Source organism: Pistacia vera, unplaced genomic scaffold (genome assembly GCF_008641045.1).
Source record: "Pistacia vera cultivar Batoury unplaced genomic scaffold, PisVer_v2 Contig292, whole genome shotgun sequence".
Taxonomy (NCBI): Eukaryota; Viridiplantae; Streptophyta; class Magnoliopsida; order Sapindales; family Anacardiaceae; genus Pistacia; species Pistacia vera.
Window position 1 is genome coordinate 1,604,604 of NW_022196104.1, and position 111,065 is coordinate 1,715,668.

At 34.0% G+C, this 111,065-nt stretch overlaps 13 protein-coding genes across 17 annotated transcripts; 2 read left to right on the forward strand and 11 right to left on the reverse strand.

Annotated features, from left to right (window-relative positions):
• Nucleotides 1–3,200: 3,200 nt before the first annotated feature.
• On the reverse strand, nucleotides 3,201–6,056 carry LOC116134859 (40S ribosomal protein S6). The gene is made up of 6 exons (XM_031420533.1): nucleotides 5,926–6,056; nucleotides 5,744–5,808; nucleotides 5,230–5,287; nucleotides 5,029–5,137; nucleotides 4,269–4,541; nucleotides 3,201–3,807 (listed from the first exon to the last, which is right to left on the reverse strand). Exons 1-6 carry the CDS (start codon nucleotides 5,929–5,931, stop codon nucleotides 3,569–3,571), a joined length of 750 nt encoding a protein of 249 aa, XP_031276393.1. The 5' UTR covers nucleotides 5,932–6,056; the 3' UTR covers nucleotides 3,201–3,568.
• Nucleotides 6,057–21,248: 15,192 nt separating this feature from the next.
• LOC116134865 (glutathione synthetase, chloroplastic) lies at nucleotides 21,249–27,104 on the reverse strand. The gene is made up of 12 exons (XM_031420540.1): nucleotides 26,689–27,104; nucleotides 26,038–26,207; nucleotides 25,368–25,443; nucleotides 25,011–25,141; nucleotides 24,067–24,189; nucleotides 23,891–23,973; nucleotides 23,625–23,703; nucleotides 23,464–23,533; nucleotides 22,730–22,851; nucleotides 22,076–22,215; nucleotides 21,772–21,964; nucleotides 21,249–21,624 (listed from the first exon to the last, which is right to left on the reverse strand). The coding sequence occupies exons 1-12, from the start codon at nucleotides 27,073–27,075 to the stop codon at nucleotides 21,501–21,503; spliced, it is 1,698 nt and encodes a 565-aa protein (XP_031276400.1). The 5' UTR covers nucleotides 27,076–27,104; the 3' UTR covers nucleotides 21,249–21,500.
• Nucleotides 27,105–28,277: 1,173 nt separating this feature from the next.
• Nucleotides 28,278–29,410, reverse strand: LOC116134993. Its single transcript, XM_031420677.1, has 2 exons — nucleotides 29,389–29,410; nucleotides 28,278–29,216 (listed from the first exon to the last, which is right to left on the reverse strand). Exon 2 carries the CDS (start codon nucleotides 28,992–28,994, stop codon nucleotides 28,422–28,424), a length of 573 nt encoding a protein of 190 aa, XP_031276537.1. The 5' UTR covers nucleotides 28,995–29,216; nucleotides 29,389–29,410; the 3' UTR covers nucleotides 28,278–28,421.
• A 1,211-nt stretch (nucleotides 29,411–30,621) lies between these two features.
• On the reverse strand, nucleotides 30,622–34,860 carry LOC116134875. Its single transcript, XM_031420553.1, has 11 exons — nucleotides 34,801–34,860; nucleotides 34,574–34,674; nucleotides 34,349–34,429; nucleotides 33,773–33,855; nucleotides 33,063–33,114; nucleotides 32,532–32,621; nucleotides 32,017–32,085; nucleotides 31,807–31,908; nucleotides 31,506–31,574; nucleotides 31,116–31,172; nucleotides 30,622–30,895 (listed from the first exon to the last, which is right to left on the reverse strand). Exons 2-10 carry the CDS (start codon nucleotides 34,592–34,594, stop codon nucleotides 31,158–31,160), a joined length of 582 nt encoding a protein of 193 aa, XP_031276413.1. The 5' UTR covers nucleotides 34,595–34,674; nucleotides 34,801–34,860; the 3' UTR covers nucleotides 30,622–30,895; nucleotides 31,116–31,157.
• Nucleotides 34,861–36,581: 1,721 nt separating this feature from the next.
• On the reverse strand, nucleotides 36,582–42,105 carry LOC116134890 (sodium/hydrogen exchanger 1-like). 3 transcript variants are annotated; one of them, XM_031420574.1, is made up of 15 exons: nucleotides 41,771–42,105; nucleotides 41,558–41,676; nucleotides 41,180–41,277; nucleotides 40,947–41,006; nucleotides 40,806–40,852; nucleotides 40,511–40,705; nucleotides 40,317–40,363; nucleotides 40,064–40,130; nucleotides 39,346–39,446; nucleotides 38,502–38,603; nucleotides 38,066–38,204; nucleotides 37,922–37,984; nucleotides 37,756–37,830; nucleotides 37,584–37,671; nucleotides 36,582–36,991 (listed from the first exon to the last, which is right to left on the reverse strand). In XM_031420574.1, the coding sequence occupies exons 1-15, from the start codon at nucleotides 41,951–41,953 to the stop codon at nucleotides 36,750–36,752; spliced, it is 1,626 nt and encodes a 541-aa protein (XP_031276434.1). In that variant the 5' UTR covers nucleotides 41,954–42,105; the 3' UTR covers nucleotides 36,582–36,749. The 3 variants fall into 3 exon arrangements, with proteins under 3 accessions (XP_031276434.1, XP_031276433.1, XP_031276432.1); XM_031420573.1 differs by lacking the exon at nucleotides 37,584–37,671 and having other exon boundaries at nucleotides 36,582–37,085; XM_031420572.1 differs by lacking the exon at nucleotides 36,582–36,991 and having other exon boundaries at nucleotides 37,168–37,671.
• An 8,728-nt stretch (nucleotides 42,106–50,833) lies between these two features.
• On the reverse strand, nucleotides 50,834–54,399 carry LOC116134983. The gene is made up of 8 exons (XM_031420666.1): nucleotides 54,055–54,399; nucleotides 53,645–53,724; nucleotides 53,075–53,135; nucleotides 52,565–52,622; nucleotides 52,285–52,342; nucleotides 51,851–51,923; nucleotides 51,439–51,557; nucleotides 50,834–51,198 (listed from the first exon to the last, which is right to left on the reverse strand). The coding sequence occupies exons 1-7, from the start codon at nucleotides 54,367–54,369 to the stop codon at nucleotides 51,465–51,467; spliced, it is 738 nt and encodes a 245-aa protein (XP_031276526.1). The 5' UTR covers nucleotides 54,370–54,399; the 3' UTR covers nucleotides 50,834–51,198; nucleotides 51,439–51,464.
• Nucleotides 54,400–54,661: 262 nt separating this feature from the next.
• On the forward strand, nucleotides 54,662–56,172 carry LOC116134889 (UPF0603 protein At1g54780, chloroplastic). The gene is made up of 3 exons (XM_031420570.1): nucleotides 54,662–55,222; nucleotides 55,483–55,675; nucleotides 55,762–56,172. Exons 1-3 carry the CDS (start codon nucleotides 54,767–54,769, stop codon nucleotides 56,007–56,009), a joined length of 897 nt encoding a protein of 298 aa, XP_031276430.1. The 5' UTR covers nucleotides 54,662–54,766; the 3' UTR covers nucleotides 56,010–56,172.
• A 1,064-nt stretch (nucleotides 56,173–57,236) lies between these two features.
• LOC116134960 (GDSL esterase/lipase At1g54790) lies at nucleotides 57,237–60,406 on the reverse strand. 2 transcript variants are annotated; one of them, XM_031420636.1, is made up of 5 exons: nucleotides 60,128–60,406; nucleotides 58,409–58,609; nucleotides 58,091–58,257; nucleotides 57,724–57,994; nucleotides 57,237–57,613 (listed from the first exon to the last, which is right to left on the reverse strand). In XM_031420636.1, the coding sequence occupies exons 1-5, from the start codon at nucleotides 60,363–60,365 to the stop codon at nucleotides 57,345–57,347; spliced, it is 1,146 nt and encodes a 381-aa protein (XP_031276496.1). In that variant the 5' UTR covers nucleotides 60,366–60,406; the 3' UTR covers nucleotides 57,237–57,344. The 2 variants fall into 2 exon arrangements, with proteins under 2 accessions (XP_031276496.1, XP_031276495.1); XM_031420635.1 differs by lacking the exon at nucleotides 60,128–60,406 and adding an exon at nucleotides 58,828–59,190.
• A 1,300-nt stretch (nucleotides 60,407–61,706) lies between these two features.
• On the reverse strand, nucleotides 61,707–66,533 carry LOC116134999 (kinesin-like protein KIN-1). Its single transcript, XM_031420698.1, has 16 exons — nucleotides 66,450–66,533; nucleotides 66,018–66,164; nucleotides 65,800–65,902; nucleotides 65,548–65,591; nucleotides 64,848–64,877; nucleotides 64,646–64,768; nucleotides 64,515–64,540; nucleotides 64,346–64,427; nucleotides 63,857–63,898; nucleotides 63,745–63,778; nucleotides 63,527–63,602; nucleotides 63,239–63,455; nucleotides 63,068–63,159; nucleotides 62,604–62,718; nucleotides 62,351–62,530; nucleotides 61,707–62,139 (listed from the first exon to the last, which is right to left on the reverse strand). Exons 2-16 carry the CDS (start codon nucleotides 66,129–66,131, stop codon nucleotides 61,957–61,959), a joined length of 1,461 nt encoding a protein of 486 aa, XP_031276558.1. The 5' UTR covers nucleotides 66,132–66,164; nucleotides 66,450–66,533; the 3' UTR covers nucleotides 61,707–61,956.
• A 1,820-nt stretch (nucleotides 66,534–68,353) lies between these two features.
• On the forward strand, nucleotides 68,354–69,020 carry LOC116134852 (60S ribosomal protein L26-1-like). The gene has a single exon (XM_031420504.1). The coding sequence runs from the start codon at nucleotides 68,420–68,422 to the stop codon at nucleotides 68,858–68,860; it is 441 nt and encodes a 146-aa protein (XP_031276364.1). The 5' UTR covers nucleotides 68,354–68,419; the 3' UTR covers nucleotides 68,861–69,020.
• A 779-nt stretch (nucleotides 69,021–69,799) lies between these two features.
• Nucleotides 69,800–77,070, reverse strand: LOC116134853 (branched-chain-amino-acid aminotransferase-like protein 2). Its single transcript, XM_031420506.1, is given in 19 exon segments — nucleotides 69,800–70,243; nucleotides 70,383–70,418; nucleotides 70,730–70,810; nucleotides 70,971–71,042; nucleotides 71,249–71,332; nucleotides 71,498–71,551; nucleotides 72,157–72,242; nucleotides 72,400–72,451; nucleotides 72,653–72,739; nucleotides 72,904–72,958; nucleotides 73,486–73,586; nucleotides 73,687–73,875; nucleotides 74,368–74,470; nucleotides 74,611–74,669; nucleotides 75,735–75,872; nucleotides 76,033–76,125; nucleotides 76,252–76,323; nucleotides 76,514–76,613; nucleotides 76,721–77,070. Coding segments are annotated over 19 exon segments (1,671 nt in total). The 5' UTR covers nucleotides 76,801–77,070; the 3' UTR covers nucleotides 69,800–70,114.
• A 2,349-nt stretch (nucleotides 77,071–79,419) lies between these two features.
• Nucleotides 79,420–85,130, reverse strand: LOC116134851 (protein-lysine N-methyltransferase EEF2KMT-like). Of its 2 annotated transcripts, none has more exons than XM_031420502.1 (10): nucleotides 84,966–85,130; nucleotides 84,816–84,885; nucleotides 82,624–82,752; nucleotides 82,455–82,518; nucleotides 82,280–82,367; nucleotides 81,791–81,875; nucleotides 81,390–81,446; nucleotides 80,601–80,711; nucleotides 80,206–80,276; nucleotides 79,420–79,954 (listed from the first exon to the last, which is right to left on the reverse strand). In XM_031420502.1, exons 1-10 carry the CDS (start codon nucleotides 85,064–85,066, stop codon nucleotides 79,498–79,500), a joined length of 1,233 nt encoding a protein of 410 aa, XP_031276362.1. In that variant the 5' UTR covers nucleotides 85,067–85,130; the 3' UTR covers nucleotides 79,420–79,497. The 2 variants fall into 2 exon arrangements, with proteins under 2 accessions (XP_031276362.1, XP_031276363.1); XM_031420503.1 differs by having other exon boundaries at nucleotides 82,624–82,769; nucleotides 84,966–85,022.
• Nucleotides 85,131–94,678: 9,548 nt separating this feature from the next.
• Nucleotides 94,679–96,277, reverse strand: LOC116134966 (transcription factor bHLH96-like). The gene is made up of 3 exons (XM_031420642.1): nucleotides 95,601–96,277; nucleotides 95,134–95,514; nucleotides 94,679–95,031 (listed from the first exon to the last, which is right to left on the reverse strand). The coding sequence occupies exons 1-3, from the start codon at nucleotides 96,069–96,071 to the stop codon at nucleotides 94,936–94,938; spliced, it is 948 nt and encodes a 315-aa protein (XP_031276502.1). The 5' UTR covers nucleotides 96,072–96,277; the 3' UTR covers nucleotides 94,679–94,935.
• Nucleotides 96,278–111,065: the final 14,788 nt, after the last annotated feature.

Consider the following 111,065-nt stretch of genomic DNA (forward strand, 5'->3'; position numbering starts at 1 on the left):
AACTAGAGGAGGATGTATTTTTAGAATGAAACAGCATCTAGTTGGAACAATGGGGGATGTTGGTGCTTGTTTAAAAGTTCCTTTTGATATTCAATACTTGATGAGAGAACCACTAAAAGACATTGGGATAAAGAATAAAGAGAAGGCTGATTCTAGTAAGTATAATACTTTCTATGGTGCTCCCGTACATGGATTTGAGGGAGATATGTTAAATGAAGATAGTGAAGAGGTTCGTCCATCAGAAATTCACATAAATGAAGGTAGGTTTGGCAGTAAAAAACAAAGTACAATGCTAGACAAATCAAAAAGAAAAAAATCTATTAGGGTTGGTGACTATTTTGCTCCAAGGACAATTGGTGGATCTTAACCATCAATTAGGAGTTGTTTAGCTGGAAAAGATGCAACGTGGAGAGCAAACATGGCTTTTGCAAGATTATTTTGTGATGCTTGCATCCCAATTAATGCTGTAAATTCAATTTATCTTCAGCCTTTGGTGGATGCTATAACTGCAATTGGGTCTGGGTATAAACACCCAAATTATCATGGTTTGCGTGTCAATTTGTTAAGAGATGTTAAGAAGGATGCGTAGCTTCTTGTTGATAGTTACAGAAAAATTTGGGAAAATGTTGGATGTACCTTAATGGCTAATGGTTGGACTGATAATTCACATAGGTCATTGATCAATTTTATGATGTATTTTCATAAGGGAGTTTGTTTTGTGAAATCAATTGATGCTTTAGATGTTGTGAAGGATGTTGGGACATTGTTGAAGATGTTTGAGGAGGTAGCTTTATGGATTGGACCAAATAGTATTGCCTATTTTGTCTCAGACAATGGATCCAATTATAAAGCTGTTGGAAGAATGCTGTCTGAGAAATATTTGAGTATTACTTGGTCACCCTGTGCAGCACATAGCATAAATTTGGTGTTAGAAGACATAGCTGAGATGGATCACATAGTTTATCTTGCGAGACGTGCTTCTGAGGTGACGAAGTTTATATATAATCATACAATCTTGATAGCTTGGTTGAGGAAAAGACAAGTAATATACCTTTACCTCATGTTCGTGTCAAGTCATAACATAATATGCATTTTTTATAATTGACCAACATCTATTATTTATCAATTGAACAAGGTTGGAAAGAAATTGTTCATCCGGGTGCAACCCGTTTTGCTACAACTTTCATTGCAATGAGAAGCCTTCATGAGCACAAACATGATTTGCAAGCCATGGTGACAGATAGGTCATTTGTCGATTCTTGATATGCAAAAAGTAATAAAGGCAAACATGTTATTGACATAATTCTAGATAACGATTTTTGGGATGATATGGGTAAGATATCCAAAGTTGTGAGTCCATTGATGCGCTTGTTGCAGATTGTTGACTCAGATGAGAAGCCAGCAATAGGATTGTGTATGATGGCATGTATAGAGCGAAAAATGCAATTAAGAAATTGTTTAAGAATAAAAAGAGATTATACAAGCCTTATACACGAATCATTAAGCTACGCTGGGATAGGACGTTGTGCCATGATATCCATGCTGCGGCTTACTATTTGAATCTTGTCTTTAAATATGACGAAACATTTTTTTGCGCCAAGCCAGAAGTCATGGGTGGTTTCCTTCATACTATAGATAGTAAAGCAAGTGTGTTTAATTTGAACAAGACAAGGTTAATGGAACAGAGTAGATTATATTCAAACCGGGAGGAAAGCTTTTCTCTTGGGCTTGCTCTTGAAACCGCCAAAACCACACGTCCTAGTACGTAATAGTTATAAAATTTATGAGCTCTTTTGTTTTTTAAGTCTAATTTATTTATTATGTTTAATTTTCAATTAGATGAACGGTGAAGATCATTTGGGTATAGTACTCCAAATTTGCAAAAGTTTGCAATAAAAATTCTTAGCCAAACTTCAAGCTCTTCGGGATGTGAACGAAATTGGAGTGTTTTTTAGCGCATACATACTAAAAAGAGGAATAGATTGGAGTATCAAAGGTTGAATGATCTTGTTTATGTTCACTATAACTTGCGTTTGCAAAATAGATATAAAACATTGTCAATTACTCAATTATGCTCAATCACTCTTATTGTTATTATCTATTATTTTCCTTGATATTTTACTTGTCATGCTTTTAATATTTCATTATGGTATTTTAGGAGGTGTTACAAGAGAATAAGTTTCGATCCTATTGATTATGAAAGTATCGACAAAACTGAATGTTGGATAGTTGACGATGAAAAGGAGGTCATTGAACTTAATTATGAGGAATTGGAACAAATTTTATATGGAGAAATGATCTATTCCTATTGGAGTTGCTGATCACGCTTCTTTTTATGATTCAACTGATGGTTTAGAAGGTTGGTTTCAAATATTTAAGCAACTTAGTATCTATTTTAAATTAAATTACAAGTTTTAACTTATAATTTCTATTTTTTACTGAAATTTACGTAAATAGTGGTGATGGTTATGATGATGATGATGGTGATGGTGATGAATTTTGATGCTAGTGTATGAAGCTCAATCAACATGGAGACGAATCAAAGAAAAAACACTTGCACCAAATGTTTTGTTATTAATTATTATGTATTTTATCATTTAATAGGTAAAGGATGAATACATCATGTTCGAATTTAGACTTTGGATTGTTATTAAATACTTAAATTATGTTGGAATTGTTATTGAATTTGAACTTTAAATCATGTTAGACAATAATTAAATTGTTATTATCTTATTAAAAAATGGAAATCTTAAAATAAATTAAAAAAGGTTTTTTTTAATATGCTGGCATTATCATACTGATATGATGACATCATTGGTCCAACCAACGGTCCAACCGATTGACCCGTGACCCAAGCAATAGAATTGGTTGCCCTTTGGTCCGGGTTTTAAAACAATGCTCCCTCTACAGCCATGTATGTCGTTGTAGTTCTTACTTCAAAGCACTTAATTTCTTGATCAAAGTTAGGGCTATAAAAGGGAGATTAAAAGACAAAAAAAAAGGGGACCCAACCCGTACCCGGCCAGGCCTGGAAAATCAGGGCTTTTCCCAACAATATATTTGTAAACCCGGGCTTCTTCCCAGGCCCAGTCTTGGATCTTTTAAAGAAACCCGGACTGAGCCCAGGCATTCCCAGCGGTTTTACGGTCCCAAATCAAGGTACCCATGTAACGTTTCAAACAAACAATCCACAACTGTAATTGTCAACTTGCATCTTTAAGCCACAATATTTATCTTTCGTATTCATAACCACAATCTTACTATCAAAGCTCACCTGCTCTAAAATTTTAAAATGGCGATCATCATTCAAACAGAGACCAAACGTTGGTCACTAGACAACAGAAACACCAGTTTTGTAGACCTAAACAGCATTCGCGAACCCTAACTCTAAAACAAAAAAGTGATACACTAGACCGTAACTCGATAGCATGCACAAAATATTTGATCCAACGTTTTAACTTCTGAAACATAAAACATCCACATTTGCCAAAATACTTTCAAGATCAAACTGATAAACTACCAAAAACTGAGTGGTGACATAATGGATCACCAAAAGTAGAAAACCAGTTCATGCAGCAACGGATGGCTTTGAAGCAGCAGAAAGCTTGGATCTTCTTTTTGCCAAGCTCTCACTACGACGCTCCCGCTGCTCCTTCAACCTGGTGGCCAGAAGTCTTTGATACTCAGCTGCATCAGCCTTAGACTTAGCTATTCTCTTCTTCTTCACAGAAATTCTAGCACGTTTCCTCTGGAGTGTCAACGGAGTAACAAGCCTCTGTATCTTTGGAGCTTTGCTAACTTTCTTCCCTGCCGAACCAAACAAACGAATATATCCATCCAAGTTAGAGACCATATCACTTCAACCACTCCCAAAACTGGGCTCCGCAGCTTTCACCCAAAATATTATATGAAAATAGTTACCATACCAAGTCATTGCATGGCCAATACTATTTCTCATTAAAAAAAAAAAAGAAAACAAAAACTATAGCACCTCAAATTTGACAAGAAGCTAACCATCACTCTCGACAGTTCAAATAATTCAAAGGCAATGTAGGTTACCATTATTACTGAAATATTTTTTTATTCAAGAAGAGTTGATTTCAAGGTAAAGAAACTAACAGCCACTCCATCTAGAATCTATTTATCTAATCCGTTATAGTGCTCTCAATTTTCCAATCTATACTTCAAACCCAAGATTGAAGAAATTTGACAAAACGAGTTTATTTAAAAAAAAAAAAAGAGAGAGAGAGAGAGAGAGTAAACCTTACCAGTTTTTGTTGTGAAGGTTCTTCGGTAGGTATTCACATACTTGCGGACATCATCCTCCTTAGAGAGGTTGAAAAGTTTACGAATCTTGGATGCCCTCTTTGGACCCCTCATCCTTGGCTTTTCACTATCTGTTAATCCAGGTAGATCATTCTCACCCTTCTTAACAATAACCAAGTTCAAAACAGAGAGATCTTGACTAACGATGCATCCACGGACAGATTTCCTCCTACGCTCTCCATTACGCCTTCCATACCCTCTAAAGCATGGGGTTCCTGTTCAAATTGAAGCAGGTAAATCAGTTCGTTCAAGCAACAGCTCCATTTCAAACCAAAGAAACAGAGCAAAATACTCATAGCCAAACTAGACTGCAAGAATTTAAGGATGTAATAGGACTATGACAAAGGAGTTCAAGCATATTCATTCCTGTAGCACAACAGAAAATAATCAGGCCATAGAAATAAAGTTATCACATATTCAAAAATATTTTTTCAAACCTGAAACAAATGGTTAATATATTAAACTTGAATGGCTAGCCTAGCATTAGTAAAAGAAAGTTAACAAATAATGCAGAAAAGAGAGAAGAATTCTAGAAGCTGTATCAAGGAAATTAAGTTGCAATAATTTTAGTGTAATGAAAACAATGACAACAAATGATCTAATATCATATTAGGATTTAAATGCTCAATAGAATTTGACAAGCTCAGCCAACATTAGATCAATTCAACTCCTACGAAACAATACATTCCCCAGTCTACTCACCTCTCTGAAGCAAGAGCCTAACACGACCAGGAGTCAGCACTCCCTGCTTCATTGGGAAGCCTTGTTTATCACAGCCACCCATGATTTTGAAAACATAGCCCTTGAATTCCTGTCAAACAAGAAGTTAGTAAGGTGAAAACATCCATTATTAATATATTGTCAAGATTTTAAGCAGCTGAAGGAACAACAGCTAGTGCATACCTCCCCCAGGGCATCTCCACTGACCTCCTGTGAGATCCTCTTGTCGAAAAAAGCTCGGCTACATATCAAAATTTCAAATAATTAATATCAGTATCAATGTTATCCAAATCAATTACTCAACATATCATTTGTTAAGTCTGTCAACTAATTACTAGAATATCCATAGGACCTCATCACCAATCCATTAATAACAGTACAGACAACATGACATATAAAATCTTAAACTAATTGATGAAAGCTAATTTTATAAAATAGATATAGGCTCAATATGTCGGAAAAAAAAAAAAACTATAGTCAAGCAGATGACCTTAAACTACAAGACTTTATCAGTTTTCGGCAATTGAATAAACAAGAACTAGCGCGTTTGCGCTTAATCAAACTATTTAGTGTACAAATGGGGATTCAATCATCATTATAGTTTACGACCTTTTTTTTCTACTCGAAAACCCAAACAAGGCACTACACATAAAAATAAAAAAGATAAAAACGAAAAAGATGGGAAAATGAAACTCACAGCTTCTGATCGTCATCAATCTCGAGCTTCTTCTGGCAGCCAGTGGTGGGGTTTGCAATGTTAAACTGCAAAGATTAGAGACAATTTTGAAAGTTAAACAAATTAAATTTTGAAAAAAAAGCAAAAAACAATAGTAGAGATTGGAATGGTGAACAGAGGTTGAGTTGAAGTGCGATAGGAACCTTCATATTGCATCAATTCAATACTTCTAGGTGTTGGTATCAGTGTGATGCAGTCAAGAGCGGTTGTATGAGTTCGTGTGCGACTGAAAACATTAGGGTTTTGGATTGCGGCATTTTATAGTTAGTGTACTCGGCTCATGGGCCTGTACTATTGGGCTGCGTGTTTGTTTATTATCACGAGATTATTGTAGTACTGCTAAGTAGCCCCTTTGTTTTATCGGTAGACCCATTGGCCCTATTAATTGATTAAAGGCACTATATTTCTTAAAACACCCCGTTTGAAAATTTTGTAATTAATTTTCTTTTTTTATGGCATCCCATAATATTTATAAAAGCCCTTCATTTCTTTCACTTGTCGTATATACTCCTCCTATCATTATTTCTAAAACAAAAATTTGAATATTCAAATTGAAAGTTAAAATAAAATAAAGCTAAAAAAAATGCTTACAAATAATTAACTCAAGAGCATAATACAATTAAGAAGTATAATATATAATTTTTTTTTTCTTTGATTGAGTCTTGGGTTCAAACTTTGGGGCCACCTATCACTTTCTAATTTACTTAATCCTTTGAGTTTGTACGGTGTTCATGTAACGTCTACATCAAGGTACATAGCTTTATTTATGTTCTAGTACCCTTAGTTGAATTTTGTTAAAGTTATCTTGAACAAATGTGAAGAAAATTCCTTAAACCTTTATTAGGGGTAAAATGGTCTTTTCACGCATAATTAGTTGAAAAAGTGGGGAGTGAAAAGAAGTAAAATAACATGGAGAAGTTAATAAAAATGAGGGCATTTTTGTAATTGACTAAGGGACATAGATGAAATTTTTAGAAAGTGCAAGGGTAAAATAGGAGACTATATATATATATATATATATATATATATTATTATGTAATAAGAGTTCAAGAAGAGAAACCCTAGCCACTCTACCTATAGTTCACGCCACCTTCACCCTAAATTCTCTCAAATTTCTTCACTCAATTTTCAAGGAAATTCATAGGATTTTAGTTCAATTTTGATAGATTTTCAATCCTAAGCATCCAAAGGTAAGATTCTTGCACCAAGATGTGAGATTAAATTTTAAAGTTTTGAATTCTTATGGTTTTATATGCTTAGGGTTTAAGAGGAAAGGGAATTCTACGAAAGAGAGATTATAGTGTTGGAGTTAGAGTTGCTCAGATTCAAGGTAAATAAATCAAACTTTAGATTTGATTGGATAAATACTTGTGTAGAGAAATTTTTTATATGTTGTATGTTTGTTTGGATGATGAGAATTATAGATTGAAAATTGAGGTTGTTTGATATGTGAATGTCATGGCCATGAGAAGTAATTTATTATATGTGATGAGAAGAAATTTATTATATGCGATGAGAATTGATTTATTGGTATGTGATGAGAAGTGATGTATTTGTATGTGTTGAGTTGATGGGATTTTGGATGAAAAATGAAAGAATGGATGTGGAAAGGTAGAGGATGAAATTTGGCTAGGTTGATTGTTGGCTTTAGAGAGTTGTTTGCTCCAATTTTGGTGACCTAAGAAATATGTGGAAGTGTAACCAATTTTAGGGTTTGTATGTGCATGTAAGGTGTTTGATGAAATTTCAAAGTGAAGTGTGTAAATGAGTATGTTAGATTATTATCTTGTTATGGAAATGTTGTTGGTAGAGAATATTAGTTCTATAATGATATCTTAATATGCCATAATGCATTCATACATTTGAGCTTTTGCATTTATAAAGAATAGCAAAGAATGATCATATTTACATGCACATATACATGTATGAGAACATTAAAGAATAAAGAGAAAGAAAGAAAAACAATTAAATGTAGAATTATTGTTTTAAGAAATATAATTAAAGAACAATACAAATCTGAAATTTTACTTAAAGAAATATAAAAAGATAAGAGAATAGAAGGTTGTTGCGATGGGGAGCCCGTGAATGACAGAGAAGAATAACCCTGCATGTACGCCGCCTTTAGTGAGCGGCCTCAGAATAAGAAAGAAGAGTTTGTACAGTCCATAAGAATTGCATGTGGATGAGGACTGCACCCAAAAAAGAATTTGAGAATACACTCACACGGCCAAGGTTCCGAATCTATGCCTCAACCGAGTCCGATCGGCAAAGAAAGAATAGAAAAGAAAGAAAGAAAGAACATAAAGAAAGAAAGAAAGAATAGAAAAGAAAAGAAAGAAAGAATAGAAGAGAAGAGAAACATAAAAAGAAAGAAAATAGAAAAATAGAAAAGAAAATGCATTACATAGAAAAGTTTATGCATCTGTGCATATGCATCATGCCATTTCTACTATCCCGAGTTAGTTTCCCTATTTGTGCTTACATATCAATAGAGGAGAAACTAGAATCTTAGAAAGAGCAGAGAAGAATTGAGAAGTTTGGTGTAAGGAAAGAAAATCCAAGATCTGAGTAACAGAGAAAGAATAGAAATACTATGGGTTTACTTACAGAGCAATTAGTGCTCACCTCGTTAATTTCACTATTTTTGCAGGTAGCAGATGAGATGCTGTTAGAGTAGATGCCCTAGAGCCAATCAATTATTGTAGAATTGACTCTTTGTAATAATGTTCATTAATCAATAAAGGCATTTTATTCTATATCGCGTAAATCATTATTATTGTAATATGTATTGATATATGTCCTTAGAATGGTAGAACCATGACGAGGGTATCAAGTGTTTCAAATCTTGATGGTGAGAACCCTATGAGCCCATATGGTGGTTATTCTAGAAACGTCCGTAGCCCCAGTANGCAAGCAAGTTTTGGGAAGTTGAAGCCAACAAGGCAAGCAAAACCATGCCCTTCCCAAATCCAAAACCAAAACCAAAAGAAATGTAAATGGTGTTATTTATTTGTTTTTTGAGTAAACGCTTTCTTCCCACCCAAGGTTTGCCTTAATGACATTTCCCACCCAAAGTTAATATTCCATTGTTACCCAAAACCGATTCCGACAACAAAAATTATCTTTGTCACCACCATTTGAACCTTCGGTCTCCTCTCTGCAAAACCCCTCTCATTTGAGCACTTGATTTCTCGTCGATTGCTGATGATCGCAAATCTAGGGTTCTGTTCTTAGCTTATTTTTTACTAATTTCGATGGCAAATATTTAATCGGTCACCATCATTCAATCCACCAGCTTTTACTCTATAAAACTCCTCTTACCCTGGCTCCTGGTAACTCGCTAAATGCCGACTGAGAAAGTGAAGTATATTTTAGGTATTAACAAAATATAAATTTTGGGTGAGAAAGTAATGTTTTGAAACTTTTTGGGTGGGAAATTGTCATTAAGGCAAACCTTGGGTGGGAAAAAGTTGTCTACTCTCATGTTTTTCTTGTACTTCATAATTTATTTATGCAGTTGAGCAAGTGTTTATATAAGAGTAAAAACTTTTTCCCACACAAGGTTTGCATTAATGACAAATTTTCACCCTAAAAGTTTCAAAATATCACTTTCCACCCAAAGTTAATACTCCATTACTATCCAAAGCTGATTCTGGCTGTGAAAATTCTCTCCGTCACCACTATTTAAACCTCTAGTCTCCTCTCTACAAAACCTATCTCACTCCGGCACCTGATTTCTTATCAATTGTCGGCCTTTGTAAGGCTACAGTTTCCTGTTCTTAGTTGATTTCGGCTGATTCTGACAACGAATATTCAATCGGTCACCACCATTGAATCCACCAGCCTCCACTCTACAAAACTCCTCTTGCCCTAACTCTTGGTAACTGTAATTACTTCTTTCTACTAATATGCTCACAAAAGATACTTAATAAAAATACATATATATAGACTAAAAAGTAGTTGGGCCCAAGTTTTTTTTTTTTTTTTCTTACGAATATATACATTCTTTACACAGTACAAAAATAAAATATACAAAAACTATCAAAATGGTGGATAGGTGTAGCCATGTCTCCCGCTTGCCGATGTCCATCCGACCGCATCCTCACCTATTTCCTGCAAAAACATAGAAAGCAACGGGGTGAGCACAAAAATGCTCAGTAAGTAAATCCTCTACTCTGCTATCCCCGTGCATCACTCTTTAATTCTTCCTTACTCTACTCTTTTTTCTTTTTCTTCTCTGTTTCTTACTCTCAGTTTTTTCTTTCTTTCTACTTCTCTCTATTCTTTCTTTCTTATTCTTCTATTCTTCCTAACCATGTTGAAATTCATGGCAATGTAAATGAAAAATGCATATGCAATAATGCACAAAAATGCTTTTTCTTCATCTCTATTTTCTTGTTCTATTTCTTTCTTCTTTTCTTTTCTTATCTCTTTCTTATTCTTGCTGATCGGACTGTTGATGTATGGATTCAGAACCTTGGCCATGTGAGTGAGGACAGTCCTCATACATGCACTCTACGGACCATAAAATTCTTCTTTTTCTTAGGCCACTCAATTAAGGTGACGTGCATGTAGGAATTTTTGGTACAACCCTCATCCACATACATCTACGGGTCTACAATTCTTCTTCTTTTTTATGCCACAATTAAGGTGCTGTATATGGAATTCTTCTTAACACACGGTTCCCCATCACACCAACCTATTCTTTACTTTCTTTAACACTCTTTAATTCTTTAATGCTTATCTTCCTTTCTTTTATTCTTAGAGTGTGTTTTATTCTTCTTTCTTTATTATTCTTTATTTTCTTTATTCTTCTTTCTTATGTTCTACAAATACACAATTATATACATATGGTGGCACATGTAAAATTTCTTACTTAAATGCACTTATGAAATGCACAAATGCAATGTTGTCTCAAAGATAGTCATTCGCACAGGTCTTATTCAAGTAGGCATAACTTGATTTACACACGGATTGCTACGATTTTTGTGTCATTTTAAAGCTTAGAGACAGGGCTATAACTTTTTTGTTTGGTCTCAACCCAGTCAATCTCTAAGATACCCAAAAATCATCAGAAGGTCACAGAGTGATAGGGAGTTTTCACTTAGGCTTTTCATCAAACATATTGCATGCATACTCAATCCGAATTTGGCTGCCATTTATCTCTTTCTCAAGTCACCAATATTTGGAGTAAAACTCCAGCAAACAACTACTAAACTTGCCAAAAACAATACACTCCCAAAAATTCTACTTAACCTTTCTAACTTCAACCAAACTTCAAGAATCATCATACAACCAAAACCACTTCTCATGGCTAATTCACTCATAATAATCATCAAACTCTCAATAATTCATCAATTTCATTCAATTTCTCAATAATACAACATATGCATATTTAAAATAAATCTCTACTCACTTGAATTCTTAAATTTTAGCTTGAGTTGGATTTTGAGTGGAATTTACTTACCTTTGCTTGAGTAGTCTCTCCTAAGCTCTTTCTCTTGTGGATTCAAATCTTCTCTTAACTCTAAGCATAAACTTCATAAGAACTCAACTTTTACACAAATAAAACAGAATAAAGAGCATGAATCCTTACCTTTTGATGCCTTGAATCAAAACCCTATGAATATCTACTCAAAAGCCCTCAAATTCCTTGGAAAAGTGAATGAAAATTTGAGGGAAAAGGAGGAGGAGTGTGGGTTGATATGAACGAAATAAGGGTTTCAAACCCTAACATTTTGTTATAAACTCACTTTCCATTTTGCCCTACTTTCTTTAGAAATTCCATCTTTGTCCCTTAAAAAGAAATTCCATCTGTCCCTTAGAAAGAAATTCCATCTTTGTCCCTAGTCAATTACCAAAATGCCTTCACTTATTGTATTCTCTATGATTTTCTATCTCTTTTCACTCCCCCCAAAATCAACGTTTTTGAGTGAAAAGACTATTTTACCCTTAATGCAAGTTTAGGGCATTTTTCATATTCTTAAAATAATTCTAACAAAATTAACTAAGGGCTATACAGATAATTTAAATCCAGTACTTCAAGGTTGGGTGTTACAGTAACTTGCTGAATGCTGATTGAGAAAGTGAAGTGCATTTTGGATATTAACGGAATATAAACTTTGGGTGGGAAAGTAGTATTTTGAAACTAATTGGGTGGGAAATTGTCATTAAGGCAAACCTTGGGTGGGAAAAAGCTGTCTACTCTCATGTTTTTTCTTGTACTTCATAATTTATTGATGCAAATATGGGTGTAATCGAGCCGAGTCGAGTCGAATCGAGTCGAGTTTTTGTCTAATCGAGTCAGGCTCGATTTCAATAGTAACAAGTTTGAGAGCTTGGCAAGCCTAAAAATCCCAGATCAAGCTCAACTCGTTATTGAAACTTGATTCAGCTCGAGCTTGACCAAAGCTTGAGTAATAGAAAAGATGAAAAGTAAAGCTCAACGACGTGGAAAGGCAAGTGTGTGAAGGGCGTAGATATGGTTGAAAACTCCCAAATCTTCCACAAACAAAAATCAGTTCGAAAACTCCCAAAATCCTCCACAAACAAAATCAGTCAAAAAACTCCCAAATCTTCCACAAACAAATTAGTCAGATTGAACAAAATTAGTTAGAAAACTTGTAGCTATGGTTATCGGGGAAACAATTTTCAAAATGAACAAACTATGTTAGAATCATCATCACACAATAGCATATCGGTAGAGACTAGAGGGATGAGGGGAAATAAAATAAAAGAGAAACGAAGGAAACTAGAGAAAGATGGAAAAGAAAAGACAAAGAACAATAAGAAGAGATGGGGTGAAGTTAAAATCATAAAAGAGAGAGAAGAGATAAGAGATAAGGAAAAAAAAAATTGTAATAGCCAATCCGAGCCGAGCTTTTCGAGTCGAGTTTTGGCTCACTCAAACTCAGCTCGAGACTGAAGCCGAGTCAAGTTGAGCTGAGCTCGAGTTGTTTTCGAGCCAAGGCCGAGCCGTTCGCGAGTGGCTCAGTTCGGTTGACAACCTTAGATGCAGATGAGCAAGTATTTATGTAGAGGTGGTGGTGGGACATGTTGTGCCTAAAAATTCAAGGCTCATCATGTTGTGGGTCGTGCCGTGCTAAGACCCACAAAAATTCATGTCTTGTCATGCCGTGTCGACTCACTAAATTTGAAGGCCTACAGCACGACCCGCTATATATATCGTGTCGTGCCTTAGGCTATATATATGTATATATATAACTGGTTGATCCCTTATCTATCTTACTATATTTTTATTTGATTATCTCATTATATTTTTTTATTTAATTAGTTTACGATAAAGTGGGTATCTAATGAATCCTTATCAAAATTCTATTCTTTATCTTAAACCAAAAAATAATAAAGTGGCTAATTTTCTCTTTAATCTTTTGTTTTATATTCTCTTATGTTGTATTGGGCAGATTAAGTTTAATTTGGGGGTGAGAACTTTGAGAATGAGATCTAGTCATTGTATAGTTCCCATTGCAAATTTTGGCTTTGCAATAACATGTACATTTCTGATGTTGAGAAAATTGATTTCTGGCTATCAGCTTTTACAACTAAGTGGCAAAGCTTGGCCAAAGGTGGCATGTTGTATATGTAAATGTATGTTAGATTAGACTATTCATTCCATGGTGTACAATAAATATAGGAATTTACACTTGGAAGATTGAGTATCACTTGAATTGAATGGTGGCCTTAAGACCAATTTCATACTTATTGTCTCCCCTGTATGTTTCAATTTTTTTGCCCCCATGTTATAGATTATTACAGAATGGTGGCTTTTCCGTTTGCACCAAATTTTTTTCTAACAAAATTTTCTTTCTTTGAATCTATGTTATTGTTATTACTCAAACTTGGACATTTTTTTTTTTCAATGAAAACGAGGTAAAGTAAACACTATATCCTTTGGACTAATTGTTATAAGTTTGCATATGGTGGTAAGATTTTCTTTATAGCCATTAACATGCCTTTCAGGTTATAATACTCTAATAGATGGACTGAATTTGAATGGTTAACAGAAGCAGGTGTTGGTTGGGGTAGGTCTAATTTTTAAATCTTGTCAAGCCACATATTGTTAGAGTAGATGCCCTAGAGCCAATCAATTATTGTAGAATTGACTCTTTGTAATAATGTTCATTAATCAATAAAAGGCATTTTATTCTATATCGCGTAAATCATTATTATTGCAATATGTATTGATATATGTCCTTAGAATGGTAGAGCCGTGACGAGGGTATCAAGTGTTTCAAATCTTGATAGTGAGAACCCTATGAGCACATATGGTGGCCATTCTAGAAACGTCCGTAGCCCCAGTATTATTCTGAACTAAGGGCACAGATAATACGGTAAGGCTATCATAGTGTTGAACGACCCTGTCGAAAGGCAGTGACTGATCTCACTTGTCAAGGTTGTTTGGTGACAACCTGGTGCAACACATGGGTGTTTGTTGTAGGCGATTACACCACAGCAAGTTCACTGGACTGACCCACCAGAGGATTCCATATGGATGGTAACCCCAGTGTCTATGGAACAAATCCTCTAACGAATGGTGGTGCATGTGATCCTTAGACTTGAGATCACCGGAGCGCCTTGTGCACCGATTGGTGTAGTTTGACACTAGCCTAACGCAGTTCTTTTCAGAGCTGTCAATACGGTGGTGATTGGCTGCATCAAGGAGTGTATCAAGACTATGGTGGATTGACAGAGGATTTATCACTCCCGGGTACGGGAGAAAGTTATCTCACGGCGCAATTCAGTATATGGCAATGACACTAAAACTGTGGCCACAGTGGGATTGAGTTGTTGCTCTATCCAGTTTATAATACGGGTCATTGGTCCAGAAACTGAATAAATAATATCGAGAGTAACCGAAGGTTGACACTATTTCTATGCCTTCGTCTCGTCGAGATAACGTATGATGAAAGGATCGAATTGCACGGTAACCATATCGTTGACAGGTAGCTACTTTGCTGAATCCGAATCTATCGGGTGGCCATGATGCCTTGCTAGGGGCCAATCTTGGTCTGTGTATTAGTGAGACGATTAATTGGTGTTAATCGCAATACTATACACTGCCGATATGATGAGGAGCCTAAGGGTCACACACATAGAAGACAATTTAAGATGCAAGAAGAAAGAAGGGCGTTTTCGTCTTTTAAGGCGAAAGGGTATTTTGGTAATTTCACAGTGCAATTAAATTTGCTGAGGTCGTAGCCTTTATTTAATTTGTTAGAAAAATTAAATAAGTGAAATTACGTTTAAATGTGTGTTCGCACATATTTAAATATATTATCATTATTGTTAAATGTTAATATATATATATATTAATTGATTTTAATTGAGATAATGATGGAAAATAAAATAAATCAAATTGGGAGTGTTTGGCAACATGGGGCGTTTGGGTTGGAGCCCAAGCCTATTCCGTATGGGATTAGGGAAAATTGTTTTTTTAAATATAAAAGGAAAAGTGTGTGATTTTTAATAGAGAGGTTTTTCTTTGAAAAACAAAAACACACAGCAGCCCCATTTTGACACTCCCACGGCAGATTGATTTTGCCTTGAAATCAATTTCATTGATTCTTCTTTTCTTCTTAATCTTGAAGCCAAAGAGGATCTAGCAAATCCCTCTTTAGTTCTTTTGAGATTGTCTTCGTGTGGACTACACAGGTTCGATCCTACACTTGGATCAGTAGCAAAACATTCATCGACAAATTTGGAGGAGCCTCCAACGTGCGTTTGTTTCTTTAAACTCATGTTGAATATTTATGCAGATTTTATTTAATATAAATTGTAAAAATTATACCCTTGATCTTGGCTCATGTAAACGATCCCTGAGTTATATTATTTTTGTTTCCGCTGCATATACGGGACCGTTTACTAACACATATCAGTGGCTGTTGATAACTCCAAGTTGAAGCAAAAGGCTGAAATTATCTTGAAATTATTTGTCTAACTTATGTATTAATCATTTTGTAGGTTGATAACTGTAAGTTGATCGTAATAGCTACTTACGATGCTATGAACAAATGTACATATCACTCAGCCCGCCGACACAGAATTGATTATTACTTTCGATGCCAGAGGACGTTTCGACGTTTATCCGGAATTGGGGTACACATAAGACCTTTCTTAGTCTACCTTGACCATAGTGTCCCCCGTACTTTATGTTGAAAGCAGTGTTGGGTCAAACGAGGTAATATTTTATATATGTTTTGTTTATAATGTTGTATGTTGCATATGTTCATATTGATATCTTTGCTGATTGTTACAATATTTCAATCCTGGTTGTTGTTCCCACCCTATTATTATTAAATGAGTTAGTCCATTCAATGGACTACGGAACTCACCCATAGGTTTTTAGAACTGTTGGCTGAGTGGGTGAAAACAACCCATGGTACTGCAATAAAATCTTCTGACCATAGGAGGATTAGTGAACAATTACAAAATGTAGCGCATAAGAAGTTGGAAGTGTCACAGTTGTCTTCTAAGTACCAATGCTTGCGATCGACATACAAGTCCTGGTGTGTGCTTATAGAACATACGTGGTTTGGTTGGGATCACGAGTCCCAAACTCCAACATGTCCTAAAGAGATATAGGAAGAATATATAAAGGTAAACAACATTTTTTTTTTTTCCAATTCTTATAACGCAGTAGTCGATATGCATTTTTTTTTTTTTGGAAAATATGAATGAATGTATGTCTGTTTTTAGTAACAGCAAAACCCTGGTGCACAGCAATTCCTACATAAAGGACTTGCTGATAGAGAGTTATATGAGGTCATATTCGAGAAGCAAAATGCAACTGGCAGATTTGCTTACACATTTGTGTCTCAACCTGCGGCATCCAACATGGGTTTTCCCGATCCTATCGAAGCAGACATGGATCCAGATGACTTCGATCCTAATCTAGATAGATCAACTGGGGAAAAACGATCTAACAGGTCTAGAGATAGCAGATCCATAAATAGGAGGAGAGATGTGCAAGGAAACCCATTATTGGGTGTGACTGGTCAGTTGGCATAAGATATTTCCAATAGAACTATGGGATCTACGGCATCAAATCGTAGTGCCGATGATAGGACCCAAGTAAACACAAGTGCTAGGACGGATCGATATTCCCTGGAAAATTGTCAAACAATTTTGGAAAGTATGCAACTTCCACTGCAACTATATTTGGATGTTGTGAAGTACTAAATTGCCAACCCAAAGTGGCGTCAGCTAATGGTGAACATATCATCGGAGATAAGGGAATTTTGGGTTTATAATGACTTTCATAGTATGTAGATGACGGTGTTTGACTTCCTTGTTGAACTTGTAGTTTTCACTTGTTAGTCTTTATTTATTCCTTTGACATTTGAGATGTTTTATATTTACTTTCTTCATATTAAAGACTTAACTTGCTTTGTTCTAAGAACCGATACACCATGTGTTGTTGTGCAATGTTTCATATATGTTGGATATGGTCAACTGATTTTAAAATTGAATGTTATTTATATTTTGGTTAGTATTAAAAAAGTATGAACTAATGAACAAATTATTACAAATGGACAAGTATAGATGGCGTCGTCTAGCCATACAAACCATAACTAGTTGAGGTAGCCGATATGTACCAAAATTGTAAAGGGGCATTGTTGCAGAATGTGATGGTCGTTTGCAACTTCAATATGTTGTTCACATATGTCGTCACCAGCTAGGAAGGATTTGCCCATGACGAAAGGGTTCTAAATTCAGTTCTAGATGATCTTGATTCGGGTTTCTCACATCCTCCTCCAAGTATAACTAACTTCTTTATGTATTCTAGATAAACTGTAAACATTTTTTTTATGATTCTTCAAATAACATTAAGTATTTCATTATAGGTAAATATTACTTAATAGATGCGGGTTATGCGAACAGAGGTGCGTTCCTCGCCCCACATAGACGGGTTCATTATCATGTTCCCGAAGCGCATCGTAACCTTTCTGGACCTATGGAGTTGTTTAATTACAAACATGCATCGCTTCGGAATGTTGTGGAGAGGACCTTTGGTGTTTTGAAAAAAAGGTTCCGCATTCTTGATGGCATGAACATTTACCCGTTGGAGAAGCAAGCTAAAATTGTTATGACATGTATAATTCATAATTTTATCAGATTCGATATGAACAACCCTATCTTCCAAAAGTTTAATGCCGATGGAGTTTATGAGGAAGGAAATGGGACGGGTTCGAATCAACCGACTCAGCGTAATACAGACGACATGGAAACTGTGAGGGATAGCATAATTACTGCTATGTGAGCAGAACATGAGTCCATCTCGTATTGTTAACTGAATATTGGGTACGAAGAATTTTGAGAGATGATTATTAGTAGCTTCGTATTATTAATTTAGATATGTATTAATGCCGTGTTTTTAAATGATATATTAGTAGTTGAAATTATTATGGAGAAATTGTTTTTAATTCAATGATAAAAAAATTACCAAACAACTAATTAATATTATTTAAATGTATTTTGAAAAGTTCAATAATCAAATAATAACAAATTTTAATAAAATGCATCAAAATAAATCTTAATATCCTTTTTGAAAAAATATATCAAACAATTATTCATTAATTTATTTAACTCAAATATAATATTCAAATAATGAACCAAACACATATTCAAATCCAAACCCTATTCTATTAAATACAACTCAACTGTTTTCAAAAAACTACTCTAAAAAAGTGTTAAAATAGTTAACCAAACGGCCATTGATTATCTCATTATATTTTTTTATTTAATTAGTTTATGATAAAGTGGGTATCTAATGAAACCTTATCAAAATTCTGTTCTTTATCTTAAACCAACAAAAATAATAATAAAAAAACACAACCTGGCCTCTAGCTGTTCATGCAAATCTTCATCTTCATGTTTTTGAGTCAAACTTGAAAACCCACTAACACAATCATTAGTCATTAGATACCAAACACTTTCTTGGGATCTGTTCTTCTTTATTTTCTATCTCAAAATACACAACCCAACAAACAATCCAGATCACCCTTTTTAACAGCCGTCCTTTTTCAGTAAATAACAATCTTTCCCTCGCTCTAAAACTCTCTACTTCTTTTCATCTTCACATTCAGTTTCTGAATTCTAGTCTGGTTCAGATCCTAGTACTATTCTAAAACACAAAAGCAAAGTTTTCACTCATTCAGTTGTACCCAAACTCTACTCGGCTAACTGGGTATTATTTTTTTTGTCTTGCATTCCTGGAACCAAAACAAAGTTTGGGATTTTGTTTATTTTTTACTCGTTTTTCAAGGGAACAAAGAACATGGCTCATTCTTTCACACGTAGGGATAGCAGTAGAGAGTTCAAGAGGGTTGTTTTGGTGGTGGTAGTGGTGGTGGGTTTGTTTTTGATTGGTTTCTGCGTAGTAACGCCAGTATATTGGCTATTGAAGAGGGATTTAACTCATAAAGTTTCGTGTTTTTGTGCTCCCTGCGACTGCACTGTACAGCTTGACCTTCCTTCGCCATTAAGTAGTAAGTAAGCTTAAGCTTTCGTTTACTGTGAAGCTTTTCTCTGAGAAAAAAAAAAATGGTGACTTTGGTTAGTTTAAAGGCCTTTCTCTTTTCTGGGATGAAAGTTTAATGTTTTATTATGAAAAATATGTTCTTGGGCAAAAAAATTGTGTTACGATTTGCATAATGTGTTATCACTTATCAGTGTATCTTAATCTCTGGATTTTGTATCAATTAGCATTCAGTTTAATACACATTTTGAAGCTGCTGTCATTGAGATTATTGTCCTTCTGACTTTACCTTTTCCGATAATGAATCAGCATTTTGCAGAAAAGCCTGCATAATGTTAGTTGACAGTTAATAAGTAACATTAAGAGTAAAACCCTTGATGGTTTGAACGATCTGGACCTGATACTTCTATCAAATTTCATCTCTGGTTTTGTGTGTTTCCAATCATTCTGAATAAAATTTGCTTTTTCTGTTTTTTTCAAAACAATGTACTTTTATCTAACCTTCATTCTTTACCTGTCGTTCTTGCAGCCCTTATCAGTGACACATTCAAAGGTCAGTTCTTATTTACATTTTGGTTTTGATTTTCACAGGTTGGTTAACCGATTTGTCCCTTTCTGTTCCGATTAAATTTTACTATCCAATTTTTATCTGTCAATTTAAGTTTTTGAGTCAAATGATTACTTAATAGATTTAGATAAACTTTCAAGGGCTTTACTGCCAGCAAATTGTCAAAATTTATCTCTTTCTGTGAATGTACATGCAGACTGTGGTAAGCATGATCCAGAATTGAAGGAAGAAATGGAGAAGGACAATGCAGACCTGCTGGCAGAGGAGCTTCATTTGCTCGAAATTGTAGCCAATGAAACCGTAGAGCACACCAGAACATTGATGAAGGTTGCAATGAGAACATCTTCCCAGTTCCAAAGAGAAGCAGAGAGATGCAATGCAAGAATGGAAACATGTGAAGGAGCAAGGGAGAGAGCTGAGAGATTTCTTACAGAGGAACGCAAGCTTTCAGATTTATGGGAAAAACGAGCTCGACAACTTGGATGGATACAAGATGGCAGAGTTTATACATGAACAAAACAGATTATTATTTGTTGTTTTATCATTCTTTGAAAAATACAAAACATTATCACAACTTTTTAGTCTCTAATTATTTGTCATTTTATGCTAACATTGACATGTAAATGATATGGCATTGTTTTTTGAGAGATATTAGGCCTTCTGGGTAGCAAAGTAGCTTGTATAACTATTTGTTACATTTTTTTCATTTATCCAATATGAACATGTTCACACCATTCTTTTGTCCAAATGATCTTATACTTTTCTTGCAAATATTTGATAGTAAAATCTTATATGCTCTCATGTATAATATTACAAAGGTTCTTTTTTTTTTTTTTTTTTTTGACTAGGAGTATCCAAACCAACTTATGAACACTTCAATTAATCTCTCGAAACCTTAAAATTATCGGTTAAGTAAAAACTCCAGTAGTTACTATTTTTAGCAAACGACGAGAGACTTAAACTCGAGACATTTTGAATAATACACTTAAGAGTCTTTATCAAACTATAATAAAGATGTTGTTAACTAGGTAAAAAACACATCCTATCAGGGCAAAACCAGAGAACCATAGATAAATGGATGATTGCTTAAGGAAATAAGGTTGTCCAAGTTACCTCCAACCGGGGGCAAGGGCAAGACTGATGACTTACGAAAATAACGTAAGGCTGATAACTGAAGGAAATAAGATTACACCTCTGCCGCCAACCGCTGTCTTTTGGTTTGTCCTGATTGACCTTTGTTTATTCTCCTTGCCTAATTCAACTTTATACTTAATAGGCTAATTTTTCTTTCAAGAGACAATTCAGTGTCAAAATTTGGCTGTAATCTTTGGAAACAACCAAAGCTCCACTTATATATTTATATATTCTGTCATACTAGTCTTCAATTCTGTTTCTGCTCTAAAAGCCATATCTTTGGTCAGGCAACATTGTAAGGCAGTGGCTTGGCAGTACAGAACCCACATCAAAATTTTATTGCTCAAGAAAAAAAGGGAAACACCATGTCCTCCATGTCAAATCCTTTCCTTCACAAATTTGAAGGAAATACTAAATTGCGGAAAATGAATCTACTTTGACATGATTTCTTGTATAGAACCAGAATCATGTGGATTTAAATTATACAATCAATTGAAGTAGCTAACAAGTTAAAATAATCAAGTTAAATATATACTGTCCAAGACGGCAAATCCAGCCGCAACCCCGCCTTCATTTGAGGAAGAAATCTTTGTCCGCATCAAATAACCACATTGTTCATTCATGATCACCTTGTCCTTGCTCCTGCACATTTCAAATTGAGAATGTAAGTGCATCTCAAGATGAATAATGCTGAAGTTGTGATCTATTGGACCTTTCAGTAGGACACTTCATGGTCAAATCAAAACACAATTTGCAATGCAACTTTACTGAGCAACAGAACTTATGTACCTTAAGTAAGCACCATATATGCCAAGTTCTGATATAGCCTGATCTTTATGACAAACGCCATCACGCATCAAATATGCAAGGGATTCACTTGGGAATATCCTTTGCATAAGAATGTAAGCAGCATCTTCTTCGCTCCCTTCCTTTTTCAACCTTAAAAGGGTTTCCCTCACATCTTCACCATATATATTGTTCCCTGAAATGAAATAGCGAAACCTAGTTCAAAAACACTGTTCCCACCAGTGGATAATGTATATAATTGTAAACAACAAAAAGAGTGGCAGAGTGAAGATCAGAAATATAGGACCTCCGCCTTCTCTTTGTGGCTTCATGACATATAGCTCAGGTCTTTCAATTGCTTTGCCGACTATCTCCGAGTCATCCAAACTCCACAAACCTGCAAAACATTTACGTACTTTGGCAATATCCTCTTTGTTATCAAGAAATCTGCACACAAGCAAAATGAAAAAAAGCTCTATTAAAACCAATAAAACCTGAGAAAGCTGTTATATTGTACAAAAATGTAAAGCTTAATGAACTGCTCATAAATTTACTTAGGACACTGAGGAGAAATTTGTGAAAACATAACCTATATCAAGCTGTAACTACACATACTAAGCAAAATCTATTTCATGATTTCCATATTCTAGCAATTCAATATTAGTATGAATCACCAAAAACAGAAGCTTCACCATGAATTAGAATTTAAAATGTACTAGTGATTGTACAAAAAGTAATTATTAAATTTACAAGCCAAGGACATCATATTCCGACCACTATTCCTTGTAAGTGGCTACAGCATCCTTTTGAACTTAAAAACCATATTTGCAGTAAACCAGTATAAGCATTTCTTTAACGCCATTAGTATTCATAATTTAGAAGTTAATTTCAACATAAAAAGTACAAATTTCAGGAATCAGCTTGAGCATCGAAAATAATCACTTGGGCTGAAATTATTTACCTCTCAAGTACATTGGGTTTTGCAAGTTCTTGTTGAATCTTCTTGGTGCCTGCTAAATGATAAGAGATTGACGGACACTTGATCGCAGAAGACTGCTCCATAAGTAGCCTAGCTCTCCATTCCTATGAATAGTAAACATGCTCATAGTCAAACACTATACATCACAATGTAAAGTCAAGTCCTGTTTTTGGCATTCAAGTATCATAAGAAAAGTGAAACATAGCACAGTGAAATTGTAAGGAGCGAAACAGGAAATAACAAGAAAAAAGGTGAAGAGAATTAGAACTTTAAAGTCATTCACAATGAATTCAATAGTACTTAAATGTATACCCATTTAGTCTAGCTCAAAAGTTGAAATTCCATTACACAAAGTTTGGCAGGATATACCCTGCCTGCCATACAACGTAGATAGGTTAATCGCTCATAATCCCACATGAGCCAATAGTAGCACATTATGTTAGATTTATCCAAATCACTGATTTAAAAAAACATCCTGTCACCACTTGTCATGCAATATCAACCAACCATTTTTACAGCATGCAAATAAGCATGTACTACACTAGCCAACTAGATTCACTCCCAAGATTCAGATGGTAGATGAATGTGTCATGAGACACATTTTGCTGTCAGCATCTTAAATCTTGAACCAGGAAAGAATTCAAAAGAATAACAAATAAATTCCTCTCAAAGATGATCGTTGCTGCAAGCAGAAGGAAAATAGCATAATTGCTTACTGATTCTGAAGGATAATCACTTGGCGCATACCCAGCTCTAAAATAGACAACTGAAACTGCTTGGCCACCACTGCAATTACAAAGCTTTGACATCACAGTCCGAAACACAACATGGTGAATCTGGATAGAAAATTTAAAAGTAATGCCAGAAGGTTACATACACAAGAAGTGTTCCATCAGGAAGTAGTTCCCCTTGCATATCGATTTCGGCCAATGTTTTCCGAATAGTTGTAACATTGTGTGTGTTATTAAGCTAAGGAGGACAGCTGTATATGTACTTTATAAAGAGCTTTCTGAATTAATAATAGTATTAGGATATCATAATCTGAAAAGATAAATCCTTTTGCTAAAGTCTTTCACATATCAACCCTTTTTTCTTATCCTGCTGAGAATTTCCCCAGACATGCCTCTTATAAAAATAAAGGATATTTTTCCTTCAATACCGAACAAAGCCAGTGTTGGTCGTACATGTTACGTTCTTCAGACTGAGCCACGACCATAACTACAGCCCTACACAAAAATATTCCAGGTAACTAAAAGCTTAATTGACCTCTGCAAATGCAGCGGCAGAAAAGAACCAAAAATATTAGAGACAAATCTAACCTGGGATTATTATACTCGGTCCAAGCTTTAGCCATTGCTTCTGCAAACCGACTGACTGAAGAATTGCCAGGGATCTTTTTGGAATCTAATCCAAGTTGTTCTCCATAGTGAATGAGTAAGCTCCTGCAATATGATCAGATGAGGTCAAGAAAATTTCTTGAAAAATTGTTGCTCACTTTTTGTAAACACTGGATCCGAAGCGAGTGATTATTTGGAGTTCTTATTTTCTTTTTTCTTTTTTTTCCTTTAACAGAAAATAAGATCAATAGTAAAGCAAATGCGCACAAGCCGTTTATTAGAAGTCTCGAGCAGACAATAGCTACACCAAAAGACAAAGAGAGGAAGAAAGGAAATTTTAAACCTACACAAGTCAGGTCCTAAATAATGCTTTGAAAATGAAAAATACTGAGTTCATGATTGTTTCTCCCACACATAGAACTGGATTTACAGTCTCAGGGGAATTAACAAGTGGCAATAGTTAGTTGGCAATCCCCACCTTGCCAAAGATGATTGTAATGCTGTTTACACATGCACACATACACATATCTCTACATAATTAATAATACTACACATAAAACATTTTTATACAACATTATATGGCAAAAGATGATTGGATAAAAGTTTAGTTTTAATTTAAAATCAGTTAATCATATTTTGCCCCATAATGTTGTATGAGAAATATTGTATAAAAATGTTGCATGTGTAGTATTACTCCTATATAATTAGGTCTTTCTTTAGGCTGATGCTCTCTTTAGCAAATGACAAACATTACCTTGCAACCAGTTTTTCCATAGTGAACAGAACATCATTGTTTAATGAAATAAATTCTAAAAATAGTATTAAAATCATAATGTTTTAGCATTTCCTTCAGAAGTTTCCAAGTGACAGTTCCAGGCTTCCAGCAACACAAGTTATAAGTAGGAAGAAAGCCTAAATTGCTTGACCTGTGAAGCTCGCTGACAATAGTACCGAGGCCAGGAAATGAGCATGAAATTGTGTTTAGCTCTATCTGGAGGAGCAATTTAGTATGTTCATCCAACATATAATCTGAGCGATGCAAACCCAAGCGTATGTCCTGCACGGGATATTGAACACTAATATTATCTTTCCATTATTGCATACCAAAAAGTTAGCCATTTTCCCTTCATACAACTGAGTTACTGAGACAAAATGCAGCAAATGAAATGAATAAGAGTCATCTCAAGATTATAAAACACTGCTAGTTCATTTAAAAAGCTGAAAGTTATGATGAATCCTCTCAAAACAGTGTAAGGCCACATTCTCTATGGATGCATACGTACCTCTTTCTTGTTGATTTCTAGCATTTTGGAATGAATATCTAAGAGTCTAGATGTAAAAGCATCCACTTTCTTTGTTCTACAATGAAAACACATATAATTTCAGTTCAAATATATTTTTAGTCTCTTACATCATTGTAAAAAATCTTGATATCCAGCCAAAGCAAAGGCCAGGACCAGAAGAGACCATGGTAGGTAGATAAACAGAAGCCAGAGACCAATTTTGAGGATAAAAATTAAGCTTAGAAGACGCAAATGCTATGGTATCCAGTATAGTCTATAGTGAAGGCACAGAAAATTCTGAAGTTTGCCTGAGAAACTGCAGATCCAAGGGCATAGTTTAGCTATCCCTATATGCAACTTATGGTTGTGAGCAGGTGGCAGCAGCACCAGCACAGAAGAAGTTCAGAGGAATAACGGTATGATGCTAACAATGCATGGGCATTCAAGACCATCACTGGATGAAAAACAAAAATAATATGTTTCTGCTTGTGAAGGTGCTACAACAATAAGAAAGAACTCAACCTATGATTAACAAATAATAGTAAAGAAAAGCGATAGATACAGGAAGTAGTAAGCCAAAGAGTTATCTAAAATTCGTCTAACAATTTATCCTAAGCTGCTTCCATTTACATATATCAAATTTGAAGATTACAAAAGAAAGATAGAGTACCTGGTCAGTGAATCTTGTAGAAAATTTCCGTCCAAACTCACACGATCAACGAGTTCATTAAAAATGGGTGCTAACTCACATGCTTGACTGTAGTAACTTTCAGGGAATGACAAAGGCAACAAAGCAAACGGGGCATGCACCATTCCCACACCAGGAGTTCTCCCTGACCTCTGTAATATGAAACACCCCAAAAAATCAAGTTCAAATTCTAAAATTACATTTCACGACTCTACACTGCATCCTTATCATTTAGAGTACAATTTTCATCTCAATTTCCATCTTTGAATCTTTCTCTCCACCTTAACTGACAACACACATGCCTAATCATTAACTCAGCTATTAGAAGAGAAAAAAAAAAAGTATTTACGCTTGAAGAAATGAATTATTCCAATATCAGCAAATGGGTATCAACCAATACAACAATGAGAGTGAAAATATGACACCAAAAAGCATATTCACTTAAAGACAAAAGCATATTTGCACTGTTTGATTGAAGAAAACTCAAGATCTTGACTTCTCTATTACTTGGCTTTTCCAACTTTTTCTCAGCAAACAAACACAAGGTTTTCCCATCAATATTTCTCAGCTATCGGATGATCATACATATACTCATGAAACACAATTCAAATAAGACGAATATTCATAACTTACTTGAACATTCTTGTCACCGACAACAAGGCCATGAAGAGAGCTCCAAACAAGAGCATCATAAACCATCTGTTGAACCAAATCTTCATCAACAGTCTCCAAATCCCTCGTGGGATTCGTAATTGCTGCAACTCCCTCTTGACTCTCCATCTTTCTCACTTTCCCACACTTCAAAGTCCCAACTTTTGAAGGTAAATCACAACCAGAGAACCGGATTGGCTGAGGAAAATATGCAATTCTTTGCAAAGGGTTGTTAAAGCTTCGATCTTTACAGATGGGATTGAAAGGAAAATTTGATTTTGATTTTTTTTTACAATGAAAGGCAGTGAGAGGAAAAGAGTGATGATGAGTGGAGGTGGAAAGGCAAAGAGAAGAATAACCAGCACCCATTTGGACCACCCTTGGTGCCACAAAAGAGGTCTTATAAAATAATTAAGAGGAATGATAACTTTACAATTCTCTTTTACACCATTCACAATGTGACATATATTATAATCATATAAATTTTATTATAATATTAAAAGTTAAAAATTTATATATGACTATGACATATGTCACATTACAATATAATGTAAAAGAGTGATGTAAACGTAATATTACTCAATACTTAGCAGTCTATGCTAGTCTAGTTAGTAAATACAGATACAAAAATTTTACAAATATAATATAGCAAATAATAAAAAATACGTTTGTAAAAATTCAACCATAAGATTTGGATGCGAAAAAAATATAATACGGATTTAATATGACACATTATCAATAATACGTTTTAAAAAATACGGTAATATCAATCCTAGTTTTAGTACTTTTCATAAACCATTTGGTTAAAATCTATATAACATTTCAAATATATGGGTACGATAAAAAAAGGGTATAGAAATTTTACGAGTATGATACAGAAAATAGTAAAAAATACGTTTATAAAAATTCGATAAAAATTCAGATATGAGAATAATTCGCGAATAATATGGCTGATGCATATAATTCGTGAATAATACGAGTGAACTTATAAAATACGACTGTTTACGAATAATACGTGGATTATATGGGTGAACAATTCGCGAATTTACTAACCTGGATCTAGGCAACAAAATAGATTTTTTATTAGAAATTTAGAATTTGTGAATTTCTACTTGTTTTGTGTGATGATGATTTTGTCATTATTATTATTATTCAATTCATTGATGGTCTCTATCAGTTGGGCTGGTGGGATTGTGGCTGTACCTTCCAATTGTGACTCAGGTTTGACCCTCTTGCAAAAGCTCTATGCCTGTATGGCTCTATCTGATGGAAAAATGGTTAATTTCTTTTTTTTTCTAAGATTTTTTTTAACAATTTATCTTAAGATTTTCTTATGTTATGCATCTAGTAAAAATTTTCCTTACATGGATTTCAATACCTTTTTCAACAGATAATATTATTGTTGAATGAATATAGCGTCCCATATATTTAAGAATAAATAAATCATTAACCACTTCATTGTCACAGCTTTGCAAACAACCACCAGCATAAACAATTTATAATTTATAATTTATAATTTATAATTTTTTATTTTTATGTTTTTACTTGCAAATATTGATCAAACACCCCTAAACCTTGTACGAATAGATTCGATCTCAAAATTTATTATATAATTTCAAGAGATCTAATCGTTGAACAAATTAATATCCATTATTTACATCGATAAAAAGGAAGACGGTGTTGACTATATATGTATAAAAACAATACTTTGTAGTTCATGCACCATTGGCACGACTAAGAAGCCTTTGTGGTTCTTGAGAATTACTAGCATCAGAAGGCACCTTTAAAATTGATTTCAAAGGCATTTGCTGTTCTGCTTCTGCTTCCTGCCGCTTCTGCTTTTTGTTTCTCTTCTTGCTTGTTTTTATTGTCTCTACGTTCTCATTTATGCTAACCATTTTCTTTGGAGCTTTATCGGGTGGTGCTTCCTCTGGTTGAACTTGAATCTTGGCATCAATATCAGTGTCTTCAAGTACTTGAAGAGCATCTTCTTCAGTGCTGGAAGTGGTTATGGGGACATCAGTGTAGGTTTTGGATTCCATATCTTCACCTTCTCGTGGAGGGTTTTCTTGAGCTATGGACGGCACAACTTGGGCATTATTAGGCTTAGAGCTGGCATCAGTCCTTGTAGCATTCAATCCAGAAGCATCAGCTCCACAGGGAGGCGTAATCCAGCTGGAAGTCAGCAGCTTCAGGAGATGTGTTGGTAAGAATTTCATGAAGTTGTAGAGCTTATAGCAAAGGCCAATAGGTTGGTGGAATTCATGTTTCTGTTCTTTGTGATCCATGTTTAGATGGCTTATAGTTTTTCATATGTAAATAAGAATTGAGATGATGCGGTAATCAATGGATGGTGCAGTGATGAAGTTTCAGATGATCCTTTTCTTGGAAATTGATGGCAAGAAAGAATAAACTGTTGAGAAAAATTATGTTCTTTTCTTTTCTTCTGATGAGGGAAAAGTGTAAAACTTTTCTGTCAAACCAGCTTCTGCTTCAAGCAACAACAATACCTGAAAGAAAACTAGAAGGGTAACAGGTTTTGGACCAAATTTCCCAGAGAATCAGAGATTACAACTTCTAAAATATAATCATAACCAGAAATTTTATTTCTTGACACAATGACACAGTTTTGTTCTTGAATGAGAATGACTTTAACCTTTCCAAGGAATTACTCCAATGTACCTCTCCAAAAATGCAACTAAGTGCATAACACTCAGGCTTGTATGGAGCACAGCTTCAGGGCCACCGTGGCCGAATCACTAATCATATTCAAGCCAATTAGTCCTGAAATGGAATTTTTAGCAGCCTCTGAGCTGGGAAAACTGAATGAAACATGTGGGTTTAGTTCCGGCAAATTGCGAAATTTCAATACAACACAGATGACAGAACCAATCCAAAATGATTTCCAGCCCTAGACAAAAGAGGCATTTGTGACAGGCTTGTAGAAAAACACCACCACTATACAGTACTTGTGTTCAATCTCACCACTGAACAACCAAGCCAACTAACAAGCATTAACAAAACCAATAAACTATACCAAGCAAAACAAAGGGCAGTTTGAGTTATAAACAAATCTAAAAATAGACAGNAATTTTATTTCTTGACACAATGACTCAGTTTTGTTCTCGAATGAGAATGAATTTAACCTTTCCAAGGAATTACTCCAATGTACCTCTCCAAAAATGCAACTAAGTGCATAACACTCAGGCTTGCATGGAGCACAGCTTCAGGACCACCTTGAAGCCAATTAGTCCTGAAATGGAATTTTTAGCAGCCTCTGAGCTGGGAAAACTGAATGAAACATGTGGGTTTAGTTCCGGCAAATTGCGAAATTTCAATACTACACAGATGACAGAACCAATCCAAAATGATTTCCAGCCCTAGACAAAAGAGGCATTTGTGACAGGCTTGTAGAAAAACACCACCACTATACAGTACTTGTGTTCAATCTCACCACTGAACAACCAAGCCAACTAACAAGCATTAACAAAACCAATAAACTATACCAAGCAAAACAAAGGGCAGTTTGAGTTATAAACAAATCTAAAAATAGACAGGGTTTAGCAGAGCTAAAGAGCTCTTTTAAATCTCTAGATTTCTTAAGGGTTGTTACAAACCAAAGATCAACCCTTTTTGTAGAGATTGTCAGGTACAAACAGTGACTAAGATTATCCATGAATCTCGAATTACAACTTTTTAAATCTTATCTTTAGGAATACATAAATAATTTTGCATACTAAATCTATTGTTTGTATAATTACACCGGAGTCCTTCCAAGAATCATTGTAAACTTTGATTAGATCATCTGAAAGTTATAATAAGAACTTCCGATCATCAGTAGTACACAAGGGTAGAAGAACACCACAGCAAAACTAGCAGTGGGGCGTACCAGAGGAAGACTAGTAAATCGGGGGATAAAAAAAATTGAATTTATTACTCTGAATTCAGGTCTCAAACTGAATTCACAAAACAAGGAAAATGTATAACTATCATAGAGATTAAATAAATTACAAAATTTTCAGTCTACAAAATTGGGTAATAAAATATATCATTGTGCTAGTCATCTGGCATGCAGAACTATGGTTAGTCAAACATAGCGAGGTTAAACCTTAATCCGCCCACAAAGACGCCAATAAGCTCCAGGATGAAAGAGAGATTTTTCAAATACCCAGATGTCACGGACAAGAACCTGAGAAACATGTAAATGTTCCATCAATGTTTCCCCTAACAGGTTAAGATATGCCAAAAAAACGAGTGATACGTAAAAATGGAGCATTTTTTGTAAATTTCAGAAGTAGTCATCCTCGGTAAGAGGCCAGAGGTATACATGTGGTGGGTCAAAGTGTTATACACAGGACTCTTTAGAAACTTTTGCATCACCCAAAAATTAATTATACCATAAGTCCTACCTCCTTAGTTTTATCTCCAGCAACAACAGCACCTTTTGAATCTTATGCCTCAAATTTCTGCAGCATGTAAGAGCATAATTTGTCAAGTCTCTCAATAAGTGAAAGTATCGGGTAAAAGCATAAGAACTATTTATGGTCATATGTAACCAAAAATCAGGTGTATGTGAAAGAACCACCCCCAGCCCCCCAAACCAAAAAAAAAATGAGAAAAACAAAAGAAATTAACCAATACAAGTGATAGATGATTGGATAAATAATTTTAGGCTGACGAGAAATGTCTGATTTGGATTGGGCTACCCCAAGTTGTGCACATGGATTGCAGAAAAAAGTAAATAAACATTTAAGATACAACTAAATAAAGAAGCATATAAATTACAACAGACAGTTTACCTGCTTAGCTAGAAACTCTAGAGTAAGCTGTATGAATACTTTGTTGAGGTCCTTTTGGTCAACACCAATCTGTACATTTAGAAGAAAAGAAAGTTATCAATTAGTTCCATGTAAAGAGACACTGTATTTTCAGAATTCAAAGAGTCGCCTCCTTTTCATCCCAATTTCTATCACACTATAGTACTCTGTGTATCAAGCCCATGTAATAAGAAGTTGGGCAGCTTTCTTTTGGCAAACATTCATATTTACTTCATATAAAGTACTAATTATTCTGAATTCACTCAAACAGAAGGATACTTGCCAGCCGAGCACGCAGCGTTCGTATCTTAACAATTGGTTCAACCAATTCCCAGTACACCTTACTCCACATGGATTCTCTTTGTTTAATTTCATTCTTGAGCGCCTGTGGGTAAGAGAGCAAAAAAAGACCAAAGTTAAACAATAGATTATGCACAATTTGATAAGAAGCTGAATGCACCGAGTACAATAACTGAAGCTGATAGAATCATACAGAGTACATATTCTCAGTAACTGCTTTCCTTATTGAAGTTTTGTCACCGCTTGCCATCAAAGTGTTAATCTGAGAAAAAGGAAAACATATAGCAATGAGCACAAAGAAAATTCAATCTAATTTCAAAAGCAATATCACATTAAATAACCATAAAATTAACAAAGATTAAAAAAATTAAAAAAAGCTTCCATAATTGCATCATCTGAAGAGAGGATAAATGTCTTGTCTTTCTTCCTTCATGTAGAACCCTCACCAACAAGATTAATTTTAATCAATAAAATATTATCAGTTTATTGCCTCTAGGACTTCCTAAGTCCAGCTTTTCTAATTATATAAATCAAAATTTGCATCAAGATTTTGGTTCATAAAAAAGACAGTCCTAATTTTTCAACTTCGAATTCTACCCAGTGCATCCCTTACAAACAAATAAATATAGAGTGGCAAATTGCACATCAAAGATACATAGTAGAAATTATAACAGTCAAATTACTTTTAAGAATATTACATGAGTATACCTCCTTATACATTTCTACAGCCTCTTTGTAGAACTTCTGTTTTGAATATCCAGTTTTCCTCAACTTGGCAATGGCATAGGCACTTTTCAGCTGCAAGCAACAAATTGAATATGTGACTAACTTTTGTGACAATGAAATGATGGTCATCACTAAGTTGAGGTTTTATGTGAAAAAAGTCACACATGCATTCTTTATAAGTGAAGGTCAGTATAAATCCCAAATCAAGTAAAATTACTAATAGGGCATGGTGCCAAACCAAAATCGCTGATGCCCAATGACCACCTATTGGATCGTAAGAGGACAGATGGGATCAAGGTTCAGTTTCTTTCTCTTTGCCAGTCATGAAGATCCAAATCTAGCTCTTATCGAAAAGCAAATAAGGAATGAAAATAAAAAGAGACAGAAGGGGGCAACAATGAAATTGGAATTTGGTATCACACAAAAATCATAGTGTACACGTGGAGTAAAGAAAATTAAAACCAAGCAGAATGATTCTCATAGCAAATTACAGTCAGCACGCAAAGACGTCACCTCTAAAATCATATCCTCCTTTGTTCTTCTCCATCCATTTCTCGTAAACCATCTGATATACAACCAATAGTCAGTGCAGAAGGATACAAGCATAAAATATGCGCTCCAGAATAGCTTAAAAATAATAGTGAAGAATGACACCAGTTTATAGTGTTCCATGTAAGTCAATGAAAAATTGAGCATCATATTTTCTAAGAGACATTTTCCATTGAAAAATTAGGATGTTGGAGTTTGACTACTTCAGCCTCAAAAAACCTGTTTCACCAGATATTATGACAAAAGCTCTAACTTCCCTTTCGTTAGCAAGTACATTAGAAGCGGTCACGGAAAGAAGATAGGACTAAAGTCCACAGCCCAAACATAGCAAATCCTTAAAAGCATGCATTTTTTAAGTTGTAAAGCTTAGCTACTTGCCATTCCATGATCTAAAGATTAAGTAATTGGACTAAATGCACTTCAAACAAACAAAAGTATCGACATTGACAAGCATCTTTCCTGTTTTTGTATACAAAAAATGTATCTTTGAATGTTCAAATTCAAAGACTATCAATGGTAACAAAAATGAAATTAGGTGACCTGATTGAAACTATCTAGAATTGCTACTGAGTAATTTAAGGCTTACTTTAGCTACCAAAATTTAGTGAAATGATTGTTGGTACAAGCCATAAGCTTAGAATAGAAAACTAAAACTATGTTAAAGACTAACTAACCTCCGCCAAAATGGCATTGCTTCACGAGGTGCGTAAGGTTCATATATGAATCCAGGACTCAACATAGACACTTTAAGAGCACCCTGCTCATGAAAGCATGTGCATATGATCAAATTTCAGCGTACTAAAACAACAAATCACAAGAAAATTTTAATATGCTCTTAAATACAAGCATATTGTCACATAAAAGCCTAACCTATCAAATCGAGCTGCAAAACCCTAATTTAGTAGCAAACACAACTGGAATCAGTCTCTGCAGATGCAGAATAAGCGACATTTTGCAAAGCTAAACCAATAAAACTTCAAGAATGTTCTACCTGCATCTGAAATGTTCAATTTTAGTTCAAACTTTGTACTCATTTATGTACACATCCTTAAAAAAAATTTCAATTTGCATTTTTAATGATCTGGTGCACTGCAGGTGTTAGAAGCATCTATATGTCACAGATATGAGCATGTTTGAAAAAGAGACAAAAGAAAGTTGAGGGCTCAAAATGAACTTCAGCAGACAGCAACGAAAATATTGACATATTTTGTTATGATTGTAGGCCAGTTTACAAGGTAAAGATAACATACCATCTGCCGTCCTTGTGCAGGGGCTTTCGTTGCTGTTGTTACCAACCTTTTGTCATTCCAAAAGATCAATGATTTGGAAGCCTTAAACAAACAAAGAACAAGATTCCATTTAAATAAACATAACATATGAGCAATACAGAAACTGACAAATTAACCAGCTGTGGAGATAATAACATAGATTGGCATATAGATCCCACCCAATTAAAATTGTTTTACAAAAATTACCATTGTAGAACGAATTGTCATTGTACTTCCATGAGTCCAAGGAAGAGCATTTTGGTCCTTATACAAGTAAGAAGAAATGCTCCAGCGGTAATGTTCAGGAACTGCAAACATTGAACATCATATAAGAGAGGAAACACTTATGTCGCAATCATTCAAAAATACATGCATAAAATAGGATAATAAGAATGAAGAGTGTTCACGAACAAAAATCACAGTTAAAAACTTACCATTGAAAACACTGCTTGAATAGCTTCTTGAGCTCCCAAGCCTGAAGATATGAATACAAAATCAAAAGAACTCCAGAACAAAAAATGTAAAAAATAAAACAAAAGACCAATCCTAGCACACACGGAGTTTCCTTCTGTCCACTTATCAAAATTTTGACATTTATATTTCTATCTTGTCCTACATTTTCACATGAACCAAAATGAAACATCAGGAAATCATATTCACCGAAACCAGATATGAATAGATTCGAATCTCAAACTCCGAACATGAACCATATAGCTAAGTCAAATATTTTTCTAACATTTCTAAACAGAAAATTCAATGCTTAAAAACCAATGAAAGCCTAAAAATGCTAATCACAATATGAACATAATCCAATCTCAGACCATAAGCCTTATATGGGTATTCCTTCTAGGTCAACAAAAAGGTAAATTTCCTTTTCATCCTCCAATATTTTCTCAGGAGGCAAACAGAGCAATTAAGAAAACGAATTAAGTCACACGAACATATAAAAATTATCAAAGTTCAAGTCATAGACCAACTAATTACAGGGGCAAAAGCATTTTCTAGGCGATAAAGTAAGAAACTTTAAACTCAAAAAACTTTTCCCATAATTTTCCTGCATTTTCCCACCAACCAAACGGAAAACTTGAAAACAAAATGAAGTTGGTGACTTACAGATATGTAGATTCTTGAAGCTCAAACGTTCGACATAGAGTACGGACTGTCTGTAATCTTCTTAAAAAAGCCATCTTTTTATCAGCAATAAAACAAAATCAAAACCCTAATTTGATGATCTGAATTTGATCATTTGAAAGGGAAAGGTTTTTGTTGTTGATGTTGAAGGGTTTAAGGAGGAATTATTTGGTGCTATGCAGCTGCAATCAAGGTCTATGCAGTGCTCTTTTTTTAAGTAGATCTCTAATTAAAACTTAATAAAAATAATTATTTGCCATCATAATTTTATAAATCTGAAAATAAATTCATAAATTTAGAAGATTAATCCAATTTAAATAGTTTATCAATCAAATTCTCAACTAAATTTTTTTTTTTTTAAATTGTAACTATATATAATTATGCACTAATTTATAGAGATGACAATGGACTGGGCTGAATCGAATATCTCTTGGCCCAGGCCCAAGCCTGAACCCATGACCCTGGCTTGGGCCCAGTCTGAACCTGTTGCAGGGATGTTGGGTAATGCCCAGGCCAAGACGAGCTTTTTATGACTCTCAGTCCCAACATACGTTAATTTTTATAATTTATTTTCTCATGAGCAATTTTTGATATGTTTTTCTTTGTCATTCATGTTAACTTAATTAATAGTATATGTTGCTTTAATCACCACATTTTTTGTGTGTATATAATATGGTGGACAAAGGATCTTGGGTCTAAAATTGCAGTTCATTGTTATCCTAAATTCATTTCAAAATCCTAATCAAATAAAATAAAATTTTAAATGATAAAAACTTGAGTCGAGCCTGGCGATGGTTGTCTCGGGCCCGACTCGTACCCTGGGACGGGCCCTAAAACCATACCCAAGCCCATGTCTATCACTGCAAACAGCAGATAATGCCCAACTCATGCAAGTCGAGTACCCAGAAATCCAAGTACAATTGTTATCTCTACAAATTTATTAATTTTAAATGGATTATATAGTTAGTTTTTTAAATTATGTAGATGTTTTTAAGTAAAAAATATACTTTTAAAATAAATGAATGTATTTAAAATATTATATAAACATAATTAATTAAAGAATTTTCTCTGCAAAATTTATACATGACAAAAGAATAAAAACAAACTTACTTCCATATTGTTCTAATAATTACAACACCTCTACTTAACCAAAATTTATAAGAAAAATAGAAGAACTCAATACAAAATAATAATAATAATAATAATAATAATAATAACATCAAGAAATTTAAAAGAAAATTTTTTGTATCAACTAAGTGTTAGAGCTTCTGGCTTCAGAAGTTTCATTAGCAGCACCAGTTGGGGAGCTTGGTACAAATGGAACAAACCCTCTTCCACCAAACACTGGTCTCATGAATTTGTCATCAAACTTTCTCCAGAAGTAGTGAACAGTTGTGGTGGGGTTGCTTATCAGTAACCTGAAGCTACTTTTCGGCACCGGCGGGTTGTTTCCGGGATCATCACCATTGTCAAGGATCGGTAATGTTAATTCTTCTAGACTAGGAAGATCAGTTGCATCTGAAATTGCAGATTTTGCATTTCTCAGCAGCACTGCTTCAATCAAAGGCTTTGTTATGGAACCAAATACCTGTGTGAGAATATAAAATNATGTATTTAAAATATTATATAAACATAATTAATTAAAGAATTTTCTCTGCAAAATTTATACATGACAAAAGAATAAAAACAAACTTACTTCCATATTGTTCTAATAATTACAACACCTCTACTTAACCAAAATTTATAAGAAAAATAGAAGAACTCAATACAAAATAATAATAATAATAATAATAATAATAATAACATCAAGAAATTTAAAAGAAAATTTTTTGTATCAACTAAGTGTTAGAGCTTCTGGCTTCAGAAGTTTCATTAGCAGCACCAGTTGGGGAGCTTGGTACAAATGGAACAAACCCTCTTCCACCAAACACTGGTCTCATGAATTTGTCATCAAACTTTCTCCAGAAGTAGTGAACAGTTGTGGTGGGGTTGCTTATCAGTAACCTGAAGCTACTTCTGGGCACCGGCGGGTTGTTTCCGGGATCATCGCCATTGTCAAGGATCGGTAATGTTAATTCTTCTAGACTAGGAAGATCAGTTGCATCTGAAATTGCAGATTTTGCATTTCTCAGCAGCACTGCTTCAATCAAAGGCTTTGTTATGGAACCAAATACCTGTGTGAGAATATAAAATTGCATCATTCTGGTGTTTCTAGTGTAACAAAATCATTACGAGGAGTATAGAATTTTCTAGCGTACCACTGTGCTAAATAGAACAACAATTATGGTACAAGTGATCATTAGCGCTGACGACTCCGTGTCAGAGCTCGAAAACTGCATGATTGTATGCACAAGTTAATATTAGTCCAGGAGCAAAATATCTCGGAATGTTTAATTAAATTACATCCAGGGAGTTAAAAGCAACCTCGCTGTAAGACAAAGCAATTGTAACTGCACCTCTTATTAGTCCTGCCCACCACATGATAAACTGAAGTTCCAATGAGTTAGAAAATGTCTGGAATAGAAGTAGAGGAGAATAACTAAGTGTTTGAATGCCTGCCGTTATTACCTGTTGTCGAAACTCAATCTTTGCACTTGATCGTTTCGTAAAACAGTTCAAGATATTTGCCAGAGGGAAGACAAATGCCGCCCTTCCAATTAGTACTAATCCTAACAATGTCGCACTAACAGCAACTGATGTTCCCACACTGAATCAAGAATATGAAGCATGTTAGAATGGCATCTACGGATAAAGCAAATACAATAACAGTAATGTCGTAATCTACAACTCTAGTAGACTGAAATGACAAATTCCACTTAATTGACAGAATCAAATTCCACTTAATCTCCAAATGATCTATATGAGATAGTCCTGGTCAAGATTTTTGTCAAACAACTTGATTCTGACAATTAAGTGGAGTTTGTCATTTCACTCTACTAGAGTTATATATTTAGTGGCAATTAACTGCTAAAACTAGAGAAACCATTAGAAGGGTAAAGATTACCTTGCATTGCTGGCCTTCCATTTGTCAATGTCCAAGGCATCCATACCAACATATAAGAATATAAAAGTTTCCGCTATGAATGATATTGTTGCAAATGAATGCCTGAAATCAACAACCATGATGGGGATTTAACCTTTTGTTTCAGAATCTATGCTTCATTTATCAACATAAACATTTCCATAAATACAGCTTAGTTACAAAGAAAGCTAAAAGAAGATATTGCATATGTGCTAGAAGTTAAGGCCTATATTGAAACAAATTTAGAAAAAGCAATGAAATGGTCCACAGATAATTAAAAGAATAATTGGACATGTTGATAATTCCATTTCCCTTCAAATTCCTTTACAGAAATTATTATTTGAATTATTATTATTTGATTTTTTTTTTTTTTTTTTTTTTTGGGAATATCCAAGGGAAAAAAAGGGAAACAGATAAAAGTGGTAGCTAAAAAGAGTATGTTCTCACTTGGTTGTTATCCGTGAACTTTCAGTGACATTGTGCCATGTGTAGTGTGACATTACAATGCCACAGAAGAAAACCGTCAAAATCCCACTAAGACTTAGAAGCTGCATGAAAAATTAGATCTATTAGCTCCAAAGAAGATAACAGCTGCAAAATACATTAACAGTAGTCAGTTCATTNGAGAAAGCAATGAAATGGTCCACAGATAATTAAAAGAATAATTGGACATGTTGATCATTCCATTTCCCTTCAAATTCCTTTACAGAAATTATTATTTGAATTATTATTATTTGATTTTTTTTTTTTTTTTTTTTTTTGGGAATATCCAAGGGAAAAAAAGGGAAACAGATAAAAGTGGTAGCTAAAAAGAGTATGTTCTCACTTGGTTGTTATCCGTGAACTTTCAGTGACATTGTGCCATGTGTAGTGTGACATTACAATGCCACAGAAGAAAACCGTCAAAATCCCACTAAGACTTAGAAGCTGCATGAAAAATTAGATCTATTAGCTCCAAAGAAGATAACAGCTGCAAAATACATTAACAGTAGTCAGTTCATTCCATTTTAGCAAAAGGTTGCCCTTCAGTGAAAAAACAGTCGATGCAAGTCTGAAAAGCTCTATGATTTTGCTGTTTGTATATGTTAACACCAGTTTCTGCTGAATCAGCTCGTTTCAACTCTTTTTTGTTATGATAATCAAGTTCACCTCCTTTCAGCCATTCCATATGAGGCCATAGTTTAGATACGGTAACCAAAAGACATTTCATTTCTGTTTCAAGACCACATTTCTGAATGTTGGTTAAGAGGGCATTTGCTGGAATCTCTTTATGATAGCAGTGAATGAGTCTGATAACGTTATATCCTCTCCAGTGGAAGAATAGAACGTCAACCAGAAGCGGTATCAAAATCTATGGGTGCATTTTGATGAGACGTGTGCTAATAGACTACGATGCAATGGTTTATTGAATTTGAAAGAATGAATATCATTATGCATAAATGGCCATTGGGCAGTCAACTTTTAGACACTCTTTTAATTTCGGTTTCATTTCAATCAGCTTAAACATTGATAACTTCCAAGGTTATATATTGTTGTGAAAGTACCTCGGCTAACATGTAGGACAAATAAGCCATAAGCATCATGAGTGCAACTTCACGATCTGTAGAATGCCTGTTGATGAAAGAAACAATGATGTCAAAGTAATATCATATAGAGCTTAATTTACATGGGTCAGATTAAACATCATCTTTGAGACTAATTCACCAATTTCCCCCAAAAAAAAAAATAATAATAATAATAAAAAAGGAGCAAAATCAAGAGCTGGAATACAAAACTGCAGAGGAATATTCCTTGTACCTTCCAAAGTAAAGCGTTTTTATGATGAAGGCACTCAAAAGACCCACCTGGAACATTGCCATGTAAATTGTTAAGAGTCATTAGCAAAATTCCAGTGTATCAGGCCAACACCACAAAAGCAAAGATACTAATTACTGAATGTCAGGCTAACTTATGAACCATTGATTAACTGGAAAAATCATGAAGTGACTTACTACTATACCAAGTGCAAGGCTGGTGAAGAAAAGGTAAAGAAAAGTTCCCAACAACTTTAACGCTATTGTGCCATCAATGTCACTGAAGTCAAGTGATTGGACTGCATTGTAAATCACAATAGAGGTTGCATCATTTACCACTCCTTCCCCAAATACAACGCTATACAGGAATGGTGTTTCATCTTGACTGAGAACCTTAAAGATGATAAAAGATCTTGCGTTAACGGTATGCATCAATTATCTTTATAGACTACTTTTTGGACTAAATATTTATTTGAACTTTGATCAGATGTACCTGTAATGTACAAACTGAATCGGTTGCTGACAGGATGGCACCAAGGGCTGCACATTTAAGAAGTTCAAGTAATCAGCACATATGAGTGAATTCTAGCATGTGCAAAATACAAAATAAATCCAAGAAACAATCATAGGTCACCAAGGTAATCTTGAATATCAAGGTCTGTCACGCCGAGCTTTTTAAATAGGAAAGCAACTCCTGAAAAATTTCAAGGGAGACAATAATGTGGTTAGAACCGGTAATTTTGATCAGATGCAGGAGTAGCTAAATTGATGGTAATCTACTTTTAAATAAGCTATTCACCGATTTAAACATCAGGCTTCACACGACAAAGCCAATAGTGAAGTTGATCTGAGATCAGTGGATCTTACCTACTGATATGAGGCAGAATGAAATTACTGTACCAAAAATTCCAAACATCAATATAATTGTAAAATTCTTGAAAAATTGCTTCTTCTTGACCTGGAATCTGCAACAAAATTCTTAACATTAGCGACCACAGCCCATACTAATCTTCATGAAACAAATATCTCTGACAAAAATTTCTTAGAAGCCATATGTCAAACACATCAAACTGGATCCCATGTCACATATATCAAGATTACATAGATCAATAATAATGTTCCTATTCTTAAAACTTAACATAGACAACAAAACTTTAACCTTCCACAAAAATTAAAACACTACAAGGTCCAATCCTGTTCAGTTTTATGCAACCAATCAAAGCTAAATTCAGAAGAAGAACATACCCAGCATTGAAAATGATTGGAGGCAGCAAATAAAGAAAGAATAAATCCTCATTAAACGATAATATACGCGAACTAATCCCTTTACTAAACAGCAGCACAACTGCTCCGGCGCACAAACCCTGCAAAATAAAAAAAAAATAAAAAACTTAAAATTGACCAAAATTAAGCATCTTCTTCCATCAAAGCAATCAAGGAAACTTGTTTAACACCCACCAGAAGAAGTGCAGTGATGGACTCATTAGCCCAGCGGTTCTCCTCAAGAAGGTGGCCAATGATGATGCAGAGGCAAAGAAGAGTAAAGAACACACTCAATGCAATGATGGTGCTGGTGCTAAGATAGGAGGAAGAGTCGTGAAGGGCCGATGAAAGGTGGTGCAATGTTTCATTGGAAGCCATTTTTGGGGAAGATGTAAAGCTGAATTATATGGCATTCACAATGTGGAGTTTATTGAGAAAAAGAAAAGAAAAAATTGATCTTTAAGGAGAAGAAGAAGAAACCTGAGATGGTTTTCAGTTTGATTTCTGATTATAGCAAATGGTGAGTTGAAAGCTTCTGATTATGTAGATAGTCTCTTTGTTATTTTGTTTCTTCAGTTTAAGGTTCGGATGGAGGGAAGACTGGTAGTTGATGTAGTTCTGATTCTGTGCGGTGCGAATTTCGAAGATGTGCTACAACTGGCTAGGTGGCAGCACAACAAGAAACCACGTCGATGTTCAAGATTATTCTTAATAATAATGCCACGTGATTTATACACAACTCAAGGAGAGTGAAGGGAAAGAAGACACCCATAATCATTATTTTTTAAAATTCGACAATAAATTCTCCTTTTAATACGACAACGGATTAGTGAATTTTTATTGTTTAATAAATCAAAAAAAAAAAATGAGAAAATTTTCGCTATATCAATTATCATGTACAAAAACATGTGAGAATTCTGGTTCAAAGGAATTCAAAATTTATTTACAAGTTAATAATTATTACTAAATTGATAATATTATAATATCATTTTTAATCTTTCCATCCATACATAACGAAAATGATCAATCAATATTACCAAATATATACACCTAATGTATTTTTTATTTTTATTTTCTCTTATTTAGATTTTGGAAAGGGAAAAATAAAAAAAGGAAGATTTAGAGGTTTATCATACATTTTAAATCTAATTAAATTAAATTAGATTAACAGTTGTCAATATCTGATTTGGGAGTTGGATAATTGTAGTGGGTAGAGTAACAGAGAATTGCCGGGTCTAGAAGTTGATACGGGCGTTAGCTGGCGCTTGAAATTTTTAAACTGTTTGAAGCACTTTTTATTCTTATTTTTTTAATTTGGAGAGGCATTGATGACATAATCTTAATTTTCATCAGAGTGTGTTCGGGTCATTATAAACACGTCAATTAATTTTTTAGGATCTTAAAACTACGATTCAGATAAGAGCTTTAATAATTACTACCTATTAACAACCGAAAAAAAGACTTAAACTTATAACATTTTGAGTAATCATCCAAGGTTCTATATCCAATTACTCGATCACTCAGGAGTATTTTACGAAATTTAACATTTTTAACCCTTTTCAAAACATTTTAATTTGTAAAATCTAAAAATTTACCAAATTTTAATATGTTTTTTTAACATAAATCCTCGATTTTGTAAAATATTTTGGTGATTTATATTATAAATATAATTAGATTCTAACCATCGGATATGGGTGTCCTGAGATCTAAATCTAGAAAAAATTAAAATATAAATGGGTGATCTTAGATTTAATCATAGGGTTCTTTTCATCTACTCTATTCCACGTGTATGTTGACGGATGATTTTGATAATATCTCTATCTTGCTTTGCAAATACGGTATCTTTTTTAATTAAATTAGGCTTTAATTAATCTCGTTTTGACATTTCTAATGGCTTCTAATAAAATTAATCTAATTTTATAATTATAATTAAATAGTTCTGATAATTTCTAAAGAAATTATATGAATCGTGGGATCTATTATTCTTCAAACACATTCTCGAGTGTTCCAATTTTTTTCAATAATTTTTTATTTTTGGTCAACTGGCTTATTATGTTTATCATCTCATTTTCTATCATTTAACATCATGCAAGAACATATCATATTAAAAATAGATTATAATAATAAATATAAATATGAATTTGAGTTGATATAGTCCAACCTCCTCTTTCCATGGTTTAAGAAAAGAGTAAACGGAATTTTTTCTACTCAAATAATGGTTTAATGACACGTTCTCACCTACAAACTTTTAAAATATCATTTTATTATCTAAATTTATATTCTGTTTTCAATTCTGGCATTATTGTGGCCCCACACCACCATCATTCTCTTTCTTGATTATCACTCATAAAAACCCCTCAAACTCTATTACCATCAACCATATCAACTGCTGGCAATCGAGCGATTATGGTTTATGCAACCGCCTCTCCCAAGTCAAATTTCAATCAATCTCAACCGTCAAAATCCAATCTTCTGTCACCAAAAAGACTCATCGGTTTCCCTTTTTTAAAAGCCCCAACAGCTTACATCTAGTTTACTCTTTGTTTATTGTTAAAATATAAATTTAGGTAATAAAGTAGTATTTTAAAAGTCTCTAAATGAGAAAATATCATTAAATTATTATTTGGGTGGAAAAAAATCGTTAACTCTTAAAAGTAATAAAAATCACATTCTATTTCTCTTCACATTTTATAAAATCATCGTTTACCTTATCTGATCATGTTAATTATGATAATTTTATTTGAACCTAAGAAAAGATTATAATCAAAAGTTAACCAATTAATGACGTAATTAATAATTAATTAATTGCCTAATACGCAAGCATCCCATGATTGGCACTGCCAACCAAGCACGGGTCTCCACAAAAGTTCATAGGAGTCCTGTGTGTGTTTGGCCCATCAATCACATACTCATTATAAACAAAACAAAATAAATAAATATATAAATAAATACATAAATTATGAATTTAATTTATACAAGTACCATGGTAAAAAGTAAAAAATAATAAAGAATTTTCTTAATGTGTGCATCGGTTTTCATTGATAAAAGAAGGTTTTATATATGTTGGGGGTTATGACAATATGTCTTAAGTTCTCATCGTTATATGGCTTTATAAATCAACAAAACGAAGAGATGATTCCATTTTGTAAGTCCCCTAAATCGATCGTATCAAAGGTCTAAGATCTCGCATGTTATGTGAACTCTCCAAAACAAACAAAACGGTAGGTCCCCCAAATCAACAAAAATGTGAAATGATTCAATTATGCAGATTCTCTACAATGACCAAAGGGGCAAGAGCGTGATGTGATTAACTAACCGATACGATAATGCAATCAAAGAGGAAAATTGTATTCCAAATTAGTATAAAAGGTGAGATGGGTTCTCTAAACCGACCAAAAGGGTGACAAGTTATCATTTTAGATAGTTGTCCGAAGTAATATCCTAATAAATAGTTTCTATAATTATTTTCTGATGAATTATATATAAAGCGTATACTCTCTTTAATATAAATTGTTTAGGCGGTTGTTTTCCCACACACACACACACACACACAAAAAAAAAAAAAAAAAAAATGTTTTCATTTATAATTTGAACTATCAAATTCATATTCAAAATTTAATATGTAACCTTATGATAATCCTTAATTCCAAACCTAAAATCCAAACTTTAAACCTAACTGAATTCTTATTCACTAAATCGAGTTCTTGTTAACCAGACTTAACTCAGGTTTGCGTGCGAACTTTTTCTTTCTTCTATCAATAAACGAAAAGATATCTTATATACGAAAGTTAAATATGCACGTATGAGTTAACTTTCGCTAGTAAGAACAAATGTTCAATATTATAATTTTAGAACATATGTAGGAAAGATTGGCTATTATTGCAATTTCCACATCAAATAGATATAAGTTGGATCTTGAGTTTGTAAGAGCAGGTAAACAATATCACCTAATAAGTTAGTGTTTTTATAGAATACGCAAGCTTTTTTTTTTCTTTTTTCTTTTTTTAGTTGCAAACGAACCTTGACAAATGTTGTCCGAGGAGGTCTAAGTTCTCGTCTTTAGGTGGCTTCTTAAATCAACAAAACAATGAGATGATTTCCTTTTGTAGGTCCCCTAAATCGACGGTATCAAAGGTCTAAGTTCTCATCTGTTATGTGAGCCCCCCACCAACAAAAGGGCAGGTCCCCCAAATCAGCAAAAATGTGAAATAATTCAATAATGTCATTCTCTACAATGATAAGGTACGAGAGTGTGATGTGATTAACCACTAATTCGAAAGAGTGAGACGATGTGATTAGATAGGGAAATCGTATCCAAATTAGCATAAAACGTGAGTGGGTTCTCTAAACCAAAAAACGGTAAAGTTATCCTTTTAAATAGTTGTCCGAAGAATATCTAATTAATATTTTTATAATTGTTTATGATGAATTATAAAGGATATACTCTCTTTAATATAAGTTGTTTTCTATCACAATTGGGTGGTTGTTTTCCCACAGATTAAAATAGCCCGTGTATTCCAAAAGTTTGTTGATATTTTGATGATTTAATATTTTATATAGCTTAGAATTTCAATTTCACATTTTCCTTTACTAATATAGTATAACTAATCTTTCATGTAAGCTTAATTTATTCAAATTTGGCACAAATTTCAAGGTGTTAAGTAGACCACTAGTAGTTTGATCCGAAAGAACTGAGTCTCATCTATAGAGTTTAGGGTAAATTCTAGTTGATAAGAAAGGTGTGTTGACCACCAATGCCTACCATATTCTAATATTTTATAATATCTCCTCTTAAACTTCTCTTCTTACAATATATAATTTTTATTATTATTATCATCTATTGAAATTGACATAACTAATTGTTTATGGGTATTTGTTGCTCTATGTTTTGATGTGATATACTTTGAACGGGTTACGCTGACGTATTGTGTTGTGTGTTCGTGGGTGAGTGGATAAGTCCAATTAGTAAATGGACTTGAAGTTGGATTGTAAATATTAGTGTAGTAGTGGAAAACCTAATACGAGAAATATTAAAAATAGAGGAATTGTCGATGTGCATTTGGTTTATTATTTTGGATAGGATTTTGGGAATAATATTGGGTAGTTGAATATGGGTATTACGAGGTAAAATTTAAAAATTCTAAAAAAACCTCCCTAGGTTTGCTAATTTAATTAAACACCCCAATTATAAAAATTGTGTAAAATGAAAAAAACACCCCCACCACCCGCATTGCCAGATTCTGACCACCACTGTCGGAATCTGGTCAAAATGCGTTATGACACAAACCGATCAGATCTGTGTTGTAACGTATCAATATGGCATTTTCCAGCCAAATCTGCGGCCAGATGTGGCCGTCAACTACCGCAAAGGTTTTTTTTATTTAATCAAACCTCTTAACCTTTTACTGAATCTCTTCTATCAAAATCTTTTAAGTTAAAAATCTTGAAACTTCTCTTCTTATCTGAAATTGACATAACTAATTTTTTATAGGCACTTGTTGTTTTAATATAAATTTAGGGCATAGGTTATCATAAATTGAATTTTAACACAAATCTATCATATAAAATTCTTAACAGATGGAAATGTTTGGTTAGGTAAGTGTCTTAATGATAGTGAGCAGGGATGCCTAGTTAGTAAATTCGCGAACTATTCGTGAATTTACTAACACCTGTATAATTTATGTATTATTCGCGAACAATCGTATTTTATAAGCTCAGCCGTATTATTTGCGAACAGCCGTATTTTATAAGCCCAGCTGTATTATTCGCGAATTATATGCCTCAGCCGTAGTATTCGCGTATCCGAATTTTTGCTGAATTTTTATAAACGTATTTTTCATCATTTTCTGTATTATACCCGTAAAATTCCCGTACCCTTTTTTTGCCGTACCCGTATATTTGAAATGTTATATAGATTTTAACCAAGTGGCCTATGAAAACTGCTAAAACTAGGATTGATATTGTCGTATTTTTTAAAACGTATTATTGATAATATGTCGTATTAAACCCGTATCATATTTTTTCCGTATCCGAATTTTATGGCCGAATTTTTACAAACGTATTTTTCACCATTTGCCGTATCATACCCGTAAAATTTCCATATCTTTTTTTGCCGTATCCGTATTTACTAACTAGGCAGGGATGTAGCTAAAGTAGACTCAGTGGGGTCACTTGACCCCACTGAAGTTCTAAACCTATAAAAAATAGGTGTATATTTTATAGTAACTAACGATTTTTACCCTATCAAAATTATCCATATTTTATAGACCCCATTAAGATATTTTCATATTTTATTGATCATGAGATTCGAAAATACCGGTAAATTTTTTCTTTTTCCTATCCTTTTCTCTCATACTTTTTTCTTCCTTTGGTTGGATTAATCAAGAAATATTACTCTTTTGGAGGTCACAAGGTAAAATGATGCTCATTTTTTGTTATTTTGCTTTAAAATCTCTTCTTCTATCTTTCTTAATTGAAGAAAAATCATGAGTTATGTTGTCCTAGTTGTTTTTATTATTTTATGTATGTAATTGATATAATTGTATGTTGAATGAGCTGGGTTTAGTTAATTTTGAATACTACGTCTGGTTTCTATTGAGTTTAATAAATTAGTTTGAAATTGGAAAATAAAGTTCCTAGATTATACAAGGTTTTCAGAATATAAACAATCATCGAGGACAATCATAGAATTGATAATTTGGTATGATAATATTTTAAAATTAAATTTTTAGATTAATTTTTTTCATTCTTATTATTTCAAAATATATTTTATTATAAATTTATTAATTTAGATCTTTGGACCCAACTACTAAAAATACGATGTGTCCATTTTAGCGAAAAGACATGCAAAGATGAATGTGAACTTAAGATTAAAATACAGTAAAGGCAGATCTTGAATCATGTGGGGGCATTTGGACTTGCCAGCTTTGAGCTTAGTTGTGGCACATTTCATGAGTAAACGACTTTTTCCCACCCAAGATTTGCCTTAATGACAGGTTCTCACTCAAAAAGTTTTAAAATATCACTTTCCCACTCAAAGTTTATATTCCGTTAATACCCAAAATATACTTCATTTTCTCAACTGTTGTTCTGTGAGTTACTAGGAGCAAAGGTACGAGGGGTTTTATAGAGTTGAGGTCGGTGGATCGAATGGTGGTGATCAATTGAATATTTGCTGTCAGAATCAGTCAAAAATCAATTAAGAACAAAAAATTCTAACTTTGTGGTGACCAGTAATCAACGAGAAATCAAGTATAGGAGTGAAAGTGGTTTTGTAGAGAATAGATCGAAGGTTCAGATGGTGGTGACAGAGAAAATTTTTGCCATCAGAATCAGCTTTGGGTAGTAACAGAATGTAAACTTTAGGTGAAAAAGTACTATTTTGAAACTTTTTGAGTGGGAAAGTATGATTAAGGCAAACATTGGGTGGGAAAAAGTTGTTTACTGCACATTTCATGGATACAATTACGCCATATTTGGGGTCCCTTTGTCCTAATTGAGGTCACCTTTTCATCTCCAATGACATTTACTCAACAAACTCACTAAAAATTGCACATTGATAACTCACAACAAGTATCAAGCACAGTTTTCTCTTGGATTTGGTTGAATGCTTAAAGATTTTGTTTTTCCGTCTAATGACGGTGTCAAGATAGTATTATCCCAATACATATATATTCAATAAAACTATATCACGTATGATCATGACTTTATAGGTATAACATTAATTACTTGTTATGACTGAAAGGAAAATATCGAAATACTGTCTAATAACTTTTTCTTAATGTAATATGAGACTCTCAAATCTCATTGACACGATTATGACTTTATAACATTACTCGTTATTAATGAAAGGAAATTATTGAAATATTGTCTAATTACTTTTTCTTAAGGTAATATGAGACTCTCAAATCTCATTAACACGATTATGACTTTATAACATTACTCGTTATGAATGAAAGGAAATTATTGAAATATTGTCTAATTACTTTTTCTTAAGGTAATATGAGATTCTCAAATCTCATTAACACCTCATCATCTTTGTTTTTTATTTCTCAATGAATATGATGGTTTAGAGTATGGACCAACTAATCATGACGTAAGTGCGTAATACTTTATGATTGATCGATTGTATATACATCTGTTGTATGGTTGGTGTAATACTGTATGATTCATTGGTTGTATATACATCTGTTTGTATGGTCGGTGTATTTCCGAGCAAGTTCAATCAACAAAAGGGGTTTGGATTCTAGTGCCCTTGAGTTGTAGGTTTTCATTCCATGAGCAATGGTAGAAAGGCTCAACAGCTTATCACATGACCATTTCATTGTCATTCACCAACCTTCCAAATCCCCCAACTAAAACTCAACTGAGGACTTGTACAATAACCCAATGCATGAAAAGCACTCATGTCCCCAGACAAGTCCAATCAGCCATGGGCCAGAAGAACCCAAATCTGTCTTCATCATTCCCATCTCCAACATAAACACCTTCTCAGCCCTTGAATTTTCTTATCATCAAACTATACAAAAAATAACCATTTGTGGATCAGATTGCTACACAAGTCATCAAGAAATACTAGCTTCCAGATAAAGGGAAATAATGAAATATCGATATGTAGCTTTAGAGGGCACATGATAAGAGCAGGAGAAAGTGAAACTATAGTTGATTCAATGTATCAGGAAATGCAATTTCTTGTCTTTTAGTAAATAACATATATCATATAACAATTTTTTTTTTTTTTGTCCAGTTACACCTTATAGATACCCTAAAGCACCCATAAATAAATGCCAGTAAACGCTCTTATGCATATATTACAATATAACCTATCAATGAGAGTGGACGGCATTTGCTTGATCATTAGCTGGTTGTATTGCAGTATGATACACGAAAAACTTTTTGATGAATATCAGGTGTGTTTGGAATGATGTTGCTAATTTACATGCAATGAGAAGGGTTGTGTATGGTTGGAGGTAGTCTCTTGAGAGTGATTCTCTGATGGCTACTAGTGGGATTATCAACCTTTAAATCCATTTTTCTATTGAAAATTCTCTGACTGCTGATATAAAGAAGCTGATGTCTCTCAATGGGAATGACTCATGTTGTCATATTCCCAGTACAACAAATGAACTGGCTCTTGCTTTAGCATCTTTTGCTTTGTATTTTTGGAGGTTTCTGTTTGCATGAATGTCTGTCCATTTTTTATGTCAAAAAAAATTTTACAAAAAAAAATTAAATCAGTACTTGTAGTACATCAGTCAGTAAAAATACTAGTAATGAGCTCTTGCTGAAGAAAATTCAGTGACAATCACCCAATAATGCTGAAAACAAACGAAAAGTTTGAAAATTGAAGGAACTTCTCAAAATCATTTGGGCCTGAATGCCCACTTACAACCAGCCTCATTCAAGTCCTGTTCAAACTCTATAAAGCTATAAGCTGCTTAGCAGCCGGTATTAGAAGGTAGGTTGATAAAAACTAACCATTCGCTAAGCTGAATGATTGTAGGTAATCTCATCCATAAATTTTCATAGTTGTGGCAAATGTGAAAGATGCCTTAGAGAAATCCAATGAGCAAGTTGTGCCGCATTGGCAAAACAATTGAGTAGCATGATAATGTGAACACAATCTGCAAACAGGAAAAAGAAAATAGTAATTAGTTTGTTTAGATGATGCAAAGAAGGATTTAGTTGTCTTTGTTGCAGGTCAGAACAAAATTTCACACTGATTATAGTAGCTTTTAACTTAATGTTTCTTTTACCATTGTTATCTCACAAAGATGCTGAGAATTCAGTCCACTTATCCATTGTTTCCCTTGTCTCTGATAAATAAATGAGATTTAAGCAATGTAAATATGATTTGAACAAACCTGATAAGAAAAAAATCGTTGGATGACTACAAAAGGGTAAGTGATATAGCAGCAGAACGTAGCTTCACGCCATCATCATCCCACTTGGACTCTGGAGCAGTTGCTCCAGCAATAATTGTCTGCAACATGAAGTTGAAGGGCAGATTTACTAGTCAGAATAATCATAATAAATCAAACTGTAAACAAGAATGATTTTTGACATCATAATTCTTAGTGGCATATTCGGGTTCTCAAGTTGAGCAGGCAGGTTATGCCGGGGCATTTCAAGGAGGGATATTCTGAATTGATCAGTCCTGCTAAATAATTTGCTTATGCAAAATTTTTCACACAACCGTAGGCATTTTTTGTTCATCATGTGGCAAAGTAAGTAGTAATCTATAAATCAACATAGACTAGCAGATGTTAAACTGACCTTTCCACTATTAACAGCAGCTACTAATGCTACGTGTTGTTCATCCTTACCAAATTCATAGAAGTAATAAGTCCTGAAATAAACCAAACCAAAGAATAGCATACATTAGTATTATGTATCGCAAAAAAGAATGCTTCAGTGAGAACGTGTATCTATAGGACCAATCAAATGATTTAAAATTCTCTTGAGTTAAAAAGTGAAGCAGCATTTTGTATATGTACTTATAAACAGAGCACCAGATTTTTTTTCTAAATATATGCAATTTTCGGTATGCTTGACGGCATTGCAGGTACTTGTCTTGTTCTGTTGAATTATTCATCTTACAGAGAAAAGAAAATGTTTTATTTTTTTCTCTAGAGGCAAAAATTCACAACGGCGACATTATTTACTGATATTTTATGAAAAGCAAGGCATCAGTTGAAAGGTAAACTTACTTGAAGCCTTCCTCTTCTTTTATCTTTATTGTTCGGGCAGAGTATATAGTTGAACCTCCTGACATTGTACATTACTATCAGTACGAGTAAAAGAAATAACGAAAGGGAAACAAGTCAAGATAAGATTAATGAGGCCATTTGGTGTCATGTAACAACTGATAGAACAGAAAAAAGAGCCAATTACAAGAAAACATCTACATTACCAGAGAGAAAAGTTACAAAGATATACTAGAATCATAGATTTAGCTTCAAGAAAAAAGGGGATCAAACCAAAACATGCCTGGAACAAAGATTTTTGCTGCCTCTTTCAAGGATCCAAAGTCGGTAATATCTTTGGCCTGTTTGAGTTAGAAGAACATGTTAGTTCCTCAGGGAATTCTTATGGAAGAATATGGATGAATATAAACAGGACTAAGATGGTTCATCAGATATAATGGAAAACATCAAAGCTTAAAAAGCATAATCCACCACGAAGAACAATCTTAAATCCAATAGATTTATACATCAATACAAAATTTCATTTTGGCAGAAATTAGTAATCCAACTAAGAAAGGCAATATAATTGATAACAGACACTAGTCTACAATGCTGAGATTAAACCGGAATTCATTCTTGTGATGCCCAAAAAAAATTAAATCAACCTTGACATGATCCATAATAGATATTCATCCTTACCGAAGACTAATAAAAGTTCTAGTAAGAATAAAGACCAATATACAATAATAAACGCGTTAATATCACAAATTCACAAAAAAACATACAAGAAGATAGCCATGACAGTCAAACACACCTCCAAGAAAGTGATCTTGAGCTGATTGGACGGGCGAACCACAACACTCAAGACTTCAGATCTGGATCAACCCATAACAATCAAATATATCACTTGAATATTATAGCAACAAAATTTAGTTGCATCATGTTCAGCTACTATAATATAACAAAGTCCTGTCCCAACAGAAATGACTCATCTTTTGATATCTCAAGAAACAAAAAAGGGAAAGAATCCAAAACCAACAAAGGATATTGAAAAAGGGTATAAATTTTTGCCCAATGTACCTCTTATTCACCGCAAACTTAGTCATCAAAAACCAAGTTACAGTTCAAAAATCTGAGTTGTATCTCAATATTTAAGTATTTGAAAATGTGTTTAATATAATATTTAAAACTGTTTTCAAAGCAAAGATTACGAAGTTTTCCGATTTTGCTCTAACTTTTAGGATTGCATCTGAAAACCCTTACGAAAATATCTCAAGTAAACACTCACAAATCTGTATCTCTTGTTTTCAAAAACAAAGAATTTTACATCATTTTGATGTCAAACAGCAAAAAATAAAAGATAGATCAAAAGCAAATTCAATACCCATCAGTGGATGCAAAACGTGCAGCAAAGGCCTTTGGCTTTGCCTTATCCCCGTAAAGAGACAACCCAGCATTGAAATCCTAGAAACATTGAGTAATTAACTTAGTTAAACAACTAATTTTAAAAATATTGAGAAACATTACTTAGATTATCGTACTCTTTGTAGCAATTTCAATAAACAATGATGAGCTTCAAAGCATACTTTCAGTTGTCACAATGGATAACATGAACTAATATTACATGCATACAATGCTAAACAAATTAATAAGTGCAATAAACCTCCACGGTTTCAAGAATAAGAGAAAAAAGAAAAACCCCTGAATGCACAAAATTCAGGGGGTTTCTAGTAAAGATCAGGAGTTTATCATGCATGGTAAATAAAAATACAAACTTTCAGCAAGAGAATGTACCTCAGGCTCCATGATATCTTCAAACTGAGGAGGGACTCTAATAGCAAAGCCATCACCATAGAACTGGAACCAAGACTTTGTATTGGCAATGCCAGAAAAAGCAGTTTTCGAAGGTGGTGAAGGCTCAGCTAAAGAATATGGAAGTGGATGTTGCGAGGCCAAAGAAATGAAACAAAGTGAAGTAGTTTTGAGAATCAAGTGTCTTTTAGTGAAGGTGGTGTTTTGAGAGGTGGAGGTGGTGGTGGTGGAGAAAGAATTGAGTTTTGGGTTTAGTGGGTTGGTGGAGGAGAGGGAAAGAGAGGGAAGACTGGCCATGAGAGAGTGAAGATAGCACTCATGGCTAGTGAAAAATGGAGGGAGATAATGTGGGACATAGTTGAGGTTTTCATATATTAGGCTCATGAAGGGTAGTTTTGAGATATTGTTAATTTTAATTTGTTTAGTATCAAATAATTTTTTTAAGCTTTCATGGTTAGAACCCATTTGAGCTTTGCAAGATATTTGGTGACTTGTATGTCCCAAGATGCCCTTGGTTCCTTCCATGGTTGGGACAGAAACACATTATCCTCATTCAAATTTCAGCCAACCAATCAAAAAAACAAGCAAATAGCAACCACCCAAATGAACAACCGAGTGAGTGAGTGTAAGAGGCAAAACTATTATTTCAATTCTTTCTTCTCTCATATCACCATTTCACCTGCTTAACTCTACCATGGAAACTATTCTTTCTCCTCACCCTATCTACTCTATCTCCCCTCTTCTCAACCCAAAATCTTCCTCTCCAAAGACCCTTTTGTCACCTTCCTTACAACAAAGATCAAGTTCACTTTTTTACCCCAAAACTGTCACTTGCAGTCTCAAAAAACAGTCTTTTCAACCACTAAAGGCATTGTCTCCAATACCCAGAAGCTGGTTTACTCATGCACAACAAGGATTAGCAGCTTTAGCTCTCTCTTTAGCACTCAACTTTTGCCCACTAGTGTACTCTGGCAATGCACTGGCATCTGAATTTGACGTCATCAATGAAGGTCCACCAAAAGATTCATATGTAGTTGATGATGCTGGTGTGCTTAGTAGAGTCACAAAGTCGGACTTGAAGCAGCTTTTGTCTGATTTGGAGTCTAGAAAGAACTTCAGGATTAACTTCATCACTGTTAGGAAGCTCACTGTAAGTTTTGCTTTTGCTTTTGTGTTGGTGTTATGTGCTTGTTAGTATGCATTTGTTTAGTATAATAGTGTGAATCTTTATTCTTTTGAGACACCCTTTTGATGATTTGAAGAATTGGAGTTGTTTGTTATCTGAATTTAAGGATTTTTAGGTATGTTGTTGAATCTAAAAGTACATAAACGCAATTATAAATGTCACTAACAAGAATTTAACTGCTTGGTGCTTGTGATTTTGGATATTGATAATTGAATTAATTGCAGAGCAAAGCTGATGCTTTTGAGTATGCTGACCAAGTATTAGAGAAATGGTATCCTTCTGTTGAAGAGGGAAATAACAAGGGCATTGTTGTATTAATTACCAGTCAAAAGGAGGGGGCAGTCACAGGTGGCCCTGCATTTGTCCAAGCTGTTGGAGAAACTGTTCTTGATTCTACTGTATCTGAGAACCTTCCTGGTAACTAGACATTTTGTTTTCATACTTATTGTTAAGATTCTAGAGTTATTTCATTCTTGATCGTTTTATTTGGTTTATATTATCAGTATTGGCCACGGAAGAAAAGTACAATGAAGCAATTTATAGCTCTGCCAAGAGGCTAGTAGCTGCAATTGATGGACTTCCAGATCCTGGGGGGCCAGCTTTTAAGGAAAATAAAAGAGAATCCAATTTCAAGAGCAGGGAAGAGACAGAAGAGAAACGGGGACAATTCAGTCTTGTGGTTGGAGGTTTGTTGGTCATTGCTTTTGTCGTTCCAATGGCACAATACTATGCTTATGTCTCCAAGAAGTGATAGAAATATCTGCTTTTTAGATCTTTCAAGTCACTTGTAAAACGTGGTTGTCCAAATTATTGCTTATAATTTGTTGACAAAAAACTTGCAATCAGAAGATAAAGTACAGATTTTTGTTTTGAACTCATAAAATGTATAATAGAATCATGATTTCTGAGTTCGAGTATGTGCTGCCATTTTCTCAGTGCTGCTCTAAGACCTTTCGATAGCTCAAAAGATGAACAGTTAACAATACTCATTTTCATGCTTTTCTTGCAAAACATCATACATTTGGAGCCAATTTACTAGGAGTTTTGTTGTCTATGCTATCATTGGTGTTAAGGTTTCTTGACTGACCATAATTTTACCAGTCTGCACATGTGCAAAACCATTTTAATGTTTCAAGTTCAAAGGTGTATCTATAGTTGTACATTAGACTTACAGATTCCAGCTGTTTTGGAGACATAAATCTACTACAGATGCAAGTTTTCAAGTACTGCATATACAGACTTCCATCACAGAACAAACTGGATTATTGATTTCCATCACAGAATATTTGGTCCATGACTGACAAGTACTGCTTGAAGTCCATAAATATAGGGAAAAGAGTTGAATGAGATGGTTACAGAAACAACCTTAATACGTCAAGAGGAAAGACATTTTAACTGAGAAAGCAGCAGGAAATTTGAAGTTAATAGAATATGTTACATGTAACAAGAGGGATATAATGGTGAAGATTTGGAATATGCATGGCTTAGTAGGCACTGTAGAGCAGGAGGGCAATTAGCCTTGTGTTAGTTTGATAGTTACCGATTAGATATAAGATGATACATGGATTTGATTGGATTAAAGATTGCAATTTCTTTTCTATTATTTTGTTAAGGTAAAACCGGCTTGTAAAGGGAGGGTAAACACCATCTTTCGTTAGCGATGTGGGACTTAATTTGAGTCATTTCATTCAATCTCTTGTTTCCAGAATTGAAGTCCATGGATCGATCCCGACTGCTGTGTAACTGCATTCTTTAGATCGCCTTGTCCGACGTTCACCCCGAAAGGATGATATGATCTTATACCAATTATAAAAGGAGGATGTTCATATGGTTATTAACCCACATGTCAGGCTCTTCATTAACAAAATGGGACTCAATTAGAGACATTACATGTTGCTGGTTATCATGTTTTTCTTGTAAAATAATAACAAACATACAATATAACAACACACAAATATGGTTTTTCGGATACTATAACTTAATATTAAGGAATGAAGAATCCAAACTCAGATTAGTGGCAAGTACAGATTGGAGTCTTTAGATTAAGAAGTAAAAAGATAGTTACTAAAATAACCATGATATGTCTTCAGAACTTGAGATTAAGAATGAAAGGCATTTTATCTGAGAAAGGTGGATCAGAATATTTCCCGGTGAGTATCTGCGACGATACATACTGATTTGCAGCTTCTGTGAAATGAATTCCATCCCAACTCACATACTCAGTGCTGTCAGGACATGCTTTTGCTGTGACTGTGATCCCATTTATAACTTTTGTCTGTCCACAAGAAATCCTACTGTCATAGTTTAATGGTGGACCTCCGACTCCACAGCATGCCATTATAGGTTGCTCGAAACCTGCAATGTGAAATTAGCGAAAAGAGATGAACTAGTTTTAGAATTTCCTGAAATGGGGAAGAGTGAATATTGAGATAAAAATTGTGATGAAAGTACTACGAGCTGCTAACCATATCGCGAATAATTTGCAATGAGGTTTGATTTAATTGTGTATAAATCAACATATGTGATGTTCGAGTCCGGATAATCGCCTTGGAGTTTCTTACAGAGAGCATGAAGCTGGATATTGAAGAGTTTAGCAGCTTGATTATGTCCACTTACACATCCTTGCTCATCCAGCTTTGATGGATCAGTACCAAATTTAGCTACATTCTGAGTTAAGCAACCAAGGGGTCCTGTATTATGAATCCAAAATTGCCTAGCTCCTTCGTCGTATAGTTTCTGGACAACAAACGAATGAATCGAACAGTTTTTAAGTGATCAGAAGGAGCAGTTAATTGAAAATGAAATGTGATATTCAACTGTTTCCAATCTGACCTTTATGCCAGTCTCAAATTCTACCAAAATTGTTGGAATGGATGCAACAATTTGATCCAATGTCTTGGAATAAAATGCACCAGCAAGATCATTCTGGCCTATGTCAAACATGTAAAGGCCCTTCCTGAAATAGTCTTCTGATGGAATGAACTTGTTCAATTTTTTACCTGCAATTACATTAAACAAAATGGGTTTCTGTTAGTGTTTCTTAAAATCTCATGTCTTTCCAGCATTGAAGACCCTTAAATGACATTTAGTTAATTAAACAAGTTATGCATAAAATCCAAACTTAAGAGGATCCATGTATAAAGTATAAACCTTTAGCTAGCAACTCGAGAACGCGACGCTTGAAACGAAGGAACTGATTCACCTGAATTCCAAATGAAAATGGACTAACAGATGTTGGATTTGCTGGAAGTATAGTTGATCCTGCAGCTGCAAAATTGCATCCTTTTTGGAAACTCGGAGCACCTATTGAATCCAGATATGCATTCAGAAATGGCAAATCCATTGCATCCACTGCAAAAATTATCCAAACAATTAAAATTTTAAACCAAACCACAGAAAAATCAACAAAGAGCTACTAAAATTTCTAATCAAAAACAGAGGAAACAGGGGAAAATAGGGGATTAAGCTGGAAGGAAGCAGAGTTGTAATGAATATAGTTGAATTCAATCTGCATACAGAATCAGAAAATGTAAATGCTAAAAGAGTTGTAAGAAATGGCGGTGATATACTAAGAAAATCGATAATGAGGCGGCCATCACTGTATCTCCCAGATGGTTTCCGGAAATAAATCTGTCCAAAAGGAGGATCAATGCGCTCAAAGCCAGCAGCAATAAGAGCACCAGTGTCAGAATTGGAATCTCCAAAGTTGAAAACAGCCCGAAAGTTGAAGTCAATGGAATAAGTTACAGGGAACAACAAGGAGACGAAGGCGAAGATTTGGAGAATCCAGGGCTTGGTAGCCATGGAGATGGAGGAGCTTCAGCAAGAGGGCTTGTAGCTTTCAAATAAATTTTAGTTACCAACTACTGACTACATATTAGTTTTTGTAAAACCTGTCATGATTGAAGGTAGTTTGGTGGGGGTCTCATGGGTGTAGTTTAAGTTTGCTTCAAATTATAGAAAGCTTAAATGAAAAGCCAAAAAAACACAGTTGTTTCATCATGTTTCGATGACCAAATAACAGGAGTTACCGACAATACGACAAAAATTCTTTCGAGGTTTTTGAAATAATAAAAAATAAAACCATCTAGGAATAATTAAATAAATATTTATTAACTTGTAAGTAGTATTATTCCTAAAAGCTATGTAATGGTTATCAATAAGGGTGATTAGTTTTGGGTACTTACATTTTTTAAGAAATTGAAATCGATCGGCTCCGATTCTTAGAAACCTGAAACTGAAACTTGAAACATAGATTTTGATTTTGGGTACTCGAGTAAATTTATTATCCCCTTATTTTTTAAAAAATGACAAATACCTTCCAAAAAATTATAAAAACGCCTTCAATAGTTTACAAAAATTATAATTTAATCATGGTTTCTACCAAGTTACCCGGACATTGGTTTCGATTCCAGTTCCCAATTCCAACACTACAGGAACAAGAACCGAACCTGAAAATTCCTGTTCCAATTTTCTAAAATAAAACCGAGGGGTAGATACCTGCCGGTTTTAGTTCTATCCTTTACTCATGCTCACACCTAGTTATCAAGGGGGTTTTTGTTATTTAATCAAACCTAAGGGGATCAATATGAATCCACCAAAAGAGTATATACTATATAGTATGTTCAATGAAGAAAATAGGCATAATGGGTTTGCCACAGTTTTATTGCAAATAATTTTCTTTTATAGTCAACTTAAAGTGAGATATAATTTATAAATTCATGAAGGTTCATCAATGTGAATTTAAATGTTTAAAGAGTAGTTCAGGTGTCCTTATTATTAAATGTTATATATATTTTAAATTAAAACAAACAAACAAACAAACTTAAAACATAAACAAAAATTTAATATTAATAAGGTAAAATTTACTGAGAAAGTCTAGGATAAGACGGCCGTCACAGAATCTCCCAGCTGACTCTTTGAAGTAAATCTGTCCATTAGGAGGGTCAAGGAGGAAGCCAAGGCCAGCATCAAGTTCACCGGTGTCTGAATTAGAGTCACCAAAGTTGAAGACTGCAGGATAATTGAAGTCAATAGAATAAGCAATGGGATTAAAAATGAAGAATAAGGTCAGAATATGGATGATAGAGGACTTGGCAGTAGGCATGGCTAGTTAGTAATAATAAGTACGAATGTTACTGGGCAACAATGCCAACAACTGAATCCGAGAACGGTATTAAAAATCTTGTAATGATAAAGAAAAAGTTGGGTGGGTTTTATATGTACGAAAGGGAGTGAAAGGTTTGCTTTAACTTACAGAAAGGCAAATATGAGAGCCAAAAGCAAAGATTTTCTTTTCTGGGTCCGTATCTACAGTATCTTTTATGCCAATCACATTATCAACTTGCTCTTTATTGAAGGCATCTCGTGAAACAAATTTTTATTTCTTCTACGAATCCCAATGTTGTTTTGCGGCCTATTGGGAAAAGGGCTACACTATTTGTTAATTTAAAAATTCACACGTCTATTTATCCTAGTCTAGATGTATACAATAACAATTGAATCGATAACGGTAATATGAGTTAAATACATGTTGGTCCCTGAGGTTCAGCATGTTAAGTCCCATTAAAATCTAATAACAACACTTAGGTGACACTTTATCACTCAAAAGGTTTATATTCCTTACCTTGTCCAACTTTTTTTTTTTTTAAAATCATCGAAGGTATTTAGGTCAACTTACATACACTTCAATTAATTTCTCAAGATTCTGAAACTATCGACAGAATAAAAGCTCTAGTTGTCACCCCTATTAAAGGCTAAAGTGAATCGAACGCATAACCTCTTAAGTAATACACCCAAAAGTCTTAATTGATCACTTGACTACCCAACGACGGTTATCTTGTCTTATGTAACCAACATTAAAAATTAACATAATTATTAAAAAATGAATAAACTGCTCTTAATGGATAATTTTATTTAAAATTTAGAATAATTCTTTTAAATAACTATAATTGATAAGGGTCTAAGTGTTACTTCAATTCTACCGGATCTTATGTATTAGGCCAAACCTCAGGGACCAAAAATTTATTGTTTTAACTTTTTGAATTAGAAGTGTTAAGTCAAAAGAAAAATGATGGGATTGGGGCAATAGACGAAATTAGGGAAAGCGTGAGGCGTTAGAGAAGGAAGTGGAACAGAGAGAGTTGTGTAAGCAAAGCTGCAAAGGTGTTGAATTTTCCTTAAATGGATGGCAAGCACATGTGTACTCAAATTATTTCTTTAGTCTGTAAACAACATAATGCCAGCAGAATTCCTTCCTACTCTTTACCCATGACTCAAAGTTTACCCAATTCCACCTTTCAGCAATAAAAAAATAAAGTCCCAAGTGGTAAATTATACAAGAAAGGAGACAGAGCCCATCAACAGAGACAGCAATTTCAAAGATAGAAGAAAGAAGTACACGTATGGTGCAACAAACCTCGAATTTGGTAATCAATAGTTGTCATGCTTTTAGTCTTATTAGTGCGTGAACTAGTCAGACCTAGTCGTAATCCTGAAAATCTCAGTTATATTACAAACCATAACCAGGCAATTCAGCATCATGGTATCTCCATTTCAGGTGTCTAGAATTTTCAAATCCTTCTACGCAAGAATGATCAAATTACTTCATTGCTTAAAATCTAAGGCGGAGAATTATTATTAGGTAAGCAGTGCATATGCAAGTACTACATAATATAACCTTTCTCCTGGTGCAAGCATCATAGTTTTGATTTCAGTATCTTGACGACAGAGAATGGCCAGACCACGGAAGCTAACTTGCGGAGGTCTGAGATTTTATGAAGAAAACTTGCATTTCCATTTTCTTCTGTCTCTTTAAGCAGAGCATCAATCCTTTGAGCAGCTGCCATTCTGCTCTTGAGGACCTTGTTCTCAGTATTGAGCTACAAAAAATAGAAAATCCCAGTAATTGTGTCTGTTAAAACATGCATATAACTATATATGAAATGGTTACATTCTCTTTTATCTCAGCTTTCATCTTTGAATTTAATTGTAGTAATCAAAAGGCATTGTGTAGAGAACAAGGACTGAATGAAATAGTAAACCATTCAATTCCAAGAAAATTGTCGAATTTCTTCTCTAGATTTGTCTTACCTCCTCAACAGTACATGTAAGCTCTTCCACAGCTTGTTTCAGTGAGGAAATTGTTCGGAAGGTAACATCTTCATACGCCAATTCCAAGTCTTCAACTGAATTAGGTTCAAAGAATATTCCCTCCAGAGTGAATAATTCTTCAAGTAACTTCACATCTTCAAAATCCAGTCTCTCCCTCAACTATATGAACACAGATTGTCTCAGAAACTAGTGTAAAAGGTGCATACAGAAAGTGCCGAAACATAATGCTTACCTGATGTAGAATTCTCTCACTTGACTCAACTTTAGTTGCATATGATGCTTCATGATCTCTACCAGAATTTTCTTCCCTGCTATTGGCACGTGGTGATGCCTTTATATGCTTTGCCCTGCCACAAGAGTTAAAACGACAAACACCAGTGAATGACCCCATACTAACTTATTATTTTGATGATTATGACTGTACATTTTTTGGGGGTTGATTATAAGGATGTTTTGAACTTTGAATAGAGGAGTACAAATCATTATCAAACAATATCCACTTAATTAAGGACTCTAACGCTCAATGTTTCAGTTAAAAAGTTCAGTACGGTGACAGTTATCCCTATGACAACAGAAAAACCGTTGGTGCTAATATTGCAAAAATATTTCTTTCCCTTTCAATTAATTTCCTACTATTATCCTCCGTGTATGACAGTACAATAGCATTCTCTGCAAGGAGGGTTTCTAATTATGAACCTTGTGCCAAAGCGAAGAGTAGATAAACTTTCTGGTGCATTTGAAGAGCTTGGGGAGCAGCAACACAGCAGGGCAGTCCTGGAGTTTCCTCCCTGCAAGATGAAAAACAGTAGATCCTTAGTTCAACCTTGATGAGACTGAGAAGAGTTAGCTGAAAGGAATGAATCTAACAAGAGCATCTTGGAGAATCCGAGTAAGCTTGGAATCACGGTATGGAATGTGGTTTGCTTTTCCCGGTGAACAGGTCAAAGCATTTATTACATTCCCGAGGGCCGAAAGGGATTTGTTGATGGTCTTGGCTTCTTCAAGAACTTTCCCTTCAGCACCAGTTTTCTCCACTTTCTCAGACCCTGCCAAGTCCACAAGAACAAATTTTCCCTCTTTCACCCTGTCAACAGTCTGAAATGTTAGGGATTAATTACTTTGAAATCTTTAACATATCTAGGGCAGAAATAAAACCTTTTTACTCTATTTAGTTCTTGCTGGACTGTGAATATGTAGATACAATGACTTCTGCTGCTGGCCATGTTCATTTCTGTCACATATTAAGGTTAATGAAATAGCATATGACGTTCATCTAAAAGAAAAAGACCACTAATGTTTATGATGTAGACCTTCCTTATACTATTGCATAATAAGGAGTTCATCGAATAAAAAATGGAGATAACAAAGGATACGGGTCTCTCCAACTGCTCTGTTTGCTATCCCACTCTGCAAATTCAAAGTTTATATTAGAAGTTAATATACTATATTAGTGAGACTAAAGCTCTCATGCAGTTCCTATCTTACAGATAGGCTTTGCATTGCTTCTGCAGGGTCTGAGATAGAAATCTGCAAAAGAGAAGAAACCTATTAAAGGCTCTTTGTAAAAATAATTTAGTAATATTGATCAAGAAATTCGACAGCCAATTGATATTTGGCTTCCAATTTGATACAAACGTCTCAGTTTTAAGTACCCTGATATAATGGGGTGTGTTGCTATTAAATGTCATGGAATATCTAAAGCTAAATGCCAAAAAAAATTGAAACAAGGCTGGCTGGTTTTAAATTACTTTAAAAAAAAAAAAATTAATTCTTTTGACATTGACTGCTATACGCTTCGCCAATCTAAGATTTAAAATCGATTGCTTGAACTACAGAAACTATCTACTTTTCACATGTATGCCCATGCAAAATTTAGTATCGAGTGTTACTCCTGTGTTGTATCGTGTTAAGTGAAAATCAAAACAATAATGAATGCTAAGATTATCCACACCAGTTAGTGAGAAATGTGATCACCTCTGTTACTCCCGATAACAGTATTCCCTGCACTCTACTCTCCTTAATCTGTATGTTGTCCTTTGATAAATCTAAAAGGTCCCTGAGAAAAAAAAAAAATCAGTGACACAGTTTAGTTCCAACTTACACTTAGGCCAGAGTGTGGGTTACATCTCTGCATGAAACACACCTGACTTTCTCCATATAGATCTCTACCTACAGGCGTCACATAGAGGTTTCAGAAAAAAACTGTATCACTGATAGTTCAGCTAATGCCAGCAAATAGTCCAAGATTAAAGTAACACTAAGTGTTTCTCATACCATTGAAAACTTAAGTGTGTACTTGACTGATTCTTCTGAAGATTTGATGCACTCAAATAGTCCATTTACCGCTCTCTGGAGTAATCCTTTCTTATGTTCATCAGATTCCAGGATGTCAGGACCCTGTTTGATAAACATTTCCATATATGAGCTAAAATCACTAGTATTTCTGGAATATGTACATATGAAATCATATAATCACCTCCATGCTATATGTCTTCCCAGCACCTGTCTGTCCCAAAGGAATAAGTAGGTTTGTCAGTGATATAGAAATATATGATATAGTGAAATCAAATGAAAAAAGTAAAGAATGTTTTATGAAAAACAGTGGCAAAGAAAGTGCGCGATTCAGCTCTTGCAGTTCCACATAAAGGTCGCCTGGATCTTGAATGGACATGATTTTTATATCATGCAAATATTGGAACAGAGGGAATAATTTCTTATAGCAAAGAATGCGAACAGGATCACCTAGGCTAATGAATTGATGGGACATGAGATGACTTTCCAACTGGATAAATGAATAAGAATGTTTCTGGTCTTCAATGTTCTCTAAATATAATCAAGACAATAATTCATACTATTTCAGATTCTCTCCTGACTACTGTCACATTAAAAGCAAATCATTTAATCATAATATCTTTGACCACTACTTCAACTCCTCTTTCAAAATTGTCTAATTTGAGGCACTTTCATGTCTGATTGGATAGCAAAGAATAATCCTTCCCGCTCAAAAAATTAAAAAAACGAATCATCCATCTAATTATCTCTTATACAATTTGTGTGCGTGTACATACATACGCATAAGCAGATCTGAGTTACTTACAAATACTTGGAAACTAGCAAATATGCAGAGTAAAATCAACTCAAAGACACAGGCATCTTTGGACCCAAATATTTTTCACCTGTCCATAAGTGATAATGGTCCCATTTATAGCATTAACAGCATCTGTATCATCAAGATGAACAGAGTAAATAGTTAAAAGCATGACAGGAGAAAAACAGTCAAGACAAGTTCAATTAATTCTCGAGAAGACGCTGAAAACAATCTTTTTACATCTCGAAGAGGAAACAGAGAATTATGTTTACAATCAGTTAATAAGAACTTCTAACATTCAAACAAACACACAAATAAAAAAAAGTCTACAAGTTTGTACCTCGAATAATAGGCAGAGCAAGAAATTCATAAACATCAACCTGCTCAGAATTCTCATAGAACACTCTGTCAAAGCAAAACTTAAACTCTTCTTCTTTGTCATCCTGTTATATAATCATCGAAAATCACTAGATTTACCGACTTATAGCATGCATATTCAAAGACGCTACATGAGACATATTCACGTGCTTGTAAGCAGATATTGTGATTAAACAGGACCTTGAAAATGAAAGTCTCAGAATCGATGCCGCGAATGCACACACTATTGCCGAAATTAGTTTTCTCCTTTGAACTTAAAGGCCTGAATCGAGCACAGACTGTTATATTCGACATTGCTTTGTACTGCTTGAAGTCTAGATCTCAAATCTGTAACAAGAATAGATATACGAGTGCTTAGACGTAAACAATAAAACACAGAAAACAGTTATGTTTTAAACTCATCAAGAAATATGATCGATACAGTTTTGTTCGTGCGTTTGGTTCCCGAGAAAACAAAGGAAAAGAAAATTACGTAAAACTAATTGTACAAACTAAACCTAACCTTCGGTGAATAACCGGAGATTATAATTTAGAAAAAAGGACGATTCAAATTCGTCACAAATTAAGGGAAAGAGAAAAGTACATAAAAGTAGAGCGAAGTTGTTTGATTACCGTGAAAATTAAAAGGAAAGGAAAATAGAATTTCGAAACAAAAATTCTAAGTTTTCGTTACTTCTGTTGCTGCATTTTCTCAGTATCCAAACAAAGAGATGATTCGATTATTGTGAAACGCGGAGTTCGTGGAGGTTTAGAGCCGAATAACCGAATCACACTCCAAAGTAAGTGGACTTGAGGACAGTTTGAAAATTAAGAAAAGAAAAAGACAGACAATTCGTTTCCTTTACCGTATGTTTTCTCAGCAACCAAACAGGACCGGCAGTAAAAATTTTCAATTTAATTCGTTAACAAAGAGACTCAAGTCTGAATTTATAGGTTAGCTTTTGGCGGGAGTTTAGATTTTTATATTTAAAGTAAATTACATTCTTGTCCCAAACTACACGACATGTCGTATAACTACTAAATGAAAAGACGACATAGCAAAAACTTAGTATTTTTTTTATGATAGAATAATTAACAATAATTGTATAAAAGATACAAATTATAAAATTAATAAATAAAATAAAAAAGTTAAACAAAAACTTGGGTTTGTAATACCACTTGTTTAAACCTCCGAATCTAGTTTACTTACATTAAACCTTAGGGGGCGTTTTGTGAGTAATATTAGAAGTAATCTGATTACCTCCATTTTCTTAGATATTCTAAGATTACCAAAGTAATCTTTTTTTGTTACAATTTTATCCCTTATTAATAAAATTTTAAGACAATAATACCCTTATTTTTAAATTTATTTACATGAATATAGTTTTTACTATTTCACCCAAATTAATTAACTTTTTGGACAAAATTACCCTTGAATTCAAAACAAATTGCAGCTCACCCAAGCCACCACCCCCACCCGCCTGTTGCCGTAACCACCGTCTCGACCAATCGTGACCGCCGTCGGAATAGTGCACGGAAGGCCGAAAATGGCCACTATGCGCCGATATGGCTAGATCGATCATCGATTTGGCCATTAACGGCCAGATCTATCACGTCTGGCCATTTTTTGCCAGATCTCTAGCCGGAAATGGTCATACGACGCACGAATGTCATTTCCTGTCTTTCATGCTTCGTTAGGTTGTCAGCGGCCCGCGGTGGTTGCTGGCGGCCGGCAATGGCTGGATTGGTGGGGGTGCTTTGTTGATTTTCCAAACTTTTATATGGGATTGTTTTTGTTAAGTTTTTAAATGCAAGGGGGTTATAATAATCCAAATAATAATCAATATTGAAAAATAATATAATAATAATATTTAATTAGAGAATAATTCAGTAATTTAAATAACATACCTATCAATTTATTCATATCAACCAAACATATTAATATAACATACTCATCAATTAACCAAACATATTTTCCTAAAAATTCTCAGTAATCTTAGATAATCTAACTTTCCAGTAATCTAACATTCTCTGAACCAAACGTCCCTAAGGCTGTTTATTCTAAAGCCCATCTCACCAAATCAGCTATTGACAAAGTGCGCGTGTCTTAGGCAAGTTTTCTTCAAAAGGTTGGCTATTAATTTCAAAATATCACAAAATTACTATCGACCTGTTGTTAATTTGTTATATATAAACGAGATTCCGATCAAAATTCCAAATCATAGGAAGCTCGAATCCCAATTAAGTGTTTAAATAATACTGTCAAAAGAAAAGAATACCACAATGATACTATATCAACCGAAGTTGAAAGGAATTTGACCCACCAAAGCAAACAACTTGTTTACTGAACAGCTACAGCAATAAAATTACGCTTCTAACCTTTAGATGCTAATCATAAGTTAAGGGGTACCAGTGTAAGCTTTCAAAACTATAAGGTTAACTTTGATTAAAAAAATAAAAAAAACAAGTTCATAATCCAATAGCAACAAAAACATTAGGGGTCCTCAAGATAATATCCCTGTATAAATCGACTCTCTCTTACAGCAGCTTCTTATTAACCCTCCACCTGCCGATTCAGCAAAACCCTAGCTCCCACAGCAACCATGAAGTACAACCCCAGAGTCTCGTCCTCCCGCCGCAAGAGCCGGAAGGCACACTTCACGGCTCCGTCAAGCGTGCGACGTGTCCTCATGAGCGCGCCGCTCTCCACCGACCTCCGCCAGAAGTACAATGTTCGATCCATGCCCGTGCGCAAGGACGATGAGATCCTGGTCGTCCGTGGGACCTACAAGGGGCGTGAGGGCAAAGTCGTCCAAGTGTACCGCCGAAAGTGGGTGATCCACATCGAGCGCATCACTCGCGAGAAGGTTAACGGCTCGACCGTGAACGTCGGAATCAATCCTTCGAAGGTGGTCATTACCAAACTCAGACTCGACAAAGACCGCAAGTCGTTGCTCGACCGCAAGGCAAAGGGACGTGCCGCCGCTGATAAGGAGAAGGGGACCAAGTTCACTACGGAAGATATCATGCAGAATGTTGACTGATTATGCTGTGGGTTTGTGTTTTTGTTTGACTCTATGTTATTTCATGTTTCATTAGGATGATTTGTTATGGTACTGTTGTTAAAGATAGTTTTATGATTATGACAGGTTAAAATGTTAGATCTTTCTATCAAATATCAAATGAAATATCATTGAAGTATCACAAATTCCTCCATTTTATAAAAGGTTATTACTGCAGTACAACATTGTGCATATAGATTATCTAATGGGGAAGAACTAAGCAACTGCAATTCTTCTGTTGTTGTAGTGTTGTTCAATGATGAGATCCTAGAATTTATAATTAGCATTGATCAAACTTTGGAACTATGTGTACATTGAAATAGGGGATTAGGCAGAGAAAGCACACACCTTTGTGGAGTTTCATTATTCATGTTTCATGGTTGGATGTTATAGACACTCTTGATTCTTCTGAAAATTGTTTGTGCATTTTGCAGTCTTCGAGTCACAGTTTGAAGAAATAGTAAGTAATCACTGATTTGTTTGATTAGAAAGACGATATGTTGGTGGCGTTATCTACCCAATGTTGAAACCAGTTGGCATTTACTTGGATAAACCCCTATTGGAAAATAGCTTATGGCTTAAGTTTGAGTAGTCGCGGTATCAACTCCAGTCAATGTTTTAAATCATCCATTTGTATAATGCAAATGGATAATCTGGTTGCGACACTCTTGTTTTGAACTTCCTGTAGTTAATGAAAGTGTGAAATTTCCGGTCAACCTAAATTCGGTTGAGATATTAGCATGTAAAATCACATAGGTTTCTCGGCATAATGATGTAATTAATCAAATGACATGCAGCGGCGGACAAGGAGAAGGGAACCAAGTCCATCTCCGACAAGTAGACTGATTATGATGTTGGTTGGTTATATCATGTTTTGTGGTGTATGATTTACTTGTTGAAAAAAGTGAGATCGTCCCATCATATATGAAATCAAATATCATTGAAGATCTTTATTCAAGCTTGGATCACAAATGCAGGTTCTCTATTTTATTTGAGTTTATTATTGCGGAAAATATAAGTTCTCAAATGGAGATGGAATATAAAGTTGCATTATTATTGAAGCCCGGCAATAGGTAAAAGCTTCATACACTCATATCTTCATTCACTTGGGGGGAAGCAACTGCAATTCCATTGTGTTGTACTATTGATCAATAATGACCGAACTGAAAAAAAACTAAAGCATACATTTGAATAAGGAGTAGGCGAAGAAAGCACACCTTTATGGAGATCCATTGTTCAAGTCTCATGGTAGGATGGTATAGGCACTCCTGACTCTTCTGTCAATTGTTTGAAAGCATTTTGCAATCTTTGAGTCACAGGTCCAACTTTTCCATCACCAACTATGCGCCCATCGATCTTCACAACCTGTCAAGGAGATAATTTCGGCATGATCTAACCAGCTCTCACACATGGTGGAGGAATATGGCTCAACCGGTTTAATCTATCATGCATGTCGTGCTGCTACAATTCATCATCTTAAAAAAAAGAAAAAGAAAAAACTTACTGGGCTGAGTTCTCCCATTGTTCCGGTCGTCCAAACCTGTAGAGCATCCATTCTTGCTGTAATTAATGAATAATATAAAAGGGTAATAAGTAATAACATGAACTTGAATGGCATGCATAAAAATGATATTCAGTGGTTTCCTGTTTAGTTCAGAAGAACAGACAATCAGATTTGATTGTTTGCTTCAAAAACATCAAAAATTTACCCTTTTTCAAATGAGAGTAACTCCCAAATATGTTACTTCAATCAAAATGAGAGTATACTATAATCAAAATGATATTGAACAGTTGAAGCGAATGTTTATCTTAAAGGTACTCGGTCGAGATTCTAAACATAAGCGTGCCAACCTCATCTGCAGTATGGAACTCTGATAGGCTGATTCGTCGCTCCTCTAGGACTAACTTTTCCTTCACCACAAGGTCCATGACCTGCAATCTCAAAAATGAATCAATTATAGGATACCAAGCTTCTTATCAATAGAAAGTTATCTTGAGAACAGAGAACATAAGAAGCTTAAGCCTTTGTTATCTTATTGAATGTAACGGCGCATAAAATTTACTATGAATAGGAAAGTTTATTACAACTTACAGTTGCTCGAGTGATACCGGGAAGGCAATAATCAGCATGAGGTGTTAGAACACGACCTTTCTTCACCATAAACTGCAAATCAATAAAGATGAGAAACCTCTAAAATATTCAATGAGAAAACTTACATGTATCTGGAGACACTTATATCATAATAAGAAAGGTGAACTTAAATAGGAAGATAGAGCCAGAAATGGAAGATGGTTTAGCAACAAGAATCTTAACCTTCCTTACTCACATGCAGTCCAAAATCAGAAACTTTAACAGAAATGTAGGTTTACAATATTTGTGGCATTTGTCTCAGAGACATAACCATCCTTGTCAAGCATGATCGCATCGGCAGCATTTGCATTATTCCCTTCTATCTGCACCAATTAAATCTAACTCTGTCAAAATGCAATACAAAAAAGGTCACAATATTCACATTGTCCGTAATATGCAAGAATGATCAATCAAAAAGCACACATTTAACTTTTAAATGCAGTCAAACTGAATTCGGAAAAGTAGTATTACTGTTGATAGGATAATACCTTGGCAAGTATGTTATTGAGGAGGTTATTGTGATGAATCTTTGAATCCAAGTTCTGAAAAATATGAAGAAAAATGTTGTTGTTAACTGAAATTCAGCATGGAAACATGCCAGTCACATACACCTTCAATAATTTGAAAACTCATAAGAAAACTTAAGATTAAAAACTTACCACATTCATGAACCAGCTCCCTGAAGATAATTTTAAATATGAATAAATACTGAATTGCTTAACACAAAATCAGTGCGCAAGGACACGGACAATGGAACACTCAACCAAAAATATTGGGTCAATTTTCACAACCTGTTATGGAAACACACTTTTTGGTTTTCTTCTGAATAAATATTTGTATAATTATTTGGGTGAAAAACTCAAAGATACAGAAGGGCAGACCTCCTGCCTTGAAAACAAATCAGCTTGACAGATTGATGTCAACTTGAAAAGGATGATGGGTAGACCATCGAAAAAGATATCATCAATGAAATTGACAGTTTTTCAAGAATGTAGTATGAAATTGATGGTTTGATTCCTTAAGAAAACCAATCTAATTAATGGATGCAAGGGACATACCAACTTTGTCATGCAAAGATGCTGGAAGGGTGGGTATGAAGTGTATAAAGCAATCCAACTAAAAACAATAAAGAAACCAAGAATCTTACTCATGGAGAATTACAACGTGTGGTTGCTGTCACCAACGTTACACCATGTGTATTATCATAGACGGGAGGTTTCCATTCAGGTAGCACTGCATTTTCAGATTTAGTAATAAATGTATCATAAGAAAGCCTGTGAAAACAAACACCAAATCTTAATGGCTGTCCAGCCCGCATGCATTAGCAAGGGGAAATATTTGTTCAGCAATGTAATTAATCCACAGTGTTGAAGACTTGGAATTGACTTACCAATTAAGGTGCAGCCATACAGATTAAATCCTGGGCCCATGCGAGAAGTAACCTGAAAAGACAAGAATATTGCAAATCAGTGAAGAAAATGCAGTACCAAAAGGTCATGAAAATGAAACATGAGAGAGACCATAAATGCATGGTGTAAAACCATGAAAGAGTTCTGTCATTAAAAAAAGTGGAACAACAAGACACAGCATATATCTGTTGAGCTAACATGTTAGTAAGAAAGAGGGGAAGTGAGATCATAAACCTTCTTTCCACGAGTAAGTGTTAACCGGATGTGTGCATTATCAAACATTCCATTCCTGATGAGAGTTTTGAAAATTGCTTCCTTAATCTGCAATTTGTAGCAGAATGTTACTACGAAGTACTAATGAAATTCAAAACTAAAGGCAAAAGACAATATAACAAACAACTTCTTTTCATCAAAATAATACAATAATCAGCCCAAATGTATTGGAGTCAGTACAAGTTGACGTATATTCTTACTCAAACCCTTACCTCTTCGCGGGTTGGAACGTTGTTGAAAGCCAGAGCCTTTGCTGAATCAAACATCCTATTGACAAAAAAGTAAATCCAACTCAAATTATTTTGTAGATTGAAAAGTTTTCCATAAATTGTCAAAATAAAGGCAAATTAAATATTTCTCTGATTGCAAAAGAACCAATGGTTATCACGCATTGAAGTGCAACTTAGGTGACTGCATCTTTTAAAGTAGGCGTTTCTGGAACTAATAGCTCCAGCACATGATATAGGAGTAAAATATGGCAACAACCTGTAATCGCAATGACCCAATTGCAAGAGTGCAGCTCTACCAACTGGGTTTTTCAAGGAAATGCAGCACTTTTTTGAAAAAACTAAATATATTTAAAATAAAACAGAATGAGAATTTGACTAAATTTGTGCTTCATTCTTTCAGATGTATAGGCTTATATTTGTCTTAAGAATTTCCAAACTCCATACATGGCTTCTTGCCTCAGGGTTTTTCAAAGTTTAATTTTGTATGTTAATGTAATGAATAAAGAAGTCTGGGTAAATAGAACCATTACTAAAATATGATACATTCAGCTTTCTGTCACTGACCTATCTAAAAGCTCCTCAAGCTTAAATATCTTCCCATTGTAAACTCTAAGTCCCTCCCACACACCATTACCACCTTGGACAATCGAGTCAAACACAGAAACCTAACAGAGGTGACAAGAATCAGAAACCTGGAAAGTGATAAGCTTAAAATGCACAATTTGTCCAATAACAGCTCATGGATTCCCTTCCATAATGAAGTACCTTTGCCTCATCGCGGGGTAGAATCTCATCACCAACCCACGCAAGCAGCTTCTTATTTGCAGGAACTGGAAAATCTGGTTCTGGTAAGGGAGTCTTCAATAGGGATGAAGATTTTCGTACATGACGCCGTAGCATGTTGTAAAAAGGTAGACTTTGCTCCAGCAACTCATAAAGAGATAATTGAAATGGCTGAAAATGAAAAATGATGAGAGCAAAAGCTAGGGAAGCCAATATTCAATCATTTTAGTCATTAGATTTTCTATAAACTTTTCCAACAGATACTAAAATCAAATTCAGACTGACACCACCACAAGAAAATACCAAGGTGATAAACAGATGATTTCTCATGAGTAAATATGGAAGGAAGTTGCAACTTTACAGGTCAATACTGGAAGAACATCAATTGACCTTATAGTCCTTTATGATCTAAGCAATCTCCTCAGTTAATTATTTCTAGCATCAGGAGACACTATTCAATGTGGAATTCAACACCATAAGAGATGCCAAATCAAAATCAATTTTCATCATTCCAGTCACATATATCTTTATTGAAAGAAATAGAGCAGTTCTATGAGAAAAATAGGAGAGGTTCTTTAAATAAGTTGCATGACTTATTAAGTTCCACCATTGATTAGTAGTCTATTCATGTTAACAAGGAAACATTATGCACAAACCACATACCTCAGGATATTTTCTTGGTGGCTTAAAGCCCGTAGATTTGTGTGCACTTTCTTACCACCATGGTGCCCAAAAGCCATCTATTGGTTTGGGACCAGCTTCCCATCTGATTATATTTGGACCAGAAACTTGTCAGAATGTTTCAACTTACGCATGTATATAACTCTTTGATTTTAAAAAGAAAAATGTTAAATATAGAGTAAATGAAGCCAATTGAAGAGTTTGACTGAGATGGCATTTGTGCACCTTAGCATTGCGGCTTGAAAAGGAATATCCAAGTCTTCACAAAGGCTGCGTAAAGCGGCCTACACATGAAGACAAAAACAGTAAACAGTTGCCAAAAAAATAGCATGAAGGGTAACAAGTAGTTCATATATTTTACAAACTTCTAACCAGATATAAATAGAATCAATTTGAGATAGTGTTAATAAAATCCACTCCAAAACATATAAAGTTCATGCAAAAGTACAAACTTCATGTCATCTTTCGAGCCTCAATAGAGTCTAATACTTAGAAGTCCCAAGGACCTGAAATCTTTATATTTCACCATCACATTGAAGAATTAGATTGTTGAAAATCAGTAATGATCTATGGATATAATGACTTTGAAGCATGCCACATTCATACCTTGCAATTTCCTTCTGTAAAATAGAAAACGAATCTTCTATGCTAGTGTGTCTCTGATGGACCTGATATTTCTAAGTGGTACAAACGAAAGAGAAATGGGGACAAAAGGGGTAATTAGCTTTATGGACAGGTGGCATAGACTGTTACTATAATCTAAATGTCAAAATAAAAGAGAGGATACGAGTTAGTGGGAGGATATGCTGAATTTTATGTGTGTGACTTGTTGGGAGGTCCTGGCCCTCGAAGACCAGTTGGTTCAATTTTTCATTCAGTGAATATTTCCTTCTTTTGCTAATTGATACTCTAATTTCTTATTGTTTTGTGCTTGAATGATCTTGATTATTGTGGTTTGTGTGTGTTGATTGGTTGTGATTGTTGAGAGTATTCTGGAAATTGTGTTGTGAGAAGTTGAGGTAGAGAAGGTATTCATAGGTCTCATTGTTTTTAACCATTAGTAATGTTTATGATCACCCATGTTATTTGCAGATCTAAAAGTAACTGCTTATTAGTTAGAAGGCATTCCCTCGGACTTGGTAATTAGAAACTGATGTTCAGATGTGTACAGAGTACAAAATCCTTCAATTTATTGTTTAAGCATGATTCTAATTATATAAATGTAGATTATACATCAAGGCTAGATCGGTATAAATGTTGCACCATTGTATATATTATTTCTTCAATGACTTTAAAGCATACAGTAGTGAATACACAAGAAATATTTTGTAAATTTAAAGCATTATAACCTCTGGATCTTGTCGAAGATCTGCTGCATCAATTATGACTGGAGTTTTTCCCAGCTCACAGAGCTCACTGTACACGGCGAGCAGATCAGTCAAACCCAACTCTTTAACCGATGGACGAACAAACTTGCCAAATGATTGCTGACATTGCATAACAGATCAAAGATACAGAGTAAACAAGTCAATTACATAATAAATAAATGGTTTCAAGAATTCATTACTCCACTCTGCTGCTATATGACATTATTTGTATACTTTCAATTAGCCGAATATAAGATCAAATGAAGAAACTTGGTCTTACTATTATGTCAAGAGGATTTTGTATCAGTATAATGTGCTTTCCTTTCTTCAACAAATCATCCGGCAAACCAGTTACCCGTTGTTTTACCATATGCTGCAGACAATGATGAAAGGAAAATGAACACCAAAAGAAAAATTACTCCTCTGCTTATCATAAAGCACAATTATCACCACAATCAGTAAAAGGGTCAATTCTTGATGAAGTAATTTTATATATTACCTTTCAAAACCGATATTTCTTTTCTCCTGGACCATAAATAATATCTTTTACAACCTTATGTCCATCAGATTCCTGCACTCCAGCACACAACCAAATGGGTGATTTAAACACAACATATTTCCTAAAATTCAAAGAGACAAAAAACAAAAACAACAATCTAAGATGAAAAGTCCCACTAGAACACAATTGCAACCAATTAAGATAAGCAAACGAGTTTAAGAATATACTAAATTTAGATGGAAAAAGCCTCGGCTGAAGATACCATTTTCGACAGAAGCTCCTCTTTATATGGACGATCAACACCAGTCGCCCGAAGAAAAGTTGCATACGGAGGTTCATCAAGCACTTCCATGTCATCCCTCAGAAAACAAAACAAAACACAACACAACACAAACTCATATATCATATCGAAGAAAACAACTAAACGCTCACCAACACTGAATCTAAGCAGAAACCATCGAAATCAACCTGACCAAAGGAGTACATGAGACTAGTGCTGATTGATCCCGGAGCAGACCATGAGTGGATAACCTCAATCTCTTCCGCCATTATTCTTCAAAAGACCCAAATGGGGTCACTGTAACTGATGTTTCTTTCGGGACGGCTCTTATAAGTCTAAAGGCTCACAACAAAATCGAAAAATACTCAACTGGGTTACTGTAACTTTCAACTCAACAGTTAGTTTCAGTTTGAGCTACGTCTAGGAAAAGGAAACTAAGAAAGAGAAAGAACTGTTGCGGCTTGGAGCTGTACCGGGCGCAGACAAGATAGTTACATCAGTATCCGTGACATCAACATATCTCCACGTAACTGCTGGCATGTTCGGTCTTTAGCTTAAGACAGGTCTACCTGCATTTCGCTTCAATTAAGAAAAGGAAAGCGGCTATTCTGGCTTTTGACGTAAGCGTATACTGAGGACACTAATTTCAAATACTAACATTTTGGTCCTTTAACTTAGCATACGATCGGATTAACCCTCAATTGATTGAAAATTATGTTAAAAAAAAGGAAAATAACTTTCAAGAAAATAATGAATACAACATTGCATTCCCATTGGACGTATCATCTTTGGACTAAAATAATATTTTTATGGATAAATCTAATGGTATTTAAACATAGTCCTTACAAAATTAATTTAGAGACAGACCCTAGTAAAAAATTACTGGTATTTATTTAAAATTTTTTTAAGGAGTTTGAATTACATTAGTATTATTTGTGTAAGAGTAAACGACACATTCCCACCCAAGGTTTAATAAAATCCTAAGTTGGTACTCTTGGTTACATTTATTTCAGATTCCTACCCCTAAAGTGACGGAAAAATGTTTGATGTAACGGTAAAGGGGTAAATTGGTCATTTTGCATGGACGGTGTACGTTAATAGATCCCCCCCTCTAACAGTCCTTCGACGCATATTAGCATATGGTGTCCCTGACGTTTTTCGCCCTTTTTCCAGTGATTCTTCCACCCAAAATCACCCTTGTCACCACCATTTGAACCCCCATCCTCCCCTCTACAAAACCTTACCCTTCACAACCCCTTATCACTCACCGATCGCCGGCCATGGCAGTGGCAACATGTGATTGGTTTTTGTCAGTTTCCGACCGTTTTGAACGGCGACCACCACCACCATTTGACTCCTCACATCCTCCTCTACAAAAACCATAACCTTCCCAGCTACGACAGCTCACCGTTTGCCATCCACCACTTCACCAAAAAAGGACTGATGAACACGAACTCTCGACTAGTGAACGGTGACTAAATGGTTGTTGGGGACATAAGAGTTTTATAGAGTTGGAGATGCTGGTTGCAGTGGTGGTATCCAATTGGATTTACCTAGTTTATTGGGTTTATAAGGTGTTCAATGGATCTCGATGATTAGTTGAAGTGTACGCAAGTTGGCCCAAAAACCCCGGTATTAACTTCAATAAACTTTGATATAAATTTTTAATCAAAATAGGAAATTGAGATTAATTAGTCAAAAATTGCCTATTGAATATTCTACCATAGATTATAATAAGATAGATGAAATAGGTGTAGACTTGTAAAAAATTATATTACTAGAAGTGTTTTTTTTATTTTTTTTAAACAAAGTATTAAAAACATGCTGATTTCTTTTTTGTTTCTGAAATAAAAATCATTAGCGAATCATTAAAATTTATATTATTATAAATTAATAATTATTTATTATGATATTAAATCTAAAATTTGAGATTTTATTATTTTAAGAATAATAAATAAAATCTCGGACTCAATTAACAAAATATAAAAGTATTATCCTTTTTTAGTGTGTTTGCTTTGCACAAAAAGCCATGACTAATTTGATTAATTTAAATGCTGGTTTTGGTCGGGTGATTGGTTGGGGTGATTTTCAAGTTTCACCTTGCGCTTTGGGATTCCACTAATTAAATTAAATTCAAAACACATTGGGATTCCACAATCAAATTAAGAAAATATTAGTGCTGGTTGCTGGGCATTATATTTTCAAGCTGTACTCTACCGTAGCATTAAACTTTTATTACTATTATTAATTATTCGAGGATTTAGATGCAAAAATTGAGATTATAGTAAAATCCTGCCTCCCCAACTACAAAAACTACAATACCCACAACTAGACTTGTGATCGAATGACAAGATTTCAACCATATGGATGGATTACCCAGAAGTCTTATGTTCAAGTCTTTGTAATGACCACCTATCATTGTTTTAAAACCCGGATTAGAGGACAACCCGTTTTACTACCCGAGTCATGAATCAACCAGTCCAAATTGATGACGTCAACAATAATTTAATTTTTTTAAAATTACATATTAATTCCTTAAATTTTAGTATATTATAAAATATCCCTAAAAAATTTGGAAGTAGTCCATAAACTTTTTATTTATTTCAAAAATTACCAATTGATTCCTAAACTTTTGATATATCTCCCAAACAACCCTAGAAATTAACATGAATCCCTATAAATTTAAAATATTACAAATACCCCCTAAACCCTGACCAGAATGGAAAAACTATCGGGTCTCGATCGAACTAGTTCGACCAGCCGGTCTGGTCCGGGTTTTAATACAAAGCCGCCTACCACATTGATGACTTTCTAATCCATTGAGCCTATAGCTTGTTCAGTGGATCCCCAAGAATAAACCCCGGTAATCCGAACAAAAAAAAAAAAAAAAAAAAAACCTACAATATCCGTTTTCTTAAACAGCAGGCCTAGATATTCAAAACCAGAAAGAGGTACAAATAGTATAGTTAAGTGTTGCAAGATACAATAAATAATCTAATACTTGATCGTTGATATGACTGCATGTAAGGAAGCAAATTGAAGGGCCTAAATGTTTCAGTTATATCTGTAGTAGCAAGATTAGCCTGCCTTGCTAGTGCGAGAAAGCAATTGAAGGTGTCGATATTACGAATGACCGACGCGATATAAGCCACTGGGCCTTCACTTGATCTAGTGTTGGGAGCTTCCTTACAAGCATCAATTCCGTTATGATTAGAATGGCATCTATCCAAGTCATTTGCACAAAGAATTTTCCCTTGATTGGTATCGTTGACTCTGTCATGACCATATTCGCTATCTCGGATTGAGCCTTTGCAACTCTCTTTCTGTGTCGGAGAATCTGATTTCTTTTGATTCAAGAGAATGGATAAAACTCTGATGAGATGCGGGAGGCATGTTGGATCATAAATTACATCTGCACCCAGACTGCCGAAAGAGAAATAAGAGAAATTAACAGTCGGTAATATTAATAAGGGAGTAAGACAGTAAAATAACTCACTCTTGTATAAACTAAGAGGGTCTCTCACCATTAATTCAATTTTTGATTGATAGAGCAAATTAAATATAACCCTTCACTTATTAATATTAACCCGCTTGCCTTCTTTTACACCGGCAAGCCTAGATAATTACCGTATATGCATGACAACTATAAATTATAAGATGGCTAAACTACTCACACAATCTCTGGCATAAAGTCATGGACCTCACTTTCTGATGCAGATTCCCACGGCAGATGAATGCATTTCACCTGAAATTTACAATTAAATTCAATATTGGTCACATAATCCTTTTTTATTCTATTAAGGGGACTTCAACTTCCTAATACGATTCCAAGAATCACCTTTTATCTATAATGTAATGATATTTTGGTTCAATTTCCATGTGCCCACATTTGATATTGAGGCACACAGTTTATAGGAAACAGAAAAATGTTTGGTTATTCCCCATGGCATCTTGACAACTCAACATGAAGGGGAAAATTAAGTATCATTTTATTAATTTCAAAAGTAAACAATTAGCTAAGCAGCAAAAAAAATGCTAAGAAAACGAAAGTCTAAAAAATGCAGCTTACCACATTTGAATCTTCATTTTCAGAGAAATCAGTTTCTATGCTTAATTGGTTCAACTCCAAATTAGACCTCAAGTTAACTAGTGTTGATAGGTCACCATCAGTCAATATAACCTGCATCAAATATATGTTTTTTTCACAGAAACAGCAATGGTTACTGAAAATTTAGATTACCGTTTGAAGAAAAATAAAGATTCACTTGTATTTAATCCAAAGGAAGAGCCATAAAAAAATGAGACATTGACCCGCACCCAAACCCCAAATCTGTAACTTAACTGCAGCATAGCATAATGTAGTATACCATCCGAGCAGCTTCATCATAGAAAACAGAAAGATCCATTTTCAGTCACTAGATGTAACTTAATTGTAGCATACCATAATATAGTATTCCACTTGAACAGAAAATACAGAAAAATCCATTTCCATTTCCAGTTACTAAACTTTTACACTTGATCCCCTCAACAAAGTTACCGCAAGTAATGTTTACGACTACCATCAAGCTTTGACCATCAACAGGGAAACCAAGAGGTTATAATTCATTCAAAATTATTCTTTTCATAGGTAAGCCAAAAGTAGATTACATGTTTGACCCGTATCTGTCCACACAGTAGCTCTCTCACTGTGTAGTCATCAGAAGCCAATTTCATTACTTTAGGAGCATAAACTATGGAAGCAACCAATTTTAGAAGGATCCAATCCATAATGCTCCACATACTTCTTGATTTTATGCAACAGCATCTTAAGCTATGAAAAGAACAATACCAAGTATGCATGGGAATTTGAATAATATACCTTTGCAGCTTTTGCTTGGGCAAGGCACACTCCAACCAAACCGACCCCTGAACCAACCTGCAAAAATGAAAAAAGAAACAAAGAATCAAAATTTGTGGTTATTAAAGACTAACAGAAATATAATACTAGCCGCATTCACAAGAGTATAAAAAAAAAAGGCATTAACTAAACTAGCATTGTGAGATACAAAATGTGTACATGGAAAGATGGAAAAACCAGTCATAGTTGTGTTATTTATTCTCTGCTTTTTCTTTTACCAATATAATCATATGCTTTTCAAAAAACTTAGTAATAGAGTTCAACCACGAGAAGTACTCAATAAAGTTATCAATTGATTCATTAGCCTTGGCAACAATTGTAATTTCACACAGAGAAAACATATTCTTGAACAAATAACTTACCTCAAAACAAGATTTATTAGAGAATATTTCTGGAAACGAAAGTATGATCTCTGACAAATATAGGCTGGAGGGCCAAATTGAACACCTGTAAGTCAATAAGGGCTAAGTATACTAGTCTGCATGCTAAACACAACTTCATGAAACAACTTTATGCAAACAAGAAACGACAAAGTAATAACTGTGCATAAACACAAATGTAAAATGATTTTTAAATTGCCAATATTTACCATATCAGTGACTAATGCAAGCAGATATAGAGTGCACATCGTATAGGAAAGAAGAAAAGAGAAAAGAAAGACAAGCCTTCTGCATTATTGAAAGAATCACTAAAAAAAAATCTGAGCACATATTTTACTCATACACAAGGAACAACTTGAAAAGATTGATTACATAATCATCAACAGAAGAACAGTGTTGCAGATATTAATACAACTTTACTAGACAGAGATAATAGAAAGAAAACAAAACAAGATCAACACTGAAGCATACCCTGTATCTCCTTCAAGCATGTTGAGGGAACATTGAAGTGGAACCATCAGTTTCGTTGACTTTGGACAACTTGGGAGATCAAACGTACCTAACCAAATCATCAACTAAACTTATTCAATGATGCAAATAAAAGGTAAGTACCAATCAAAGATGTCACATAGATAATAGTTATTACCATCTGGAAAAAGAAAAGTAATGTATTTACAGACTCTCTTATTTTTTTCAGCCAAATGGTCATCCTAGAGAGCCAAAAAACTTGTCAACCATTATTTAAGCATGAAAAGAAACACAAATACTTCAATGAAAAAAAAAACAATAAGAAAATCTCCAACCATGAGCTCTACCTTCAAAGAAGTCATAATGTAAGCATATTGTTCGTATAGTTCATCCAGAACATCACCGTGGTTTGACTCAACTTCAACAATGAGCTTCTTCAGAAAGTTCTTCACATAAGGCACATAACCTTTCCCAGACTGCATAAACAATTCAACTGAACCAAGCTTTAGTTTTAAGAAACTAATCAACAATCAAATCAAGACAACAACAGAAGAAAACAACAAAAAATTGAGCTCAGTTAAGAGTATTAATAAGCTTAACCAAGAACGTGTTAGAGAGTACTGTTATTAGTGGCTGCTTTAAACTTCTTGACCAGAAAGAATTCAGAGTGTTTTGTGGCTCCAAAAGCCACTTAAATTTATGTTAAAAAACGCTATAAAATTGACTAGAATGGTGGAGTTTTTTAAAATTTCAGAGTAACCGTAAAATATGAGAAAAAATTAAAATTATTGTTACGTGTTTCTTTGATCTGAATAATAAAACTATGCTCTGAAATGAACAATCCCAGCAAGATTAATAAACAATCAATAGGCATCAAGATATAAAGAGAAAAACAAGAAAAAATAAAAGAGACAGTCGATTATAGTGGTTCAGTAATCAAAGCCTATGTCCACTCTTCAAGGCAAGGTAGTATTTTATTGAATCAACAATATCCTTAGATTTACAGATCATATTAACCTCTAAACCCAATAACAAGGAAGAATCACACTTGATTAATTGATAAACCCTAGCCCCCTTGGAATCCAATCAACTCTCTCACACACCCTCTGTTAACCAAGGGTGAGTTTATACAATCAAAGAGTCTCAGCATCAGCTTCCACCTGGAATTAGGCTTCCTTTCAGCCGTAGGATGAAGATCAAGATTGATTTTAAAAGAATGGCGCGACATTGCAAACAAGAGAGAGCAATAGAATTTGTTTTGTTGTAGGTGAATGAATGCCACGAAGACAAGAGCTAAAAGTGGTCCTCCATTCTCCAAAACAACACCATTTCAATAAGCCTCCATATTTGACTATTCAAACATTATAAAAAGCTTGTTGACTTGGCTAGTGACATGGCAAAGAAATAGCCATTACTGAAGCTGCAAAAGAAGCAAGGTAGCTGATGGGTCTTGTAGGAGAACTGGGAATTGTTCAAAAGCTGGTGGTGATACAAAGTGATAGCCAGAGTGATATTCACTTGTGTAAGAATCAATTTTTCCATGAACGTACTAAACACATAGATGTAAGGCAAGGGTTAGTTTTCTGGTATGTCAAAGCAAGTACCAAGGTGGAGAATTGTGATGAGTTTTGCACTTCTTTGCCATGTCACTAGCCAAGTCAGCAAGCTTTTTATAATGTTTGAAACGTCAACTATGGAGGCCTATTGAAATGGTGTCGTTTTGGAGGATGGAGGACCACTTTTAGCTCTTGTCTTCGTGGCACTCATTCACCTACAGAAAAACGAATTTTGTTGCTCTCTCTTGTTTGCAATGTCACACCATTCTTTTAAGATCAATCTTGATCTTCATCCTACGGCTGGAAGGAAGCTTGATTCCAGGTGGAAGCTGATGCTGAGACTCTTTGATTGTATAAAAACTCACCCTTGGTTAACAGAGAGTGTGAGAGAGTTGATTGGATTCAAAGGGGGCTAGGGTTTATCAATTAATCAGGCGTGATTATTCCTTGTTATTGGGTTTAGAGGTTAATATGATCTGTAAACTAAGAATATTGCTAATTTAACGAAATACCACCTTGCCTTGAAGAGTGGGCGTAGGCCTTGACTGCAGAACCACTATAATTGACTGTCTCCTTTATTTTTTCTTGTTTTTCTCTTTATATCTTGATACCTATTTATTGTTCTATGGTTGATTGTTTATTAATCTTGCTGGGATTGTTCATCTAAGAGCATAGTTTTATAATTCAGATCAAAGAAACACTAACAATTATTATTCATTTTTGAGAATGTATATATCATATTAACACCAATTATACAACTAAATTCATCTCCTGAAAGAAAGCCTATCTAGAACCAAATTTTTTCTTCAATTCCAGATTCCTTTTGTAAACACAAAATTGATACAGACAAACGCAGCCTTAATAATTCAAAGATCCTCAAGCTATAAAACATAAATTTTAAAAATAAAACAAATAAATAGAAAACTTTAACAGAACATAAACAGAGTATATTATCACAATTTAACAAAAATAATAACACTTACAGCTTCACTAATACAATAACTCCAAATAAACCTCTGAACTTTCTCCGTCACCGATCCACCACCACATGCTCTGCGCTTCAGAAAATTAAACAAATTATACAAAAAATTGAAAATAATTAAAAAAAGAGCTGAATGTGAGCCGAAGATTACCTCGCAAGGGAGATGAGAGAGTCGGCCGGTTCCATAGCGAGAAAGGCGGAGACGAGGTGAAGCCCGGGAGGAACCACCGGGTCGAGCTCTTGGTTCGCCATGGCTGCGGTATTCAAATCTGTAGTTTTGGGAGGGTTTAACTAAGTTAGCAGCACCGAGGCTCGTCTCGGCTCGAGCTTACGCGAGCCATGGTCAAGACTCTGTTATGAAGTATCTCGCAAGTGCTACACGACACCGTTTTCGTTTCTCTGTTGTTACATGTAATTAATTTCAAGGGGAAAAAACTTTTTGCTCTTGAAGTTTTAAGTTAATTACACAGTGCCCCAAACTGTTTAGAAAATAGCAATGACAACCAAAATGATAACGTACGTACGTTTATTAAAATGAAAGTTTTGAATGACATGTACGTAAATTCAGACAAAACACTTATTTTTTTTATAGATTAAATTTTTTATTTTACAAATTAATTAAAGTTTAAAAAAATCCCAAATCCCTCCCCTGAATCCCTGAGCGCTCGTATTCTTCTCCTTTCAAATGCGTAACACTGTTCTACAGATTTCAGAACAATATATCAAAATCAAAGTCCAAACAAGAAGATAAAGGTGTTCAAATCAAACTGTTCAAAATCAGAATGAGGTTCGTTTCTTGGTTTTCTGAGGGAAGAAGTTACCGAAACAGGAACAAGAAGAACAAGCGAGAGTGTGCTGTCAAGTCACCATGGACCGTCTTTATTATTCGAATCAAATACGTTTATTGGCAGTGTGCAAGAATTGGTGAGATTCAAGTACTTATAATGTCAAATATGCAGATAAATCGCCATGGATATTTGCTTTTCGTAACAACTTATTTTATCTCTCTCTCTCTATAACTCTTCCTTGCTTCAAAATACGGTTGGCTTCTTTTCTTGAAAGCAACAAATCGTTGTTTCTTTCAACTATCGTTCACTCTTATTCTACTATCCTTTCACTGACAAGACCATCTAATTGCCGCCATTAAACTGGACACACTTTGCGAAGAGAGATAATATTCTCTGCCACTCCATCTTCCCCAGAATGTGTGGTTTTCGTAGCGAGACATGATCCCAGTGGAATTCGTATTATAAGTACATGTCGTCCCGGCCGAGTTTCCGGATGGTCCTGGAAAATTTACCGAATCAAAGTGGCTCATTCATTGGTGTTATATAGTGGTCTCTCTTCAGGTTCATTGGTGTCCTTCAAGGTTGCTACAAAAGAGTTGAAAATGTATGGACATGATCCGATTCCAGGCGCACGACATGTACATCAGCAAGTAAAATATTTAATCGGCTGATCGAATTTGATGGGCGTCTGTTGATAGTTTTTGTGATGGCTCGGGGAATCGTTGGTTTGTTCATTGGTTTGATTGGTCGAAGATGAAGTGCCTTCAATTAAGAAGCCTTGGTAACAAAATGGTGTTGATGGATAGCAGTTCTATGTTAGTTCCAGTTCCAGTTCCAGTTCCAGTTGCAGCAATGGGGGAGGCAAGTGAATTAGCAAACACTATAAATGATGTTCATATTGTTGGTTATTTTTACTCTTGGTTTTACAACTCAACAAGAAGCCATGACTCTTGTCCAAAACCTTGTTCTTGGATCAGCCGATCAGCTCATGAGCGCATATGGATTCAACCTCCTCAAAACGATTGATTATGTGATATCATGATACTTCTCTAAATAATTTGATATCTTAATTTGTTAATATAATTGGCGAATTTTGATGAATTTGTATGAAGTTAGATAAGTTTAATCAATTTAGGGTTCTAGATATTAGTTGAAGAACGTGCAAACTGGTCTAGACACTCCGATCACCAAAAAAAAAGTTTAGGTAATATTGTTTATTGATCTCACTATCTAGCAGGACTAATAATTATATAATGGACAAAGACATAAATTTATTGAGTTCAAATATGGATAACTATATATTATTGTGGTATTTTAGATTTCCTTTGAAAGATAAGTTCCTTATTGATGATTGAGAATATGGTTGAATATATATTAATATGATTTGAAAGATTCCCGATACTGGATTAAGTATCCTCAATTTTGAATGGTATTTTAGTTTTTGAAATTATGTTCAAATTTCAAACTAAATAAATCCTTAGTGTTTAATAAGAACTATGCGACAGCAAGAATATAATCACATTCAATTGTTCTTCCTTCTTCAAAGATACTCCCATTGTCACTTGTCGTCGATAGAACTTTCACATCCAAAATGAACCGTGGTAGTGCTGACAAGTCATGGTCGGATCTTTTGGTGGACATACTAAGCCTAATCGTGAACATACTAAAGGTGCGTTTAGTTCAGGAAATGTTATACTATGGGGGAATATTGTATCATTGGAAAGATAGATTACTAGGGAATCTATAGAGAAATGTGTTTGGTTGGTTGGAATAAATTGATAGGTATGTTATAATAATATGTTTGATTGAAAGGATAAATGAGTGGGTATGTTATATAGATTATTAAATTGCCCTTATTTTTAAATAATAATATAATATTATTTTTATTATTTTTTTATTCTATTATTTTTTAATATATTCTTTTAACCCTCTATATTTGAAATTTTGCTAAAACACCCCAGCCATATAAAACTTTAATTTGTAGCAAAATCACCCCTTTCTACCCTAAGCCATTGCCGGCAGCTAGCCACCACCGCCGACAACCACCGTAATGGCGCACCATCGGCCGAATCTAGCTAGTCGTGCATAGGTAAGGCCTAAAGATCCATGACAAAAAACGGCTAGATCTTATGGTCAAATCTTTGGCAGTGAAACTGCTAGATCTAGTCGTTTCCAGTCATGGATCACAAATCCATGACCGAAAACGTCCTTACCGGCACACGACTAGCAAGATTCTGCCAGTCTTACCTCAATATGATGACTTTCGCCAGTGGCCAACGGTGGTGGCTAGCAGCCGGCGGTGGTCTTGGGTGGTTGGAGGTATTTTGTTAACTTTTAAACTTTTTTGTAGTTGAGGTGTTTTAGCTATATTTTCAAAGGTAAGGGGTCTATGTAATTATTATTTGGTAGACATATGAGGGCAAATATGTCACAAATGATAAAAGATTAAGGGTAAAATAGGGTCAAAATTAAAATTACCTCGGTAATCTTATATTAACACGTGCATCCCTTGGGAATGTAATCTAATTATCCCCTATATTATCAACAATAAACACTATTTACAATAAAAAATTACGTAATATTTTATCATTTGACAACTAAACGAGAGAATCTTGAAAATTAAATAAAGATTACAGAATTAATCTTAAATCACCCTGAACCAAACGCAACCTAAGCGTAATCATAGATCAAATCCGTTTTGGGATCTGCAATAGTTGGCTGTTGAATACTTATGCATACAACTTTATGGTTGGATCCATGAGAATACATTAGCAAATAAAGTGCATGTTTCCTTCTCGATCTCATGCCAGCCTTTATTCTCTATATCAAATATGTCCAAAAAGAAACGATTTCCCAAATACAGTATATATGAATGTTACATTTGCTGGGACAAAAAAAAATTCTCAAGATTTGGGTTCCATATAGTGGTGAGAATTATATTGGCATTTGCAGCAAAGTAGAGACCACATGGAGATGGACCACATTTTGGTTTAAGGGTGAGAAAGGAAAGAAGGTTGAAAATTTGGAATATAGTGATTATGAATTAAGTAAATTAAGAGAGGCTGGATATGAGATAACAAGGTCAGTTCAGTTGCAAATATAAAATATTTGGAAGGAGTGTTGTATTGCTCTTTCGATGAACCAAGAGAGATAGGTGCCTTCAATGTTGCTTTAGAGGAACGGAAAACGTATCCACATCCTGCTTCTATAACTCCGCTGGGGTCTTCTGATTATTTATTTGAGTTTATTGGTATCCTCTTATTGGCACATTATATACTTGAAGATCATGATATGTAAGTGGCGATTTTTCATACTTGATCGATCACAGATGAATTGGTCTGAGGTTGAAGTTAACAAGTTTCATTGCAAGTGTTGAAACAATAATTATAGCAGCAGAGGAAGAGGCGAGTGCATTAGCAAATAGAGTGCAGGTTTGCTTCTGTTCATCTCTTATTCCATGTCCAGAAAGAAACAATTTCCCAAATATAAATGAATGTTGCTTTTTCTGGGACAAAAAATTTCGCAAGATTTGGGTTCAACCTCCAAGATGGTAGAATTTTTTTTTTTTTTTTTTTTTACCTCATCGGCTCATCAGATCAAGTACTCTTTGTTATTATGGCTTTCATGTTTTTATTTTATTACACATATATAATAGTTTCTCCTTTTTTTAAATCAATTCAATTTTCTACTTTACGACTGCTTTATGAATATAGTTTTTTTTTTTTTTTTTTTTGTTACCTCATCGGCTCATCAGGTCAAGTACACTCTTTGTTATTATGGCTTTCATGGTTTTATTTTATTACATATATATAATAGTTTCTCCTTTCTTTCAATCAATTCAATTTTCTACTTTACGACTGCGTTATGAATATAGCTGTTCTGTAGTTTAGATTAGTCTTTTAATGAAATTTTAGTCCTTGACATAACGTCTAGCAGATGAATTCCTAAAGCGGACCGAACGTTATAAGCACGTTATAAGCCCAAATATGGGCTTGCCAATTTTAAACCGTCATAATTTTTTATTCAGGAGGAGTAATGGGACTAATAATATATTAACGAAAACTCATCCTGACGATGTGACAACCCGGCTATCTCGTTTGGAGGTTTATTTTCAGGCCTAAAATATACTATTTCGACATGTTTTGAGGTTGTTTAAGTTTTTTGCATGTTTTTCTTATTTTTATTAAAGATTTTTTTAATTAATTTGAAGTTTATTTCCTTGTTTATTGGGAGTACATCGTTAAGGTTGGTTGTCACCCTATATAAACATATTATTCAATAATTATTCAGATTTATTTCATACTTTATAACATAAGTTTTTGTGATTGAGACTGATATCGAATCTAAAGGTATAGTCAAGTGTAAGTCTTGTTGTTACGCGAACTCGCCGCATCAATCCTATTTATTACAAACTTATGAGAAGCACATTTGATTCCTACCGGGATTGTGGGAAATACTCTTTTGTATTGTATCTCTACAAATTATAGACAATGGGAATGACTAATGAGCCGTATCTTTTTTTATCCAAGTCGTGAAAATGTAATTTAATTATGCCGATATTAGGTTTAGTATAAGTAATGTTAGATTCACAACTCAATCTCTTAATCTTTTCTCATAACCCCTTACGTATCATTTCGTTATTTTTCAGCTTGTAAAATTTGTCTCTCCTTCTTGTATTATCCTTGCCTACCCATTTACAAACTTACTAATAACGAACTATCAGGTTGGAGGTTGTGAGAAAAAGTTGTAAAATTGGGTTATAGATCTAACATTACTAGGTTTATGATACATAATCAATTCACAAGTTAAAAGGTCCAAAGAAACGTCTAATTCAATTTAATTAAATGCTGATTTTCACTCTCATTCTCGGATTGATTCCCATATTTGCGGGCTTGATTTGCGGCTTTATTTGCTCTTAACCTGTTACTCAAGATTCGCCTCGATAAAGTCTACAACAAACATTTCTCATCTAATTCATATATACAACCTTTTGTTTCTTTCTTTAGATCATCCATTTCAAGTTTTCAATCCAACACATCTATATATGATTCATGAAAACAAATTATTCAGGTAATTACAATCTTCCTTTTGAAATCATCAAATTGATACATGAGTCGTTTCCGGGAGCAGTATGCAAGAGACGAAGATCAAATATTTTCTGTCAAATTTGCAGGTAAAATGCGAACCATGGAATGCTAGAAGCTAAATGATTTTGTTTCTTCTATTCCTGCAAGGCATTACAAAATAGTTTAGTTACATAACGTAAGTAGATTTATATAGAATCAAAATATAGTTTTGAATTTTTGTTGCCAAACTCTATAGAGTACGTCCATCGAAATGGAAGAAAGACATTATTAGATATATGAGTATCTAATTTAAGGAGCATGAGTCTACTACATTATGTTTCTATGATTTGGCCCATTTTTGGTTTATGGGTTTGACTGTGGTAAAGGAAAAAACAATGGTTTTTGGTTTGTTTTTCATGCCATTGGAAGGTGAGTTTCTTGTAATATTTTAAATCAAGATCCACCAATAATTTCATACAACACCTCGGGGTCTTATACCCACCCAGTGTGGTATTTAAGCTTGGAGGATCTCTCACCTATCATGACGGTCTTTTGAGTTGGACTCTCTCTTAAAGTTTGAGTTCTAACATTGATGCTCTCGTTGATAGGTGCTTAACAAAGGTATCATTGCACCTCCCTTCAAGAGCCGATATCCATGACCACTTTCACTCTATCGACACTGACTTGACACCCTTCAGGCGATTTCACTCACCTTTCAATTATTCGATGCAATATCTCCTCCCACATTGCACCTTAATCTAGCTTATAAGTAGCCCTTTTCACAACCCAACTCTCAAACCCAACCCAAAATACTGGTTTAACAGGTGAGAGAGCCCCTAGGTTTAAGTACTGCAGTTGGTGGATGTGAAATCTCAATATGAGATCCTAACACAAAATTACTTACCTTTAGTACTTTAGCCATTTAATATGAGATTTTTTTATTTATTTTGAATTTACAAAGCATCCTTAGTTTTTCCTTTTTTCTATCTTTCTTTCTTTCACCAGTACATTAGCAGTGAAAAAGTAACAAAACCATGCCAACCCATCCTGACAAATCGACAATGCCATGGACCCAACACACACAATAATTGTAACAGTTCTGATGGATACAACATCATAGAATAGAAGCTCTCTGCTAATATCGCATCATGTAAGATTCTGATCCTCGCCCTTGCTTCATCTATCTTTATCTCTACCTTTCTTCACTCATCTCGATCGCGACCTCTCTATATATCTTTCTCCAAGATAATCATAATTTGATGTATAAACATTAGCGGAGTTACAACATCCTTTGCTATCCTAACTTTTCAGATTGTTTTTGTTAGGCAATTGAAGAAGGAAGGAGTTTATTGCCATGGCATTCTTCTGTTGTTTTTAGTAGGAGAGAGTAAAGGGGCATTAATATTTGTTCCTGTCAAAGTCACAATTTTAGCTCTCTTGTTGGTATGTCACATCAGAGATTATTATGTTTTTTTTATTTGTTGATAATTGGGTGGAGAATGTTTGGGCCATAAGGATAAAAAACAAACCTGGGAAAATCAAAAAATTATTCTGAATTGTACCTTATTCTCAATTTTTCAAAGAGTAAATAATGTCCATAGTTTTTGATTCAGCTAATTATACTGTTAGAGATCAATAATGGGATCTCATTTATTACACAGGCAAAACTAGTCAGATTCAACCTTTTAAAAATATATAAAAAAAAAAAAAAAAAAATAATGTCCATAGTTTTTGATTCAGCTAATTATACTGTTAGAGATCAATAATGGGATCTCATTTATTACACAGGCAAAACTAGTCAGATTCAACCTTTTAAAAATATATAAAAAAAAAAAAAAAAAAAGAGAAAATTCTCTTCTGATGCAGCATTTTGGTGTGGGACCAAATTAAAAGATGGTAGATAGATTAATTTACATATTATTCCTTATTGATGATCAAACATGAATGTTATTTTATGCTTCCTTTTTCAATTGCTGATTGAGGGTATTGTCATTGTTTTTTATGGTGACTTTATCTCTTTTGCTTTATTCTGTTTGATAGAAGGAAGGAAGTCACTATCTGCAGTTAAATATATCCCTTTACAAAAACTTTGCTCTAATTCTATAATAAAATTTTTATATATATGCTTTTAAGCCCAATCTCTCCCATGCATCTCTCTTTTTGTAATTTTCTTTGCTTTGGGGATGTAATGGAGAGCTCAACCCCATTATTGCTAGTGGCATATAAAAAATATATATGTAAAAGTTTTCACACACTTGTGCTTTTCCATTGAAAGTTCACAAATAATATGAGAGAGAGAGAGAGAGAATTGGAATCATTCACCCATATGTTCCCCACTACAAAACAACAAGGTAAAACAGATGGAAAGAGAGAGAGTTTTCAGGGTTGGAATCTTCTGAAATTATAAAAACTTAACCTAAAGCTATACACCTCTCTTGCTGTTGCTGCTGCCTGCTACTGCCAGTATCAAGAAATATATATTTATTTGTTCACCTGTGAACTGAAAGAACTTTTGCTAAAGGCTTCTATATTGCATGTGAAAAGTATTATATAAAAATATGATCGGGACCTAACTTATTATACTCCCAATACTACTACTGCTGTGCTGAGAAACTTATCAGACAACATCTCTCATCTTTTATCTTTTCTTACTGCATACATGTTCATACATTATTGGCCAGTTTGGAAAGTTCTACAGTTACAAACATCCACTCATAAATTTGATTATCATCTCTTTCGGTTCCACTAGTTTATCTCAATCATCAATGGCTTGCCACAGAACTCTAGCTACCTAGATCTCTCTAAAATTTCAGGCCACTTCTTCTCATCTTCTGTCACCATTGACAGCAATGTTTGAATCCCAATAGTTAAGAGTTAAATATTAATATAGAAATCTTTACTCTTCAATTCAAGTTTTTGTGAAGATATATGAGATTAGAGCAGAAGTAATGCTGTAGCGAAGGTCTAAAGATACAGAAACAATACTGTTTTCCAAGCTGAAATCAATAGTCAACTGTCTGTAATTAAACAATTAATCAACGAATCACAAGCTTTATTCTCTTTAATTAATAAATTTTGGCCTCTTAAACGACACCAAAACCCCACCAACAAATCAACTTTGAACGCCTAGGGATTCGACCGTGAACATCGTACGGCTCTATGGGGGGCCATAATTTGATGTTCAATGTGCAAATGATTTTGATTTGAAGTCTTTATTTTAAAATCATCATCCTGCCCATTTCTGGATACAAAATTCCATTATGTCTTTGCTAATGGACCAGACCAAACCAGCTAGCTTAGCTCTACCCACACCTTTGCTTCTATTTGGTCTTCTTCACGAGATCATCATCGTCAAAAAGCAAAAAAGAATTTAAAATAGAATAATGTGGGGAGTTGCAGAGAGTAAAAAGCTTTATTACCCTTCTTCTAAAGCTGTTAATGGTAGCTCTCTTTCCTTAGTGCTTGCTCATCTTTAAGCTTTTGAGAAGGAAAATCTTGAATATTTCTCAGAGTTTGCTTCTGACTTTGCATGTGATGAATTATATTTATATTTAAAACTGATCTTGTCTTGTGATCACTCGTGAGAAGTCTGTCATTTTTTAGTTACTGGCCTTAAATAACTCATAACTTCAATTAATACTAACAATTATAATTTTTTAATTATTCAAAGAATTAAAAGCACTTTTGGTATATATATATATATATATATATATAACCAGCTTTTGAAGGAAAATTGTGGACTATAATCATGCAGAACAAAAGTTGCCATAAAAGGAAACTTGAAAATTCTTATTCTTAGTCATCTTCGAAAGAGCTAAATCCTGTATATTAATTATAATATGAATTAAATATAAAAATGTTGCCCAAAATTATACTAATTGAAGCTGAAATTAATAAAAGTAAATATAGCCAAACATTATCACGTACAGTACATGTTGAATTGACCACCATTAATGAGTGGCTTAAATTAACACAATATGCTCTTAAAATTATTATTAGAAAACAAAAAATCAAAGAGGAAAAAGATGAACAACCCATTAGCCAGAAGGCAACAAAACAAACAAACTACACTAATTAAAAATGAAAATGGGAGAAGATTAACAGTAATTGCAGTGAGCAATTTCAGGTACAGACTAATTTAAAAACAAAGAAAGTACCCACAAATGGTATTATAATGATAAAGGGGGGGTAAAATTAAAGAGAAGAAGAAGAAGTAGCAAATCACAGTGGATAATTAAATCTAAAATCTAAATCTAAATCACATATTTCAATTAAACATAGCATCTTCTTGAATCCTACCTAGCAACTGATACACAGCTGTGGCAATGTCATCCACTGAAGTCAGCTTACAGTCATCTTCTACCTGCAAATTACCAAAATAAAATCAAAACACTTGGTATTTTTTTCATATAATTTCTCTTGAATTTAAACCCAATTTTTTTTTTTTTTAATTAATTTAGCTTACCTTGACACTGAGAGAATAGAGAACAATTTGCTCAACTGTTGTGACATTAAGGTGCAAGATTGTGAGGCGCATAGTATGCAACCCAGAAACCACTTTCAGCAGCAGTTTCGGCCGCCTTTTCGATCTTATCTTGAGGTTTGCATGGCTCTCTACCATGGTGACTTCGATGTCAGCTATGGCGGATTGATTCTCTACAGTTGTTGTTTCACTATCACCAAGATTTGAACTTGTTGAGTACTGTGGAAATGTGAAGAATTCAGCAAAAGGTGAACCGCTCTCGGATTTTTCCTTCATTTCTTTATGGCCACCAAGTAACTGTAGCTTGTGCTCCAGCTCCTTCACAAAATTTATAGCGCCTCCGATAATCGATGCTTGATCACCCTAATAATCAAAGAAAATACATGTTTAATTAACATTTGAGGTTCAGTATTAATTTAAAAAAAAAATTATTGCAAAAATAAACATACCCTTTGGACATAAGATTCAGGCATTAAAGAGCGAAGAATAGAGAGATATTCGTTCATTTGTTTCCTCCTATTGCGCTCCACAGCAATGTGAGTCATTCTTTGATTCTCAATCTCTTCTTTGTTCTTCCGGCTTTTGGATCGACGCCGTTTAGGACGAGAACTAGGCATGCTGGTGGTTGCTGAAGAGTCCATTTGAGGAAGGTCTTGGATTAAGGTTGAAGATGAACCATTAGGATTATTAATGGTATTATTGGTAGCATCTGAGGATGAATTCGGCTGGTACAACATGTCGTTGAAATGTCCATGAAGAAAATTACTTTCTGTTTGGTTGTCAATAAAGTGATCAAAAGAGAATTTATCTTCATCTTCTTTCTCCAGGCCACCACAGTCATAGCCCCAACTAGACGTTGCCAACAACCCATTGTAGATGCCCAAAAAATCTTGCTGATAAACAACTGCCTCAAGCGCCATTATTCTTCTCTCCCTCAACTAAAGCTCTTTAATTAAGTACTCTTTGTAATTTTTAAGGCCAACCCACATGAAGAAATGGAAGAAGAAGAAGATGAAGTGTAGAAAAGAGACCCCAGAGAGAAAGCAGAAGCAGTACTTAATAATATCAAGTTTAAGTTGGCTTTGATTATTGTTTTAAACTGAGCTTTTAAAGGCCTTCTTCATGAACCAAAATCTACAGTGCTTATTGCACGTGAAATAGTATGGAATTTTATTGAAAGAGAGAAGCTTAAGCCCATTATTTTCTTTTGTTTTTTAAGGAAATTTATGGCCATTCCCGGAAGAAAAATATTATTTTATTAATTTAGTTCTTCTTTCTTTCTTTCTAAGCTTAGTATAATAGAAAGAGATATATAATTCATACCACCCTCAAGTAGTAAACCAATACTTACTCTCCAACTTTCAGCCACACTTGTCATTTCATTTTTAAATTGATTGATAATATCTTCAACTAGACACTGACTCAAGAAAAAATTGAGTCTAAATTTGAAGATTCATTGGCCAATACCCCAATACTTGTCGGATAATATCTTCATATCTCAAAAATATTTTTTGAATTGAAAGAATTGGACATAGTCATCAAAACTTTCAAAATGGATAAAGTCTTTATCTCCTTGTTCAAATCATATAATTAATAAAAAGCATAGAACAAAATTGTGTCTTGATTTGATATAGAGAGAGCGTGTGATACATACACACACAGGAATGAAGAGGAGAGAAGAAGGAGACACTTTTATCAAAGAAGAGAGGGGGTTCGTCATTTGGTAATAATACGATCAGTCGTACAAGGATACAGAGATACAGAGAAAAAGGCTGAAAGAGCACGGATTCTTACGAACTTCTCTGTATAATGTATATAATAAAAAGAGAGAGAGAGAGATTGATTGAAACAATGAAACTACAAATTTACATAGCTTAGCTTTGTCAGACATGCATAGGAGGAATCCATGTGATTATACAAACAGCCAAATCTCCGCCCACCCCGCCCATATCAGTTCATTTGTATATTTCTCAGAGAAATTACCATGTGCATTTGCGTACATTATTTCACTTATACTCTTTGTCATTTTCTTATTTATAGCAGTGTTTTTCTTCTCCAGCAATATGATATTTCAAGTATAAACTTAGCTACCATTACCAATATTAGAGTTAGAGTTTCCCCACAACCCTTTCTCTATCCATACTTCAAATCCCATTTCAGCAATCTCTAATTCGTATACATAAACATAAACATAATCATAATCCCATCAATTAATATTAATTAAGAAAAGTCAGCAGGATTTTATAATAATCAAAAGATGTCAAACCCCAAACCCAGTTCATTGCCAGCTAAAGTACTCCATAATCTCCATTAAATGCAAATAAAAATTTAGTTAAGTTAATTTGTTCCTCCAAAATTTCAACAAAATGATCTAACACCATTAAAGAAATATTTAGACCCAACTGGCAGTAGTTTGAATGTATCAAATAATATTGTTGTTTAAGAGATACGATCTTCAAGTAGAGAGATACAAGTCAATTTGGATATCCCCCACATTTGGTTTTTTTAATTTAATTTGTTAAACACTGGTTTGAAAACCTTAAATGTTAATTATAATCAAATATTTAATCACTCATTAGAGGACACTTTCTAATTAGGGTACTATGCTGAAACTGTTTTCAGATACTTGTTCTGTGGACACCATTGTGCCTCATATTTGGCTGTTTTCACGAGGAAGAACAAAACTGGACCATCCAATGTAACTTTTAGATAATCATCCTTTAATTCATTAATGTAATTAAAAGGGCAGCACAAGGTTTTACTGAATTGGTCTTATCTGTTCTAAGCCTATGCGCTCTGATTGGGCGTCTCTACGAGCTCAATTACGGCGTCTGTGCCTATCTCCCTCCTTTGGGTACATATATTCTAGTTTTCTTTTGGTCTTTTCTGGGAATATATCCATAGTTTTCTATATAGTTTCTCTTTTTTAATGAAATTTACTTTTTCAAAAAAAAAAAAAAAAAAAGGGTTTTAGTGAATTAATTTTACATTAATTTACCAATTAATTCATCAATTTTTTTAGTCCTGTCTCTATACAAGTTCGCTATCGATATCTGCAAATAATTAACGAACTAACTTACAATTATAAGATAAACAATGGATCAAAAAACTTAAGCAATCTGATGAGATGAAGAAAGCAATACAGGACAATGATCAAATGAATATAGCTTGTCACTATTAGCTGTAGCGGTTGTTGTGTTTCTAACATAATTAATCAATGACTCAACTGATCATTAACCTCTAAAAAATTCAGTATAAAACACTAAAGTAATCAATAAAATGATGCTAACGTCTATGTGAGATCAATAAGACGCATGCATTGGAAGAATAGGCTATAAATATCGATTAGGTAAATCCCAATCAGAATCAGATTATAAAAATTATATTAGGGGTAGAGTGATTAAACTTAGGCCGGTCATTGTTTTGGACCTACTATAATCAACAATTAAATGCGTGAACTTAAGTATTATACCAACCTTATTAGTTACAATAATGGTGGGAGCTGACCCTGCAACTGCAATCCCCATTTTCTTAATTAATTTTCTTTCCAAGTCAAACTGCATTAAAAATCGTTGCCTGACTCTCAAGGTGTCCCAGGGTTTACGCAAACACGTATATAGAGTAAACTAAACTAAAGACATGACAACCGCAGTCGAATGCGTGAATAATATAACTCAAAATTTCAAAGATTTTTAGACCCACATCAAATTCAAAACCGCGTCAAATATTAATATGGGGATAAAAATAAAAGTCTAGGTTTATATAAGCTAGCTTCATCTCAAGACATATTTACAATGTGACATATAATGGGGAAAAAAAAAAGGTGTTGATACTTATAATTCGAAATCCTTTTTAATTATGACAATATCTTATTTCAAATCAGTACTTTCATTTAACTTTTTTAGATAATTTAATAGTAAAGAATCTTCTATTTTATAATATAAAGTTTTTTTTTTTAATTTATAAAGTATCATTCATCTAACATTTTCTACATTAGTCACCAAAAAAAAAAAAAAAAAAAAAAGAAGAAGAAGAAGAAGAAGATGGTTTTGAAATGTATTATAAGTTTTTGGATGTTTTATTTTATCGAAAATAGTTCAAAACCATCTTTAATAACCTCAATCTGAATTACCATTAATACGATACTTCCTTATTTTATCTTAAACATATTTACAATGTGTCATATAAGGGTTACCACACTTGAATGGTATATAGATAGAATGGAAAAAAACGTCTTAATTACTTTTTGACCGTTAGGGTTTTTATATATAGAGTTTGAAACTATTGATTACGATATGATGGTGCCGGATTTAAAAGGGAGTCGGCTACACATGAATAACGAAAGGTTTGAATGGAGAGAAGAAATGGTTAAGGTAGGGATACCAGCAACTTTGTCAGTATCAGAATATATAGTAGAGGGGAGGTGGATGAAAACAAATAGATTTCAAGGATTTAGATTTTGTTGTTGCCGACGAAGGTGGAAACACTAATCACTAATCTCCTCTTGTCTCTATATAATGTTAGGCTTAATTTGTCCCCTTCTTATAAATCATCCCAACTTATAATTTTCACAGTGAGAGGGAGGGCCCTTATGTATCACAGCTCACCCATATTCCTTAACCCAAATTAACACGTACCACCCCCACATCTTACCTAACAAGAAAATTTTAAAAGTGAAAAGGTAGAAAATTAAAACTTTAATTATGTAAGGTCTATGTTAATCTCTAAAAGGCTATGCTTAAACAGAGGGTTAGATTACATCTACTCCTAAATCCCTAATTAACCTCCTCCTAATTCAGATTTAATCAGTGTTTCCAAAAGAGCTGGATTTGAACCCACTACTAGCTAGACGGCACTGATCTTAATTTTTATATAATTATAAACCTTTTTTTTTGCAACCACAGGTAAGCAATATTATTTGCAGTGATTATAATTTATATTTTAAACTCTATTACATTGACTAAAAAAGATGCCAAATCCTTGAGATTGATTTTTTTTTCCCCCATTTTCTCACAGGATTATGATTGATTTTAGATATATTATGGAGCCAATCCTGGAGGTTAGACCTAATGGTATTAATCAAGCAAAAATATATATTACATTTCAATTTTTTTTTTTTTTTTTTAATGACCGGAGGTGTCTGGGTCAGTTTACGCGTACCTCAACTAATCTCTCTAGATCCTGAAACTATCGGTCGGATAAGAGATCCAGTGACCACCCCTATTAGCTTTCATTATATTTCAATTTAGAATAATATTATTATCGTATTTCAAATTTACATTCGCAAATTTGTGTGTCAAGTAATAAGACATTAATCTTCAATTGTCATGTAGATAATGAAATATATTAATTAATGAGTGAAGATGTCGAATCTAAAATCAACTATTTATACAAACTAATATGTTTGACATTTCTTGAGGTTTGACCTAATAATAATATAATAATAACTCTTGTTGAGAAAAATATAATTTTTTTTTTTCTAGAGTTCTGAAAATCATCATAAATTTATGTTAAAAAATTCATCAAAAGTCAAAACTTTTTTAGAGGTGTTATAAATTATCTAAAAATCAAGGAATTTGCTTCTAATTAGGCTTAATCCCAAAGACCTTGAATAAATATAAAGTAGTTTTGCACAAATAAAGACATGCAATTAGTTTAAATATTAACTAAACCAAAATTCGAACAATCTAAAAATGAACTTGTTCCTGTTATATCATCAAAATTTTGTCTTGATTTATGACAAATTTGTAATATATAAAAACAAAAATGGTTTATCCGAAAAATCCTTCTATATACGGCACAACTAACCTCGTACCTCTTCCCTTGTGGTCGATAGCAAATCTTTTAGTCACTAGAATTAATTATATCCAAGAGTTTTGTGTTTTAGTCGTAAAAGAGGTAATTATCGGGTTTATCCAAAAAAAAAAATGACTATGAATAGCACGAAGAAAGAAGATGTGATACTAAAAATTATTAGTTAATTAAATTGCAATGAAGGTAAAGTTGAAGGCCAATCTTAATCAAAATTCACTTGATATAATTTTGGATTTTTCTTGACTATTCATGGAATGTGACTCTTCGAATACAATGCTTCTGCCTAATCCATGGAGTTTTCATGACTTGTAGTCAAAGAAAGTAATGCCAACCTAATTAATTAGTTAATTATAGTCCACAAACCATAAGATCGAAGAGATCCTTTTATGATTTTATCCAATATGAAAAAGATTAGATAAAAATTAAATTAATACGAGGTAATTAACAACTGGATATCATTATTTAATTTTCAACCATATACTTTAACTTAAAAAAGTAGTCAAATTTAAACATGAAATGAAACATATTCCAAATTACACGGCTCTGAAGTAAGAATTTTGCACCATTTTCCACGGTTGAAGACAACAACGAGGCTGCTGCTGATCATGATCGATATTAAAAGTGTAATTATTCTTTATCTCTGTTCAATGCATGGCATTTGAAGTCGTTCCTAGGAAAAATTATACACTCGAAACAGTAAAAAATGTACCCAAAATCTCAACTCATCGACCATGCATGGCTGCACCTGTGCCCTAGCCGTCCAGCGACATTATATATATTATATGAAAGAGAAAGAGAAAGAGAAAAAGTGATTGGATTGCTTTATCCTTACTTCATGTGGGAAAACATATAAGGATTTGAAAGATTATTATAGACAGTGATAAAGACTGATTGCTTTTGATTGTTTGATCATGTGAAAGCACCTTGATGGTAGGGACTCAAAATCTATAATATATATTCTCTCTTTCTCTCTCTCTCTCTCAAAGCTCAATATTGAAGTGGCTGGCTGGCTTGTTTTTAGACCAAAAAGCAAAAAGATTAATAGCTGAAGAAATAGTTTCCAGAATGATAAGCTGTGTGCATTGAACCAGACCCGGATACGTCTCGAAGGAAGCCAATTCAATTGCAAAAGGCAATTACACTTTTTCCAGGTTTATCCTAACAAACTGGCAAAATCATTGTCGTCTAAAAGTTCCATCAAATCATCTATCCATCTACACTCTGCCCACACACACACACACACACACACACACACTATATATATATATGTATATATATAGATTATACCTACTTACCCCACCAACTATTATACCTTTGATTCTTCATTATTCACCTACCAGGCCTTCAATGAAATTCTTCTCAAGGCTTTATTGCTCTCTCAGATCTTTCTCAACTTTCATAATTACTATCCATCCATCCTTCCATCCATGGTCAATATGCCTTTCCCTTCTGTTCTAACTTTGTCCTACATTTATATTTTATTAAGCTTCCAGATGTGTGAACTCTCTATCAGAATTCTCGTATACAAATTGACATAAACAATTAATGTGGATGAAGAATATACTTAAGCTATGTACAATGCCGATAAATGGGATATCGAAATACATATAATTTCTAGTCGTGGTATTCCCATCGTATAATGTGACTAAAGGGAGGCTTATAAGAAGATGAGGAAGGCTTGAATTAAGCATGTGTGATGTCTCATTGTTTTAGCTCATTCTGTGTGATATATATGTATATATATATGATACAGGCAAGGTGACACGAGGGAAAAGAAAACATACAAGAAGGAGAAGATAACATAACATCCAACATCCATGCAGAAACAATTAGACTGTTGTTGCAGGAAACATATATATGTATGATTATATTTTACTGTGTATATATATATATATATAGACTCGATTTTGATTTGACATAAAGAAATTTTGTCATCATGTATTTGGAAAGAGCACCTACGCAGACCATTAACAGCCGTGCATTTGCTACCCATCTCTTCATCATCACTCTTCATTGCCATGCACCAGCACCACTGTCAACATATACAGCTTATCGATAAATCCTGCATGTGAGAGTTTTCATTTTCTTTTCAATATCTATGGGTGAGTTTGGTTTATTCTAATATTTTTTTTAAATAATATTTAAAAAAAAAAAGTAAAATTAGGTGATTATTACGGTATAAGATTTAAAAATTAACAAAACATCTCTTAGTTTGTTAATTTACTAAACACCCATATAATAAAATATTAAAAATTAATAAAAACACTCATACCCACCCATTAAATACTGGCAGCCGGCCACCACCACCGGAGGGTGGCTGAAGTTGCCGTATCGACACACGACCTGTTGGATCTGGCTGGTCGTGCGCCGATATGGCCTTTTTCAGCCAGATCCACTGTGGATCTGACCAAAAAAGGTCAGATCTACGGCTAGATCTGGCCATTGACGACCAGATCTGGCCGCATTTGGTCGTAAAAAACGGTTAATATCTTGGTCATCAACGACGGCTAAAAATATGGTCGTCGTTGACGACTAACTACAGCCAAAGATCTAGCCGTCAACGGCCAAATACTTGGTCATAGATCTGACATTTTTCGGCCAGATCCACGGTGGATCTGGCAGGAAAATGATAGATTAGTACACTACCGACCAGATCCAGCCGGTAGTGTGCCATTATACCAGATTCCGGCCACCTTCCGGTGGTGGTGGCTGAAATCTGGCAAATGTGGGTTGGTGGAGGTGTTTTTGTCAATTTTTAAACTTTTTTTGGGTGTTTTATTAAATTAATAAACCTAGGGGATTTAAAAATAATTGAATAAAATATAATAGTATTTTCATAATAGGAAAACAAATGTGTATTTTAGATATGATAGGAATAGGATAAGGGAAATTGGGAGACAAACGCATTTTACTGTATAAATTATCTATTTATTAGAATAAAGAATTGTTATTACTGTATTTCCATGAGATATTTTACATTATTTTTAAAAATTTTACAATTTAATAGTACATTGTTTTTTTTTTTTTTTAATGACTAAAGTGTCCAGACCAGTTTACGCGCACTGCAATTAATCCTCAAGAGAGACTTACACTTTAACCCATCGCCAAAGCTCTCCACTTAAATCTTAAAACATGTCTTGACTAATCTTCGAAGGAGACTAGCATAGCAACCTGACACTCGAGACACCTGAAGATTCAAATCAGAGACTGTGCGTCTTAACCGCACATCTTAACGCTCGTCCTATCATATGCATTACGCAAAGATGACGTAAAATTACATTGTATTAATTAGCAATATTTAAGTTAAAAGAAATAAAGTACCATTGATTAATAAAAGCTTAATCTAAAAGTAAATTTGGATAAAATTAATAAAAAAAAAGTTGCAATAAAAATAGCTGAAACACTTGATGAATGAAAACAAAAAATGTTTTTCAATGACAAGATGAAACAAGTTTTAACATGATCGAAAAAACAGACTCTCACACTGCCATCCATCCACACTAGAAAAATGAAAACAATAAAAACAACGGCGCAACGTAAAAACCACTTTCTAAAAACAGAGTGGTTTCAATTTCAATTTCAATTTCAATTTCAATTAAACACACACACACACTACTTTTTGTCTTCTTTTTTTGTGATGGACAGACATTGACATAAATATATTTGTATTTGTATTTACTTTTAAAATTTTGTGCCCAGTAATTAATAAGAAATTAACTTTACATCAATTATAGTTAAACACATTTTTAATAAGGTGGATAAGTTAATTGATATATTATTAATCAACATCAGGGGATAAATTATTAGTATTGGAGAGCTGTTAAATATTTAATATTATTAATAACGACAATTTATGAGAAATAAGTGGCTGCAATTTACGTAAATAATGCGGCTTTGTTTTCTCTTTAGCATACAACTTTGACAGCTTAAATTAATTAGTATACGAATAAGCTTATTTAAGTATATGAATATCAAAGAGTTCAACAATATGTTTCGTATAATCAACTTTGACAGCTTAATTTAATTATATTTTAATTAACTTAATTACTAGTATATTAACTAGGATAATTCATATAATTAATTAAAGAGTTTGACATTATTTAGCAATACAACCCCAAGGAGTTGGTCTAATAATCAAAGAGGTTTGCGTCCTTCCTTAAGTTCTGGATTTAAATTTTGAGGTCACCTACCATAATAATATTATAGTTTATCTGGTCCTTTGGACTTATAAGGTATTCAATGGACCCTGAGATTAGTTGAGGTGTCTGTAAACTGGTCCAGACACCTCGGTTATCTATATATAATAATTTTTTTTAATTTTGCAACCAAAACGTTTGAACTAGCTTACACGTACCTCAACTAATCCTCAAAAGACACTAGCGCAGCAACCCACCTCTACGGCCTCCCATTTAAATTACGGATACTCAAATGAGGAATCAAACTTGAGAATATGCATCTATCCGAACTATTTCTAATTTGCCCTAACTATCTGGGTTTAATAAATAATTTTGTTAATACATCACGTCAAAGATACTCTTTAAACAAATAAAAAGCCAATCAAATGTTCATAGTGTGAAAACAAGAATATTGAACAATTATAATTATGTCAATTGTTTTTTCTAATTTCTCAACTTATTATATAAGTTTCTTATCTAAATATTCTTATCCAAAATTAAATAAATTGCAAGGAATATTTATTCTAATTAAATGGAAAACAAAATTTTCAAATATGGGTAGTGCTTATTCCTTTATACTTTGAACATATTTGGTACTAAATTACCATCTTTTGAAATGAATTTAATGATTTAGATAACGTAATTAATTAATCTTATCCATCTTGTATAAATAATTAATTAATTTTCCTAATTAATCTAGGATTTAAACTTAATTAATTAGATAAACTAACTAAATTAGCAATTAATAATATTTAATAGGATATGAAAATTGAAAGGCCTTTGGCTACTTCAAGTAGAAGTAATGCTTGGTTGGGTAAAAAGGTAAGGAAGAAGATAAGTTAAATTAAATACAATAATTAATCATGATTGAGATGGTAATAATAGTTTCTTTGAACCTAAACAAAATTCCAAACCAACATTAACATTATAGGCCTAGGCAGAGATTAGCCTAGACTTAATTTTTTTTTCATGTTCACATCCAGCCTGTTAATTTCAATTTCTGTAACTTTGAAGTTGACATTTTCTAAGAAATTAATGATTATTCATTTTATTTAATATAATATAAAGTACTAAAAAGGAAAAATTATTTTGGTTGTAGTTTTGGGCTTCATCATCATCATCCCACCCATGTTTTTGTGTAATCTTAAAATGGCTTGTGACACCACAACTTTCATGGCTCCAATTGATGACTTTGGACTATCTTGTAGGTCAGGGATTTAGGTATTTCCTTGCGTCTACGCTAAGTATCAGATAAAGAGCCTTGTTATTAACTCGAGAGACAGTAAAGACTGTTACCTGTTAACTTAAAACTTTTGAGTATGTTACTGTAAAGTTAAAGTTTGTCACTTCTCTGCTTGTAGCTGAATGATAAACATTTTAACCACTAGGGTTAGTTATATCTAAGGGATCTTGTATTCGAGTCGCAAGAGATGTACCTACTATATTTGTGTAATTACCTTGGTCTATTGGCTTTTCGTGGCTCTGAGAGTTAGGCAGGCTCCAATGTGGGCTTGTATGGTGTTTTGCGGCCCTGAGGATTAGGCAGGCTTCAATGTGGACTTGTAAAGTGTTCCGTGATCCTGAGGATTAAACATGCTCTAATGTGGGCTTGTAGGGTGTTTTATGATCCTGATGATTAGGCAAGCTCCAATGTGGGCTTGTAGAGTGTTTCGTGATCCTGATGATTTGACATGCTCCAATGTGGGCTTGTAAGGTGTTCTGTGATCCTGGGGATTATACATGCTCCAACGTGGGCTTGTAAGGTGTTTTGTGATCTTGAGGATTAGACATGCTCCAATGTGGGCTTGTAGGGTGTTCCGTGATCCTGAGGATTAGACATGTTCCGATGTGGGCTTGTAAGGTGTTCCGTGATCCTGAGGATTAAGCATGCTCCAATGTGGGCTTGTAGAATGTTTCGTGAAATAAAAAAAAAAAAAAAAAAGGTTTGTCTTCGATTCAAGGAATTCTCCACGTGCATATGCATGTGTTTGTGATTATTTGTTCATGATTTTAAGGTTAACTCATTTCTTTGATTATCTTGTTCTAGTTTATGTCGTTAGATTGAAATTTGAAACTCGTTTAACAAAAGCATGTAAACTATAGAGTATGTACATCTAAAGACTTATCACATTTTGGTACTGTTATTAACTTGAAATTTTAGTATTTTCTGGAAAACATTTAAATGTTTTATTTTCTTAATTTAAATTTAATTTAAGCCCATGCTTTCTCTTTCTTTTCATTTTTGGCTTCTATGAGAAATTTATTAATACTCAATAAAATAAAATAACTCTTTTTGGGCCCCAAAACATCTTTTTTGGGCCCCCAAAACAATCTTTTTGGGCCTTAAAAAACAACCCCAATTAGAAATTTCAAGTGGGTAGCTCACAAAACCCATCTATCTTCATAAGGTAATGTATGTAAAGTAAATGATTTTTTTTTTTTTTTTTTTTTTTTTTTGGGTTTATTTTTCATACCAAATTCCCATCTCCAATTCTTGATAAGCTTCCAAGTTCTAGGGTTGTGATTTTATAGCCGAGGATGTTCTTCTTTGTTCGACCTCTACAACAATTTTAATTCTACGAATAAAAGAGATAAAAGTTGAACGTAAGTTTGATAACATGTATTGTCAAAGACTCTCTTTTCCAATTGCTTGAGATTTTAGGGTTTTATATTTGACACCACTCTTGATTAATTTTTTTTCCATTGTATAAATTAGGGATGCCAAACTTTTTGCTCAACTAAATTTAAATTTGTTATTCTTTGCAGTATGATATTTAAAATTTATAAAATTAATCCAACTAAAAATTAAGAAACCTAAGCTTTTTCCGAATAATTTGACCGGAGCCTAGGGTTTTGACATCCTTAAATATAAAACATCATCAATAATTATTGGGGCCAAATCAATTAACTTGGGGTGGTTGAAATTGCAAAATAGAAAATGAAACCTAAGTTTACAAAGATTCATCCACATTGCGATTTATGGGTGAGTTAACCACTTTTTCCCTCTCAAATAATGGCTTAATGACATTTTTCCACCCACAAACTTTTAAATACTATTTTATTATCCAAATTTATATTTTGTATCTGGTTTTATCATTGTTGTTACCCGACACCATCACCATTCTCTTTCTCGATCATCACTCACTAAAACCCCTCAAACCCTACTCCATCCGACTGCACCAATGACTGGCAATCGAGTGATTAGGGTTTATGAAGCTGCCCCCTCCCAAGTCAAATTCCGATCAATCCCAACAACAAAAATTCAATATTCCACCACTAAAAAACTCATCGGCCTCCCCTCTTTAAAAACCCCAATAATATGAATTAAGTTTGCTCTCTGTTTGCCACCGGAATATAAATTTAGGTAATAAAATGATATTTTAAAAGTTTATGGATTAAAAAGTTGTCCTTAAGCCATTATTTGGATGAGAAAAATTCGTTTACTCTTTGTGGGTGGGTGAACATCCAACTCAAAGCTTGAACGCAATTTTATCTTGGGCAACTTAGATACACAAGTCAATAATTTAGCAAATAAAATAAACAACAAAAATCAAAGTCTAAAATTTTAAAATAAGAATGTCAACTTCTAGATAGCTTGACTGACCATGAAAAAATGTAGTTATATATGAACATGTTTTGATTGGATTTATTGATATATACCTTGTAGAAAGCACATGGTACATGTACAAGTTTCTTAAAACTAGAGAAAGTATTATAATATTATTCCTATATTAATTTATACACTTCCTATGAAATAAATATTAAGAAAAATACTTCAATAAAATACTTCCCTTTGCCTTATCTCTTTCTATAATAATAATAATAATAATTTATACACTTCCTTTGAAATAAATATTAAGGAAAATACTTCTTTTACCTTTATATCTTTAGTGAAATCGAGGATATTTAGATGGGGAATCGAATTTGAGGCAGTGCGTCTATCTACACTATTTTCAATTCGCCCTAATCATTTAGACTATCCACAAATAATTCATTAATATTCATTAATTTGTATTATAGTGGCGACGTGACAAATGAGGTGGCATCTGTCATTCTAGATGTCATGCCATGATGTGTGAGAGTGGTGAAGGAGAATGATGTTTGCCTAACATTATTGCTCAAACTAATTGCCATACATGTAGTTAATAAGAACTAAGATTAATTGCTTTAAATAAAAAAAAAAAAAAAAATTGAGAATAAATATGGTCACAACAATAATAAACGTGTATCTAGAAGCAGTATGATAAATATACAAGAAAAAATTCAATGAACATAAATTCTAATATTCCAGAAATGGAGAATACTTAATTAATTTTAACAACTTCTTCGTCCCAGTTGCATGAACCAACTACTTACTTCTTGTCGCCCTCTTACTTCTTTACTACTTGATATAAATTGCGTATGTTGTAGTTGTCAGAATTGAAAGGGCAAAAGAGACAATCAAAGAGAGCTGAAATATGTCCGAGAAATATATTTTGAGAGGGAAAGAGAGACAACTGAAATGGTTGGAGTATGCTTGAAAAATATCTTAAAAAAATTCAATTTAATTGTATTAAGTTGTTCTATTTGAATTGTGAATACACAACTTATTTATACAAAAAGTGTAATAGCTATATAATGATATAAAATAATGATACAATCTCAATAATAAAAAAAAAGAAAATTACACATTAGCATAATTACAAATGAGAATAATTCACATATTCTCATTCCATATCTAGATGATATGTAAATTAATGTCACATATTTTTTTCTCATATTTGCATGTCAACACTCCTCCATAAGTTTGTCATTTGTATAAATCATAAACTCCAAGCTTGCGTAATTGATGCAAATATTGTCAGCCATTAGATTATAGTGGATTGTTTACCGAAAGTTTGATTATGAGTTGAAGCATAACTTGAGGCTAGAGTGGGTTGATTAACAAAACAACTCAATAACCTATGATAATAGTAAGAGCTGAAAATGATTCAATATGCACCAAGAAAATTCCTAAGAAATTTCAAGTGGCTAGCTCACAAAACCCCATCTATGTTCATAAGGTAATGTAATGTAAAGTTCATATATACCAGATTCCCATCTCCAATTCTTGATACAAGCTTTGCAAGTTCTAGGGTTGTGATTGTATAGCCAATGATGTTCTTCTTTGTTCGACCATTACAACAACTTTAATCCTACGAATAAAACAGATAAAAGTTGAACATCGATTTGATAACATGTAGTGTTAAAGACTATCTTTTCCAATTACTTGAGATTTTAGGGTTTTATATTCGATGCCACTCTTGATTAATTTTTATTTCCTTTGTATAAATCAGGGATGCCAAAATTTTTGCTCAACTAAATTTACATTTGTTATTCTTTACAATATGATATTTAAAATTTAATTTTTAAATCCAACTAAGTATTAAGAAACCCGAGCTTTTCCGAACAATTCGGCCCGAACCTAGGGTTTTGACATCCTTAAATGTAAACATCATCAATAATTATTGGGTCCAAATCAATTAACTTAGGGGTAGATGAAATTCCAAAATTGAAAATGAAACCTAAGATTACAAGAGTCATCCCACATTGTGATTTGTGGGTGAGTAACCATCCAACTCAAAGCTTGAAAGCAATTTTTTCTTGGGCAATTTAGATTCACAGGTCAATAATTTAGGTCAAATAAAATAAACAATAAAATCAAAGTCTAAATTTTTAAAACATGAATGTCAACTTCTAGATAGCTTGACTGACCATGAAAAAAATGTGGTTATATAGGAACATGTTTTGATTGAATTTATTGATATATACCCTTCTAGAAAGCACATGGTACATGTACAAGTTTTTTAAAATTAGAGAAAATATTATAATATTATTCATTTTAATTTATACACTTCCTTTTGAAATAAATATTCATTAAAATACTTCCTTTTGCCTCATCTCTTT

Bases quoted from the DNA above. Each gene is read 5' to 3' on its own strand.
- LOC116134859 (XM_031420533.1), bottom strand. The intron at 5,288-5,743 runs GTGAGTTTCATT...TTTGATATGTAG, and splicing joins ATTGATGACGATCAGAAGCT to CCGAGCTTTTTTCGACAAGA. The intron at 4,542-5,028 runs GTGAGTAGACTG...CAATTTGAACAG, and splicing joins TAGGCTCTTGCTTCAGAGAG to GAACCCCATGCTTTAGAGGG.
- LOC116134865 (XM_031420540.1), bottom strand. From the start codon at position 27,075: ATGGGTGCTGGTTATTCTTCTCTTTGCCTTTCCACCTCCACTCATCAT. The intron at 23,704-23,890 runs ATCCTTTATTTT...TTAATAACACAC, and splicing joins TTCGGTATTGAAGGAAAAAT to ACAATGTTACAACTATTCGG. The intron at 22,852-23,463 runs GTAAGCAATTAT...TACTATTCATAG, and splicing joins GTGATTATCCTTCAGAATCA to GAATGGAGAGCTAGGCTACT.
- LOC116134993 (XM_031420677.1), bottom strand. From the start codon at position 28,994: ATGGATCACAAAGAACAGAAACATGAATTCCACCAACCTATTGGCCTT.
- LOC116134875 (XM_031420553.1), bottom strand. From the start codon at position 34,594: ATGACAATTCGTTCTACAATG. The intron at 32,622-33,062 runs GTGACGTCTTTG...TGTTGCTTGCAG, and splicing joins AGGAGGATATGATTTTAGAG to CTGAAAAGTGCCTATGCCAT. The intron at 31,909-32,016 runs GTATGATTCTAT...TCTTACCCACAG, and splicing joins TTACTGAGAATATGTACTCT to GCGCTCAAGAATGAAATTAA.
- LOC116134890 (XM_031420573.1), bottom strand. From the start codon at position 41,953: ATGGCTTCCAATGAAACATTGCACCACCTTTCATCGGCCCTTCACGAC. The intron at 41,007-41,179 runs GTAAGATCCACT...GAAATTTTTCAG, and splicing joins ATTCTGCCTCATATCAGTAG to GAGTTGCTTTCCTATTTAAA. The intron at 38,604-39,345 runs GTGAGAACATAC...TGTTGATTTCAG, and splicing joins AGTTCACGGATAACAACCAA to GCATTCATTTGCAACAATAT.
- LOC116134983 (XM_031420666.1), bottom strand. From the start codon at position 54,369: ATGGCCAGTCTTCCCTCTCTTTCCCTCTCCTCCACCAACCCACTAAAC. The intron at 52,623-53,074 runs GTGTGTTTGACT...TAACTCAAACAG, and splicing joins TCAAGATCACTTTCTTGGAG to GCCAAAGATATTACCGACTT. The intron at 51,924-52,284 runs GTAAGTTTACCT...GGTTTATTTCAG, and splicing joins AAAGAAGAGGAAGGCTTCAA to GACTTATTACTTCTATGAAT.
- LOC116134889 (XM_031420570.1), top strand. From the start codon at position 54,767: ATGGAAACTATTCTTTCTCCTCACCCTATCTACTCTATCTCCCCTCTT. The intron at 55,223-55,482 runs GTAAGTTTTGCT...AATTAATTGCAG, and splicing joins TCACTGTTAGGAAGCTCACT to AGCAAAGCTGATGCTTTTGA. The intron at 55,676-55,761 runs GTAACTAGACAT...TTATATTATCAG, and splicing joins TGTATCTGAGAACCTTCCTG to TATTGGCCACGGAAGAAAAG.
- LOC116134960 (XM_031420636.1), bottom strand. From the start codon at position 60,365: ATGCCTACTGCCAAGTCCTCTATCATCCATATTCTGACCTTATTCTTC. The intron at 58,610-60,127 runs GTAAATTTTACC...TAATTTTTGCAG, and splicing joins TCTTATCCTAGACTTTCTCA to TGGATGCAATGGATTTGCCA. The intron at 58,258-58,408 runs GTTTATACTTTA...ATGTAATTGCAG, and splicing joins TCTCGAGTTGCTAGCTAAAG to GTAAAAAATTGAACAAGTTC.
- LOC116134999 (XM_031420698.1), bottom strand. From the start codon at position 66,131: ATGTCGAATATAACAGTCTGTGCTCGATTCAGGCCTTTAAGTTCAAAG. The intron at 63,899-64,345 runs GTGATCACATTT...TCTCTTTTGCAG, and splicing joins TGTTATCGGGAGTAACAGAG to ATTTCTATCTCAGACCCTGC. The intron at 63,456-63,526 runs GTTTTATTTCTG...GACTGTTGACAG, and splicing joins GAACTAAATAGAGTAAAAAG to GGTGAAAGAGGGAAAATTTG.
- LOC116134852 (XM_031420504.1), top strand. From the start codon at position 68,420: ATGAAGTACAACCCCAGAGTCTCGTCCTCCCGCCGCAAGAGCCGGAAG.
- LOC116134851 (XM_031420502.1), bottom strand. From the start codon at position 85,066: ATGGCGAACCAAGAGCTCGACCCGGTGGTTCCTCCCGGGCTTCACCTC. The intron at 82,519-82,623 runs GTAGAGCTCATG...TTGGCTCTCTAG, and splicing joins ACATTATGACTTCTTTGAAG to GATGACCATTTGGCTGAAAA. The intron at 82,368-82,454 runs GTAATAACTATT...TGATTTGGTTAG, and splicing joins TACTTTTCTTTTTCCAGATG to GTACGTTTGATCTCCCAAGT.
- LOC116134966 (XM_031420642.1), bottom strand. From the start codon at position 96,071: ATGGCGCTTGAGGCAGTTGTTTATCAGCAAGATTTTTTGGGCATCTAC. The intron at 95,515-95,600 runs GTATGTTTATTT...TTTGATTATTAG, and splicing joins CTGAATCTTATGTCCAAAGG to GGTGATCAAGCATCGATTAT. The intron at 95,032-95,133 runs GTAAGCTAAATT...GGTAATTTGCAG, and splicing joins TCTATTCTCTCAGTGTCAAG to GTAGAAGATGACTGTAAGCT.